Source organism: Canis lupus, chromosome X (assembly GCF_048164855.1).
Source record: "Canis lupus baileyi chromosome X, mCanLup2.hap1, whole genome shotgun sequence".
Lineage (NCBI taxonomy): Eukaryota > Metazoa > Chordata > Mammalia > Carnivora > Canidae > Canis > Canis lupus.
The window spans coordinates 105,937,734-106,048,465 of record NC_132876.1 but is presented as its reverse complement, the minus strand read 5'-3'; the positions used below and the strand labels follow the sequence as shown (position 1 = coordinate 106,048,465).

Genomic DNA, 110,732 nt, shown 5'->3' with positions numbered 1-110,732 from the left:
ATTGATCTCAGACTTCCAGCCTCCAAAACTACAAGACCGTAAATTTCCATTGTTCAAGCAACGCAGTTTTGGGCATTTTGTTAAGGAAGCCCAAGGAAACTAATACACCAGATTAATCACTGACACCTCCAATGTTCAAATTGCCAAGTGCCATCTCCTCCACAGATGATCTTACCACCACTGAAGAATTACCACCACCTCAGTGTTCAGAGTTCTCTTTAGGTTGCCTTATGCCTCTGGCCCCTTCTTATGTATTTACTTCCTTTCTACAGCTAGGAAAATCTGTGTTTACTAATTTCTAAGATGGGATTGATGCAGAGCCATCTGCTTAATGAGAAAAATTCCTGTATATATGAGATAATCAACAAATATGGCTCCAATTAATGATTTTTCAAATTACTATTTAAATATTGACTTGGACTGTGCCCATATGATGTCAAAATAACTGATTTGCATGTGAATATTTCAGTCAAACAATTAGCTGTTTTGTCTACATAGCTCCAAATAACGTGGTTGATTGTTGTTCTATTATCAAATTGGATTGACCAGTGATTTTTGGCATCATAAAGCACAGCCTAGATTCCTTTATGAGTACCAGGAGATCAAGCCAGAGAAATAAAAAGGTATTTCTTTTCTTTAAACTCCCAAGGACTATTAATAATGAAATATTACAGTGGAGGGAATTCTCACTAAGAAAGTATCACCTAATAACATTAGTTAATAGTCCTTCCTGTGGGATTTTGTCACCACCTTATTTCACCTTTATTGTTCTATAGGGGAGTTCATTACCATGGCTTAGGTGATTCTACAGCTTTATAGAGATCAAAGTGTTACTGCTTCAGGTAAGGCAAATTAAACAGAACGCCTACCAGATTGATAATAAATAGGGAGGTGAAGAAGTGGAGGAAGGGTCATGAACACATATGTTCTCATTCTTCTTTTCCCCATTCCCCAATTTGCCTCACCACCCACTGGCCAGAGTGATGGGGAATGGATGGATAAATGTAGGGTGGAACTGGAAGAAGAAAACTGGGGAGAGTGGTCTGAACTGGACAAAGGAGAAGAAGTGAAATAACCAAGCTCCCAAGTGGTCCAAACCAGACCCACTACTGTACCTCAGGCCCTGGCCCTGCGCTAAGGTCAAAGCTTAACAAAAGTCAGGACATTACATCTTCATGGCCTTGCCACAACTCCTTCTCAGTCTTTCACCTCCTTTTGGCCCTCCATCCTTTCTTTCCTCTTCCCTGTGTAAAATGAGGGACCATCATAGTAGTCCCCATATTCCATCTTTGCTGTTCTGTGGGTTAAATTAATCTCCCCTGGGGAGAGGGAGGTCTGGGTGGCTCAGGTGGTTAAGCATCTAACTCTTGATCTCAGCTCAGGTCCTGATCTCAGAGTCATGAGTTCAAGCCTCACATTAGACTCCACATCCAGTGTGGAGCCTACTTAAAAAAAAAGAATCCCCCCAAGTTGGAGACTCCATGGAAGATTTGGTTTTCCACAGCAAGATGTGAACATCGCAATCTGAAATTCAGAATCCCCAAACAATGAGCTAAGTAATACACTGGTCCAATCTAGTATAATTTCTAGATAATCTCATTATCCTAATTCTTATTACATTATTACAGGGATTTTCAAGTAACATTCTAAGATGTTTTTTAAAAAAATGTATTTCACCAAAAAGAATTTAGAAGGAAGACAAATCAAGAAAGAGATTGCAAAGGTTTTGTGAAACTAACATCTAACAATAGAGAAAAAACTACATATAATGATTATAATGAACAAGCAGACAAACATAAAACATTGCTGGTAAGAATGTAAAATGGTTTAGGCCCTTTGTAAAAGAGCTCGGCAGTTCCTCAAAATGTGAAGCTTGGAGTTATCATGTATATTCCAGCAGTAGTTACATGGCCAAGAGAAACAAAAACATACATCCACATAAGAACTTGTACATGAATGTTAATAGCAGTATAATTTATAATAGGACTAAAAATAATTCATTAAAATGGTTTCATATTTACAGTGCCCCCACACAGATGTCAGGGAAAGAATGAGTTGCTAACACTGCAAAACATTGGTGCCAGTATTCTTCAATGTGATTGCTAATTGTGTGAATTAAAGCACACACGTGTGAAATATGTGCCTGTGTGTGCGTGACCTAACAAAGTATAAGCTGCCACCAGAAATGGAGGCCTTATGTAGAGACATTATGCTCTTTGGTCACCTTCAGGGATGGGTTCTAGAGATTCAGTAGAGGGGAAATCACAGGGGTGCATTATAAAGATGAAGTGAATTGAGATGAAACACAGAGGGAGGTTTTTGGGGAATCTCACCCATGAAAGCCACACATTCCATTTTCCCAACCCCTGCTTCTCATTGATCTCCTTTCCTTCTTCTCCAGATGAAACTGTCTTATGTAAGAAACAGCCATAAGATATAACTCAGTTCCCTTTGAAGCAATGACATTTATCAATCCACGTGAATCACCATATTATGGATTTGACCTAATCAGTTTTATCCTCTACCTTGTAAACTCCTCCAGGCCACTAACCTCCCTCGTCCAGCTCTCATGTCCAAACCTTTACATTCAAGCCCCATTTGTTGTAGCTTAGAGCTCAACACAGTCCCCCCACTCCTTCTTCCTCACCCTGACAAGAGGCTCTGTGTTCCAGTGGAATTTGGTAAAAATGCACTAATATCTCTAGGGTTGGGCATGGCTTAGCAAAGCCCTTTGGAACAACACTGTGTTTTCAGAAATCATGATGCAGTATCTTGGCTCTATTCTGCAATCATCTAGGTCCTGGCAGTTCTATCTCTCAAAAAAACTATCAATGCTTCCCTTTCCATCACACTGGCCTCTACCTTGCTTCAGGTCCTAATCTCTTTTCATCCTAATTATTATCATGACCTCCTAACTGGTCTCTTTGCCTCTAGACTTGTCTTTCCTTTATCTATCTTCTATGTTGCCACTGGAGTAACTTTATAGAACATAAGGCTGGCCATAAACTCCCTCATTCAAAGCCCTGGAATGGCTTCTGGTCATCTTCAAAATGAACACCCAGCTCCTTATCTAGGTTTATAAGTCCCCTTTTAACCCAGTTCCTGTCCACTTTTCCAAACTCCTGCCTGTCCATCCTGAACTATTTGTAGTTCCCAAAACAAGCTAAGCTCTCTATCCCATCCTTATAATTATTTCAAATGATATTTCCTCTGCCTTGAATACTCCAAGAATTCTTCCAAGTAGCCCTGAAAACTCTTTCCCTCCATGGGGGGTTAGCTAATTCTCTTCTTTCTCAAACAGCTCTACTGATGCATAATTTACACACCATTAAATTCACTAGGCTAGACTAACTATTAGCCTTTGAGACTCCATTTGGATGTCATCTCTTGTTTTTGATTGGACTCCCTCAGAAACAGATCTTGAAACAAAGGTGTGGGTGCAAGTGGTTTACTTAGGAGGGAATTCCCAGAAAGCTCAGTGAAGGCATAAAGATGGAAGATGGAGAGGACAGAAAAGCCAATTCAGGGTGTGTTCAAGAGTGGGTTACTGCTGTGGGCAACTAGGGTGATCAACTCTGCTGGGAAGTCTTGAGAGCCTGAGTGAAACACATTTCTGAGTTGTCCCACAGAGAGACAAAGAAATCTGGGTACTTATTTTTCCTATTCCTCATTAATTGAGTTACTTCAAGGGGTGTTAGCCCACTGGCATTTCCAGCCTACCCCATGGCCAAAGGATATCTCAAACAGAGAAAGGCAGGAAGCCCTTAGTGTATACAGAAACCACCTAGAGTGAACTTCTAGGCCAAGAGGGTAAGGATGGAGCACCAGACAGCATCTCTACACATGCTCTCCAAAGCTTCTACAAACCTTACCTTTATTTTTCAGATTGGGTTAGGGAAACATTCTCACTGGTCCCATAGTACCAACATCCTTGCTGCACTCCACAATTTTGTTATTTCATTTGGCTTCAGTCCACTTCACTGTGCACTCCTCAAAGGCAAGACCTTTACATGACTTCATGCTCCATATTTAGCATGTGCCTTGGACCTTCTACCTGGCCCAATAATGTGTCAGGTTGTTTCAAAGCACTTTACATTCATTATCATATTTTACACCTGAAAATCTCCTTACCAGGGAGATAGCATCATCATCTTTCTCATTCTGATTTTATAGACAGAAAGCTAAAATATAGTGATAATACAGAGCTAGATGAAGGACCACATTTGCTGATGGATAGGCCAGTAGCCAAACTACTTTAGTTTCTGCTCCTTGGCACACTACAGGAGGTAACGGCATTCACCTGAGGCTAAGTATTTCAACCCATGGTAGAACAGACTTTTCCATATCTAGAATAATCCGCTTTACAAAATTCAGAAGATGCCCGAAGGTGGAAGCAAAGCAGCCTAGAAATGCCAAGTCCTATGCTATATCTGAAAAAGGAACCTTTGATTTTTTTTTCTCCTCTCACTTAGCTTCTCCAAGGAGCTGTCTCCTGATGTAATTTTTCTACAATTCTAATATTTGTGAATATGTAAATCAGATTTTACTATTAATTAATTCACCAACATAATGCCATTCACTGGAAGGAAGTGATCAGCCATGGGGAACAGAATGCCTTGTAGCTCTGTCATTTTTAAAAGTCAAAGCAAGAAGTACACAGTTCTAATAACAGAAGGGATGAAGTGCTTTGTTCTTAGGTTATGCTCTGGAGTACAATTTTTAAAGGGATTAAATATATAAACATCAAAGAAAGACTGCCCTGAAGCTAAGAGTTGTATCAGGAAACCCCCTGCTTTTTTATGTCCCCTATGTTCATACATAAGACAATGGCTCTGGTGATTAGAATGATCTCTATTCACTTTACAGAGTAAAGTAAAGGAAGAGAACTAAAGAATGTTTCCCTCTGCAGTATAATGTGTGTTGGTGAACCACTGAAAAAATGGAAGCATTTCAACAGGCATAAGGTCAATCTATTTGGTTGCTTTTTTCATTATGTATTTTCAAACCAGTTGACAGTTTTCCATTTTAACATTTTGAGTGATTTTCTTGTTAGAAAAATCCAGACAAGCACTGCAAAAGTTTTACCATCTGCAAAAAGAGTGGGTTGGATTAGATCAGCAAACACTTTGGGTTCCATAACAATATTTTTGTTGGTCCACAAAAATCCTCTGAGGAACACCAACATCAGAAATGAATCCAAACACTGAAAAACTGATTAATGGATAGGCCACAAAATTGCCACCTTACAACACTATTACATGAACAGCAAATATAGAAATAGCATTAATTGTTTATAATATTCATGGCATATTATGTTATCTGATTAAGATGTTTTTGACGTATTATGATACCCAGTCAAGGCATTTTAGGAGAGGAACTAAGTCAATTGTGCTTTGAAGAAGAATGATTGAACAGAAAAACATAGATTTTGATATGACATAGGCCTAGATTCTATTTACACTTCCACTGCAGTGTAATCCTGCACAGGATATTTAATGTCCTTAATCCTCAGTTTCCTCTCTTTCTAAAATGGGTTTGACAATTCTTAACAGCCCACAGTGATTTTGCAAATCACAAAGGTAAGGTATGGGAAAGTGCCTACGGTAAACTTAGCACATAAAATGCATTAAAATGTTCTTTTCCTCATGTTCTATTCTGTAAATTTTCCGCTAAATTACTCCTGAAGTTCAAGAGGTTGTATTTTAGAGTCAGCTCTAATGTATCCCTTTAAATGCCCCCCTCCCATACAAACACATCACAAAGCCATAAAAGTATTGGGCACAATTTCAAATATGATTCTATTGGATTTGGTGGTCCACTAATTTAAATACATTTTCATTTTAATTGTCCTGGCATAGAAAAAAAATGATCAACCCCCTGGATTATATTATTCTAAATAATCTCTTTAGCTCTAATTTTTCTCTAATAACAGTTTAGAAGAGATGGGGGCTGGAAGGGGGAGGAGTAACTAAGTTTACGTGGATCTGTCCCTGGTGCTGAAAGTGAAAAATGTATGTAAACTCTCCTCATTTAGGTGCAGTGGAAGGAAAGCTAGTTTAACTTAATGAAAAAACAACATGAGTTGCACTTAATTTGATATCGAGAAAGTGGCATTACTCAGGACTTCCCAAAACTTTAAGACGATCCCAAGGAAAGAGAGAAGGGGTCCTCTGGCAGCTCAGCCACATGATCAAAGGCTATCCAAAAAAACTGACACATAGTATCATTAACATGTAGGTATCTATAATATTAGATAACAAAGACGCTCAAACCAGCAAGATGCTAATTCTAGACTAAAGACACTATAAAACTAGAGACCAACCAGATACCATCTATGCCTTTTTGAGACCCCACACCATTGTCATGACCTCTCCTTGGGCATCTCCCTTGCTCAGGTTCATATTTTAATCCTCGAACTTATTAAACTAAAAATCCCTTGAGAGTAGGGAATCTCTTGCTCTATTTCTCGTAGTTGTTGACTACTGTAGAAACTTACTGCTAATTGCAATAAGATTACTCAATCTAGTTAAATTAATCAACGTTGGTGTGCCAGAGAAAACTTATCAGATATGTGAGCTAGGATTTTATGAGAACCTTGAAGGATGGAAGGATTTTGGAAAGTAAAGAGAAGGTGAGGCTTTCTGTTAGGAGAAAAAAAGCAAATTTGGACGTGGGTGAGCAAGACACCCAGCTAGTGTGTTCCAAAATGTCTCTTCCTGAGAGGGAAATAAGCCATAAGAGAATCTTAACAATAGAGAACAAACTGACTTTTGATGGAGGGACATAGGTGGGGGATGTGCTAGATGCATGATGGGTATTTAGAAGGGCACTTGTTGGGATGAGCACTGGGTGTTGCATCTAAGTCATAAGTGACTGAGTTCTACTCCAGAAACCAATATTGCACTGTATTTTAACTACCTAAAATCTTAATAAATAAACAAATAAATGAATAAGACAGAAAAGTTCTTTAAAAATCCCATTTACAAAAAACAAAAACAATACCCAAAAAGGTCTCTCCCTGAATCAGTGCAGGAAAATGATTCTGCATGACTTTTTTCCTTATGTCATGATAGATCACTTTAAAAAAAAAGATTTTTATTTATGTATTCATGAGAGACACACAGAGAGAGAGAGAGGCAGAGACACAGGCAGAGGGAGAAGCAGGCTCCATGCAGGGAGCCCGACGTGAGACTCGATGCCACACTCGATTCCTGGACCCGGGATCACGCCCTGAGCTGAAGGCAGACGCTCAATCGCTGAGCCAGCCAGGGATCTCGATAGATCACGTTTTAAAAAGACTCATGACAATGCTGAGATCCTACTAAATTGGCAGAGTACTCTGAAAAATCCAATCAGCACCCTTTTGAATGGGTATCATCTACACATAGCAGTGTGGCTCTTTGTCTTAAGCAGCCTATTAGGACTTGCCACACATGCTCTCTCCTCAAGTGCAAGTTTAAACTATCTTCAGAAGTCTCTCTTTGGATAAAATTTCAGGGAGTACAGTGTTGTTGTACATAAAATAGCTTCTTAGTCAAAACAGGACTGAGTCCCAGCAGATACTTCATGGAGACATCCTCATTCAAGATAACACTGATATTGGCCAGGGTTGCTTCCCTACTCTGAAAGAAAAACCCTTGCTATACTTTGCCCTTCCCTGCATGTGTTTCCATTCTCCAAGAAATCCAAGGAGTGATGAGCACACCATCCTAAGAGCCACCCTAAATTGCAGCTGCCCGAATATCATGATCCTGCTATGCATACTGATTTCATGGTTAACATAGAACTGTTTAGATTTAACATATATGCATAAAAATATTTTGTTGTTCCTCTGGCAGAAAATGGTGTTGTGATATTGAAAGCTAATGACTGACACACTTGCTACACAAGAGTAAACCTGTTTCTAACCTTATCAAACAATAGGCTTTTCCTTTGAGCCCACACTCTCTCCACACCATGATTAATCCCTCTGGCATTTCTGAGCAAGACTGAGCCAACAGACTTACTCCTAATGTAACAGATCATTCCTATGATCCTCTCCCAAGTGAGAATACTTCATTTATTTTATCAACAAATTTAATCCCTGTGAAGTAATGCCCTTGTCCCTTCCAATTTAACAATGATTAGAAAGTCAACTGTAAGGAGCAGTCTACTTAAACAGCAGTGGTGGATATTTGACCCTAAGAAAATAGAGATGTAGTCAGAGATTTACATGAAGGATGTTCATCTCAGTGTTATTTATAACAGTAAAAATTTATTTATTTATTTGTTCTTTTGTAAACAGCAGGGGGAGGGGCAGAGGAAGAGGGAGACAGAGAATCTTAAGCAGGCTCTATACTCAGCACACAGCCCAGATGCAGAGATCCATCCCACAACTCTGAGATCATGACCTGAGCTGAAATCTAGAGTCGACGCTTAAGCAACTGAGCCACCCAGGTGCCCCAACAGTAAATTTTTTTAAAAAAACCTAAAGGCCCCCAAATAGAGTATACATTAAATAAGTTGAGTTTTAGCCATTGATGGAATTCTTTGCAGCCATTAAAAGGTTTTATAGCAATATTAAGCAATATGAGAAAAAGCTTACAATCTATATAATGAAAAAAAAATGTTTACCAAACAGAACATTTACATGACTTTCAATTTTAGAAAAAGAGAGTGTATAAACATGCCACATCCATTGCCTAAACCCTCCTGCTTGAAGACTACCAGGAATGTATCAGTAGTTGAATGCCCTGGGTTTATTTTTCACTGCAGTGAAGGAGAATCTGCATCATGGGGAACTGAGGGCCATCTCAATAAGAACCATTTGGGTTTGTGTTAAGTAATTTGGGGAAAGATTTAAGATAATGGGGCTTCCTGTGGATTGGATGCTGTCAAGAAACAGGGGTAGTTTTATGATTGGGTGTTTTAATAAGTCTTTATCTGGGAGAGAAGACTAGACCAAAGCGATAGCTGTAATTTGTTTAAAAATTTTAAATTAAAAAAAAAAAACCACAATATTCACTCCTGCTAGCCAGGATAGGGACTTGTTTGGTCATTTTGGTATTCAGACAATACTCATGCTTCATCTGTGTTCAGACATGATTATGGAGTGGTCCTAATTTTGTCTGGATCCATCGCAGTTACTCAATGATCTTATCTGACACTAGTGTTTTGGAAAATAGTTGTTATTCAAAAGGAGACCATGGAAGCTTAACTATGAGTACCAGGGCAGCTCCTAGCAACACTAAGTCCCAAATTATAATACCAGGCCAATTCCTCGATGGCAGGGACTGATTTTCTTTTTCACACACACATATCCAAGAAAGATTAGAATTCTGACAAAGATCATTAACTAGGTGTCTGTGATATTCCAGGCACCTTTTTAAGTGCCTTCCATCTTTTAACGAATTTACTCCTCAGGACGACTCTATGAGGTAGGTACTATTAATTATTCCCATTTTCCAGAACAGGAAAGTACTGCATAAGGAGGTGGAATTACTCACCCAACCTATCATAGTAAGTAGTGGAGCATGGATTCAACTCATTGGCTATGGAACCAGCAGCCTGAACTTCTGCATTATATTGTCTTTGAAAGGTGGAGAGAGTAACAGGGATATGGTGTCCTTTTGTTTCCTTCTTTCTCTAGTTCTTATTTTCTAAATTCTCTACAATTAAAATGTAATTTTTAATCAGCAAAAGGAATAATTTACAAATGTCCTGATGGAAGCTCTATTCCCAAGGTCATTGTCCCAAATGCGAATCCAGATCTTTCTTTGGTGGCGGCAACGCTTCCCTGAACGTCTGAATCAAGAGAAGAAAAATCAAATCGGGAGGAGGAGACGCTCCCCCCCCCCCCTTGCTCCAACTCAATTTAGGTAATACTAACTGAATTTCCCGCAAGAAAAAGTGGCAGCGAGATCCACCCTCAGGCTATTCAGTGCCTCCGAATTAAAGCAGGCGGGGTGGCCATTGCCCCACACACATATCCATAAAGACGATATAGGAATATAGAGTTGGAAGGACTGGAAGCAAAAGCCCGGGTCTCAAAGTAAAGGCCTTTCCTTGTGGGAGGACAACACTCCCACCCGGGCCAGCTGAGCGACACTGGGTTTCTCCCGCTCTAAGATTCAGCCCAGGCACGGAGAAAGGGAGTGACGGCTCTGCAGCCTGCTTGAGGGCTCACATTAAAAAACCGGAAATTCTAGGGACGCGAGTGAACCTCGGTTAGGAGGAACCATTTGGAGGGACAAAGATTTGAGTATGCAAAGAGCTTCGCCAAAATGTTCAAGGCTCCCAAGGAGACCTGTCGGTTGGCTTCCCTGCTTACTTTTGCCGCTGCGCTGGCATCAGGGCACATGAAACATCTCGGTTCGCTCCCCGCTTAAAGATCGACTTAAGGCCTCCTGAGAGGTGCCCACCCACCAGCTGCCGCCAGCTCAGCGGCACAGAACTGGGCTCGCGGTATTTCCCACTGCCACGGCACTCCCACCCCCCGCCCGCCCTTTCCGCCTTTCCTTCTGCCCCGGCTGAGCGCCACGCAGGGCATCCACCCTGCCATTTAGCACCTCGGCTGCGCAGTGGTGGGTGGTTTCCCAAAGCGTGTGCCCTCGCAGCCACTTGCGCTTGCCTCGCCAGTTGCAGGGGCACAAGTCAAAGAGGCTTTTCCCTCCGCGATCATCGTGAATCAGCAAAGCGCTGCAGAGGAGCGGCGTCTCCTCGAGCAGAAATTACGATGCTGGGGGAAGGGCACAAGTGGAGTGTTGCCGGAGAATTTCCAGCCCCTCCCAACATGTCCCTCTCTGGGACGAAGATATGGGGCGGGGGTGGGGGAGGTGTTGGCTGGATGCTGCCGGTTGAACCTAGGCGCCAGGGGGGAGCCTTTGGAAACAGAGACCCGTGTGGGGAATGGCAGGGGTGAGCCGACAAAGTGGACTAGAGTACGGATGGGTAGAAGGACCTAGGGAGCAGGGGGAGCTGAGCGGGTGCGCCCCCGGGGTGGGCAGCTCAGCAGTTGCAGGTGTTGCTGAGGGAATGTGGGAAGGAGGGTCTGGTGTGGGGGAAGGGAGGAGAAAAACCTAAAAAGGAGGATTTCCCAGCCCAAGACTTCCAGTTTCGAACATGCAAGTTCCCAAGTTCAGTTTGAGAAGTGAAGGGCCGCTTGGCATTGGGGAGTCTTGGAATGGGAACGTTAGGGGAATACCTCCCGGAATCGCGTTCTCCCACCCATTGCTGTCTCCCTCTCCTCTTCCTCCTCCTCCCCGTCCTCTTCCTCCTCTTCCTCTCCCCATTCCGCCTTCCTTCAGCTTCAGTACGCTTGTCCACGCTCTGTAGTGCGGACTCCCCTCCAGGGCCCGCGCCTCCAGTCGCCACCGCCTCTCCTTTGACCCTTGGCACTAGGAGGCCAAGCGGGACAGACGGGAGGCGCGGAACGGGAAAACCGAGCGCTCAGAGCGCAAAACCTCGGGACCCTTCACGGCGCACCGGTCCCCACCCCGTTAGCCGGACTGAGCGCCTCAGTGGCCCAGACTCCGAGATCCGGCTCGGTTTGAGTTGCAATGGATGGACCCCGGGGCTTAGAGCGCACAACGAAACGCGCTAAATTGTACCTGTGCGTGGCCGTTCCCGCCGCCGCCGCAGGTCTATCCCGGGCCCGAAGCCGGCGCCCGCCTTCTCGGGAAATTCTCTGGAGGGGGAGTGCGAGGGGAAACCACAGTGGCTGCCTGCTAGCTCAGGGCTGGCGCGCACACGCACACGCCCAACTTTGCCGAGACGTCGGCGCCCCCCGGGCTCCCCCGCGCCCCCTGCGGCTCGGCATGCTCGGAGACCAGGATCTCTCCAGGTCTGAGATAAGGTGTCCCCCACTCCCACACTTGCGTCTTTGAGAACGAGAGGGCGGGGTGTTGGAGAGAAGGGGAGTAACGCTACGGATTCCCGGTTCACAAACACTCTACGCCCTCCCGCAGGGGCGCCCGCTCCAGCCCCGCCGCACCAGGTCCCCCAGACCCGCCAGTGACGACACAGGGAGGAGGAGGAGGAGGCAGGGCGGAGAGCCGGGAGTCCGGGAGCTCCACCGACTGACCAGCAGTACCCGCACTTTTGTTACTGGGGGACCGGGGGGCGCGGGTTGAGGGGCGCGCAGCAGAACTGCCCAACCCCAATACACTCTGGAGCGACCCTAGATAAGGGCAAGAAGAAAGGTTCTCCACGGACGCCTTCTGGGTGGACGTGCCCCAGACGCACACTCGGACCCCGTGGTCCCGCAGCAGCTGCAGTGTTGGGGATAATTTAAATGGCTCTTACTTGAGAGGAGGCGTGATTTCCACGTTCGAGCGTCTTCGCTCCCCACCCCCTCTCCGCACCAGCCAGTGCGCGCCACCACCTGAGCCTGGCGAGAGCCGGGGCGCACGCAGTCTTCAGCCTCCTCCTTTCCGCCTCTGGGGGTACTTGGCTCTGAGCGGGTCCACCCGACGCCCCCCGGGAGAACTCTTTACTTTTTGTTTGGAAAATCAGGGCCATTTCTTTATTCATCTCTGGGTCTCCCCGGAGGAGGACAGGGGAGGGGAGGGCGTGCGAGGCGGGCCGGGCCGGGGGAGGGGAGCGCGGGGAGGGGAGGGGACTGGGTGTAGCCTGGAATTCTCCGTCCTCGTGTTCCTAGGCTGGCGCGCAGAGTCTCCCCGAGATAGCGCCGCCGCCGCTCCCCGCGCCACCCCGTCGTTGGCCTTGGGGGTCGGGTGAGTGGGGTCATGACGCGCCGCGGGGGCAGCTCCGGGCCCCTCCCGCGCTGAGCCGGGACGCGGCCCCGCCGCGCGGAGCCCCTCGGGCTGGGAGGCGGCGGGGGGTGGGGAGGGCGCACGGGGTAGGGCGGGGTGGGGGCGGCGCGGAGGCCGCCAGGCTGGGGGGCTCTCTGGGCCGGCGCGGCCGCGGGCAGGAGGGCGTGTCTCCGGCCCGAGGGGACCCTCCCGAGGCGCGGCGCGGGACTCCCCGATGGTGGTGCCGCGGCTCCGGGAGAGCTCCGGGTCTCGCCTCCGCCGCCGCCGCCGCCGCCGCCGTCGCCGCCGCGGGCGCCACCACCGCCGCCGCCGCCGCCGCCGCCGCCCGAGCCCGCGCCGAGCGTGCGCCTCGCCCTCCTCCCGCGCCCGCTCTGCTCTAGGATGCTGCGGCAGGTTCTGCACAGGGGCTTGAGGACGTGTTTCTCCCGGCTTGGCCACTTCATTGCCAGTCACCCGGTCTTCTTCGCCTCGGCGCCCGTGCTCATCTCCATCCTGCTCGGCGCCAGCTTCAGCCGCTACCAGGTCGAGGAGAGCGTGGAGCACCTGCTGGCGCCCCAGCACAGCCTCGCCAAGATCGAGCGCAACCTCGTCAACAGCCTCTTCCCGGTCAACCGCTCCAAGCACCGACTCTACTCGGACCTGCAGACCCCCGGGCGCTACGGCCGGGTCATCGTCACCTCCTTCCAGAAAGCCAACATGCTGGACCAGCATCACACCGACCTGATCTTAAAGGTGAGAGGGGGGCGGGCGCGGGCAGCCTCCACGGGCGCCGCTGCCGCGGCTGGGCTGGCTCCGCGCGGGGGTCCGAGCAGGGAGCGCCGCCTCTCCCATCCCAGGCGGCTGCCGCAGGGGCTCCCCTGCACCGCGCGCCCCTCGGAGGCCGCCCGGAGCCTCCTAGACTCCTGGGCGGGGAGCGTCCGGGTCCGGGCCCGGCCCTGCCCTCGCCACTGTCGCCGCCACCCCGGCAGCTGCTGCAACAGTTGGGGCGGCGGCAGCCACGGTGCTGTGGTCGGTGCGCTTGTTTTGGTTGCAGTGGTCTTGCGGGTGGGGAGGCTTGGGGGGTTACTGGGCCAGGAAGGAGCGCAACAAGAGAAGACATTCTAGAAAGTCCTGGTACTTGGAAACAAAATATTACGCTTGGGGGGGGGCGGTATTCAGACACCCTCCTCTCCCTTCTCCCCATTTCTTTACTCCCTTCCTGTGGCCTTTGGAGTGATTTCGGAAAGGCTGCTTTGAGGGGCCGTGAGGGGGCAAAGGAATGTGGGGCGGGATGGTGAGGAAGAGGCCTCATGCCCAGCCAGAAAGAAGTGTGGTCCCCGGCGAGGATGTGGGGCTGCCCCGCCGCCCTCTTCCCCAGAGCGAGGTGGCCATCTCTGTCTTCCCGGGGTAGGAAATGATGTCTGTCATTCGCAGTTATTTCGCCTTGCACAGTAGCTCCCTTCTTCTGAAATGCCCAAACTTCTTTGGGAAGACAGAGATTTGGTTAATCCACTTTTATTTGGGTGCATTTGGGCGTCAGGGTGAGGGGCAGAGCTAGAAGGGTGAGGACAGAAGCCAGGCTATGTGGCCCTACGGGGAGAGCACAAGAAACCAAGCAGCTGGTTAGAGGGTGACACTCTTGGAAACAGGTTGTGCCGTCAGCCCGAGGTGGAAATTTGATGTGAAAAGTGAGGCTAATGGTGATAACTTTCAAGAAGTTCCTTAGAAAAGCAGAGGAATGAGGACTAGAGATGGTAAAGTGGAGACCTTCAGAGAGGAAAGCAAAATTAGGTGAGAATGTTCCATCCAAGTCCCCAGTGGGAATTGTGGGGCTTGTTTACTCACGGTGCCCCTCTGCGGAGGACTGGTGAGAACCAGTCCCAGCTGGAGCCCTGGGGCAGAGGCACAAAAGGTGCTGGTTTTGTCAGGGTCTCAGTCCAGATATGGGATTAGACGACACTTAGACTTCTAGTCCGTTTGTGCCAAGGGGAGGCAGCCAGGGAACCTGGGGAACTGTCTCCTCTTTCCTCTACAGGTAACCCTCTATCCCTGGAGACATGCTCATTTTCCTGTGTTATTTCCTTGCCTCTCTCTGTTGAGGTGATACCAATCAGCAATTAGGAATGAGGGGAACCTGAAGAGGGACTCAGTGGAATTAGGACCTTCCCACGTCCAGGTGGCTTGTGATATTTTCAGTGGCACACACATCATCACAGAACCTTAGTAACAGTAGTCCGGAAATACTTGCTTTTCTCATGATTATGCTTCTAACCTCGAAGTGTTTTTTTTTTTTGGGGGGGGGGGGTCCCAATACTTCAGTGAACATATTCTGACACACAGTAAAATACTGCCCCAAATGCTTCCTCAAGAAAACACGTAGTAGTTTCATCACAGGCTTAAGGAAACTATAATTTAGCCAGTCCTGACAGTTGGAAAGCTGCCCCATGTTTTGATAGATGATCTACTAAATGATGTTTCTCTTTGTATTTTTTTTCCCCGAGGTGATGTTTCCACTGGCTTTTTTTCCCCCCTAACAAACCGTCACGCCACTGTGACGGGCAGTCACCAGTTACATTCACTCTCAAGGTTAATGAGACATCAACAGGCACATCAGACCTCTTTTCAACATGACTGTTTCTCTCCTATTTGATTTGGATCTGTCCAGGACACAAAACCATATTATCAGAGAAAGTTGGGTCTGGAGAGAGGGAGGCTGTCTTTGCCTCCATGGCTAAAGGGCAACTTTAAAGGACAGCGGTCTTGTCAGTAAATTGTTTTCAGATTTGAGATGGTTTTTCATGTGCGAGGTGTCTGGGGAAAATCAAAAGCAAGTCAAATAGTGGTCAGAAGCCATTTCAAGCTGATGGCTCTCTGGTCAAATGAATTCATACAGTTTATAAAAACTCAGACCTAGGAAACTGAGGGAATTGCCTCAATTTCACATATCCATTTTGCCTTTCCACTTCCAACTCCTATATCTGGTGGGTGTGGAGCTGGGGTCCAGGAAAACTCCAGCAGTCATGGTGATTTAATTGGGGGGTGGGGTGGAGAGCACTTATCATTATTTTCCTTTCTTTCCATTAGATGAAGATTTGTCCTTTATAAAAGGTGTTTGTAGTCAAACAGTCCCTGTTTCTGCCCGTACTAGTGTTATACTGATACTCTGCTGCTGGCATCGAGGATGGCCCTGACAGCTAACACTGCACACAGCACCATCCGGCTCCTGCCCATTTGATGGCATCACATTTGAAACAAGGTGGACAGAGCATAAGCAGGGTTTTATAAGGCTTCCTCAGGCCCCGTTACGAAACCAGAGGAAGGACCTTGCAGGGCTGTGTCATTTACTCCTCCCAGTGCTCTGCAGTTGTACCCATTTTATGAAGGAGATCCTTCTTGGGACATTAGTCCAGGTACTTTCTGAGCAAAAATAGACTGGGAAGCGATGACGACAAAACCCAGGTAGATTATTTTTTTAATATAATTGAGTATCACAAAGAAAAAAAAATGTCCACATTTGAAAATCCAGCTGATCTCACTTGGAGAAGCTTTCTCAGATTTGTGCAAGTGACATAGTTGCCATCCTCAGACTCTGCAGCATAGATTTCCACCCCAAACTATGAGGGGGTGACTGTCCTTAGCAGTGGTTTCCTCTGAAGTCTGTGGGACAAAGATGTAATTTGGGGTGAAGGTGGGTGAGACACGATGGTGCTGGTGAAGGATCAACGATTAATTTCTGGACATCCTTAAAAGTCTTCGTTTCACTAGAAGATTAAATTTAGTTCATTATTGTATTTTAGCAGAAAATCCATGATGTTCATCCCAGAGCAAATTTCAGAGCAGCGCCTAATGAGCTTTTATAAATATGTTTCTTCTTGATCACCGAAAATGAAGTGTAAGAAGGTCTTATTGGTAATTGATCAGGGCTGTGACCAAGACAATACTTGATATATCCCAGAATCATCCGTGTAGAATGAAGAACCAGTTTAGCCCAGTCCTTATAATAACGATATCACCTTTATGCCACTCTGTAAGTTAGAAACACATAGTATGTTTAAATACAGCAAGAGCCTCAGGGTAAAAGTGCTGTGATCCCATTTTACAGATGAGAAGTCTGCTCCTTAGAAATTAACTGATTTGTCCATGAAAAGAAGATGAGGACAGAAACAGGACCTGACAGGGTTCTGACACCCAGTCCAGTACTCTTCACTATAATTTACTGCCTCCCATTTGATAAACTACTCGAATAACTTAAAATGTACATTTTCTAAGTCCAAATGAAATATATTTGACTGAAGTCTCATTCTGATCTCATAATGTTGTCTTAACAGTGGTAACTGAGCCATGAGGACATTTTCTTGACTGATTCTGTCCAGTGTCAGTGAAAATCCACATAGAGAAACTCTAAATGCCCAAAGTGAAGTGTAAGATATCTGGAATTAGCAATACACAAGAGAGAAAGATAGATAAAATTTTCCTGGAAAAATCTCTGGGTGAAGCTGTTTCCTCTTTGAGCCCTGCTCACCGTCCAGGTGGATTTGACTCCAGCGCCTGACACAGTCCCTGGCACATTGTAAACCCTCAATAAATACTTGTCAGATGGACCTGCCCTAGTTTATTCAGACATTTTTGTGATGGGTGAAGACAACTCCATAGAAACTACTTTGAAATGTATTTTCAAAATGACATGTCCTTATTTTTGCAGCTTTACAGGCAGTTTCTAGGCTTCTCTTTTGCCATGATACCATTCTTCCTTCCTTGATATCCTCTGTTATCCTATTAAAACATCTTTCAGTTTTGAAATTGTGTGTGGGGGGTGCATTTCCTTTATACAACTTCTTCTTCTTCGAAGGAACCTCATAGGATATTGTATTCCAAACCAGTGGAAGGACACATCCTCACTATGCAGACATTCTTCCACTTACAGGAGAATCTCATTTTGTTCAAATATTGAGTTCCTATTTTTTTTTACTTTTTATGTTTGAATACATTAAATAGAACTAAGTTGTAAAACAAGATTAACAGAATTTAACTTGGAACTAATTAATTCAGGCTTTCCAAGAAGGGCAGCAGAACTGCTAGCTCACGGTCCTAGAGACTTGGTAGCTGGATCCAGATCCCAGGCGTTTCCAGATACTGTCTCAGCACTTGTAGTCACTGCAGGAAGGGCCATCACTCCTCTCTCTATAGGCTGAGGATGGGCCCATTCCAGCCTACTTTTTGAGTTCAGGGGATGTTTTTATATTTTTTTAAATATTGTAACAAAAAGAAACAAAAACAAAGAATATGAGGCAGAGATAGCATGTGGCTCTCAAAGCCTAAAAATGTTACTCTCTGGTCCTTTACATCAAGAAGTTCCCATACTGTCTTCCAACCCCCTTTACTGGAGCAGTTTCTGGACGAGAACACTGTTAAATAACCTGGAGGGCAGCGGTTCTCACCAAGGGGTGGTTTTGGCCCCCAGGGGACACTTGGCAATATTTTTCACCATCACAACCTGGGGTGGGCTGCTGCTGGCATCTGGTGGGTGGAGGTCATGGATGCTGTTAAACATCCCACGGGCATAGGACAGCGCCCTGTGGAAAAGAATAATCTGGCCCCAAACCCTGCTGGAAAGGGGTTCCTTTGTGTTCTCTGGTTTTATTAGGGTTTTTTTTTTCCAGCTGCATTGATTACGTAAAATGAAAAAATGCCAAAGAGAAGTTCACATCTTATAGAACTTTGGCTGGAGACAAATACTATGACCTCTGAGGAGATGCTTTTTTGGGCGGTTGGGCAGAGATCTGATTCTCCGTAATCCTCCCCAAGATGGAGTTCTCTTGCTTTCTCTCACACCTCTGTCCTTTATAGTCTAAACCCTGCTGGAGAGGAACCCAAGAAACCGAATGCAGTCTAGTTGCCTGCACGGCAGAGCTGCTCAATGCACCCTGGGCTTGAGACTTGTCAGAGCATCACCAGCAGGCCTGACCCTCAGTCTGTAGCAGTCACCCACTATGCTAGGCTTCTCCTGACAGCAGGTAAGACCCCACTGTGAGCGGCAACCTGCACAGGAGGCAGGAGGCAGTGCTTTGTTGCCTGGTCCAACTGCTTGCCTTTTCTGAACACGAAATGAAAAAAGAAAGAGCCCACATCCAAGGAACAGTGGACCAAAGACTCCTGGGTTTGGAGGCCATCGTAAAGATCCTCTCTGCAGATGCTGACACTGGAATCTGCTCTTAGTATCTGAGGGTGCTTTTTCTGGTGACAAGTACTATGGTGACTGGAGCGGCCCAGTCCCTTCGGTGAATGATCTGAGTGGCAGATACTCTTAGAAAAGATTAAGCACGAGCCTGAGAGGGCAGCATCTATGCATCTCCTGGGCCAGCCAATTGCCTTTTGCATTTTCATTTTGCACTAGGGGAAAATCACGGAAAGACTGAGATCACTATTCGTTGTCCTTTCATGTCATAGGAGGAGCATCACAATAATCCAAGTACGGTGTCATCCTGGGGTTGTCTGACTTCTAAGCATATTTCTGTGGTGTGAGGAGTATCCTCAAATACCCACCCTGCCTGTCTCATTTAGATTTGGGGAGCAATCTCTCACTTCCCCATGCAGGTGAGCACTGGGGACAAATCTGGATAAACTGCTCATTTAAACTGAAATGTAAAAATAAAGCTATAGTGCTAGAGGAAGCCAACCTTTCTAATGACTCATAGTATCTTAATAGATGCCCCATTTGAGTAAGAGAAACATGATTTTGAAAAATTAACACAAAAACTGAACCTCTCAGGACTCACCAGACTTGCAAGCCTCACAGAACAGCTGAGCATCTGACTGGTGACTCCGTCCACTAGCTAGGAGATGGAGAAGTAAGCCAAAAGGAGTGATTTGTCTCCTGCCTGACAGGGTACAGCAACCTTCGGCACAGGAGCTAGGGAGGTGCAGGGTGCTGGGGAATCTGATCAACTTTGACTTTGTGAGATGTGCCATCTGGTAGCTGACTTTGGGGCTCAGTGTGAGCCCCAAGTGATACTTGAGATAGGCTCAAAGCAGACCTTTGAAGTCACCTGCTTGCTAGCACATCACAGCAAGCAGGGCTGTCTGCACACATGCCCGGAAGGCCACAGAACTTCCGAGGATTCCTGCCAGACTGATTTAATGACCAGCAGGGGAGGTGAGTAATCTCTAACCTTTAAAAGACAAAAAAAAAAGAAAAGAAAGAAAGAAAGAAAGAAAAGAAAGAAAGAAAGAAAGAAAGAAAGAAAGAAAGAAAGAAAGAAGAAAGAAAAGAAAAAAGGAAATCAACACAGTTGTTATTTGATATGGGAAGCCCTGAATAATATGTCATGCCTTCAACTTCAGAATTCATATTTTGAACAAAAGGAGGCAATGAGGGAAGAGGGAAGCTATTTTTATCTTCTTGCTCTCTAAGAAATCCTCTTGAGAATGTTGTCTCTGGTATTTTGAAAGATCCCCATTGTGAGGTCTTCCACTTTAAGTTTAACTTGCAGGTTCCAAGTATAGTCGAGATGAGGATTTTAATGTAGGCACATACGAAATCTTGGGAGGTGATAGCCAAAAATCCCTGTGAAAAAGTGGGGGCACGAAACAGGGAGTAGCAGGCAGCCAATCAGGGGAGCCAAGGGTCCACTGTGGGCACCTGGGGCTCAGTGTCCCTGGGGAACTCTGGGAGACCCTGTAGAATAGACGTCCAGATTAGCGCACCTGTGGGTGAAGAAGCTGGATATTTGTTCCTAACTGGCTAGCCACTGTCAATTGATTAGCTGCGGGGTGGGGGGAGGCACTAAAGAAGTTTCTGACCATTCCAGATGCTGTATGTGTCCCTAGAATCAGAATTGTTGCTCTAGAAAAGCCTCAGGCAAAGAGCTGCAGTGTTTACAGTAAGAGGACTTGGGATGTGGAGGTGAGAATGAGCTGAGAGAGTCTGGCCCAAGGGTCTTATGCCCATCTAGAGTTACAGGCCTCAGGAGCTGAGGGCTCACTTTCTAGGGGATGTTCATCCCTTCACTCAACAAAATGGCCTGTGACCCCATCTTAATGAAGCTTGTGGGCAAGAATGATCCAGCATAGCTGTTTTTTCTTGGATTTGAAAACCCAGTCATTTTCATTTTCAGTTCTGTCACTGGATGGTGATAAAGATGATTCCCAACAGGGCCTGGATGCCACCAGGACTTGGGGTTTTCTATGCCAAACCCCCAGGTCTGAGTGGCCCGGATCCAGCCCTTCTTCCCTTCATGAATACAAGAGAAGTCTGCAGGCCTCCTTCTCATAACCCCGTCTCCATACATCCACTTTTGTTGTTCTGCTCCCTAGAAATGCATTCACTCCTTACTTTGGGTCTAGCTCACATGCTTCCTACTTGAGGAGGACTTCCCACAGTCATTGCTCCTTCCTTCCCTTAAATCTATCTGGCTTACAGTCATGTCCATACTCCTTAATGCTTTATTATACATTATTATATAATCTGCTGTATTGTCACAGGATACTTTCTCTTAAACAAGATCATAAGCTCTTTAAGGGCAGGAACAATGTCTCATGCTCCCAAATTTCTCCTAGAACCTAACACAATGTGGAGTATGCAGCAGGTAGTTAATAAATTATTGCCAGTTGACAGTTTATAGGATGGGAAATGTGCTCTCCCTTCTCTATTGATTTATTTTGGTCACACTAGAACTGCTAATTTCTCAGCATTGAAGGTGAGATTCCTTTGCCCGTTTTCCCACGGGCCCCACGACTTTGCCAAATACCACAGCTGCGCCAAATCTTTCTAATTGTCTCAAGGAAAAAAAAATTCATCTCTGCTACAGAACGATCACTACAAGTGCTCAAAAAATCTTTATGATACCCAGTACTTCAATTTTGTGAGGTTTGCACTGGTGCCTTTTGTTCTCGTTCTTGTTTTGGTTTGGCATCTAAGCGAGTGGTTATGCTGAGTAAAAGATGAATTGTTCTTGGACTCTTTAATGTATCCACACATCACTTGGACACCTTGTGAAAAATAAAGACCCTGATTCAGCCCAGGATGGGAGGGACTCCCAACTCTAGATTTTTAACAGGCTCTCAGGTGATGCTGCTGGTCAGCGGAGCACACGTTGAGTAGCAAAGCTGAGACATAGCTGTTGTGGACGGAACACTGGATTTGGAGTCAGGAAAGCCCAGGTCAAGTCCCAGCTTCCCTATATGACTTTGAGTAACTTACCTCATCTGCCCAGGTTCCTCATCTGCCCCTGAGTGTAACAGCGTCCTCCACACACACTGATGATAGGAACGCACTAAGATCCGGTATCTGACAAACCCATGGTAACCACAGCTTTCTGTAGGGTGTGTTATCATTATTGCTCTTGGCCCTGAAAATGCCTGTTATTCCTCCATAAGTGCCAACTCCTCCAGAGCCACCATCGCCTGGTGAGTAAATAACGTGCAAGCATTTTTTTTTCTTTGACCCAGCAGGCCATAATGGGTGCTCAATCTACATTCTTAATACTCAGATTGGCCATTTGTTGGTTTTTAATGACTCCATTGCAGTCATGACAGACAACTGGACTGGATTCATGCTACTGCTGAACATGCAGCTCCTAAGCTCTTAGGCAGGCAGAGCTGTCAGTGGGCACGGGGGTGGGGGCTGCATTTTACCTCACCAAGGTGGTTTCTTGGGGTTCAGAACCTCATCTTCATGCTTGACGGGGCTTCACACACAAAGGAAGCCTTCCCTTCGGGCCGAGGAAGTGTCTGAGGAATCAAAAGCTCTGGGAGGCTGCAGGCTCCTGTTGCAAGGGTTCCTTCACCTCTCCTCACAGCATGCCAGACAGGGACTCTCCAGCTATGGAGGTGAGAGGGTTGCTAACTCTCCTCTCTCGCTTAATTTACATGACTACAGTGTCTCCCAGAGAAATCTTGCCGACATAAGTAGATCTGCAAGCACTTCAAAGGGAAAGTGTCCTCGGAATTGCTAGAGATCAGGAGAACCAGGCAAAGTGATCATTGTAAAGCCCTTTGAAACTGTGAAATGTAAAATTTTGCTGACTGGGGGTTTTAATCATATAGGTCAGTCCATTTCCCCTACCTTCCCCTTTCTAAAATTTCTTTTTGTGGGGTTATAAAAGAAATCTGTAATTATTTAGGATCAAAATCAAATCCACCAAAGAAAATTCCCCTGCCTACCTGGTTCTCTGTGCCTGAACTCTTCAAATGGAACTAACCTCAATGTAAGTGAGGATTAGCACTTCTCAAATTTGAATATGCTTTGGAATTCCCTGGGAATTTTATTAACATGCATATTCCGATTCAGTGTAGGTCTGGGACCACAATTCTAAGATCCTACACTTCTAACAAGCTCCCAGGGCTGCTGCTGCTGCTGGTTTGAGGACCACACTGACTGGAGCAGTGGCTTGGTAGATCCGAAGAATCTGTGTGCATCCTGACTAATTACTCAGTGCCATTTCGTTGCTTCCACGCTCTTCGGTAGTGGCCCTCCAGCTTGAGCGGGTATACCCTGGAGGGCTTGTCCAAATTCTGGGTCTCCCTCCGAGTTTCTGATCCTATAGGCCTGAGGTAGGACCTGAAAATTTGCATTTCTAACAGGTTCCCAAGGTGATGCTGTTCCTGTTGGTCCAGTGACTCTGAGAGCCACTTCTATTAAAGCAGCTCAGTAAGTAGCTGCCAGGTCTAATTTCAAAAATCCAGTCTCCCTCTCTGTAAGAACCTGGCCCACAGATATAAGTGGGGTGCAAAATATATTTGCTTAGCAGTTAATTCTGAAGGATGCTGCAAAAGCTACTGTGTGAAGGGTACTATGTAAGTCTGAAACTTTTAAGTTTGCAATTTAAGGCGAGTATATTGGACAGAAGGCCTTCTCTGCTGCCTGTCTCAGGGCTGGAGTTTAGGGGAAAGGGGCTGAGAAGAAGAAAAGACAGTCTGAGATGGGGCAGAGGGGAGACAGAAGCCCCCTACCCACACATACATACGCTGTGGATGTTGTTGCTACCGTCACCGTGTGATTACCCAAGTTTCCTTTTTCCAGAGACTTCCCACACAGGGCCACCTGCCATTTACCTTGGCAGAAACTTTCTTTATATCAAACCAGAAGGCATGGTGGGTACAAATAGGAGCTGCCTGTTGCATTTTTGAGGCAAGGACCCAGCTCTGTGGTTGCTAGAGGTGAGATGTCCACAAGGAGGGGCCCTGGAAGCTAATGTTCAGTCTCAACTACTGTATGACATCAGTGATGTTAAAGAGAAGTAAAGTAGAACTGGAGTGCAGTTCAGTAAATAGTGGTTTAGGCATAGTGGAATAAGCACTTCAGAGCCCCCAAAGGTCTGTTTGAAGCTGTGAACCATTAATGTGTCCTTCATCAAGTCACTTAAGCTCTCTAGGGTCTCAATTTCCTCACCTGGAAAGTGGGATCAGCAACATCATCATCACAGGGTTGGAAAATAAAAGGGGATACATGTGTGAACAAAATCATAAAGTGAAATGTGCCTAAAGCCACACTAATCTCAAAATACCTACACCAAATACACACGTTTGTCCAGTGGAAGAGAACAAGCCTCTGGGTATTCCCAGGGGAAAAGACTACCTTGTATTCCCAGGGGAAAAGACTACCTTCTTCGGCTGACATGTTTCACATCACCCATCTCCTTTTGTAAAAAGTACCTGTAGAGTCAGTGACTACCTTTTATGAAGCAGAAGCTTTGCTGACATGGTCTCAAACTCCCAGATAGTATAATATTGCACGCATCTATATTTTTACTTTGAAAGACCCAATGAGAATAAAAAATAGGATATCTCCTCATCTGCTGTTTACACTTCTTCCGTCCATTTCAGAAGCTACTAGCCACATGTGGCTATTGGCCTTAAATTTAAATTAATAAAATTAGAAATTCATTCCCTCAGCTGCAGTAGCCACTTTCCAAATACTCCATAGCCACATGTACCTGTAATGGACAGAACAGGTAAAGAATGTTTTCATCATCAGAGAAAGTTCTATTGAACACTGCTGCTGATAAAATACTGATACATCCTATGGCTTAACTAATAAGCAGTGGAATCAAGATGCAAACACAGGACTGATTTCTAAAGCATCATTTAAAAAGAACTACACCAGATTGTCACCACGAAATACAGAAATAGATGAGTGAGGCATCAGGCCCTGGTGTCTGATGGCCTTGAGGCAGTATTTCAGTTGGTAACAGAGGAAGGGGGAGAACCTTCAGTTTCCACTTCAACATGTAAAGAGTTTGGAAGTTGTCACTCCCATCTGTACACTAAGAAAAACATGGACAAAATCAATGACTCCTCTTGGACACATCAGAGAACTGAGGTCACAGAGAAACTCACCCCAAAACCTGTAGAAGCAGGAACATCCATACAGACATAGACATAATCTGCTTAACTGAAGCATAATGCTCTGATAGAAATGCTTAAATGGTACTTTTGACAAACAGATGGAGCCTGAGTGTGGAATAGCATGAGAGTGAGAGACTCCTGGGAGCTACAGTCACTCTCTTTCAAGGGAGAGGAATCAGGAGGCTCATGTTTTCTTGGCTTTCATCTCCAGGAATCCTAACAGATTCCCAAGGTGAAGCTCTGACAGGGAGAGGTGGAAGAGCAACCACTGTGAAATCCACCCAGTCTTCTCCATACCAGAGGCCTACTTTCTAAAGAAGAGGATTTAGCTAGAGCACAATTCTGAAACTTTTGTCCTAGGTTCCTTGCCACTGAAGCCCCCATCAGCCTTTCTGTCTCACCTAAGTGTTGGGGGAGGGGGAGAGTACACAGGTGTCAAGACTTTAAGGAAATAGACTAAAAGTGCTACATCCAGGGAAGGAAGTAGGGGAGGGGGTAAAAACTACCCCTGGAGAAATATTTGTGAAAGTCGTAGCCTCAAAACACAGGGCCATTTAAAGACTGAAATTTCATCAGATTATTATATAGCATTTCCCCTCTCTAAATCTCACTACCAGGTCAATAAGGTTCCAGTATAATAATAGTGGATTACAGCTGCAAGACAAACTCTCTCTGTGAAAGAGTACTTAGGGAAGCCCAAGGTCAAGAGGACAAACAAAAATAATGACAATGGAGGAATTTGAAGCTTCTGGTATATACAGCCACAACAAACATTAAATACATCCCAACTCCTAGAGTAACATAAATCCTCACTGTAAAGGCCTCAGTTGGTATTAACTGATACAACATGTCCAGTTTTGGAAAAGGAAATTACATGGATGCCAAAAAGAAAAAAAATATAGTCTGAAGGGACAAAGGAAGCTTCGGTACCACACTCAGATATGACACAGATGTTAGAATTATCAGACAGGAAATTTAAAATAACTACGATTAATACATTATGGCCAAGAACTTTCCAAAATTAATGATGCACACAAAATTACAGATCCAGGTAGCTCAGAGAACAGGAAGGAGGGTAAGTACCCATAAAGCCACACTTAGACATATCATATTCAAACTAGAGGAAATCAAAGACAAAAAGGAAATCTAGAAAGAAGCCTGGTGTAGGGCCAGAGGAGGGGACACTGTACACATAGAGAAACAAAGATAAGAATTAGGGATGCCTGGGTAGCTCAGTGGTTTAGTGCCTGCCTTAGGCCCAGGGCGTGATCCTGGAGTCCCAGGACTGAATTCCCGTTTGGGCTCCCTGCAGGGAGCCTGCTTCTCCCTCTGCCTTTGTCTCTGCATCTCTGTCTCTGAGTCTCTCATGAATAAATAAACAAATACAATCTTAAAAAATTTTTAAAAGATAAGAATTATATCAGAATTCTCATCAGAAACCACACAAGCAGGAAGATAGTGGAATGAAATATTTATAAAGAGTTAAAAGGAAAAAAATCTCACCAATCTAAAATTCTAGATTCAGCAAAACTATGCTTAAACTATTTCTCAGACAAAAATTGAGAGAATTCACTGCTTGCAGACCTCTCCTGCAAGAAATGTTCTTCAGCCAGAAGAAAAATTATATGGGTCAAAACCTCAGATCTATCAATGGAGTGTGTTAGAGAAGGAATAAAAAGTGAAATAAAGCCCTTTTAATTTTCTTATTCTTAATTGATCTAAAAGATAACTTTTAAAAGCAATAATAGTAACAACGTATTTAGGTGATTATAACATATAGATTAAGTGGAATGAATGTCAGCTATGTCACCAGGGAGAGGAGAGAGGAACTAGAAATACTCCACTATATCCCAAGTGTATTACACATGAGGAAATTACAGTATTATTTAAAGATAAACTTAGATTAGGTGTAAATATATATTGTAAGTACTAGAGCAGCCACTAAAATTTTTGGAAAGAAGTAAAATTTTTGTAAAGTTTTAAAAAAAGATTTTATTTATTTATTCATGAGATAGAGAGAGAGAGAGAGGCAGGGACACAGGCAGAGGGAGAAGCAGGCTCTCTGCAGGAGCCCGATGTGGGACTTGATCCCGGACCATGGGATCACACCCTGAGTCAAAGGCAGATGCTCAACCACTGAGCCACCCAGGCGTCCTGAGGAAAGAAGTAAAATTGATATACCAAGGGAAGAGATAAAATGTAATAACTTAAAATTCTCAGTTAAAACCAGATAAGGCAGAAAAAGAAGAGGAAAAGAAAGAACAAATGAAATAGCAGTTACAACCACTGTAGATATTGATCCAACTGTATCAGTAGTTACTTTAAATGTGAATGGTGTAAATATACTAATTAAAAGACAGTGACTGTCAGAGGGGACCAAGAACAAACAAGATCCAACTCTATCTTATCTATAAGAAACCCACTTTAAATATAAAGACGGAGGGGATCCCTGGGTGGCTCAGCGGTTTAGCGCCTGCCTTCAGCCCAGGGTGTGATCCTGGAGCCCTGGGATCAAGTCCCTCATCGGGCTCCCTGCATGGAGCCTGCTTCTCCCTCTGTCTGGTCTCCACCTCTGTGTGTGTGTGTGTGTGTGTGTGTGTGTGTGTGTGTGTGTGTCTCGTGAATAAAATAAATAAATAAAATTATAAATAAATAAATAAATAAATAAATAAATAAATAAATAAATAAAAAGACGGATAGAGGAAGCTATACCATGTTAACACTAGACAAAACAAAGATGGATAGCTATATTAATTTCAGATGTGGCTGACTTTGGAACAAGAAAAATTATCAGGAATAAAGAGAGCATTACATAATGATAAAGGGATTCGATTCTCCAAGAAGACCTTAAATCCTAAACATGTATGCACCTAACAACAGAGCATTAAAATACATGAGGCAAAAACTGATAGAACTGAAAGAAAGAGACAGACCCATATTATAGTTGGAGACTTCAACATTCCTCTGTGAGTAATTGACAGGCCAGGCAGGCAGAAAATCAGTAAGGGCAGAAGGAAGGGGAAGGATGTCTAATAATCCGAGGAGAGTCATGATTCAATTTTTATAAGGATAGCTCTTATAGAAGTGTAGGGGTTAAGTTGGAGAAGCAAGATATTGGAGACAGGGAGATTCCCTCCTCCACCCAGAGAACTGCTTTAAGTCTGTAAGCAAGAGGCTTTGAATAGGATAGCTATAGGAGAAAAAAGGAGATAGATTAGACCACCATTTTCCAAAATGTGTTTTAGGGCAGTTTCCTTTGATGTTGAAAAAAAGAAAAAAACTGGGTTCTGTGATGAAATAACACTGGGAAACAATGTTTAGGGTATCTCCATGTCAGATCCCCCATACTGAATGCACATTAGCATATCACATTAGCATATCAAAGGCTTTCAAAGGAAATCTATTTAACTGTCCAGTTCAGCAGTTCTTAAGTTTATTTGGTCGTGTATACTCTTTATTTTTTTGGTGACCCCTAATGACAAACCACCAAGGAACTGATAGGCTTCAAAACACATGGAAAATACTACCCCTAAAATAGGGAAGTGGAATAAATAGGACTTGAGGTTATTGGATGTGCAAGTAAACAAAGGGAAAGGGGTGACAGTGGCCTAGAGTTTTCCCACCTAGGTAAGCAGAAAAAGGACGCTGTTGACCATAATAGGAAACAGGTGGGAGAAAAATCTAGAGGAAAAGATTCTGCTGTTGGATATATACCAGTTGAAACAGTGCCATAATATGGATTTGCAAATCTTTAGGAGACAGCTGGAAATTCAGATCTGCAGTCTGGAAGAGAGGTGAGGTACTGATGTGAACCAGTGATTGGACAGCATAAAGGTAACAAGCCAAACCTTGGCAGTGGAATTCATTGCCTAAGAGGAGTGCATTTGCATTGAAAAGATCAGAAGTACCAGAGACAGAATCTTGAGTACTATCAGGTTTACAAGGTAGGCAAAGGTAGAGGAGTCAGAAAGACACTAGAAAGCCAGGTGAAGAGGTAGGAGGAGAGGAGAAAATCGTGTCAAGGGATTCATCATGGCAGAGAGGGAGGGTTTAGGTCAAACCCCACATATTTATTGAGCACCTCTGCTTGCCAGGCACATAGTAGAGGATGCAGCAGTGAAGAAAGCACACCCACACTTCAATGGAGCCGACTGGATTCCTTTTGAAAAGCTCAACATGCTTAACCACCTTAGATATTTTTAAAGTGCTACTTTGACCCCACATTATTGCCCTAACTGTAAGTATCTGCTGGGAGTTTAGGGAAGTGAGGACTGAAAAGTAGCCATTAGTGCATGCTTAGAAGTCATTGTTGAGTTTTGGTTGAGTGCTGGGGTAAAGTCTAGTCTGGAGTGGTTTGAGAAATGAGTGGGAGGTGAGGAAATGAAGTTAGCAAGCATGAATCACTCTCTGAAGTGTAGCTGGAGACAGAAAATGTAAAGAGCTCCTTACAGAAGGGGAGATATGGCAGAAGCTGGAAGTGAAGTGGGGTCACTGAGGCCTTTATATATTTTTTTTAACTTGAGAGAGGCATGAGCATATTTCAAAGCTCTTGGGAAGGAACTAGTAGAAACAGAGGAGATTAACCGGACTAGAAGAAGGAAAGGAAAGCCAGAACCCAATGGAAGAAATGGATCTTAGAGGGAGGGTCATGGCCTGATTTCCACAGATGAGAGGACAGAAACAGATGGATGTGGATATTTGCATGGATGTGGTGGCAGCAATTTGAAGGTAATTTCTAACTGATGGCTTGGGATTTTCTCTGCAGGACAGAAAACAAGGTTGGTAGCTGAAAGTACATCTTGTCAAATGCTAAAGAAAGTGAGCATGTGTCTAATATCTGTGGGCTTCAAGGGCAACTGACAAGGGAATGAAAAGAGATTAGGTGGTAAATCGGAAGCCATCCCTTTAGTAGAATTTGAGTTTGAAAACAAAGAGTCTCACCTTCCCTTTGCCTACCTTCTCAAGGTGGGCAAAGTATAGCGAAGAAATTGAAGTGGAAGTGAAAGGCAAGTTGAGAGAGTTCACACTGGGTACTTTTGAATTTCAGAAAAACTGAGTGGGTTATGTAGAAAGAAGGATTTCTTAACTCTAAAAGCTGGTTAGCATTTGGATGGCTCATCAGAGGAGATGGACATGACCTAAAATGGTTCTATGTGACCTCCAACGGTGACATAGGCTTTAGATTCCATCATGTACCTAAGCAGTTCTCAACCCTGACTACATGGTTAGAATCATGAGAGGAATCCACACATACTGGGTCTAGGACTCACTCCCATAGATTCTCATTCTGTGTGTCTGGGAACAGGGTGGCCTCCTCCACATGTGGTCCACAGACTGGCAGCAACAGCAGCCACATCCCCTGGCACCGTGTTAGAATCTCCAGCTCCACTGAGACCTACTAGATCAGAGCCTGTACTTGTAAAAGATCCCTAATTGATTTGTGTACACATGAAAATCTGATAAATGCTGGACTTAAAAAGCATAGTCTAGAGTGGGGCCAGACATGGTTACTTTTTTAAAGGTCCCCTAGCAACTAATACTGTGGGAACCCTGGTTAAGAACCACTGCTACATTTTAAAAAGATACTTTTTAAACTGTATTTAGCCCCAGGGATAAAATGTCATAGCATTCTAAGTGCATGCCCACACATACAAACCTAGAGAAATCCAAGTAAGACCTGTAGTTAGTAGTATTGTACCAAAGTCGGTTTCGTGGTTTTGATCATGTGCTATGGTTATGTAAGAAGTTATCATCGGGGAAGCCGGGTGATGGATACACGGGAACTCTGATCTATATTTACCTCTTCTTGTGAGTCTTAAATTATTTTAAAATAAAAAGTTAAAAAGAAGGCACTTGAAGCCAAGAGAGAGCCTGCTGCCTAGGATGAGGAGCAGCTGTTCTCCATCATCATCTAAGAAATAAACAGGCTCCGTCATTCATTCGTAAGGGAGCCATTGGAGGATTTAAAGCAGAAGGATGACAAGTTTGAATTTGTGTTTTAGAAAAATAAATCTGGTGGCAGTTGGGAAGACTGACAGTTTCCGTCGGTCCAGGTAGATTACCAGGGCCAGAAGCAAATCAAGAGCAATGGAAATGGAACACAAGAGGATGGATCTGAGAGATTCTGGAGGTGAAATCAACAGGATTTGTTGAGTGATTCAGGGATTGTCAACGTTGGCTGTGTGTCGAGGTCCCAGAGAAGCTTTTTACCATACAGATGCCTGAGCCCTCGCCAAGAGCCTGGGATTCCAAGGGGTGAGGCCGGGCCCAGGCATCTGAGTTTGCAGCGCTCTACAGGTGGTTCAAATGAGCAGGGTTGAGAGCAGCTGGCTCCGGCTGAGGAGGCGGGAAGTGCAGGGTAAACCTCACAGGTTTTCCATCCAGTCGTGCTGCTAACCAGCAGAGGAGGAGGAGGAGGCAGCAAAGAGACAGCCAGGATAAATTAGGGAGGTAGCCCTTCCTCTTCCACTTGTTTTATGTTGAGTAAAATTGTAAAAACTTGGGAGTGAAAAATGTATAAATCCATAATCATTGCAACCTCGCTGTCTTCCCGTGGCTCATCTAAACAAATAGATTTTTAAATGAAAATAAAACCTTAGTTCAATTGTTCGTGTCATCTAAACATCACCTTGGCTTATTAAAAACAACTGTTAGCCCCCAACTTTGAAATATTTATACAAACAAAGAAATCTTCAGGAGGCTGCGCTGAATGCTTTGGGAACAAGGGGGAGTTGCTTCTTTCTGACTGCTGCTCTCTCCACAGATTCCAGAAAGCCACTCCTGACCTCTCTCCTAAACCCACCCAGATACTCTTTCATGTCAGGCGGGGTGGGTTTTGCTCCTTTGAGGCTGTGTTTTGGAATCCATCCAAACTCTGCAAAGAAGTGTGGAGTGTGGTCACTGGCCCCACTCTCCTGGGGCAGCAGGGCAGCAGGCACATGGAGTCTCTGAAGTCAGCACTCTCTGCTAATAAGCCCCCAGGTTCCACAGAAGGTGTTCTGGGAGCATGTACCAGGCCTTCAGAGCCGCAAGTGGGAAGCAGCCGATGGCTAACGGATTGTCTTTTACAGGGTAACCTGCCAAAGCCACCAGTCTCCACTCATAAAAACAATCTGGGGTTTCCCTACTGAGAGTTGCTTGGTGCCTATTGGGAGCTGTCTTTATAAAGTTGTGTGCAAAGCACCGTGAAAATGCTTCCATTTCAAAATGGTCTGCTCTTTAGTATTTGAGTTTCCCCCCCTTTAAGGGCATTTCTGCCCATTTGTTAACTTAAAAGGAGAAGTTACAAAACCCACTCGTTTCCACTATGATAACACATAAGCACATCGCAGGGTTTAACGATTCTTTTAAATGGTTGATGTAAAAAAAATGTTAAGGTGGCATTTACAGGGATACTTCTGTGTTCCAGGTTCTTCTATTCCATCTCAGCTTTCTACTCACTATGTTATTTGCAAGGTAACAGAGTAACACCTAAGCTCATCCATTTCTTAAATGAATCTAAACTTAGTTGGAGATCTGCAGGCTTGTTTATATTGATTCTGATAAAGCTACTAAAGCTTGGAAAAAGGAGAGAGGAAATGATAGACTGAGAGTTTAAAAATCTCTTTATTCCTAATTCTAATGTCTTATTCTTTCAGGAGCTGCATATATTAATATCTGGCTGTGTATTCCCCTGAGGGCTGGGCTGGAAAAGCACTGCTATGCTACTTAGTTTTGTGTGTCAATTGCCAGAACACCTTTACCTTCAGACATAAAAAGTACATATACTGATTGTAACAGTCATCTTCCAATGTGTTCAGTTCCCCTTGTTGGTTTGCCTTTTTGTTTGTTCTGTGTTTTTCTGGGAGTCTCCACAAACTAGCTAGTACTTCTGCTCAGTCCAATCAGTCATAGTCTTTAACTAGGTCTCAGGACACCGATATGAAAGCTGTTTAATGCATGCTGGTGATGCCAAGGCAACTGAACAAAAATTTGTTGGCTTGTCCAGAATGTTTCAGTCTTGAGTACTGTGTGCCTGCACTGTGCTGGGAGTAGGCATGTAACAAAGAATAATATTCAAAAGTGCTGAAAGACAATGTCCTTATATTATGGCAAGTGATGACAGATACAGGGAACCAGGGAAGACCTCATCTGCTTTCCCAGGGCAGGCTTCCTGGAGGAGGCGACATGAGAGCCAGGCCCATTACTCCTCCCAAGTCCAAACTCCTGGAAGGGAGGGCTGGGGACTGGGGCTTGACTGCTCACTAGGCAGCCCTTTCCAGAGCCGTCTGCCTCTTACAGCTGCTGCCCTGCAGCCGCTTCTCCCTCATAGAGGATGGGGCTCTAAAAAGTGCCCTGTAGATCCTCCCTTCCTCACATCAAATGAGGCATGCAGAATCTCGTGATATCAACCCTTGCCATCGTGCCTCCCACAAAGAGACACATGCCACTTCTCACAAAGAATGAAACTCTCACTTCAAGAGACAGGCAGTAGCTCTATGACAAGAACACCACTAAGTCGGCCAGGAAGAACATGGGATTTCCAGGCATCAAATGAAAACTATCATGTGTTTCATGAATAGCAAGCAACCCATGGGCAAAAGTGCCAGCTATGCTTTCTGACTGAGGTGGGGAGAGGTTCCAACATTTACTAAGAACCTGTGATGTGCTCCTCTGCCAGGCACTCTCACTCCATTGTCCCATTCAGAAGGAAACCACACTTCTAGATAGTGATCCCATTTTGATGACGAGGAAACAGGCTCAAGAAGGGGAATCTGCTCAAGACTATCAGGTGGTCACTAACTTAGTTTCTTAACACACAAGTCTGTATGATCCCAATGTCAGGTTCTTTCTAGCATGCCAGGCAGCCTCTGGAGCAATTGTCTTGATTTAGATATCCTACAAATCCTACAAATCAATAATGAAAAGACAAAACCACCCAATATCCGAAGGGGCAAAATTCTCAAACAGGCTCTTTGGAAATGAGAACAGCCACAGGACTAATGTGCATGGGCAAGGGTGCTCAGCTTCAGGCATCATGAAAATGAAAATTAAAACCAAAAGGAGACACCCGTGACTGCTCACCAGAATGGTAAAAATTTCAGACTGATAAATACTAAGCACTGCTGAGGATATGGGGCAACTAGGACTTTCACCCATTGCTGGTGGGAATGTAAAATGGTACAATCACTTTGGAGAACTTTAAATATATGCTTACTTTCTGATCCCCAAATTCCACCCCTGGGTCTGTCTATCCACCCAGCGGTATCCTGAGGCTGGCTCCCCCTACTGGCCCCTGAAAGCTGCTTTGCCATATCTCTTCCTAACTGACATCCCCTAGGTAGCTTGAAATTGGCCACAGTGGAGATATTTACAAATGCTTAGGAATCAGAGCTGTTTTTGTGAGAGAATTTACTGTTAAACACGTAGCAATGCGCCACTATATATACCTGAAAGAAAAGACTGCGTATGTCCACCAAAGGATTTGCACAAGAATGTTCACGGCAGTTTTATTTATAAAAACCCCAAACTGGAAACAAACCAAAACGTCCTCCAGCAGGAGAGAAAAATAAATTCTGCTATCTTCATGCAGTGAAATACTACACAACAAAAATAAATGACAGCCTACTGATAAACACGACATGGATGAATATCACAAGCTGTGGGTTGAGTAAAAGGCGGCAGACGCAAAACAGTACATGCGGCATGGTTCGATTTATCAGAAGCTCAGGAATAAGCAAAGCTCATCAATGTTGACAGAAATCAGAATGATTTTGCCCTGGGGGTTGTGGGGGTATCGACTGGGAAGGGGAATGATGGAGCCTTCTGGGGGCTGTAGTTAACCTGTCTTGATCTGAGCAATACTTATGTATAGGTATGTACTTGTGAAATTCACTGAGCTCTACACTTGAGATTTGCATCCTTTACTATAGAAATGTTATACCTCAATAATGAAGAGTATACACACACACATTCTCTTCAGTGATCCTGTTAATAAGGTGCAAGAGTGAGACTACCATCCCAGCAGTGCAGAACATCTAGTGATGGTGAGGAACGACAAGAAAGACGGCCTGAATCTTGGCAGACAAGTCGGCTCAGTTTTCCTGACATCCGACACACTGCCATCATGGAGCCTTTCCACACCTGAACCGGCAGCAGGGCCGACGCATGAAGAATCTGCCTCCACCAGCACGTACTCCCCAGGCACATCACTGCCTGGGAAGGAATCCAGTGAACACATCAGCTGTCTCTCCCACACACCGACCGCCATAACAGCAGAAATCCAGAAATGTAAAGATAGGGACTCTCATCCAACTTGGGCAACATTCCAGCATTTGCTGTCAACAGAGAACACCGAAGCCTGAGACCTTACCTGCTGACATACTCCAGAAGGATGCAAAGAGGCTGCTGTGTCTCTGAGTGTTTTTTTTTTTTTTCCAAATAAAGTAAAAGCCAAAGAAATGCTTGCTTTATCATCAGCAAGAAGAAAGAGGAGAGATCATGTCACTTCGCAGTTCCCTGTTCCCGGCAGGATGCAGGCCTAAGCCATTCTTGATGAGTTATGGTGCCTTCTGGTCATCCGTATACCCTGGACCCAACATGTGATTAGCTTTAAACCTTAATGAAAAGATTGGACTATATCCCAAATGAGGGGGAAGTGCAGCTGACAGCATCGGCATCTACATTCATGAACTTAGCAGAGCCACTGGAGAAATTTCTGTTGTGTACCTACTGTATGTAGTTGGGCATCATCCCCAAAAATGTGTCCACCATCAAAAGACTGAGTATGAAGAAGAGCTCGAAAGATATTAACTTTACTCCCTAAGGGTTGTTTTATTTTGACATGACCATATTGGTGTTTGGGGGGGGGTTGTGGTGGGGGGCTCTAAATACTTTTTTTTTAAGTTCTTATTTAAATTCCAGTTACTTGACATACAGGGCAGTATTAGTTTCAGGTATACAACATAGCGATTCAGTACTTCCATACAACACCCGGTGCTCATCAGAACAAGTGCCTTCCTTCATCCTCATCACCTTTTTCACCCGTCCCCCACCCCCTCCCCTCTGCTGACCAGCAGTGTATTCTCCAGTTAGGAGTCTGCTGCATTTGACTAAATAACTGTATTTGAATACACAGGAAATTAGCACTTGGTTTTAGAATGCTTTAGTGTTTTAGTGAGAACAATAGAAAACTCTAATTCCAGAGGCACTGACCATTGTTAGACATTATCTCAGTTTGGGATCCCCCAGGCGCAGACCTTGAAACAAGAAATTAAGTAAAGGTAGTTAGTTTGTTTGGGAGGTGAAGGGCAACCAGAAACAGGGGGCGGGGGAGGAGGGGAGCACAGGGTAGCAAGACAGGAGGGGGAAGGAGCCTCAAAGGCTGTGTGATCAGGTAGGCCAAGGCTGGAAGCAAGTGGAGCACCCCCCCCCCGCCCTCCCCCCAAGCTCTGGGAAGCGATTTCAAACACACTCACCCATGAATAGTCCCACCCATGGGGAGGGAAACCAGGTATTTCTATGCCAACTCCCATCTGTCATTGGTTGAAGTCTGTTCCCAGGGGGTGTTAATGCCCCAGAACTTCTGGTCTGCCGAGCAGATGGCAAAGTGGGCTCTCTGACAAAGAAGCATGGGTGCTGGCATTTGCAGTCAGGCAGGTGTGCTCTCAAGAGGTAAGCACTAGAGGATATGAACAGGATGCCAAGTGCATCTGCTACAGAAGAACTTGAAGCAATTGGCCAAGAACTTCTGTACTTGTGTGGTCTGTGACTGCACTTTAGCAGCGTACATGCAGACAAGTCCAAGGCCACATGACAGCTAGGTCTGCACATTTATAAACCGACAACTGATAGATGGCACATTAAGACCCAGACCTAGGAAATGCAGCTCAAATGTTTAATCGGTACCATGGAGCTAAACGTTGTCATCAGATTTGACTACCTGGCTTACTCCCCAGGCTAAGCTGTCCAGATCTCTGGAAAGGTAGAGACACCCATGTTCTTCCTGTTTCATGCCAGTATGTCCACTGTGGTTCAGATCTTTTCCGTCTCCCTGCCTCTGCTCTCCAACCTTCCCAGTCTCCCACACTGCAGATAGAGTCATCTCCCACAGTTCTGATCATCTCGTCCCCTGCTTGAAACTCTTCATTGGCCCCCAGCAACCTGCAGGACGAAGTCTGTCTCTCACGTTTAGCAAACAAGGCCCTGTGTGATTTGGACTCAGCCTCCAGCTCTCCTGTTTTCTCTCACCAGCCTGAACCACTTCCATTTCCCCTGATACCCATTTTGTGCCTCTCAGACTTTGCCCATAGTGTCTCCACCAGTTCCATACTCCCATGCCAAGCTTCTGCCTGCGGTTAATTTCTCTTCATTCTTCAGGTGCCAATTTATAAGTCACTTCCTCCAACAAGTCTTCCCTGGTGCCTGAGAGGTTGCCACAGGTGCTCTTCCCTTACCATCTAGCACTTCTCCCATATTAGAACTCCATGCAAATCTTGAAATTGCCTTGCTGTTGTCTGTATCTCTTAGAGTTTGAATGTTCTGTGAAGGCAGAGCCCTATCTGTCTTGTTCACGCAGCTTGACGTCAGATTAACTAATAGCTACTAATAAGTATTCACTGAATGGGTGAATAGGAAGATCTTCCCTCAACTGGTCCCACTTCCTCTCCAACTTTGTATTTCATTGTGCCCCTCCCACTGCTACACACATGCTGTGCACTTGTACATGCACACACTCGAACATATACTAGTCTCTCTGTAGCCCCATTACACCCCCTAGCTACGTCTATCATGGAATTGCAACACTCCATTTTGTGGTTTGCATGTGCTAACCAATTCTGAGACTCTGCCTGAAGTCCTTCTGCTAGACTCTAAGTTTCTTGAGGGTAAAACTACGTCTTGATGTTCTTTATCTTCCCAGGGTTTTTTTTTTCCCCCAGGGTTTATATTAATATCCTACATAGTGTAGGCAATACAGGTTGAGTAAATGGTTCATTGCCATAATTGGTAATGAAATAGAGACAGCTTTCTCCCAACAAAGCAGAAATGCTCTGGTCTCCCACCTGCTGCCTATCTGAGGCCCATCACAGACTTTACATGTGCAAGCCTTGAAAAATTTAATCAGCCAAATTTGTGAGCCACTGCCAGCATTAAACCAAGACAGAATCACCCAGAGTGGCATCTTTGGGCACGAAAGCAATCTTTGCTCCTTCCTGGGTGAAGCCACATCACTGAGAAAACCAAGTGGAAGCCATCTGCCTATTCCAGCATGGCTGGTGCTGGTGTCCTTAGGGCAGGTATATGGAATGTTCTGAGGATGCTAAAGATGCACTTCACCTCTGCATTAGAGAGCAGAACTGGGCTACATGAAAGCCAAATTCTGCAAAACATCAGAGCCTTACCATGGAGGGAAGTTGCAGTGGTGGGAGAAGGGGAAGTAGTCAGAAATGGAAGTAGTTTTCCCAGATGCCTTTTCCTGGAGGACTGTGATTACAGGTTAGTGTCACCTACAGTAAAAGTCTAGGTTCCATCAGCAGTGATGGGTCTGCAAACCAAAGGATTTCCATCGCATGCCCACAGTGAGGCATAAATAGATGAAGTCATATCAGTAGTCACATCCTCTGAGACACTCATAGGTAAGGAGAACATCCTGTTTTGCTTGTGATGGTCCCACATTATGCCTGGTGTTTCCATGAAATTAACAGTGCCCTCCTGCACTCTCAATGTTCTCAGTGTTCCAATCTGGATGATAAATTATATGATCACCCTGCCCACTGACAGCATTAACATGGGGTGGGGACACAGAATCTTCAAATAGACATGACATTGGACATAGGTACATGAGAATTTTTATATTCATCTCTAAACTTTTCTGTATTTAAAAAGAATTCCCCTCCAAAAATATAAATCCAACAAATACACAATAAAAATTCAAGCTACTCTATAATTAAGTATAATAATTATTTCAGTACCCAATCTCCTACCTAAATTGTTTCTCTGCTCTTATATTTTTTAGATTATACTCTAACCATATCCATTTATCTAATGAGATCAGCCATTTGTCTGCAGTGTGTAAGCGACAGGACTAAATTCAATGTCATCTGTTTATTTAAGATGGAAATGATATGCATGTAGCACAGTAGCCTTTGGGTACAAATGAAGTATCATTCAATGTCACCAGAGAAAATATAAATCAGCAAGAAGGAACAAACACAGAAGGTGCAGTCAATATATCTTTGTTGGGCTTCCAGTATGTGCCAGGGATACAGGATGGAGAAAACAGAGCCCTTGCCCTCATGAAGAGTATATATCCTGGTGTTAAACAGCCTTTGGGGAGGGGTGATACCCACATCCTGTAGTATCCCCAACTTCAATCCAGAATTTTGCAATAAATTCCCAAATTGCCAGTCCTTTCTACTAGTATGTTCTGTAGAGTATTGTTTTTTCTCTTTTCCTTCTGCATGTGCGTGGGGCAGGAGGCGGACAGTGACACAGGAAACATTCAAGACAGAAAGGATGCTATTCAGACTGATGAAAGTCTCCTCTCTTTACACATCTGTCTTCTTCATCTCCAGTCGTGCATGCCTGTCATTGGTAACGGGGTTGTGGCTTCTCCCTGAGGTTTGTGTTGTCAATGTCCAGCATTTGCTGGGCCTCGGTGTTCAGTACTTGAGTCTTGCAGCTTCCGCAAGGATGCTTTGTCATGTTCTACCCCTTGACTTTGCTACATCACCACCACTTTCAATTCAAGATTGCTGCTAAACATCTGACACTGTGGCTGGACTGTGCTGAAGCCTAATACCCAAACACAAGTTCATCAGTATCCAAATGGCCAAGGCACAGAAATTAGGTGTGAAGTCTTTACCAAAGGAACTCCCACGAGGGAACAATGTTTCAAGCCCAGGATTTACATGTGGGCTGATCCACATACTAAATCTGTGACCAGGGGCAAGTTATTTAAGCTCATTGAAGCTCAGTTTCCCCACACGCAGATATGGATGTACCATCAACCTGCCTGAGTTGCAACGAGGATTAAATGAGGTAACAGATGCTGCATTCTCTGCACAAAACCCAGCACATAGTAGGCACTTCAAACCTTTTAGTTTCCTCCTTTTGCCCCACCACGGTTCCCTGCCTGGTCTGATGTGCACCATAATCTCAGTAGGCAGTTCACCTGGAAAAGGCGAGACGGCGTGCCCAAGCCAGCATTCGAGCCCAGGCAGACCAAGTCCACCAGGCCAAAATAGGCCACCAACATTAGCACTTCCCAGAAGGGTCAGGGCCAGGGCAAGCTGAATCACACAAACCATCACAGCCTTCACCATCTACTCCACAAGGCCTCTTTTCAGATCCAGAAAAGGAGGGCAGTAGCTGGGGTCACTCCTGTGATTCTTAAAGGCAGTAGTTTTGTTAGAGAAGCTTGATAACAAAACAAAAAAATATTTCCAGTGAAAAATGCACTATCACATGATACACTCATTTATGAACTACATCATGTGCTCAGTCTCGTAAAGCTCATGGTCCATCATTCAGGAGTGTCATGACCATGTCATTAGGTGGGAATTTTTTTCTTAGTTCTTTTATCAGCCATAATTTACACAGTTCTCAAGTTCAGTGCTTATTAGAAACTTAGTAAATCATTGGAAGGAAAAAAAAATGCCAAAGGAGTTCATTCGATAGAGACACTTTTTCATAATTTTGTAGATTGAACATCGTTATTAATTATTGGCAGTTTCAAGTATTTCAAGGATGTGGGTTCTATGGCATTTGACTTTTCTTAAACCAAAACTGCTAAAAGTGTGAATTCTGATTGCATGCAGGCTTTGCATGCTCATCATGCAGTCTTATTTGTGGATGTGTGAGATCTTTCCCAGCACAGAACTGTTGTCTTTTTCCTAAAAGCCTGTCCTGGTACCACCAAACTGTACCTTGAAAGCCTAATAAACTTGTCTGGTACTCCAATGAGGGGAGCCCCAGTTCTGTTAGGACTCTTGGAAAGGAAGAGGGGCCAGGAAGGGGCAAGAATAGACCCTCACCGGAGGTCAGTTGTTAACTACATACAATTGCCAATACTAAACCACTCTGTTACCTACAGAAATGGCCATTCCATATGGCTTAATCCAATCATAAATTCCCAGGTAGACACCTTTTAGATCTTACCACACTTGACCCTCATAGTGACCCTATGACCCCACTTTACAGATAACGAAACTGAATTAAATGCCTAGTCATTGTTTTAGTTTGGGTTCCTCTAAAAGTTGACCCAGAGTCAAGGACTCAAAACAAGTAGTATATCTGGAAGACAATCCCAGGAAGCACCGATAAGAGAATGGCAACATATAGCAGGGAAGGCGAGCAGTAAGTTATAGGGCCCTTGTCAAGCTATTTACCCTCTGTCCAATGGTAGCCTAATCCTGCTGAGGAACTCTGAGAATCCATGAGGAACACGTGCCACAGACTCACCCAACCTTGGGGACAGGGAGCCGGGGTATTTATACAAACTGTTTTTAGTCCTAGCTCCAGGCTGCTTGGGACTAAGATAGCATGTTAATGCCCCAGGACTTTCACATCAGGCTGAAAGTAGGGCCAGTGTATGCTGAAGTCGTGAGAAGACAGGGCCCAGTCGTGCCTGCAATGGTCCCTTAGGTAGAACTGACAGAGGAAGAATTTGAACTTGGGGCATTCTGACCTCAGAACCCATGTCTTTCCCACTAAAGCGCAAAATATCCTCAAAACCCAGGAAAGATCAGGGCCTACAGAACTATTCAGGAACCAACTCTAGGTCATATGTGGACAGCTCTTTTTTTTTTGGCAGAAAAAAGAGCACTGCATGCTTCCCTGCTGTACAATAACTGCAGTCACCTTCATTGCCCTCTAGAATTTACCAAATGCACACATTCTATCACTTCCTTTGGCCCGCCTCTTGCCCATGAGACAGACTAAAATCCACTGAGTCACAAGATTATTATATTCATATATTTACTCCATAACTACTGAGTACATGTAGTAGGAACTGTCCTTTGCAGTGAAGATGTAGACCAAATGGACAAATACACCAGCATGGTATAACTCCTGTTCTAGTGGGGGCAGCGGAATAAAGAAACAGAGATGCGTAATGTAACATCCTATCACAGTGCAGTAAAAAACTCTTTTTTTTAAAGATTTTATTTATTTATTCATGATAGACATAGAGGGAGAAAGAGGCAGAGACACAGGCAGAGGGAGAAGCAGGCTCCATGCAGGCAGCCTGATGTGGGACTTGATCCCGGGACTCCAGGATCGCGTCCTGGGCCATAGGCAGGCGCTAAACCATTGAGCCAACCAGGGATCCCGTAAAAAACTCTTAAGAGAAAAAATGATGGTGATGACGAAGGATACTATTCTTTTTAATTGAGGGTGGGAAGCCAATTACATCGGAGCAGGGAAGTGAAAGAAGCAAGGCTGTGTGGAGAAAGGACATTCCCTACAGAGTTAAGAGATGGTGAGACATGAGTCCCAAGATGTCAGCAAGGACAGTGTACCATCTTGTTGGCTACAGTCAGGACTTAGGTGTTGGTTCTCAGTGCCATGAGGAACCATTGGAGGATTTAGAGCAGGGAAGTGCCATGATATATATCCTTAAAGGCTCATTTTTTAAAAATTTATCTGTAAGTCATGTGGTCAGCAAGCCACAAAACCAGGATTTAAATTCAAGTCTTCTGACTCCTGATCCAGTGCTCTTCCCACTCAGGTTTCACGGTCATTTTCCAGACCTGGGTGTCCTTGGTACTGTTTTTCCTGTCCCTTAAAGACTTATTTGTGCTCTCCTGACCAAATCTTAAAACTGCTGTTGCATATTCCCCAGGCATATGGCTCTTTGGGACTTCTCTTTGCCTCTTGGCCAATCAGCTTTAACATTCTCCCATTTCTGAGAGCATCCTGTCATCTTACAGATAGTCAGCAAAACTCATGACCTACAAAATTGCTCCACCAGAGCCCAATCCTGACCATGAAAGTGAAGTGAGGACAATGGGATTAAAAGATAACCACCCTGGGCAGCCCAGGTGGCTCAGCGGTTTAGCACCTGCCTTCAACCCAGGGCATGATCCTGGAGACCGGGGATCGAGTCCCACACTGGGCTCCCTCCAGGGAGCCTGCTTCTCCCTCTGCCTCTCTCTCTCTCTCTCGCTCTCTCTCTCTCTGTGTGTGTGTGTCTCATGAATAAATAAATAAAATCTTTAAAAAAAAAAAACCACCCTAATCAGAAAGTTTAACATAGCACATTTCCAAGGGTCTTTTCATGGTATCAATGGATTTTTTTTAGTTAAGACCACATGAAAATTTGCCCCAGACTATGGAAATAGAGGTTACCCAATCTCTGCTTCAACACATTGTCTTTCTCCTCCAGACCAATGTGGAATTGGGCCAAAGTTGCAAGGAGATTTTATACTTGCCTTTTCCTTCATCATCACTGTTTTTGGTTTCTAAAATCCCAGATTTATTCACTTCAGATCGAAAGCTGGATTGCTTTTTCAGCCAAGGCTGCAAAGACAAACAGCCTGTTTGAGGAATTACAATGTGGGGCTCTCTCTTGGCTGCTTTTTAGTGTCAACATCAGCAACAACAGTGTTTACCCCCCGGTGGTAAAGCAAGGAGAACAGACACATCCCACTCTCCCAGAGCTCCACTGACTCTATGGTATTGACAGAAGTAACCATTTTCTCTTGTCACTCGGAGCAGGTCAGCCTGACACTGGGCACACATGTATAGAAGAAGCGTGTAGACAGATAGTCACTTGTTTGGCTACATCCACAGCTTAAATTTGGTGTCCTCCAAACATGTAATGTTTCAAAGGCAGAATGATATTTCTGTTCACTTATTAAGGGATGACTAACTTGCTTTTGGCTGCGCTACAAATGAATCACGGTAACAATCCCCAACTTGCGACTTCTGGTGTTCTGATGTAATGCTCTTCTATTAAAAGAAGAGGAAAGAGAGTGGGTGAGAGTGAGATCATGCAAAGACAGGACATAACACTGAGGGAGCTAGCGTAATTGCTGAACTGCGGAGACCAGGTCCATCCACTTCAAGCTGTTTTCTCGTGTCCTGGGTGAGGATCCCTTGCCAGTCAGTTCTTACCCATCTACAGTTGCAGAATATAGGCCCAGATCATGACGTGGAATTTGGAACGATTCGACGAAGAAAATATTTCATTTGGGGGTGAAAACCAGATATTCCTTGAAAGCAGTTTTAAAGCCATTTTGATTTAGTGCCACTTTGAAGGTAGTTATTTGGGGACAAATGATAGAAGTTAGAAAAGCTAACTAACCAACCTCCCTTTTTAAAGTGTTTTAATGGGGGTGCCTGGCTGGCTGGCTGGCTGAGCGGGTAGAGCAGGTGACTCTTGATCTTAAGGTTGTAAAGTTCAAGCTCCACCTTGGGTGTAGAGATTACTTAAAAATCAAAACCTTTAAAAAAATTTTTTTTTCATGAATGCAGCTTATGTGTGACAGGCAGAAGGAGGGGGTAGGAAGTCAAGGAAAGGAAGGCAGCTGCTAAAGGTGGATCATCAGACCGATTCCCTCTGGGGAGCTGGGGACCCTCACCTCCTACCAATCTTGCCTCCCAGGCCGGGGGAGAAGTGGGGGGTTGGACAGCTTGTGGCTGCTCCCAGAGCCTGTTAATTGCCCTGCCTGGCAGAGTGGCCCTCTGGTCTTGACTCTCCACCTTTGCAATAAAAAAAAGAATACAAAGACGAGCCGAAAGGTGTGAAAGATCCCGACAGTGCACGGGGATTTTTCCTGTGTTAATCACTACTCACTCGGGAGCAGACACTTCCTTCCTCCCAGACCCCTTCTGTACTCTCTACAAGGTGCCCCTGCTGTCTTCTGAGGAAGATCTGAGTGTGCCAAGGAGAAGCAGAGAGGAAATTAAACTCTGGCCTGTCGTGACCAGCAGCCCACACTGGCTTTGTCCCAGGCTCTGGCAGAAGGGGATTAGAAGAGCCAGTGCTTCCCCAGAACGGGAAATCACTCAGAGGAGGGAGTCTTTTTTTTTTTCTTCAGTAAACCTATTTTCCCTACTCTGTGGTTTTCTTTCTGGGTTTCATCTACCATCAGATCTGTCATTGACCTAGAAAGAACTTCAGTGTGTTGGAAAAGCATACTTCAAGCAGCTATAATAAATCTCAAATTGATATTTATGAAGTTAACTTTCACTCAGCATCTGATCATGTAGTATGTGGATGTCACTCATCTTAGAATTATGTCGTGTGAGAACCAAAAGGGTCTGTCCGTAAAGATTAGCTAAACCAACCTCCTGTTTTTTTACTGATAAATCCGAGACCTGAAGGAATGACATTCTTTAGGGTCTCTGACACTCCCACGTAAGTAGCGGAAGCCAGACTTGAAGACAAAACTCCTTATTACTGGATTCCATTGTGTCCCACAGCATTTCTGCCTAGTAAGCCTGTCTATGAAAAGTTTTATTTGGCAACCACAGAGGCTGCATGGAGAACAAGAAAAGTCAGTAAGCTCAAAACCCATCCCCTTCGCTACCTGTTGATATTGTCACCTATAGATACTGCCATCTATAGATGAGCTTTGGCTGTCTGGATTATGTCTGGTCTCTTCTTAATGGGCCCCAGATCCCCAAGTATGGCCATCCCACAGCTTGGTCACAGCCATGGCCAATCATCTGAACTGGGCGAGCTGACGGAGCACCTCTCCCCAAATCCTCTCTGTCCCCACCCAAAGTTGTGCTGGGCTAGGGCCACATGGCCTGCCGCTTGCCATCCACAAGATCCCACCCCTGCCCTTCATTCACTGGGTCAGCATAGGTGGGCTTCTGACATTCTTTAGATCTCAATTGCTCCAGCTATAAAATGAGGATAATCATTTAATCATTTCCATAGAGTCTTGTATCAAATAAAATATTAGAACTTTGAAGAAAGTACTTAGCAGACTACTTACTGTTACTGTTATCATTCCTAACCTGAAGGGTGATGAGGGCAAAGAAGCTAACAATTTAAACTGTATGTTCAGAGCCTGGGAATGAATCTCCATTTAACATTCAGTCCTGGCCTCTTTGGCAGCAAATACAGAACAGAAAATATTGTGATCGGGATTGACATTGGATTAGACTTTACTAGCACAAAATGCTTGGCATTGTCTACTGTTAGAATATTCTTTTTGTTTTGAATGTTGTATCTCTTCTGTGATTTCCCATGTGTGAGCACAGGCTTACTACATTCAGAGAAATTATCCTATTATTGACAACAATATCCTATTATGGTAAATTTGATGAGTATTTACTGAATGTGTGTTGAGTGAATTATCTAGAACCTATACACAGTTATGGAAACATGGATTATGTGTAGATTCACATGATAGATTCCAACTATACTAAGGTCAGGACTACTACTTTGTGTCACTTGCGCTTGTTTTTTTCTGAGGGCCTCTTCCTGAGCTCACCAATAAGCTTGTGTAGCTAGAGGTTGTCCATTTTGTAGATGGAGGTGTCTCCGTCACCATTTCACTATCATGGTTTGATCTTTCCCCGGCTTGCTTTCCCCCTTCTGGCTCCAAGAAAAGACATTAATTTAAAGACAAAAATGAAGTCACTATAAACTAACAACTAACCTGTTATCATTTTCACTTTCATTTTCCAGTGCAGAAATTTCAAGTAAGTATACAGAAAAACAAAACAAAACAAAACAAAACAAACAAACAAAAAAAACAGCAACACAGCTTCAATCTCTGGCTTCCTTTTTTTCCCCAGGGAATATATCTAAGAACGCCTACTAATGTCTCTGTTGTCTTAAGTGGGGCTCCTTTAGGAGGTTAAATCAGAGCACTCTAAAACCCTACACAGGCTGACACCCAGGTAGCATGTCAATGTACCTGCCAATGGCAAAGTGGATGGCCAAGACTAGATTGTGTGTGTACTTGACATGTAGTCATAAGAACCAAAGATCAGAACTGAGGACTCTCAGAAGCCACAGAAGGGAGTCTCAGTTCTCCATGCCTCTTATTATCCTCTCACCTCTTATCCCACAGTAGAAACCCACAGACACCTCCTGCCAGGTAGGCGGCCTCAGCCAACACCCCCTCTCTGGATGCTTTGTCACTCAGCATCTCCCTGCCACTCAGAAGCAAGAGTGACACATGTTCTACCCACCTCTCCATTGGAAATTCAAAGCAGCTGCATCTCACAGAAGCTCTGGTACTGAGAATTAAGAAACATTCCTTCTCAAACTTCACTAAGAACTCCTTTCTCCCAAGTCTCCATCCTATGATCTGGTGTACAGGAGTTAACATGGTGCATGCTTTCTTTGGCCTATGGTCTCAGGGATCATAGCAGCAGACCTTCAGAGTTGGCACATCATTAAATAGTTTAAAACTCCCCACCCAGCAGTGCATGGTCGCCTTAGAGAATGGATGGAAACTATCCCTTTGCTATAACTGGGTTCAGCCCTGTGGCTTAACACCATCTTATTTGGCAATCTTTTTCTCTTGACATATTTAGTAATCACTCTAAGGGAGATTTATTAGACTGCTCATAGGAACAAACAATGCACTAAATATTACACATATGCATGCTTTCAATACCACTCCTTTTCTAGCCTATTCTGAATCTTTCCCCAAAGTGTTTCTTTGAACACTTATCAAAACTCTCTCTTGTCTTTAAATTCCTCTTGGCTCTTCCCTCCCCTAAAATAACTTTATATTTCAGATTTATTTTTGTAGTTAGAAGTTCTTTTAATCAAAATTTACTGGGCCATGCTTAGAGAAGAATGGATAAAATGGATACACTCAGTTTAAGATCATTGAAGATATCGTGCCCATCATTAATCCCAAAGCACCAAAACAAAAATTTAGCATATGGTAAGGGTTTTGTGAAAATAATCTCTTAGGTATCTCTGGGAGATCAAAAGTGTGTGTGTGTGTGTGTGTGTGTGTGTGTGTAGGAAAGAACTCAAAATTTTCAGCCAAACATAATATAGTGAAGCATTTCCTGAACCTGAGGGCTGATGCCCATGAGGAGATATGGGGGAGGGTGCGCTGAAAATTAGGATTAGCAACTCATGCTCTGTGCTAACTAGAGGACTTTGACAGCTGGTACCCCTCCGACATTTTCAAAAAGCATAATAAATATCCCACTCACCCTGGCACACGCACAGCAAAATGTCTTCACAAATAATCCATCCAGAGCAGATTTAAGAGAAAATATATCAGGGTCACAGAGATGCTCAGAAGGTTATGAGTAATAATGGCACAGTCACGGTGTGGCAACTGGATGTTAAACTTTATTCCCACTACATATGAAATGTTCTTCTTCACTAGAAGAAGATACACAGTGAGTATCTCTGTGCCTTTGAGAACCCACTCAGTGCTAGCCACAGGCATAATCATTTACTTAACACTCAATTACATGTCTACCACTGGCCTCATTTTGCTGACTGGGCACATTTTACAGAGATAAGGCCTTATTTTCTCACCTTAGACTGTAGAGTACATATACTCCTACATATCTGAACTTGAGCAACTGCGATTTTTTAGGCAACCTTAGCACTTGGCCAGTGAAAGCACCAATTTAAGCATTAGTTGCTAGCAAGAACTTTGATTCAACTACCAGCGTTATTAACCTAGAGGTGTGTGGTGAGGGGCCAGGAGCACAGGTTCCAGAGCCAGGCTACCTGGGTTAGCCTATGTGTCCTTACTATGTGTGGGACCCTGGGCAAGCAACTGTGTCTCACTTTCCTCATTTGTAAAATGAGGCTTTTACTTGTACCTACATCATAGTTTCTTGTAAGGACAAAATGAGTTGATCTGCGTAAAAGGCCTAGAACTGTGCCTGGCATAAAGGAGGAGCTGTTAAATGAGTGCTTGTACTCCCACTGTCCACTGTGACCACAGGTGTATAGAGCTTGGACATGGCAAGTCTGACTTGGGGAGGGGTGTGTAGAATACATCCCACTGTGCTTCTTTAGCATGACCACCATGTATCCCAGCCAGTCTCTCGCTCTTCCGTTTCCCTTCCCATATAAGCAGACAAGGAAAGCCAGAGAATATGAGGTCTCTCAAGGTGAGCCTCCTGCCTTTTATGGCACCGAGTGACAGAATTGGATGGGGAAGTCATTTAGGGGCCCTAGAAGTTGGCAGCAGGGGATGGGCCTACCGAAGACCTCTGCACTTGAAACTGTACCCTAGTTCACTTTGTACATTATATCTTCTAGATGGTGGACGTATGTGAGATTTTCAGACATTTATAGACCAGTTTGGTCACAAATAAAGAAGAGAACCTGTGGAAATAATGCTGTGCCTTAACCCAGCACTGCGCAAACAGTACCTTTATCAGAATCTTCCAGAGAGCTTGTGAAAACCCAGATTCCCAGGCCCCACCCCAGAGCTTTCTGATTTAGCAGGTCTGACATGGAGCCTGACAGTTTTCATCTCTGACAAGTTCTCAGCCTCTGCTGATGCTGCTGGTTTTGCATCCTTACTACCTAGTTTCTTTTTATTTATTTATTTTTATTTATTTTTATTTTTTTAATTTTTATTTATTTATGATAGTCACACACACACACACACACAGAGAGAGAGAGAGAGAGAGAGAGAGAGAGAGGCAGAGACACAGGCAGAGAGAGAAGCAGGCTCCATGCACCGGGAGCCCGATGTGGGATTCGATCCCGGGTCTCCAGGATCGCGCCCTGGGCCAAAGGCAGGCGCCAAACCGCTGTGCCACCCAGGGATCCCCACTACCTAGTTTCTAACCTAAGGTTATAACATTTAATTTGAACTCTTTACCTTAGAGAGGACACAAGTGACTCTGTCACTCCCAAAAAGAGAGATCTGAATCCACAGAGCTAATGCCATGTATTAATGTCTTATTTTTTGGAAATAAACACTGACTTTCATTTTTTCTCCCATAGTTGCATGCTGCTGTGACCAGGATCCAGGTTCCAAGGCCTGGTTTTAATTACACGTTTGCCCACATATGTATCCTGAATAACGATAAGACTTGCATCGTGGATGACATAGTGCATGTTCTGGAGGAGCTAAAGAATGCTCGGGCCACCAACCGGACCAATTTTGCTATCACATACCCGATCACTCACTTAAAGGATGGGAGGGCAGTGTACAACGGACACCAGCTTGGAGGCGTCACAGTGCACAGCAAGGACCGGGTAAAATCCGCAGAGGCTGTCCAGCTCACCTACTACCTGCAGTCAATCAACAGTCTCAATGACATGGTGGCTGAGAGGTGGGAGTCCAGCTTCTGCGACACTGTCCGACTGTTCCAGAAATCCAACAGCAAAGTCAAAATGTACCCTTACACGTCCTCCTCACTGAGGGAAGATTTCCAGAAGACCAGCCGTGTATCAGAACGTTACCTGGTCACCAGCCTGATCCTGGTGGTCACCATGGCCATCCTGTGCTGCTCTATGCAGGACTGCGTCCGCAGCAAACCCTGGCTAGGCCTGCTCGGGTTGGTGACCATAACCCTGGCCACTCTCACCGCGGCCGGGATCATCAATCTTACTGGTGGGAAATACAATTCCACCTTCCTGGGAGTCCCTTTCGTCATGCTAGGTAACTACTGCCCTTCCTTTCTTTTATTTCCTCCTTCTGGTGGTGGTGACTGGGTTCCTAAAAGACAGGGAGTAGCCATCTAACAACTTCGTTTTGTTGATAGTGTCTTCCTTTTGCCCAAAAGCCCTGGAACTGATTCTATAATGTGCTGGCCATTGGCAAGGGGCAACCTTATTTAGTATTTACCAAAATAACTTATGCCACAAGTCTAAAGCCCTGAGTCTCAGCCTTGGTTCTCTGTTAAGTAGCTGTGTGGCAATTAGCAGATATTTATCTTCTCTGGCACCCCATTGTCTTAGGTGGGGCTTCCCCAGAAGCAGACCCTGAAACAAGGATTTAGAGAGAAGAAGTTTATTTGGGAGGTGAGCCCAGGAAGCACCAGCGTGGGAGTGAGAATATGAGTCACAGAAGGAAGAAAATTCAGACTATGTTAATGGGCAGGTTACTGCTTTAGGCACCTGTAGCTCAATCCCACTGGGGGCCTTTGGGAGACTTAACAGAACATACCTGAGAGAGGTCTTCCATGAGGGGTGAGGAAGCCACAATCTGGGCCATGTACCCAGAAACCCTGTGTGATTCATGGACGGCTCTCCCCAAGGAAGACTGAGTACATTCCTGCAGCCACAGAAACCCTCAGGTGGATGGCATGTGTAGTGAGAAGCCTTCTGTGAGCTCAGGAACAGTGAATTGGAGGGCACATGGGTTGGGCACTGACAGGATCTGCTCCCCTCAGCGTCCCCACCCTATGGATGGAATGGATGGGAGTATCACAAAAGGGGGTGTGATAAATGTACAAGAACTCTGAAAGCAACAAGTGAGACATAAATGAGAAGGTACCTCTTTCTTTGTCCTTGCTGTATAAACTCAGGAGAATGCTTAAAAATGACGGTATGAGAGTCCCAGTATATTTTCTCTCGGGGCTGCAGGAATTTCCTGATAGAGGTAACGATTAAAACAAAGCCAGAGTGATTACAATACAACATCAGTTGCTCTGTTCATCTGGTCCTGAATGTGGCATATCCAGCAAGCCTGACGGCAGGGTTCTTGTGGACCAAGGGTTCCAGGGGCTCACTTCTCCCTTTTTTTTTTTTAAATTTTTATTTATTTATGATAGTCACAGAGAGAGAGAGAGAGAGAGAGAGAGGCAGAGACTCAGGCAGAGGGAGAAGCAGGCTCCATGCACCGGGAGCCCGATGTGGGATTCGATCCCGGGTCTCCAGGATCACGCCCTGGGCCAAAGGCAGGCGCCAAACCGCTGCGCCACCCAGGGATCCCCCTCCCTTTTTGTGACCATTTCTCATTGGTTCCTTTAGCAAAATTAAAATGTCATTGGGAATCAGATACTGACATGACAAATGAAGTGACACTTTTCATTGAATGAGAAAGAACTATGGTTGAGTTCATTAGAATGCCTAATGCCCTGTTTGGGGGGAGCGGAAGGAAAGAAAATAATTTACTTAGGAATCTCAGCTGCATTATGGTTACATTATAAGCAGGGTGGTGGAGTTGCAAGGTCGCGGAATGCGTGCTGCCCTCCATGCTCTGAGGCCTGTGGGAATGCAGACTTAGGCAGTAAAACATACATGGTAGCTCCTGGCAAAGGGGGCGCTGCGGAGACCAAGCAAGTTGCACATTCATCAGATGGCTTGCTTATCGCCGCCAAATACGAGAGAAGGAGGCTGCCATACTTCCTCCCTAATTCAGTCCGTGAAGAAGGCAGCATAACTTGCCTCTTGAACCCCAAGACGTCATGCACCGATGATGGGATCCACGGTGGTTCCTTGAAGACTCAGTGTACCTGGGTAGTAGCTTCCTTGGAGGTTTGAGTCAAGGCTTCTTTAAATGAAGAGGTTTTGCCCATGACTAATTCCATGCTTGGGTTTTATTTTTTGGCTTTTCATTTTAAAAATGCAGCACTTTTATTCTGATTGTTTTTGGGGCAAGAAGAAAAACAGGAATAAGGAAAGAGTGGGGAACTGATGGGAGACAGTGGGTTTTTAAGATCATGAAGAAAGAATGTCAGGGCTAGAAAAAGGATTATTGGCCCAGGTTTGATGACACTCCAAGATGTGACCAGTGAGCCCAAAGTATGATATGCTATTTACAACTTCCTAAAAACTAATTGCATAAAGTAAAATAAAACTTCAATATTTAAAGCTTCCTAAAAATATTTTTTAAGTAAAATAACATAGCAATAGTCAAAACTTCTTAAAACTAATTTCACCAAGTAAAATGAAATGGAATATTAGAAACTTCTCTTAATTAATTTTATTAAGTAAACTAAGTTATGATATTTAAGATTTCTTAAAACTTATTTTTGTACTTCCTAAAGAAGTTTTAAGCATCATAAATAAAAGCACAAAAAGGAACATACCAGCTAGTTATCGGTGCAAAGATGTAAGAGATTGGATGCTGTTAGCTGAGAAGTGGCTTCAGAAAAGTCCACAAATAGTAATGCCACAACTCCACAGAGACTGGCTATCACTGAACTTGACGTCAGAGTTCAATTCAGAAAAATCTGGCATTTGTGGTGAAAGAGAGCAAGCGCTGCAGGTACCCAATACTTCCTTGTTTGCAATTTGAGAGGAAAGTTACACGCATTGATTTGATGGCAGTTTTCCCTGCTGACAATCAGTATGCAACCTTTCTGTACACTTTCAGCCCAAAGAGATCTCAAATTACTTAGTCACAACATGAAAGGAAGCTATGCATTTTAGTAGCTAAAGGCCCATTTGCAATAAATATTTTGCACCATGTAATGGGTGCTTAATATGCTCATAAAACCAACAGTGCCTGGATTTAGGATGGTCACTTTTCTGTGTTTCGCAGATAAACTTCATTCTCAGAATGTTATTGTGAAATGAAATACAAGCAAAAACATGTTCGTAAATGTTGCAGTTATGGCCAATGTTTAATTCCGGATTTTTGATGACCAGCCCTAAAATGCCACTAAATATTTCAAATGACCAAGGAACAATGCAGTGCTAAGGGTTTTGCAGTATGAGTCCATAAACTGTCCAGTTTTAAATTTTGTCTGTCTATAACATAGAATGTCTATACTTAAACTAAGATTTAAGCAAAACTTCTTGATTTTCTATGTTATATAAATACAGTATCAAATAAAAACTTAAAACTATATGGCCTCATTTAAAAGGAAAAGTATCTTAGAAAAAGTCTTTAATACAGAGATTTCCTTGGCCAACAACAGGTCTATAATGTGATAAACACTATATTTAAAATTCAGCAAACTAAACATTCTCAGTGTGATGCCGGTCACATAAGGCCAGATCCAGCCAAATGCCAAAATGGCAGTAGATTTAGAATGGAAAATTTTAAGACCACGTGTGTCAAGCAGTATTAACCTGACAAAATTCCAGAATAGGAAAGAATTTGGATAAACTCTGAGAGTTCGCCATAATGGGATGTGACTGTGTGTTTCTAGCCAAGATGATACGTGACATCTCTGGCAATAAGAATATATCCTACACAGATGAATCATTTTGGCAATGATGTAAGCATAGATACATCATGATTTAGAATGTTTTTAATCAGTGTCATGCATATTAGACAATCCTACTTCTGCCAAAACCCCTGTCCATATGAGTCAGATCAGTTTATTTAGAGCTGAAGTCCTTAAAGGTCTATAGCATTATAAATGCCCATTGACATTTTTTAGTTACTATAAACTTGAGGAAGAGTTTATCTCATCCATACCTGTTATGCATAAAGTAATATCCTTTCTTTCCAAACTATATTAATATCAGGTACTGAAGTACTTGAACTGCCAATGTAAACATATGACACTCATCATTTTAATCCATTATGGAACTTCCTTTAAAGGATGAGGATTTACACCATTGTCCTCCAGTTGGCTATGATTTAAGAAATTGGCAAAGATTCTATGCATGCAAGCTCTCCTCACAGGCTTACCATTTCCACAGCTTTCCTGGTCAGACACAAATCAGGAAGGGAATGGAATGTTGGAGAATGTAGAAGGGAATGGAAGGAAGGTCTCTTCCTTCATTTGGAAGGTTTGTGGCTTCACGTACATTCTGACCAGCTGAAAGGGCAGAACTGAAGTTGTGGTGAAAAATAGTTTTGATATTAGTTTGTACATTATAAGGGTTGCTTTGCATTTATCAAGATACAAGAGGCACGGAGATAAGATGAGACAAAAAATATCATTCAAGAAAAATATTCTTCAAGCCCTTTCACAACAGACTGCTAACCACTATATGATCACAGTGACCTACTAAGGAGTCACAGCCCTTTCAAATGTTTGGGACTTTGAGAAGGTCAAATGCCACGTCCAGGGTGCTCTTTTCCTTCTGAATTATCAAGCCAGGCAACTCAAATTCAAGAATGGGAAAGGAAGAAAGGATGTAATTAAGTTCTAGGAGGAGAATAATAGCAGGGGCGTTTGGTTCCTTTCAGGTATATTCTAAGATTATCTGTATTTAGCAGAAACCAGAAGATCAGGTTCAGTTCTCCAAGAATTTGTCCTCATTTGATGCCACCTGGAATGTGATGCAGTGTATGGAGCTCAGGCTTATAAAGAGGTGAAAGTTCCTGTGCAGGAAAGTCAGTTCTGGGAAATCAGAACTCTTAATTATTTTTGCTCTAAACTCAAGTAAACCTGAAAGGTTTTGCTTTCCTGGTGAGTATTCTGCTATATCTCTTTTTAAAAAAGTAATCTCTATACCCATTTTGGGGCTCGAAACTCAGGACCCCCAAGATCAAGAGTACCATGCTCTACTGACTGAACCAGCCAGGTGCCCCTTTCTGGTATATTTCTAAAGTCATGAGACATGTGTGTGTGTGTGGGGGGATAATAATAAAGTTCAAACCATAGGAAATTGCCAATATTCTACTATTTTTGACCTACAAAATTGGTATCATTTTTGAACTACAAAGCAGTAATTTCTTATGGTTCAACCTAATACATTATTGTAGAAGTCCATTATTTGCAACAATATGACAGTCTACATGATGGAGTAGAATGCTGTGGAAATACTCTGCTTGGATATAAATCACTAATTGGTTCAGTAATTTCTGGAGAAAAAAAAACCTTAATTTATAAGGGCTTTATTGTTTCCGGTTTTGTTTACATCTCATGGAGTTTTTTTCCCTGGATATCTTTTTCATAATGTCTGATGGTCATTTGGGGCCTACTTACAAGGAGATTGTGCAGTCTACTTTTGTGGGTAGTTCTCACCTTCTTGTTATGCTCCACCCATCATATAACAGCAAGGAGTGGGTGGGGAGAAATAGGTCTGGGAAGATGGAACAAAACATGTTTGATGTTCTATTCGTAACCATAAAGGAGGGCAAGAATAGGACAGAGAGGCAGGTCCAGGAACTCAGAGCTCAGTTAGGCAGAGGAATGCAGTGACACTTCTTCTTTGACCCTGGTCTCCTGGTACAATCTGGGTGGGCTTGCCCCACCTAGTCTAGGGAGTGGGGGATTGGCAGATTTTACACAGGCCAGGCAGCAGGAGGCAACATCACAACACTGAGCTGGTAAAAACAGACCATGAAGAAAAATACCTAGTTTGCTGTTGCATTTGGACCAGCACCTCAGAAAGTCATTGCCGGGGCCAAGTAGTATTGACCAAATGGGTCTACAGGAGCTCACAATGCAAGCAGATGCACAGTCATTGTCAAGGAAGCCCTGCATTTCACCTAGGCTACTTCAGCAGCCAAGACCCAAAACATAGATGGAACATAAGAGAAGGATTCTAGCCTCTTCTCTGCCATCAATAGTATAATAGCACTAGCATTTCTCTTCCTCAGCAGTAAAATACCTTTCAAATCAGCCTACAATTCATCCTTTGTGTGTGTGCACAGTATATATTACATATCACATGAGCTATATTATATGTCATATGTAATTTGATGTGTTATGCAATAAGTTCATGTGCATATATATGTATTTCATGTGTTTATAACATATCATGTGGCATATACTGTTTAAATATTTGAATATAAATACTATGTATTTCCCTATTATATAGTATATATTCACACATTTTATGTGTAAATATATAAGATGTTTGAATAGGATATGATATATATACATATATTTATATATTACATATGTCTTCTATATGTAAAGATATTATACAATGACCAGAGCATATACTCTGGGCCCCATTTACAGACACTGATTTTATGTAGCACGCATACACACACACACACACACACACACACACACACACTCAGTATCTAAATACCTTTCTTTTGACAAGGAAGAGCTATTAGCATATTCATTTCTTGGACTCTTATTTGCAACTCTCTAATGAAGGAAAAGCATTTCTCAGGTTAAAATCCACTGCTGTGATTAGAATGCCAAACTGTGACAAGTCTCTGGTAGAAAGCATAAGATGTGTGTATCCGTCTTAACTTAGGCAGAGTACACTTTCCTTTACTCTCACTCTTAACTGTGACACAAAGCAGGCTGTGATAAACCAAACAATTCAGCATAGAGAGTAAATGTTTATAACTGGCAAAGTGTAAATGTAACCCAATTAATGAACTTCTCCCTGAAAATAGATGTTACTCAACCCAGACATTCATATACTTTAAATTTCTTCTCGAAAAAACAAAAATCATGAATTTATGGGGATGTCACTGAAAGAAAAGCATTTTATGAACATGAGCTACTTAGTGAAGCTCATCTAAGAGTAAAATATGTTTTAAGCAGATTTTGCTCATGCATTCATTATACTCTGGGTCTTCTAGAAGAATGTAGTCATTTTCATTTTATTTCCACATAAGAAATTTGGCATTGTGCAGGCATGCTATAAATGGCTTCATTGTCTCCTAATACTAAATGTTTTTGCACTGAAACTAAAAGACCATCCATCAGCAAGCCATCCCATTTCACCTCCTCATCTTCTCAGCTACTCCTTGTGTTCTAAAAGTTCAGATGAGGAAATCCTGCTAGTAGGGAAAGGATGAAAATGTGAGCAGTGCCCAAAGGCATCAGCCTGTGTCCGTGTGTGCTGGGGAAAGCAGAAAAGTCTGAATCCGGAGAAAAATCTGCCTTACAGAATCCAGATGCACAAAATAGATCAATTAGCTTGTGAATTATCCATTGACAAAAAGGTAAACAAATCACCAGACTGCCTTTGATAGCAAAACCATTCAATACCTTGAAAATATGATTTGTTTTATGAATAGCTTTCCAGAAGCACATCTACTGGGTAAAGCTGGGTTAACACTCAGCTATTCGTTGGTGGATTCTTGCATTAGTGGATTATAAACAACCCTGAAGGCTTTGGTCAGGCCCCAGAAAAGGGTCTGAGTGAGGGTGAGATTTAATCTGTGAGTGTTCCTGAAACTCACCCTAAGTGACTGGAGGATTAGCCAGTTGAGGTTTTTCCACCATTAGTGCTATTTATCACCCATGCTGCTTTTTCTCTTCATGGCCCCAAAGCCTGAAAGTCATGTGCATGCACAGATATAAAATCACTTGGAAAAGAAGAAAAATTATTAGCCTAAATCCCCTAGTATTTACTTTTACTAGATGACAGTCCCAAACTCTACTGCTAATAAAATGTAAATTGTGTGCCTAGCACCAGCTGTATCTGAACGCTGGTGGAGAGCTCCACTGTTCTTATCCCAGGACCTGGCTAAAAGCCCCCACTGCCTCCAAGTGTTCACTCATGAATAATTAAAACTTGGGCCTGTATGTATGTCCTGACACATACTGATATGCACGTAACTTCATAGACAAGCAATGTACCAAAACAGAAACAAACATCTTGCATGTGCTTTTAAAAGACCAGTGAATACTTTAAAAGCATCTTTATCTTAAGAATTTGATAGAATCAATATGTGGTGTTTAGCAGTTCCCTCTGGCAACTCTTCAGCCTTAAAACACTGTGACTGTAAGAGAGGGAATGCCTGGGAATATTGGTTGGTCCCTGGCATGCTCACCAGGATAGTCTTTACTTTCAAGTCCCAGGCTATGGACCTGCCATTGTGATGCTGAGCCCCAGCTCCTATTATCACCACAGGGCTTCTGGTCACCAAAAGCTAAATCTGTTTGGAACTTGAGGTTTAGATAGCTCCCTATGTGGGTGCTGCTGCGAGGAGAGTGCTCGTGAACAGGCTTGCAACACCAGAGACGGATAATGGTCCCTTGCCAAAATGATGCTTTGCACAAATGACATACATCTCTTGGTTAGATTTAATAGAGAGGCTTCTAGAGTTCCAACTTCATAGAGAAAATTTAAAAACTAGAGAGCAGAGAAGACAGCAATATTTCTGCTCTTTTTTTTTAAAGATTTTTAAATTCATTTATTCATGAGAGAGAGAGAAAGCAGGCTCCCTGTGGGGAGCCTGATGCAGGACTCGATTCCAGGACCCCAGGATCATGACTGGAGCCAAAGGCAGACGCTCAACCACTGAACCACCCAGGTGTCCCAATATTTTTGCTTTTAAAGCACCTTTCAAAAATAGGGAAAAAGACAGCCAAACCTCTGCAAAGTATCTTCAATCCACATGCGGTATCTGTTTGCCAACATCTGTGAGACTTGGCCTCAAAGTCCTGCTTGCTGGACCCCAGCCCCAAAGCTAAGAGGATGATGGATGATGGTGACACTGAAGAAGGGAGGCACCTGCTGAGACATGAAAGTGGAGAGGAACGGAAGCTACCAAAACCATTCTTCCCTGCATTTCCTGGGTTTCACTGGCCCGTTTCTCAAGTAGCTACAAAAGATAAGGCCAGGGCTGGCTGGAGGAAAAAATGCAAAGGATTCAGTCTCTGTGAAATCCACCTACCTCTAATTTCCTCTTCACTGCCTTCCCATCTCCAGGCTCCATCCCACCCCCAGACCTAAGGGAAGCTGCTTCAGTAGACCACTGTCCCAGAAGCCTTTGCACCTATAAGAGCACCCTCGAAGGCCAGAACCAAAGGGAATTTGGCTGTAATTGTGGGCATAGTAGGCATTCTGGGGGATTGCAGGACCAGGCAGGATATTCCTAGGGCTCCTGGAATATGACTCCCCTTGAGTCTCGGCCAGGAAACAGAAACTCCATGGCTCAGCTTTCCTTTAGGGGAACAGACTGACCTCTTCGATCTAAGTACTCAGCTGTGAATCAGGTGCAGTGCCAGCTAGGTGCTCCAGGCTGTTAATCCCTGGGAGGCACCTACAGCTATGCTGGCACTCAGCCTTCTCTGGATTGACTAAAAATCAGGAGGGAGGCCCAGGTATGATGTCCACAATTGTCCCTGAAATCCAAAGAGCTCTTTAAAGACACCACACACCTCCGATTTAGCATTTAGGGTGTAGGCATCCACCAGAAAGGTATGGTTTGAGAAACAAGAACCTGGTATATTAGGAAGGATGGTGGGGGTCCTTGGAGGCAAGATCAACAATGACTAGCAACAAATTCTGAGTGATGAGGTAGGACAGATTCTTTCTCAGGGCCATCTCTTCTTGCCTCCATGATTGGTCTACATGTGCACACCACTGTAGCGAGAGAAAGAGGGAAAGGCATAGTTTCCAAAGGCCCCTAAGAATAAAACAAAAATTCTCTCTGGAGCTGTCCCCAAAACCAAGAGCATATGCAAAGAGAGTCGGGACTCCATAAAAATGACCAAACTGTAGAAGGACAAGGCATTTAAAATGCAGCAACAGAACTTGGGAGACAAGCTCACAGCCTATTTCCACCTTTCCTTGAGTTTGATTATTTTCATTCTGGACCCTTGAGCCTCACTCTTTTCACCTAACACCTCTGTTAATTCCAATTCCTTTCCCTCACTTAGCCTATAAGACTACTCAACAGCGTGGTAAGAAATGGATTCTTACAGTATTTTCCAACAAGAGTCAGGGTCAGATAATGTTGGAAAACATCAATCACATTGACTTAAAAAAAGGACTTGCAGAACAGATTTAATTTAAATTCTACTATATGACTAATTCTAATCCTGCTATATGCATTCTTATATTCTTACCATATTTAATGACTCAGTACTAAAGCCCTGTTTTAAAACATTTTCCTTGTCTCTAGCATGTAAATACTATTTTTAAAAAATCTCCACTTGCTATTTCCAGTGAAACTCTAAAGTGTGTTTTAGCCAAGAGAACTTAGTCTACATGGCCCCAGATGAAACGGTCAGTATCATTTCCCCAGGGTGCAGATGCCTTGGACGTACCAATCCTCTTTTTATTCTCATTGTCCGGGGATCGGTTACTAATTTTAATCAAAGGTCAGTCTGTCCTTCCTGAGGACAGCGTGGAAACAGACTTAATAAATAGGCCTCCCTTCTGAGACTAGACGTTAACTTTCTAAAACATAATTAACAGGATGCCAGTCAATGAGTGCACTTTTCCCTTCATGTCTGGGGAGTTTAGGTGACTCCAATTTAACAGGGGCCACAGTGCCAGTTATCAAATTGACAGTCTTGACCTTACTTCTAAAAGTGGCTGCAGAATGATGCCTCGTAAATTAAGATAAACACCAAATCCTTCCGAGGAAACAGGTCTATATCACAACTATGAAATGGGCATTCAGGTTGGAGACCCAGCAAGACTTCACAATAAGGATATAAATACCAGCCTGGGAACAAGGGAAGATGTTCACCCAGTTACTGTACATACAAGATAACAGTGACTCACTTCACTCAGCATTACGCTTGGCCAGAGATTTTAAATTCCTTTTTAAAAACAAGACTATTGTACCACCGGGTAAAGATTTTATTATCCTCGATAATGGGACTGAATATGCCAAGGCATAGAAGCAGAAAATTAGATCTGCTGATCCTAGGGCCAAGAGAGGGGTTACCGAAAGCCACAACGGGGCACTTGCGGTGGGCTTTTCAGTGTTTCAGTGGCCTGAAAACCCAGGGAGAGCCATCGGGCAAGTGTCTGCCTCCAGCCAGGAGAAGTGGGAGAAATCCAAGCTAGATCCAGCCTCAAGCAGTAGAATTGAGTCAAAACATGGGCACCTGCCCTGCTTCTGCTATTCCAGTGTTACTGGAATACTAACCAAGGGTGGCAACGCACAAAGTAGTTAAGGAAAGAGGTTACTGATCTGGCTCTCTTCCTCAGAGGCCATTGCCAAATAGTGCAGAGAAGCCGGCAGAGTCACCCTCTGCTTGATACGTCATCAACAAACAAGCAAAATTGGTCAAACAGGTCCCCGAAGACAAAATGCAAGCTATACACCTGCAAGCAGAATTTTAATTTTTAAGAATTGTAGGGAGAGTTCATGTGAATCGTGTTCCATCTTTCATGTTTCCTATTCACTCAAACTCACTGCTATTTACTGTGCTTCCCTCTATGTCTCAGATTTATTGCTTCCTGGACAGATACTTGGGTGGGGGGTGGGGGAAGAGGCTGTGATTTAGGTTCCTGTCAAAGCTCTAATTAAATACAGTGACTCTTTGTCACTAAAGCCCTCCACTTGGCCAAACTTAGATGAGATGATGAGACTAACTCAGAACCCTCTGCCCACTGCCTTCCTCTGTGCTGACCTCCAGCCAGACCTGTGGGGATGACAAGCCAAGTCATGAGTGGCCAAGAACCTTCTCTGGAGTGTTCTATCAACCACGGGAAACAAAAACTCTGCAAGCTGCACTAACAACCCTGAGCTTTCGCTGTATATAATCCCCAAGAGGCTCAGCTTTCCACAGGCAAAAGTCCATCCGGCATTCTTAAGCCAGAAGGGAGCACGAAGATCTTAGCTCCTCTGTCTTCTCTTTCGCTTGCCATTCACATTCAGGATTCATTAAAGTACAGGTCTGTCTTCCACAAGAGAAACTCTTGGCATTGACCTGTCATCACCAAGGCTGGTTGTATTTCCCTTGGCCTGGTAGTTCCCCATGACCAAGGTGGTTCCTCTCTTTAAAGAGGTTAGTCTTTTCAACTTCTGATCTGGTCTTTTTCTGCCCCCTCAGGTCATGGATTATATGGGACTTTTGAAATGTTATCCTCCTGGAGGAAAACTAGAGAAGACCAACATGTGAAAGAGAGAACTGCAGCTGTCTATGCAGACTCCATGCTCTCCTTTTCTCTCACCACTGCCATGTACCTGGTCACCTTTGGCATAGGGGCCAGCCCTTTCACGAACATTGAGGCAGCCAGGATTTTCTGCTGCAATTCCTGTATTGCAATCTTCTTCAACTACCTCTATGTACTCTCGTTTTACGGTTCCAGCCTGGTATTCACTGGCTACATAGAAAACAATTACCAGCATAGTATCTTCTGTAGAAAAGTCCCAAAGCCCGAGGCATTGCAGGAGAAGCCGGCATGGTACAGGTTTCTCCTGACAGCCAGATTCAGCGAGGACACAACCGACGGCGAGGAAGCGAACACTTACGAGAGTCACCTATTGGTATGTTTCCTCAAACGCTATTACTGTGACTGGATAACCAACACCTATGTCAAGCCTTTTGTAGTTCTCTTTTACCTTATTTATATTTCCTTTGCCTTAATGGGCTATCTGCAGGTCAGTGAAGGGTCAGACCTTAGTAACATCGTAGCAACTGCGACGCAAACCATTGAGTACACTACTGCCCAGCAAAAGTACTTTAGTAACTACAGTCCAGTGATTGGGTTTTACATATACGAGTCCATAGAATACTGGAACACCAGTGTCCAAGAAGACGTGCTAGAATACACCAAGGGGTTTGTGCGGATATCCTGGTTTGAGAGCTATTTAAATTACCTTCGGAAACTCAATGTGTCCACTGGCTTGCCCAAGAAAAACTTCACAGACATGTTGAGGAATTCCTTCCTGAAAGCTCCCCAATTTTCACATTTTCAAGAGGACATCATCTTCTCTAAAAAGTACAATGACGAGGTTGATGTAGTGGCCTCCAGAATGTTTTTGGTGGCCAAGACCATGGAAACTAACAGAGAAGAACTCTATGATCTCCTGGAGACCCTCAGGAGACTTTCTGTCACCTCCAAGGTGAAGTTCATTGTCTTCAACCCGTCCTTCGTGTATATGGATCGATATGCCTCCTCTCTGGGAGCCCCCCTGCACAACTCCTGCATCAGTGCTTTGTTCCTGCTCTTCTTCTCGGCATTCCTGGTGGCAGATTCTCTGATCAATGTCTGGCTCACTCTAACGGTTGTGTCCGTGGAGTTTGGCGTTATAGGTTTCATGACATTATGGAAAGTCGAACTGGACTGCATTTCTGTGCTATGCTTAATTTACGGAATTAACTACACAATTGACAATTGTGCTCCACTGTTATCCACCTTTGTTCTGGGCAAGGATTTCACAAGAACTAAATGGGTAAAAAATGCCCTGGAAGTGCATGGGGTAGCTATTTTACAGAGCTACCTCTGCTATATTGTTGGTCTGATTCCTCTCGCAGCTGTGCCTTCAAATCTGACCTGTACACTGTTCAGGTGCTTGTTTTTAATAGCATTTGTCACCTTCTTTCACTGCTTTGCCATTTTACCTGTGATACTGACTTTCCTGCCACCCTCTAAGAAAAAAAGGAAAGAGAAGAAAAATCCTGAAAACCGCGAGGAAATTGAATGTGTGGAAATGGTGGATATTGATAGTACCCGAGTGGTTGACCAAATTACAACAGTGTGATGGAGTCTGCTTGTTATATTTTCACCCTAGGTCTTATGGAGAGCAAAGAGATTATGTTAATGAAACAAATTCAAAGTTGTTCTTTCTTTTTCAGAAACAGACATTGCCAAAGTAAAGGACAAGGGGGGGACATGGGCATTGCATATTTTCAGTCTTTAAAACAAAAGGATTGCTACCAGAAAGAATTTACACACACACACACACACACACACACACAGTCTCTTAAACTAAGATCTAATAGAAGAAAGCTTATTAGCAAGCAGAATCCTATTTTATTCACACTGCAGATGTTGCTGGTATTGTGACAGAAACCTACTGATTGAAAGGTCAGCTGCCAAGGCAGAAATAGCTTTAAGCATTGTTCAAACAATAAAGCTTCCAGAACTTCTGCAGAGCAGTAGCTCCAGGCAGAGTCTGTGGTTTGAGGTCTTAGCCGTCTCATCTAGCTCCCCAGCACCCCAAGGAGATGCTTTCAAAAGTTCTAGCCAGCAAAAGCAAGCCAGAACCTTGGAAGTGACACATGGTAGAGTGGCCAGCATCCACGGAATGAAATTGAGTGATCCCTAAATTCACCCAGGTGAGGCAGTTTTGTTGTCTAGAATGAATAAATCATATCCCCCCCCCATCAGTATACTTTTAACATTTGTATGATTTGGCTAATACACCTTTAAACCAATGACAGCTCCAGCACTGCAGTGTTGGAGCGATTCTATTTTGGAATATCTTGTTGCTTGTCACCAATGGATCTGCTTTATTAGTTACAGCTCTTGGCAGAAGGCTCTGAGTCCCCAAAACTGCAGAGCCAAACCCAAATACCTGGCATCATGGAGGAAAAGCAAGTGTCTACTTGAACACAGAGGCAGTGTCTCCATTTTAACAAAAAAATATGGCCAGCTGGTACAGCTGTTTGTGGTTTGACCCTACATGCTGTTTTTGCACGGATACCCAGAAGCAACATCTGCCTATGCATAGCTGAGGAAGGAGAAATGAACACTGAAATGGTTACCTGCCATAGCTTTCAACTGGTAGAGCCAGTCTGCCTTCGCTATGAGACATGGCCGCTCAGAGACACAGAGGAGAAAAGGAAGTTGTCTGGTGAGTGTAAGTCCTGACACTGAGAAACCTCATAGAAGTGCAGACAGGGAGATGAAGGACGGAAGGGGAGACAGACGGATGTAATCGCCAAGACAAACTGATCAATGATGATGGTCAAATGTTCCTGCTGAGCTGGCTGGACTTTCATCTTCCTGGTTCCCCCCTACACCAACACACACACACACACACACACACACACACACACACCCGCTGCCGGTGCCCCTCCAAAGCACTGCATGGCCCTTCTGTACATTAACGAGCCTAGATGTTTATACTGTTGACTGCAGTCTCTACAGGCTCTAAACAGAAACACTCTGATTGGAAGAGGCTGTGTATGTCGCCCCAGACTCCAGCGTTTCTTTACGTCTATAAAAATGAAGCTAAATCCTGGTCACATTTGAGGCAAATGTCTACAGTATTTTTCCCTTTTAGAAATGTAGCTTATTTAGACATCTATAGTGGTAAGCATTTCCCAAAAGCACCTTTGCTCTCTGGACCTTAGCGGATGTACTGTGCAACTTCCCCCATCCTCCGCAGAGGAGGAAACTGAGACCTAGGAGAATAAAGCGACTCAGCCAAGGTCACACCACTAGAGGGTTTCCATCTTTTCAGCATGCCTAAGACAGGGCAGGCCACTTTTAGATTTTCCCTTAAGAGGGCTATTACTCCCTTCAAAGTACACTTCCAAGGAAAGAACATAGGACTTTATCGGCCACAAGGCAGACTCCTTTTTTTTGTTTTGTTTTTAAATGTCTGGGTAATGTTTGGGATTTAGGTTTGCCATTGTCTTTCCAAACAGCAAAAATGCCCAAATGATTCAGATGTAACTGCACCAAGTGCAAACCTGTGCTTTCTATTTCATGTACTGTTGTTCACACAGTTCTAACTACGTAGCTAGTGCATTACACACTTGTTCAGTCTCTCCTGCAGACACACTAAGCGATCATACCAACGTGTTATGCACTCAACTAGAAGATAATGAGCTTTAATCTGGGGACAAGTACAGTCCTCGAAAAAGGGCAAGTTCGCATAATAGATCTGCGATCAATTCTCTCTCCAAGGGGCCTGCAATGAGGCTATTATTTATAAAACACAGCTGAAGAGGGGATTGGTTTTATTCTTAAATCATATGTTGCTAAATCATTTTCCGAACAGTGTGTTCTAAATCAGCCATTGATTTAGTGTCGGCCACGTGGAGCACCTCGGGTTAAAGCGACTCCACAAAACTGATGCGACACACATGCCAATTAAATGGATTTTGTTGAGAATTTAATCATTCAATTTGGTCAACCAGAATGACTTGCTGTGGAACTTTGTTTTATGACAGATAGTAGTTTTCCAACTTGATTGAGTCTCTGTATACCTTGGAATATTGTATTTTTAAACGAAGGGCATTTTCAACCTTGTCAACTTCCCTTTTCAGCACTTGAAATCAAGGCTTATGGAATTCTGACCATGGAATGAATTTTTTTTCTACTAGGGGGCTCTGCATGCCAAGATTTATTATTTATTGTTAGATCATGATTATTTATTCGTTAATGATTATTGCTCCGACAGCACTGGTTTAGCCCCACCACGGAGAAGACACTTTAGAAGCAACTCCGAATCACATCCCCATAAAATTTAAGTCTTGACTTCATGAAGTTTTACTTTTTTAATTGCTATAAAGAGGGAAGGAACGATCCTTAGCAAACACTTGCAAAAGTTTTCTTTTTCAATGAACTCCAACCAAGACATTAATGTTCACTTTACCAAAGAAACTTATTTGGTTGGTTTTGAGTTGGTGTTTGTTTACCAAAGAAAACATTCCATTCATCAAAAATATTTCTCCTGGTCAACTAAAAAAAAACTGTGATACTTAGGCATTCTTGGCCAGTTGTAAGGAAAAAAACAAAAGAAAAGTCAGGGTCAGGGTGATATTCTTTATTGAATAGAACTCAGCAGAAAGTGTAAATTCACAAGAAACTTGGGGTTTGCAAGAAAGAAAATGATACTACAACAGGGCATTATTGTTTAGCCCTATGCCAATGGTCCAGCAAGTAGCATGAGGCCTCCTTGGGCTAAAAGGAGTACATTTTCTCCACAGAAAAAATAAGACAAACCCTCGTGAAGCTCCCTCTTCATTGTTCCAGCTCCTAAGTTTTGGTTTGGTTGGGTTATGGGGTTTGGGGTTTTGTTCTGCTTTGGTTTGGTTTGTAGTGTGTGTTGTTGGTGTTTGCTCATTTGGCTTCCGTCTTTCCTACCATATTTGCCCCCTCAATTTTCACTCAGAAGGGAGATAATCAGATGGCATCCTCCATGGCTACAGTTATTTATGCAAAATACTGCTCTAAATGAGGCCCTTCATAACCCTGTTATTCTAACTAACCACCGCTCAATTGTTCTAAGTGGCACTCCAGGACCATGGCACCACGTGCCCCCAGCCTGAGCAGTGGAGCTTGGCTGTGTCTATCTCAAGAACAGGTGGGTTGGGCAGCCACCCTGGGGGTGTGGCAGAGGCAGAGCCTCTTGAACACAAATGGTATCCTCCTCATAATGGCTTTATTCCTTTGGATCCTATTAAAGTAGCCCTGCAGCTTGTAGTAGTGTTTGAACTTTGTGAATCTCTGTTTTCTCATCTGTAAAATGGGGATAACTATCTCTAAATTCATCAAATATACTGAGTGCCTAATATCACCCAGATACCATTCTAGAGACTGGAGACAGAGCAGCGAACAGATCAGATAAAATATACCTGCCCTCGGAGAGTCTACATTGGAGCGATGTTGCAGATTTACCATGAGGACCAAGGGAGAGGATGTTCAGAAAGCACTCACAGCAAGGGCTGGTATAGAGAAGAAACTCAAGACATTATTTGTAATTTCTCTATCCCACACAGTAGCACTAGGTAGGGCCCATGAGGTCAAGCTACAGAGAAGTACATTTTTGCAGATTTGGGCACAGAATTAGGGCTACATGAATATGCGATGGGTTCTCCTGTTCATTTCAGGGTATTCAGAATTCGCCTGGATGACCAATTTGTTGGGGCAACTGTCAAGAGGGCACAAGCTCTGGATGTTGGGGCTGGACTGTAATCCTTGAAAAAATAGGATATAGGCACTTGGGGATGAGAGTCAGGAGGGAAGGGCACTTGCTATTTAATTACTATGCCTGACTTGATTGAAGATATTTGAACACTCCTGCTGGGTAATTTGCTTTTAAGTTTGTGCTACACAAAAAGCACCAGGTATCTGAACACAAAGGTTCTCACTTCTTAAAAGCATGATAAAGCTGCAACACGGAGGAAAGTATTAAATTAGTACTAGTGGATTCTCTGGCAAAGACCTGACGATGGCTGCAGCCAGCACATGGCAGAGTTCCTCCCTGTGGTGGTTACAACTGTTTCTTTCTGTTTCATGCCAGTCCAGGAGAAAGCAAAGAGGAAAGTGAATGAGCTAGAATCGGTTCACCTGAATAGGCAGTGTCAGGATGTCTTCCCCAGCCTTGCCTCTCCCCTGCCCCCCTTCTGCCCAGGTGATCTGTTTCAAGTCCTCTTTGATATCTACAAGCATACCATGCAAGGAAGAAGAAGGGAGGCAACCAGAGAGCTATGGCCTCTGTGCAGATTTTCAAGTTAGATTAAAATTAGCAGGGCAAGCATTCAGAGGAGCCTGCCTGATAGGGAAAGAAGGCTTCTTTTCAAAGTACATTCCTGTGGAATGTGCCAGCCTCTTCTCCCTCCAGAATGTTGACATCAGATGAATCTCTGGATAGAATGAAGCTTACTCCCTCATTTTCCATGTGAGATAACTGAAACCTGGATCAGTGAAATCACATGCACAGAGCTAGTTTGAAGCAGATACAGGACTACAAATTCAAGTCTCCTGGCCTCAGTCCTTCCTCCATTCTGCCACTTTACTGCCAAATTCTATGTATCTAAATTATGGGATCTTAACCTGGGGGCCATGAATGACTTGGTGGGAGGGTGGGACTCTGAACTCCCTAAAACTATATGCAAACGTGTGTGTATGTTTAATATGTGCATTTTCCTAAAAAGAGAGTTCATAGTTGTCATCAGATTCTAAGAGAGGTCTGTGACCCAAAAAGGGTGAAGAACCACTGTCTGAAATTAATAAAGACCTCACTGGGAGTGTGATTCTGGTGTCCTCATTTTGGCTAATGGGCAGTCAAGAGTTTCTCAACCACATTTTTCCCAAGAAGCCAAAACTGCTTCCAAATATTGGTCCCTCATGCCCAGCCAAGTGCCTACTTCCATTCGTTTACTCCACATTCATTCATCTATTCATTTATCTTTATGTTTATGTTCCAGCACCAGCTAAACCTACTCTCCAGGGTAGAACTGGGGAAAGGACACCTCTGCACTGTGCTCTTCTTGGCAGAAAGAGTGCCAGGCTGCTACCACATTCTCACTGTTGCAACAAAGTATATGTAGCCTCAACATTACAGTGAGCACACCCCACACACAGAGGGGGCATCCAGCAAAGCCAGCACATGAAAGTGGGCTCTGTTAAAGAACCAGGGTCAGAAGAGCCTACTTCCAAGTTATACAGGTACATGCTGTGTGGCAGCAATATACCACATGCTCGGAAGGGCTGCTCCCAGGCTATGCTAGATGTCTACACGAGGCATGTGTGCACACACTTGCAGCAGCTGACTCACCAACAAATGGGGAGAGGCTGTGTCTCATTCATCTTGATAATATTTGTAGTAGGCAAATAGGAAATCATGGCCGTGGACATATGGTTACATCTAAGGACAGGTGTGTCTTGGACACAGATATGCAAATAGAAGCCCAGTTTTCTTGACTCCTAGCCATAAGCTAGCTATGGTGTACACTGACGGAGGAAGCTGGAAAAGAATCGACTTATTTGTACCTGTTGCTTGTGCTTTTTCTGGTATAACTTTAGGCACAATGGAATGTATGTGGATTGTCCTAACGGCATTGCTGGCGGAACCACTGCTTGGTCTTCCCTGAAGCACAAAGAAGGCACTGGCAGCCAAATAGTGCCATTTATATGACACTCTGCCCAGCCATGGCAAGGAGGGCCTTCTACTGAGATAGAAGAATATTAATTCCACTTTGTAGCATCTGTTGTGAAGTTAGAAGACTATTCATTGAGATCTATTAAGTGCTTTGTTTACTTTCTACAAAATGGCAAAGATTCAGCCCATTTCCATTACCCATTCCAGGCTGGGAAAACCCATGATTCTCTTTGGCAAAACAATGTACTTAATTTCCAGGGTGAGCCCTCAACATGTTTAACTCAGACTTTCAGACCTTTATTCTTTAAATTAACATCCTGCCAAAATTGACTTTGCTCTCTGTCCAGAATCACCAAGTCAGATCCTATAATGCCTTTCAGGGCCATGGATGACTAGTCAAAATTGGTAATGACCTGTTGACTCTGTTTCTCTCTCTCTATCTATCTATCTCTCTCTCTTAACATACCCATAACACAAGTACAACACATAGACATACATACATGCATGCACACACATAATACATGTACACTGCCTTTTACAACATATCTGACACATCTTAAGGCACATTAAATGCTTTAGCAGCCCCAGCCCTGTGGTTCTGTGGGGTTTGGCAGGCCAAGGACTTCAGCTATCTGCAGGGAACCATAAAAAATATTACCTTCCCATTCTAGTTGTTTCCTGTATGAGATGTTTGAGACCAGCCAGTACACTTTAGAAAAAGAAACCAGAGAAGTGAATGTTTCTTGAAATTTACAAATTGCTAACAGTTCTATAGCAGGAAACAGTTGATGGAGTTTCCTAAGTCATAGGTGACAATAGCAGAGACCCAAAACCACAGACATCACTCTCAAGGTCTGGAATTGTGGAAATTCATCTAAAATTTTTCTTTGTGATTGAGACAACGGAAAAAGGAGTGGGGAGGAAAGAGGAAGGACATGCCAGATGGTCAGTCCATCTTACCAATTCCCAGTCTTAAGAAGGACTGGGCATCATTCATTTATTCCCAGCACTAATTTGGTAGGTAAGCCAGTACCTTTCATCCACCTCAAGGAAAGAAGGTGTCTTCCTGGGAAACCTGGTAATAGGAAACATCAGTTTGGGAGAAAGGTCACCCAGGTAACAGAAAGAACTATTCAAGACCAAAAACTTATAGCACACACATCCATGTGCGCGCGCGTGCGCGCGCGCACACACACACACACACACACACACACACACTTGGGAAGTGGACATTAAGAGGAATTAGGGAGACGAACCCTGGAAGAGTTCCTAAAATTTAGACAGTGTGGAAGGAAAAAAATAATGATTGGGAAGATGAAGCAAATCAAATTTGTGCAGAAGGGCTGAAATTATGAGCTGCAAATAGTGGAGTTGTTCAGGAATCTCTAGAAGATAAAAATAGGGAGCCTGAATCTATACTTTTTGAATAAAGTCAAAGGACTCCACATTTTCTTTTGCATTCTCAGCCCATAACTCCTGCTTAGTAACTTGGTGAGAACACATTCAGGTTCTATTTCTATTGTCTATGATCCCATGTTCAACCGCCCACTCTTGCTTGTATATTCACACTTCAGCTTAGAGCCTGTGAACAGAATTATTGAATGCCAGGCCCAAACAAGGAAAGTTTCAGCTTAGGTTTAATAACTCTTTGGTCAGATCTCTCTCATTCCTCTGAATGTGCAAATGTTTCAAAGCTCTAAAAAGTTGTGTCTAGATATAGCCGGGAGCATTTAACTTTTTTAACATTAAAGATATTCCCTGCCCATAATTGTTAACAATGACATAGTCATAACACTTATATGTTCCTTTAGTCCAATTTTAGTGAGTGACAAAAGGGAAGAAAGTCCATATCAAATATTTAGTGATGTTAGAAATGATCCTCACCTTTGACTTAAAATAGTTTAAATAGTAAAATGTGGTCCCTCTCTTACTGTCATCACTAAAGAAAGAAGTCCCGGGAATTAGGTATTAATTTGTACAGTTTTAAGCTAAATCACAATGAATTTTTAAGTTGTATCCATGGCAATTAGTCATAAAATCACATCTTGTCAATCAGATTAATCACTAATGCAGCATTCAATAGTCTCTTTTTCTCCAAAAGCAACCCCAGCATTATGTTGTGTTTCGCAGGATTCTAATTGTGTTTCTTCCCATAGGCAAGTAGGTGATTCTGGGAGTAATAACCTGTTTTCAAACTAAGAAAGAATTTCCAAATTCTAGAGTACATAATTAATTCAGGTTGGTCAGTTTGGAGACAGATAAGCATTAAAACCTATTGGGAAAAATATCACAGTTACATCCCAACCCTGACAAAGAGTGGGTCACACCACCTTTGATTCATGACAGGCAGGACTTGCTTGGGTGGAATCAACTGAAAACTTGCCTAGAAAAATTTCCCACAAAGAGTTAAAACACTTGTCTAACAAGTAGCAGTAATAAACAATACTTTTTTCTTAAAGTCAAGACATTTTAAAGATGTTTAAGGAAAGTCAATGTAACCAACTCTTTCAGGAAAAAAATGGTGTCCTATATTTTGTACCACTTGAGTTTCTCTGGCACCTAAAATATGTATTTACATCATCCCACAGCTACACAAAAACAAAATCAGCAGGGAAAAACCGCCCCACTGGTGATTGGCAATCCCACAGCTCCTCTCCATCTGACCAGCTTTCACCAGAGGGCAATATTTCAGGCTTGCACATGGGAATTAGAGACTGCAGAAACCCCTAAGCCACTTAGCATATTAAGCCTTGAAAATGGCTCATGACAAATACATTGAGTTTTTAGCTGACCATCCTTTCATATTAAAATTTCATCTTCCAATGAAGCATCCTGTTTCAAATCTTGATATCTAATTCCAAGTATAAAAGAAGATTTCACATTTACCGCTTTCACTTTTTCATACATGTTTCTAATTCTCTGATAGACACACACCAAAGAGTGAAATGGCAATGAGCCAGCAGAATATCTTCACTTTCCCTTTTTTCCTTTTCTTTCTTTTTTACATCCAGATTATTTCAATATTCTTTAATAGCAAGCAGTATGTGTTTTTTGTTGTATTTTTTCTTTTTTGTATTTTTTATTGGAGTTCGATTCAAATGAACGGTCAAAAAGTTATATGACTTAATGTAGTACAGATAAAGATTTGTGGGTTTTTTAAAAAAGGTTTTATTTATTTATTATTTTAAAGAGAGAGCACAAGCAGGGAGGAGGAGCAGAGGGAGAGGGGGAAGCAGACTCCCTGCTGAGCAGGGGACCTGATTCAGGGGTTGGTCCCAGGGCCCTGAGACCAAGACCTGAGAGGAAGGCAGACAGGCAGACACTCAATGCATGGAGTCACCCAGGCACCTCAAGGTTTGGTTTTTTGTTTGTTTAACAAGCAGGCATCTTTTTTTTTTAAGATTTTATTTATTTATTTATGAGAGACACAGAAAGAGGCAGGCAGAGACATAGGCAGAGGGAGAAGCAGGCTCCATGCAGGGAGCCTGATGTGGGATTCGATCCTGGGTCTCCAGGATCACGCCCTGGGCTGAAGGCAGATGCTCAACCGCTGAGCCACCCAGGCATCCCAAGCAGGCATCTTTTTATACAACTTTACATATCTGCTTAATGGTCACAATGTTATGCCTCTGTCTCTAGAGAAAGAAAAGTCCATTTCCTGGCCTTAGTTTAATATATGATCATAACCGAAAAAAATATATATGTATCATAACTGCACAAAACTCATAGCAGGAAGCATCCTATATACCTACATGCCTGAGCTTACAGGATGTCAATAGAGGCCTAAGAAAATATGTTTAGCTTTACTCTTCTGCAGCATTCTGGTCTTCTATAGGCATTCAGAGTTGAAGAGAGAGGATATGCTCTATGTAATAGTTATAGGTCAACACTTATACAGAGAGGGAAGAGAAAAGCCTGAGACAGGGTAACAAAGCAGTATATATGAATGGGGTGTCAAATCAATTGTTGGCAGGAGTAGTGGGTGGGTTTTCATGTTTAGTTTATTTCACAGGGTTAACTAAATAGATGCATGATAATCACTACGACAAAGAAAATTTGAATCCAAAATTACATGTCCCAGGTACCAAACTATGCTATTGATTTCCCAATGTAAAGGAATGGAATGATTTCATATTTTGTCTCAATAGTTCTGAGCTGGGAATAGCAAAGAAGTTGCACTCATACTCCTGTCTGTTAAAATCCTTATTTAGCCCATTTCCATGGAAACTGAAATCAGATATCTCTCTCTCTCTTTCTCTCTCTCTCTCTCTCTCTCTCTCTCTCTCTCACACACACACACACACACACACATACACATATACACAGAAAAAAACTGTATAAAGTTTGGTATGTGTGCACATGTGCATGTGTGTGTGTGTGTAGCGTGTCCATGAATGTAAGCTTCCACAGGATAATTTCAGTGAGAACACCCTCTTATTAGTGGTAACTCTCACAAATGGAAGAAATGCCAGCAATGGAAGAAAGGCCAGACTGACTTCCTTTTTCAGAAGCCAATCTGTAATGTAGATAAAAATCCCAGGTCAGAAAAAGAAGCGTATCACACCAGGCCTTTTCTACAATTCCTTGGAGAATTCCATTTCATAACTGCATGTTCATTTAATTTAGTTAACTAACTTGGAAATATTTTATGGTAGAAAGTCATCCACAGGAACTAAATTTAATCCCTTGGATTTTTGCCCACTTTGCTTTACTCTCAAACATTGACATTTCCCTAAATAGCCTAGAAAAATAAAGGCCAAGGGAAAAGAGAAAATGAATGAGTTCATTTTAATATTTCAACATATACTTGGTTAAGTTTCCATCCTAATGACAAAATAACATGCACATTCCAGATTTATGGAGATATTTAGCCAATTATTCCATCATTGTCCACAATTCCCTTGAAGATACACCAACATTCAAATTACTGCCTATTAAAGGGCACTGCTAAAACCTATAGTAAGGCTTGAAAAAGAATGAATACTGCCCCACTCTGTATTTCTTGAATGATGTCATCAGGCAACCTGCATACCTTCTATACACAGAGGGAAATATTTTACTTTCTATTTCTGTTCCTTTTTTCCATAAGAAAAGATAAAGATAAAATGGGATTTCTTTTAAAAGAATTTCATTTTAAAACGAATTGTAGATGATGATTTTGGATCTTAAATTGGATTTTCTTACCATACCCTTCAGCAATGTTGGTGAATTTTGCAACTCATGTATTTAGCTTTTGCTAAAATCCAAAACAGAATGAAGAGCTATACATTTCAGCTGGCAAAGATCAACAGGGCAACAGGACAAAACTCATGTTTGATCTTAAACATGAGATTTTTGTTTTAAACATCACTGCAGCGTATTCTCATTTGTGCTTCATACTTGGATGGGTAGGCTTACACAGGATTGAGGGTACAGACAGTCTGTATTCAACCCCTGGATAGTGGCAATGATTTTACTTTATAAAATAGGAAAGTCATCTCTGAGCACTAAAAAAAATATTCAAGAATGCAAAGTAAGGGGTGGAAAAACTAAAATTTTTTAAATTTAAATTCAATTAGCCAATATATCATTAGTTTCAGATGTAGAGTCTAATAACCTATCAGTTGTTTACAATACCCAGTGCTCATCACATCACATGCCCTCCTTAATGTCCATCACTCAGTTACCCCATGCCCCCACCCGCCTCCCCTCCAGTGACCCTCAGTTTGTTTCCTATAGTTAAGAGTCTCATAGTTTATCTCTGTCTCTGATTTCTTCCCATTCCATTTTCCCTCCCTTCCCCCATGATCCTCTGCACTGTTTCTTATATTCCACATGTGAGTGAAACTATATGATTGTCTTTCTCTGACTGACTTATTTGCTTAGTATAATACCCTCCTCCAGTTCCATCCATGTCAATGTAAATGGTAAGTATTCATCTTCTCTGATGGCTGAGTAATATTCCAGTGTGTGTGTGTGTGTGTGTGTGTGTGTGTGTCCCACATCTTCTTTATCCATTCATCTGGGCTCTTTCCATAGTTCAGCTATTGTGGGCATTGCTGCTGTGAACATTGGGGTGCATGTGCCTCTTCAGATCACTACATTTGTATCTTTGGGGTAAATATAGCAGTGAAATTTCTAGGTCATATGGTAGCTCTATTTTTAACTTCTTGAGGAACCTTTATACTGCTTTCCAGAGTGGCTGCACCAGCTTGCATTCTTACCAAGAGCACAAGAGGAGTTCCCCTTTTTCCACATCCTCACCAACATTTGTTGTTTCCTGACTTGTCAATTTTAGCCATTCTGATTGGTGTGAGGTGATATGTCATTGTGGTTTTGATTTATTACCCTGATGCCAAGTGATGTGGAGCATTTTTCGTGTGTCCGTTGGCCATTTGTATGTTTTCTTTGGAGAAATGTCTGCTCATGTCTTCTGCCCAACACTTGACTGGATTATTTTTCTTGGGTGTTGAATTTGAGAAGTTCTTTATAGATCTTGGATACTAGCCCTTTATCTGATATGTCACTTGCAAATATCTTCTCCCATTTTGTAGGTTGCCTTTTAGTATTGTTGGCTGTTTCCTTTGCTGTGCAGAAGCTTTTTATCTTTTATCTTGATGAAGTCCCAATAGTTCATTTTTGCTTTTGTTTCCCTTGTCTTTGGAGATGTGTCTAGCAAGAAGTTGCTGCAGCTGAGGTCACAGAGGTTGCTGCCAGTGCTCTCCTCTGAGATTTTAATGGATTCCTGTCTCACATTTAGGTCTTTCATCCATTTGAGTTTGTCTTTGTGCATAGTGTAATAAAATGGCCCAGTTTCATTCTTCTACATGTGGCTTTCCAATTTTTCCAACACCATTTGTTGAAAAGACTGTTCTTTTTCCATTGGATATTCTTTCCTTTGTCAAATATTAGTTGACCATAGAGTTGAGGGTCCATTTCTGGGTTTTCTATCCTGTTCCATTTATGTGTGTCTGTTTTTGTGCCAGTACCAAGCTGTCTTGATGATTACAGCTTTGTAATATAGCTTGAAGTCCAGCATTGTGATGCCACCCACTTTGGTTTTCTTTATCAACATTTCTCTGGCTATTTGGGGTCTGTTCTGATTCCATACAAATTTTAGGATTATTTGTTCCAGTTCTGTGAAAAATGTCGATGGTATTTTAATAGGGATTGCACTGAATGTGTAAATTGCTCTGGGTAGCATAGACATTTTAACATTTATTCTTCCAATCCATGAGTATGGAATATTTTCCATTTCTTTGTGTCTTTCTCAATTTCTTCCATCAGTATTCTGTAGTTTTTAGAGTAGGGTGATATAAGGAGCATAGCCTTCAGATCCTTTATCTCTTTGGTTAGGTTTATTCCTAGGTATCTTATGGTTTTTGGTGCAACTGTAAATGGAATTGATTCCTTAATTTCTCTTTCTTCTGTCTCATTGTTAGCATAGAAATGCAGCTGATTTCTGTGCATTGATTTTGTATCCTGCCACACTGCTGAATGCCTGTATGAGTTCTAGCAATTTTGGGTGGAATCTTTTGGTTTTCCACATAAAGTATCATGTCATCTGCGAAGAGTGAGAGTTTCACTTCATGTTTTCCAATTTGAATGCCTTTTATTTCTTTTTGTTGTCTGGATTGCTGAGGCTAGGATTTCTACTGCTACGTTGAACAACAGTGGTGAGAGTGGGCATCCTTGTCATGTTCCTGACCTTAGGGGAAAAGCTCTGTTTTCCCCTTTGAGAATGATCCTTGCTATGGGCTTTTCAAAATTAAAATTTCTTATCACAAAGGCATGGCTCAAGATGCCAGGCTTTTCCCTCTCAGGTGCAAGTGTTATTTTATCTTCCCAAGGGTATTACATTGAGATGACATTTCATCATCTACATGAAAATCTTCATTTCTGCAGGGAGGATCACTGGTTCACAAGAACATAAAAAGCAGAAATTCCCTTGAGTTAAAGGTTTAAGTCACCAAATTAAAAGCATCATTTAGGAGAAGGAGTCCTAAAATGTGTAATAAATACCCATCACAACAGCTTGAACAGGAATACAGATACTGAATCTGTAAGAATGTTAAGTCTCATGAACTGGAGGCCATCAAACAAAAGATCCCATCCTGTCTGCATTTATATGATTAAAAAATGTAAGGCTGTTAGCAAAAGGGCACACTTTTTCTACTTCAATTGACCTCGTATTGTAGAAAATGATAAAAAAAAAAACCCACTCCAAAACCCTGGAAGTAGTACTGAATGTTGTCAGGCCATGGCAACTGACCTTCCATGGTTAAAAAGTAAGTTTTAGAATCAGTGCTACCGAATAATTTTTACAAATAAACATACTGAGTCCAATGCTTAAACTTGAAATAACTATAGTTATGGTGTTCTGAGATCCCTGCATGCCTTTTACAAATGTGAAAAAGAAAATCCTCTTCATCCCTTTTACTTTTACTGTTTTAGATGTTTCCAAAAATATCCCTAGACTTCAGCCAGTGTGGCTCAGAAGCTCTCCAAACAAACTTTTGCAAGTGTAAGCATGCAAGGGTTCCACAAAAGGGTGGCTGCTACAGCTTCCAAATGAACTGTATCTCAAAAGTTATAGAATTATGTAGCAACAACTGAAGGACACAATTACAAACTGAAATACTGTGACACATTCTGTAATGTCATACAATCATATGCAATGTTTAGTAAACATACACTTTTGTCATTTTGTATTTATTTATACAGAATTAAAAATAAAGCACAGGACTAAAAACAAATATATATGTGTTCTTTTTGCATTACTTTTATGATAGTGAAGGGAAAACACAACAAGCACAATTATAAAATGTTTGGCTATCACACAGCATTAAAAATAAAGTAGATACCAAGCTGAACATTTATTAGTATGTGATCTGCCAACTAAGAATCTTCTTATTCAGGTTTTAGAACTCAAGTGTTTTTCAGAATGTGGCTCATTAAGTGTCTTCCAGTTTGTTATGGCATGAAAATGACAGTGATGAATATCTTAGGTCGGGTCTCCCTCAGAACCAGATCCAGAGACAAGGACTGCATGTGCAAGTAGTTTATTTAGGAGGTGATCCCAGGAGCACCCACAGGGGACAGGAAAAATGAACGTGGACAGGAAGGAAGACAATAGGGGCAGTGTGAATAAAAACATAAAAACGTTATCTCTGAACAACCAGGGCCCAATCCCACTGGAGACTTGTGGGAGATGACTGTGGGCATTAACTTGCTAGCCCCTCCACCCTGTTCCATCTGTGACCTGAGGAACAAATAGCCTTCAGGGAGAGAACTGCAGGTATTATGTAGGTGTTGTTGGCATATGCTAAAATGGTGAGTGCCAAAGGATATGGAGAGAGCACCAGCAGCATCTACTGCAATTAGAAATATTCTTCAAGATATATACAGATAATGAACAGAATCTAATTTAATTCTCTGAGATATCATGGGTGTTGTGGCTCCAGGGCCATGCCAGGACTGAGGGCAATTAAGGTGAAGGTCTGTAGTAGAAGAATGCCACTAAGAGAAAACTAAAAACTGATTAAGGATACAGAAGAACTAAAGCTATGGGTATGCTCAGTATAGATTAAAAAAAATGATGGCCCATCAGGTGCTCTGGAAGCTAGGTCATTCTGAGGTATGAACAGGATTAAGAAACCGAATGATTCCCGAAAACCAGGTCTATTGTTAGAACTAAGAAGAGTTCCAATTCTAGGTTCATCTTAGGGGTTTATTTTGTTGTTTTTTTAAGATTTTATTTATTTATTTTATTTGAGAGAGAGAGAGCAGGGGAGAGATAGAGGGAGACAGAAAGAGAAAATCTCAAGCAGACTCTGCACTGGGCACAGAGCCTGACATGGGCTCCATCTCCCAACCCTGAAATCATGACCTGAGCTGAAACCAAGAGTCAGACACTTAACCGACTGAGCCACCCAGGTGCCCCTAGGTTTGTCTTTGTATATTCAGGAAGCTTTGTGTCCAGCAGTGTGCTTATAAGCTTTAACAACTGGCTTTCTGGGTAAGAGGGGGCATAGCCAATTCCAAACTATTTACAGTTTAATAACTGGCTCATAAAATTGCTAAATAATTTTAACAATTGTCTCTCACAAACCAGCATGACCTGGCTCCAGTACACCACTGCCAGTAGCTCTCCACTCAACATTCAGCTACTTTTTTTGAGGTTTGAAGGGCTTGTGGCTAACTACTCAAATATATCCAGTTCCTAATGTCAGAGGTCATGCCTGTAATGACCTCAGTACTGGATGGGTGGATGATACTGTTGATTTGGGTCTTGGGGATACCCAGTAGAGGCTGTGGCCTCTTGACACCCTCTGAGTCTCCTTCACTATCATCTTCCTGAGAACCTTTGAAGCCCTTTGTGTCTGGACTTGAGAATCTGGCAGAAGTGTCTCTGGGTCAGACTTTGTCAGTCCTTTTCTTCCACTTGCATGATGGCAGACATGTATAATGTGTCTACTGCATTCCATGTCTTCTCCAATAACATATGTACTAATATTTGCATCACGTGCATACAAGTAAAATCAAACTATACTTGTACCCAAAAGCAGAAGAATCTGGAACTGTCACGAGTACTTAAATTAATGAATATTTATTATACCAAAGCCCTGTGGCTCAACCTTCTTCTGGATATTGCATTTAATGCAGGTTTTCTCTGCCCCAACCATGAACAAAGAGTTACACATGCAATTCAATAGAGAGGCATGTTCAGTTCATACAATATCTAGCTTCCTTCCCACTCAGAGTTCAGGGATCCCTTTCTCTTCCCATCATATACTAACAGAGTCACTGTCAACCACAGCTATCAGAAGCCACCTCTTTTCTGCAAGAAATGGTTCAAATATCTGTACACCACTAACTGGCATTCACCATAACCTTCCTATTTTTAAAATAATTATTGCCTTCCAAGTCATTTATATCACCTAAGCCCTATGTGTCTTTAACTATTAAGTTCTACATTTTTATAATTCCCTGATAGCTACATAAGTTCTACTCTGGATTCATGCTGAATTGTGTCCCAATTTCTTGGTTATTTCTTGTGTTCAAAAAGAAATATAGATCTATTTTCAAAGTAAATATTTCCTTCCCTGTCTTTCTCTGGTCTTATGTAAGTTCAAAGTTACTAAGACACCTCTCATGTACTCTTTAGATTTCTTTGCACCCCAGTCAATTCTCCCTACATCTCTTTGCTGCTAAGGCAGCAAACTGGACTTGAATTCTTTCGTTACCATGTTTTATGGCAAAAAAACTCTCTTAATTATGTCCATTGGAATATTAGAGGATAATAAAGTACAAAGTTCCAATTATTTGGCTGGTCTGCATGTCCTAGTGTTCAGAAGGCATCTACAGGAAGGCCGGGAAAGGAAGGAACTAACCAGAAGCTCACAATTCTTTATCTTTCTAGGGCTTCTTTTCATGGTAGCTGCCCCTAGGGTCTGATCAAGGCTATGATTTTAAAGTCCCTTGTATAGGGACACCTGGATGGTTCAGTGGTTGCATGCCTGCCTTAGGCCCAGGGCGTGATCCTGGAGTCCTGGGATCAAGTCCCACATCGGGCTCCCTGCATGGAGCTTGCTTGTCCCTCTGCCTGTGTCTCTACCTCTCTCTCTCTCTCTCTCTCTCTGTGTGTGTATCTTTCATGAATGAATAATTAAAAGCTTTTTTTAAAAAAAGTCCCTTGTATACTTTTCTGCCTAGCTACAGAAAACAGCAATGTGAGTAACAAAAACTTTTTAATATAGTTCCAATATTTCCAATATTTCTATTCAAATAAGCAATTCTTTACTATTCTCTGGCAGATTTTCCTTTGGAGAAATTGTAATCTACAAAATATTTCATTTTCTACCACATCTCCCCTATCCTTCTGTCCACAGGAGCCAGATGGTATTTCTTATTAGTGGAAGAATTAATCAGACAAGAACAACTGGCTATCGAACAATTAGGAATACTGCCTGACACATGTTTTTCCAAGTACTCACTCTTGGATTATGGTAGCAAGAATGTGTGAGCTATAACATTTCCCAGCATCTTAAGTTCCAAGGCAACATTTCTAAACTCTCAGCTTCATCTCAAAACTAAACTGAGCTCCAGGGACAATGACAGGATACAAGATGGCAGGCTGTCACTTAGGAAGCACCACTGGATTAAAGACCTGGATAGGCAAGGTGTTGTGAGATACGGGGTGGGAGTGGGAAGAAGGAGAGTGGAGAGCCTAATCTAGATTTAAATAAAATTCACTTCTTTAACATAATATTTTTTTACAGTATTTCTTCTTATCAGGTGCTTGGCTGTTTGGACGTGTCATTTCTCGCTATCCTAGAACTGGTCAATGCTGGAAGTATACTATTTTTTAAAAATAATATTTTTAAAAAGATATCCAAAAGGATGTTTTCTTTTGAAACCCTACTTATTTATATTATTATTCCAGAAATTTTTTCTTAATTTCAAGTTAATTTTCAATTAAGTTACTCTTGGGTTTAAATTGTTCTATCTAGGAACGCCTGGGTGGCTCAGCGGTTGAGCGTCTGCCTTCAGCTCAGAGCATGATCCTGGGGTCCCGGGATTGGGTCCTGCATTGGGCTCCCTGCATGGAGCCTGCTTCTCCCTCTGCCTGTGTCTCTGCCTCTGTGTGTGTGTGTCTCTCATGAATAAATAAATAAAATCTTTTTAAAAAATAAATTGTTCTGCCTACCAGGCTTTCCAGTAATAATTGCCAAACAAATTCCTTAATGAACTAAGGAAACTGCTATATCACAGAACCCCTTAAAAGAGAAGTTCTATGGAGTAAGGTTATTTCCCCCAACTGACCAGGAGCTTGATTAAGTAAATAAATAAGTAAATAAGACACGTTGCTGATCTGATTGCAAATTTTATATACTCAATTGGTGCATGTGAAAAATGACATCTGTGGCAATGTGATCCTTTATTAGGAATGAAATTATTAGATCTAGCACACAAATCATAATTTTCAACTACTATTAATTTAAAGTTTCTCCTAAACTCCTTGCATCAACTCACCCATCAAATATTCCAATCTCTGACAAAATAGTCACCTAAATTTCCCTCAAATCACCCACCAAAGGAAACATAGAGGATACTCAGAATCTATGACACAGATGGAGAAATGCAGTGGGAAATTGGGTGGGATTTAAATATTTCTCCTGCCCATACTGGTTTCTAATTCACTACTATGATAATGTTACTTCAGATGGTGAAAAGTGAGAAATAATTATCTGAAATCGAAGAAATTTTGATATCTCATTAAAAAGGATATTTTAAAATTTTTGCCACTGCTGGAAAACTCAAGATTTAGTTCATTTAATTGAAATAATGTTAGCTTTCATGTCTGACATCATTTTTAATACATTTGTATATAGCTATGGATATAACATAAGAAATCAAAATAAATGTTAGGATAAATGAATCATTAAGAATTTTATTTATTACATTCTGTAAATCATTTGTCTTACATAGAAATAAATGTAGTAAAAATTCAAACCACAAAGGGATTTTTTTGGATACCTATGTAGAAAAGTCTTAAAATTATTGCTTACTTCTAACCTGGTGATTTCACAAAATAGATTACACTCATTACAACATAAATTGGAGGCCTAATGTAGTATCTATTTCAGAAGCAGATACTAAGTAGAGTATGTTAATAGTCAAGTCTACTCCAACTGTTAGCCTTACCTTGTGATGTGCAAAATTCTCATGGGACCCATGCTGAGAACAAGAGGGTATAAAGGGTAAGCTGACCACGATAAACACATTCAGTCACCTTAACGACAGCAAGTATGTACTATCAGCATCCTATAGGAGTGAACAGTGTGTCATTTGTTCTTGACCGGTTTTACAGAAAGTGAAAGCCCCCTGATACACACTCATTCAGGAATAATGAGTATATAGTACAAGCGACACTGAAAGATCCAAGGGTCAGTAGAGCTTAGAAAAGAATTAAAGAGGGCAAGAGAGTGACAAAACATTTTGGAGGCAACTGCAGCAAGAATGAAGGCTTAATTTGTGCTGCCTGCCCTTCCTTTGCTCTATTGCACTATCTGTTTTCTATGTCCTGCAAGGGGTCATCACCCATAATCCCAAAGATTTACTCTTCACCAAAAAGCCCAAATGACTCAGGATCTGATGGACTGTGGAAATATGACCTCCTTGTAACACTACTAAATTAACTAAGAAGCGAATGGAGGAGGTGTGCTTGCTTTCTCCTCAGCATAGCACTGGTTTCCTTTCATTGTATCTGATAGTCATTGAGCATCTGCTCAATTATAGGCAGCTTTGGAAGAAGCTTAGCCTTCAGGGAAACCTATACCCAGACAGAAAAAAGAAGATATGCACATCAATTCTAACGTCCAAGAGACTTACTCTTTTTCTGCAGTGTCTTTCATACACCTCTGAATTCTCCCACTCTACTCTTCTCTACTAATTTGAACACACAGTGGAAATTTACCTTAACTTAGCCACACCCCCAAATACTATTTCCACTCGCTGTATTATTAAGAGGAATTAGGCTGCAAGTAATTGCAAAGCCAATTTAAAATAGCTCAAACAACAAAAGGCTTATGTAATTTGAAAGTCCAGTGTTAGGGTATGCAGGTTTCAGGGCATGTTTGATTCAGCAGTTCAGCAGTGAGATGGAAGTCCTAGATTCTTTCCTTTATGTATCAACATTATCCTCAGGCTGTGTCCCCTATGTGGTCTCAAAATAGCTCCAGTGACTTCCGGAGTTATATCCTCTTTAAGACAGGGAGAGAATCAATCTATTTCTAAAGAGCCTGAAAGCTTCTTAGCAAGAATATATAGTACCGTGTCACAAATCCACCCCTGAACCAGTATCTATGGCCAAGGAATGGAATTACTCTGAAGAGTCCAGTCCTACATGAGAGATCTCACCTCTAGTGCCAAGGGTAGAATCAGTTTCCCCAAAAGCAACTGAAGGAAAAGAACCAAAATTCTCAAGGTCGAGGAAAAGCTGTGCAGAAATGCATTTACTAAGTTATTAGGCTGGAGAAGGCTGAAGAGAAGCAATCTTTCCCTACAAGGATAAGCCACTATCCATCCCTGTCTTTCCTCATTGCTCTCCTCATACCTGAAGCATCAACGAAGCTCAGACTAGGTGTTCTCTATTTGAAAAGATAAGAACTACGTTAGGACATGGCACATATATGCCCGAGTTCAGAAATACTCTTTTCCTGTTTAACAAAATGAGCTACTTTTGAAAGCTGAATGATTTTAGCCAACGGTGGGCCACAGGCTAGATGGTATCAGCAGGGGCTGTAGCTACAATGGGAGTGTGACTGACACAGCCAACACACCAGACAATTCTACACACCAGTGATTTGGAGAATATGAGCACACAGAAAGAAGCTGCCCAATAGAATGTGCTGTCAAAGGACTCAAACATAGGACAGTTAGTTCTATACCATGACCAAGGACTGAAAAGAACACCCTTGAGAAGTAACTCGCAAAACTCACTGCTTGTCTGGGAGCCCAACACTTTCATCTGTGACCACGGTCTATTCTCCACCTCCCTGCCATCCTCACTTCTTCCTGGTCCTTAGGCTTTACTTCTCAGCAGCAAGGAAGAAAAGAACACCCACATCAACACAGTGGGCCTCTTCCTGCTGCTGCTCTGCTCTCTCATCAGGCATGGCTCTACTTTAGATTTTCACTCCTAGTACTTATTTTTCAAGCAAAAAGTGAAGGACTTCTGGGTGTCTACTTTATCGACAGATGAAGGGACTAAGGATCGAGAAGCTATAAAAGCAATCATTAGGAGTATCTCATTGGCAAGAAGGGTAAATCCAGCCCCTCTTGTGGTTTCTGCCTTGTCAAATCTGCAGGGCTCACAGTGCATACCAGGCCTTGCTTCTGGAACACTTCCCTCTGAAAAGAGTTAAGCCAGTTGGTAGTGAGTGTCTAAGCCATAATTTACACCTTTAACTCTATGCCCTAACACTGCGAAAACTACTCATATAGCCTGTCCTGGGGCACTGAGTGAGTGGATCACTAACAGTATCTCTCTATATCGAGGCCAACATGTTACAAGGCCGTAAAAGATTACTTCCTTTAGGGGATTTTTTCCCCTATGTTTTCTTGTCTGTGTCACTCCAGATCCTAATTCTCCTTTCAAGCTTGATAAATGGAGGGGCTCATGGTCAAAATAGTCATTGCTATCAGCAAAATTTAATAGCATTCAGTTAATTTATAGGGAACAACGGGCTTCATTAAATGCTGATGTCTGCCTGAATCGTTCACCTTTGCAACCGGGGTGTGCTTGGCAGCTGATGTGTTGTTTTTGTTTTGGCTGCATTATGGCAGGTTGCCCTGACATTCCATAGTCCACCAAAGCAGTGAACTCTAATTCAAAAAGGATCTGCACCTTGGAAGTCCAGCATGCTGTGTATTTATTTGGTACCACTTGGACTTCTCATTTCTGGTATATGAGGAAACATTTTTACATGAAGCACTATAATTTCCAGATTACAACTAAGCATGGATTTAAAGAGAAAACAACACCAAAGTCAAGTTTATGAGTACAATTAATGATACAATCATAAAATACATTTGGCCAATACCAAGGACAATGAGTATCAGACTTACAAAGTTATGGCATGCTTTTGTTTTGTTTCCAATGGCTCTGTATTCTTCCCTAGAGTGGTTTTTTAAATTATATTAAAATTTATTTTATTTTGAGGGTTTTATTTTCTTGAGAATCCCATGAAAATTTTCAAGGTCACTGAAAGGGTTCCAGGATTATAATAAAATCTCAAGTAAAGAATCAGTGATTCATGGGACACCTGGGTGGCTCAGCCGTTGAGCATCTGCTTCGTCTCAGGGCATGATCCTGGAGTCCCGGAATTGAGTCCCACATAGGGCTCCCTGCATGGAGCCTGCTTCTCTCTCTGCCTATGTCTCTCCCTCTCTCTGTGTGTCTCTCATGAATAAATAAAATCTTTAAAAAAAATAAGAAGAAAGCTTAAGCCACATGCCCAACATCATTATTCTACTAAAATCTGGGTTGCAACAAAATTATGTCTTTTCCTATACACGTATTAGTCCTGCTGACATAGCTTATCTTACTACCAGTAATGAACATTTACTGAATGTTTTCTGAGTATTTGATATATATTGTGTTCCAATATTCACAAAAATTCTATAAGCTAGGCACTAATATTATTCTCATTTTACAGCTGAAAAACCTGAGACAAGTTAAGTAACTTGCTCAAAGTCATGTAGCTAATGAGTGGTAGACCTGGGATTTGATCCTGGGAGGTCAGAATCCAGGCCCATTGATTATATTGCCACTTTGAACAATAGAAAAGGCATGGCTTGGAAATTGTTAAAACTAACCATTTACCAATAGTACACCATCAACTAAAGATGTAAGACTTAGGATTCTAGGTTTGGCACTGATGGAAGAGAGAAGGAGTTAATCCTGGGAGACTTTCTAAAGAGGTAAGTTTTTGGCCAGGTGAGAGAACCAAAAGACATGGCAGGATGGGGCAAAGCCCAAAGGCAGAGGATGGAGTACATCATATTTGGAGGAATACTGACAAGGTAAGGAACCATGGTTATAGAGGGAAGACAATTCTGAAAGGCATCTTGGCTTCATCAGAAGGGTACAAAGTGACTAAAATACGTTACTGCAGCATCTAGGAAGGAAATATTTTAAGAATACCAGTTCACTTGAGGAAAAAAAATGGAATGGATTTTATATACATTCCATTGAGGTATAGCCACTTTCTACACTGCTAAGTTATTTTTCAATACAAACAATATTGGGAAAGATACCACTCAACTTGTCTTTCTAGAGACTCTTTCTCTCTTTTTTCCTAAGGGGGCTTAGATGATCCTGCATATGTTAAGAATGTGCCACATTCTGTGTCTGGCTTGACAGTAGACTCACACTGAATGTTCAAGGCTGCAAAACATTTTGTCAGAAAGAGCACCACGTGTCACTGTCTGTGTTTGGGACCTGTGTTTAGACTGTTGAGGAGCACTGATTTCCAATGTCCCTAAATCATTTTACTCCAGTATGCCATTGGTATCCAATTTACACCTCAGGAAGGTGGTATCTAATTTTATTTGAGTCCTCCTGGGACAATTATCTTTTCCCTTCACCTGCAATACTTGCATCTTTTTACCTGGTATATCCAGCTTCGAGAAGCTAGGGACATGATTACCATAGTCATAAGTGGTTAAAGCAGAAAACTAACACTCAATTTGTCAGTAAAAAGGATGGAAACATTATGCAATAAATGCCCATTCAGTAAAGCTAAGGTGGGTAAGGCAGGTCAAACATGGAGGGAAGATACCTTTTTTAATGACAAGCCATTAACACCAGAATTCCAGCCTTTGTCCAGTCTCAGGGTCCTTCCCCCATGCTAATGAACTCACCTGGTTTTCTCCTAAAGAATCTCATTTGGCTTGCCCTGAAACTGGCTTTTTCCCTTAAGAAAGCACACACAGACGTCCGGCCAGGGCAAAATTTGCCTTCATTTTACAATCTTTCCACAGTCTGAAGCTGCTGTCTTGACACCTTGGTGTCTTCTCCAGAGGCTGTTCACTCCCCATTCCCTGACTGCTGTTCTAAGTGACTTAATATTTTATTTGTAAGAACTATTATAAAGTTGCATATTTCAATTATTTTGCCTTCTTAGTCACAAGTGTTTGATTCTCTTTGCAAAGACCTCTTATGTGGTTATTGATCTATCCATATTTTCCATATTTCTTTAACCTTTTTCTGCTATTTTTCTAACCCAATTTTGATCAAATTAAATAAATAATTTGGAATTTAACTTTTTTCACTCAGAATTTACAATGTAAGCATTTTACTATAATGGTAGTTTTAAAATATGTCCACGAATTCTTTCATACTATTTCATTCAAAAGGTACAGTCTAATTATTGTCTCTCTAGAGTACAGGCTATACTTACTGACTCGCTTCCAAGGAATAGAGTATGCCCCCCCCCAAAAAGGCACATGACTCCTGAGTCATAAAAGACACTGTGGCTTCCTCTTTGCTCACTCTTTTACAACACTTGCTCTGGAGAGAGTCAGTTGCCATGTCTTAAAGACACTGATGTAGCACAATGGAGAAGTCTACTGACAATAACCAGCACTAACTTACAACCTCCTGAATGGGAGAAGATATTAGCAAACCCTCAATAAGGGGTTAATACCCAAAATATATAAAAGCTTTATATAACCCAACATCAAAACCCTCCAAATAATCCAATTAAAGAATGAGGAGAAGATATGAATAGACATTTTTCCAAAGAAGACATCCAGATGGCCAACCGACATGGGAAAAGATGCTTAAAATCACTAATCGTCAGGGAAATGTAAATCAAAATCACACTGAGATGTCACCTCACACCTGTCAGAAAAGCTAAAATTAAAAACACAAGAAATAACAAGTGTAGGCAAGGATGTGGAAAAAAATGAACCGTCAGTGCACTACTGGTGGAAATGCAAATTGGTGCAGCCATTATAGAAAACAGTATGGACGTTCCTCAAAAAGTTAAAAATATAATTACCCCATGATGCCGAATTCCATTACTGGGTATTTACTCAAAGAAAACAAGAACACTAATTCAAAAAGATATATGCACCATCATATATTTTTGTAGCATTATTTATAATAGCCAAGATATGGAAGCAACCTAAGTGTCCATCAATAGATGAATGGGTAAATAAGAGGTGGTGGGTAGACAGATAGACACACACACACACACACACACACACACACACACACAATGGAATATTACTCAGCTATAATTCAAGAATGAAATCTTGCCATTTGCTACAACATGCATGGGTCTAGAGGGTATAATGCTAAGTAAAATAAGTCAGAGAAAGATAAATACCATATGATTTCACCTATATGTGGAATTTAAGAAACAAAACAAATGAATAAAGAAAAAAAGAGACAAATAACCAGACTCTTAAGGATAGAGAACAAACTGGTGGTTGCCCTTGTTGGGGGGGAATAAGTGAAGGGGTAATATACAGAATTGTTGAACCACTATACTGTACACCTGCAACTAATATAACCCTGTGTGTTGATTATACTTGAATTAAATAAATAAATTTAAAAATAACCAGTACTAATGTGCCAGGCATGCAAGTGAACTATCTTGGAAGTGTATCCTCCAGCACTTTTCAGATCTTCAGATGATTGTAGCCCAGGTCAGTATATTGACTTCAACCTTAAGACAGAAGCACCCAGTTAAACTACTGCCAAATTTCTGGCCCACAGAAACTGGATTCAACAATAAATGTGTACTGGGTTAAGCCACTAAGTTTGGGGCTTTTTGTTATTCAGCAGTAGAAAATGAACACAGCTATGTTATCAATTTTTCTCAAACACTATTTTAATAACACACCTTATATATGTTTTACAGGTAAGTATACATATCAATCTGGACAGGAAGATATCTATTTTGACAAGTATAATGTCAACAACATGGAAAGGCTAAAGAAAGTCTAAATTTTTTCCCTATTACCTTTTGTTTCTTCTTTAAATCAAAATGCTGAAAAGGTATTTTCCTAGCTATTATAAAATGCTAGCTTAGTCTCTTTCCTCTCATTCTACACTTAAAATGCAAAGAAAATTTCAGGCTTCATATCTGCACGGAGGAAAAATTAAAACAAAACAAGAAATAATTTCTTAAAATATTTCTTTTATGTTATGATCAGAGAAATTACCTATTTTATCTATTCTCTTTTAAGAGCTGAGGATATGTGGCTTTCTGAAAATTGCATTGTAATTTTGATTCACTCAATTTATCCTAAAGAATAAAAAGTATGATCCACGTACATTCATTACTTCTGGAATTGCTGCAGAAATGTATCTGCCACACAAACTACTGGAATAAAACATTATTCATTCACACAATTATTAAATATCTTTGAACACTTATTTATGTGATAAGAATGGGTACAGTTGTGAACATTGCAGACACACTGCTGCTTATAACCCAGCATGATATGCAAACAAGTAAACCAATTTTTAAAATACAGAGTGTGGAGTATTATAATGTGGATGGAGTAGGATTCTATGAAAACATACAGAGGATGAACCTTAACCAGGCATGGCATGGTAAGGCATTCTAGGTGAAATGATATTCAAACTAAGGTAAATGCAGTTATGTGTTGGTAAAATACCTTTCCAGTAAACAAACAAAACTCTGATTTGCAGTGTTTGCCAATTTTCAGAGTGTAAGTACCCCCACCATGGCCAGTTTTAAGGAACTAATGTGACATCACTATCATGGAGTTGGAAAGAGAGGTACAGAATCAACTCTCACAAACTCATACAAGCCAGCTCCATCAAACCACTGGAAATGCCTCATGAATTGTTTTATCCTCTCTTCCTTATTCCTCCACCAAAGGTTGTGTTTAGGCCTATATTACCTAGATTATAGCAATAAATCCTAATTGGCCAACCATGACTGATTCCTGGCTCTTCTCCTAACATCCTGCCAGCTACACTCCCATCATGCCTGTTCTGTGCATAAAATTTTGAGTGACTCACTATCTTAGTCTGTTTGGCTGGTCATAACAAAATGCCATAGACAGCGTGGCTTATAAACAACAGAAATTTATTTTTCACAGCCCTGGAGGCTGGAAGTCTGAGATCAGAGTGCCAGCATGGTTGGGTTCTAGGCCCTGTTCCAATTTGCTGACTTCTCATTGTCTCCTCAACTTGTGGAATGAGGCAAGGGATCATTCCCGGGTCTCTCTTATAAAGGATTTAACCCCATTCATGACAATTCTGCCCTCATTACCTAATCACCTCCCACAGATTCCACCTCTTAATACAACCACTTTGGGCATTAGGTTTTAAACATATGCATTTTGGCAGGGACATAAACATTCAGGCCATAGAACGCACCATTATGTATAAAATCAACACTTCTCAGCATAGCATGTAAGACTCTACATGGTCAGGCCTTGCCTGCCCATCGAACCTCAACTCCCACCACTTCCTCCCATGCCTGCTATGTACTAACCATCCAGAATAATCACCACTGACCTGTAAGTCCCAGAACACACCATGTGTTCTCCCCTACTCCCTCAGGGACAAGAGCATAAACAAATATTCACTGAGTGCTAACTAAATGCCAGGGAAGGTGCTTAGGCACTAGGAACACAAATATAAATAAGACACAATTCCTGAACTCAGCAATAGTGGGTTGGGCAGACAGACATGTAAATTCCTTATTATAATGGTTCAAGATGAACACAGTACCTACAGAGATGAATACAACACATAATCAGAAACAGTAAATACTAACCAAACCCTATAATAGAGCCTGGAATGTGGTAGGTGCTAAATAAGTATTTGTTAAATACATGAATTAGTGACATAATGCCTGATTAGGGTTACCATCTGAGTAATGTAGTACATACAAGAACTATAAGTGTTCAGAGAAGGGAGCACACTGCTAATTATAGAAAAGACCAAAAACATATTTTTATAAGATAATTTATAAAAATGAGTCCAGAAAGCCATCTCTATAAAGGTCTACTGAGCCCCCAGGTCTTCAAAGATTTGCAGATTTATGCAGTGAGCTATAGTTTCCAATGACATCCAATGCCAGCTGACCATGAGAATGACTGAAGGAACATATAAAAAGGAAATAGATTTTGGCCACCCAACCAGATCTGTTAGAGGTACTTCCCAGGCATTTTTATGTATAAAAATCTTTCCAAAGTTCTGATATACAGCCCTGATTTAGAACTGCACAGACCTTATATCTGCAAGCAAAAGCAGCACTGTGATTACTCATTGAGAAGAGAAGGGAAGAAAGACAGAGGGACTTGGCAAAGCCAACCTTTTTGGTGACCTCCTTTCTCTACTGGCAGCTATTCACAGATCTTCCCTGCAGCTAACCTGCCAAAGGGCTCTGCCCACTAATATTTTGGGTGAGGCCTGCTATCATTACAGCAGCCTTAAACTACAGTTGGTGTGGGTGGTTAATTTGGGGCCTGTGAATATGCAAAATAAGGTATTGTCCAGAGGTCCTTGAGAAGAAGGTATCAAGTATCTGTTCTTGTTATAATGCTACTGTTTAACAGGGTACAAAAAAAGAAGTGGAAAAGTGGAGAGTAGGGAGGGAGGGAGGAAGGAAGAATTAAATTACATCCTTTCCCCAAAAAAGACCACCATTGAGGTATTATGTATGACACTCCAATCTGATCTGGAGAAAGCTATGAGTGTCTTTCAAAAGGGCTAAAATAAGATAGGTTTTTTTTATCTTCCCCATTTTTATTCTCTGTGAAGACTCTTCAGGCCAAGGATTTCTTGTCTACCTTAGTTATTTGTGGTAATTTAAATAAATGCCAAGAGATCAGAGATGACTATATAAAATCTGGTACTTTATGGAAAACTTACCCTTAATTTTCAATTTTATTCAAAATGCACACCTTCAGTGTCTTTTCATGGTTCAAAGTAACACAAATTCACTGCGGAAAAAAAATTAAACACAAAATATTTTTTAACAAATGAAAACAAAGTCCTACCCACCTCCAAGAGAAACCTCTCTGCTACCTATCTGGTGTTAGTCTTACTAACTTTAATATGCATGTTAACTAAATGTGCTCGATCACTACATACCATTCTATAGCCTTTAAAAAAAGTATTTAGATTGTGGTAGGATGCCCATGTCAACGTCTATAAATATAGCCTGTCCTTTTTTAAGTTTTTTTTTAAAGATTTTATTTATTCATGAGAGACAGAGAGAGAGAGGCAGAGACATAGGCAGAAGGAGAAGCAGGCACTCTGCAGGGAGTCCGATGCAGGAGTCATCCCCAGACCAGGATCACTCCCTGAGCTGAAGGCAGACACTCAACCACTGAGCCACCCAGGCGTCCCTTTTTTCAAAGTTTTTATTTGAATTCAACTTAAAGTTCAGTGTAGTATTAGTTTCAAGTGTACAATATGGTGATTTACCACTTCCATACAACTATTTTTGTAATCTTTTATTTTTTAATAAAAATTAAATATATTTAAGGTGCACAATGTGATAGTTTGATATACATATACATAGTGAAATGATCACTACAGCCAAGCTAATTAACATGTAATCTCCCCACAATGTTTCCCTTTTTGGGTATGTATGAGAGCACCTGAAACCTACCTTAGCCAATCTCTAGCCTCCTTTAACATAGTATCATCAACTATAGTCATCATGCCATACATCAGGTCTCTAAACTAACTCATCCTATATAACTGCAACTTTGTAGCCTTTAACCAACATCTCTCCATTTCTTCCATCTCTCCACCCATGGTGACCACCACTCTACTCTCTGGTATTTGACTTTTTTTAGATTCCATGTATCAGTGAGATAGTGCAATATTTTTCTATCTGTATTTGGTTCATTTCACTTAGCATGATGTCCTGCCAGCTCATCCAACAGGATCTCCGTTTTTAAAAGCTGAATAATAATCCCTTGTATGTATATATCACAATTTCTTTATTCAATCATCCATTGTTACATATTTAGTCTGTCCTTTAAAAATAAATACCTATTTTTTTCTACTGTATGGATGGATTTTTGAGTTCATGCTAGTTTTGCCATTACATACAACACTGAAATAAAACACCCTTTAGATACTTATATTGTTATTTCTTTAGACTAATTACCTAGAAGCAAATTCTTGGATAAAAAAAATAGTAAACACATTTTAATCCAGCTTTGCTTTCCAGAAAGTTTAGTCAATTTAGATGGTGGAGGTCAGTAGATTTAAACAGCGTAGGAGACTATTTCCTCGAATCTTCATCCACTCTGGCTATTAGCCATCTTTTTCATTCTTGACAGTATGGTAGCTGAAAAAATACCACCATACTGTCATTTTAATTTGTACTTCCCTAATTATTGTAAAATTATCCGTCTTCTCTTATTTATTGGACTTCACATGAATTTCCTCCTTTGAAAATTGCATATTGAAAACTTTTGTCCATTTCTCTACTTAAGTATTTATCTGTTTTATTAATTTGTAAAAAAAAAAATCTTTACATAATAAGGATATGTTCCTACCCCATGGCATCTTCATTTATTATGTTTTTAAAATTTGTTTTAGTATTGTCATGCCAATGATAATAATGATGATGATGATGATGATTTCTATGTGGTCAGCCTGATTCAGTTTCTCTTTAATGTATAAAACCTTAAGGCCAAGCTAAGAATATCCTTCACCTTCTCCAAAAATTCAAAATTATTTTTCTATTTTTCCTTTAATAATTGTATGATGTCATTTTTCATATTTAAATATTTAATCCTTCTGGAACTTATTTTTGTTAATGGTATGAGGAAGAAACCAACTCTTTCTTTCCAAATAAATATTCAAACGTACCAACATCATTTTATGAATTGTCCTTTTAGTTTCAGATAAGTTCATATGTTTAGCTACATTCATCCTATAACTATTCACCATTCAACATCAGCAGATTTAGTTTCAGATATTGCTTTTTTTTGGCTAGCTTACATTCTTTGGGTGCTGGGAGGCCAGAAATAAATTTAGTAGATCTAAATGGATTCCAAAAAGTTCCACTAAAGTCCACAAGTAAATAAATGGTCTTATTGAATAATCCATTTGTATCAGGTAATACTCAGGAGAAAGAATACTTACATAGTCTACGCAATTGCTTTTCAAACTACTCTGAAAATATATCAGACACATAATACCAAGAAATGTAAAATAAATAACATTGATACTGGATGCAACTGCAATGTTGAACTAGCTTAAAATCAGACATTCTATCTTTCAAGGGAAAAAACTAATATTTTCCTTTACTGACTTTTCTATAGAAGGCTTTCCATTCTCTAGTATAAGATATTTTAAAGAAAGATTTGATGAGAACAAGTGTCAAAGACCAAATGATACTACAAGAATTTATAAATACCTATCATGTGGTCAAGTAGGGTATTTAGAAAATAATTTCTGAAAATATACAAAAATGAAAATTCAAATAATCACAGTACTAATTTTTGACCATTTGTATATGTGAAATTATGTATGTATGTATGCATTTATTTATTTATTTCATTGCCTAGATACCAATCTTTTTTGTAAGAGAGGGGAAAAGGGAGAGAGGGAGAGGGAGAGAGAGAATCTTATGCAGACTCCATGCTCAGCACAGAGCCTGACACAAGGCTCAATCTCACAACCCTGAGATCATGACCTGAGCCAAAATCAAGAGTTGGACACTTAATCAACTGAGCCACTCAAGTGGCCCTAGATACCAATCTCTTTGCAGTCAATTTATGAACTCAGGGCTACACAGAAAATCTTTCAGTGATAAATCATCAATGGACTTCAGAGATTTGATTCCACTAACTCCGGAATCATATCAAATTTTTTTTACATCTATTAATACAAGTAGATTAGTTTGGTCTCTAAGAACAATGGGCCACAGATCTTTGGGATTCTGTGAAATAAGTATGAGGCTTCCAATCTAAATACTTTCATATGTCTTAAACATATAGATACTACTATTTTTCAGATATATGTAGATGTTGTTTCATTAATAAAATACATATTAATTTTAAAGCAACTGTGAAATTGTAGTAGTCTGGGGGATTATGCATTTTTAATCAATAGATTAAGATGGCTTTTCAATGTTGAAAATGTTAATAAATTTTACTTAAAAAGGAGTTTCACTCACTATGGTTTTGATTTGCATTTCCCTGATGGTAAGTGATGATGAGCATCTTTTCACAAGTCTGTTGGCCATCTGGATGTTTTCTTTGGAGAAAAGTTTATTCCTGTCTTCTGCCCAATTTTTAATTAGATTATTTGGGTTATTTTGTGTTGAGTTGTGTAAGTTCTTTATGTATTTTGGATACTAATCCTTTATCAGATATGTCATTTGCAAATATCTTCTCCCATTCAGTAGGTTGCAGTTTAGTTTTATTGGTTGTTTTCCTTGCTGTGCAGAAGCTTTTTATTTTGATGTAGACCCAATAGTTTATTTTTAATTTTGTTTCCCTTGCCTCAGGACACATATCTTCACTCATATGTGGAATTTAAGAAACAGAACAAATTAACAAAGGGGAAAAAAGAGGCAAATCAAAAAAAAAAGACTATAGAGAACAAACTTACTGTTATCAGAGGGGAGGTACGTGGGGGGAGGATGAGTGAAATAGGTGATGGGGATTAAAAGTACACTTATCTTGGGATGCCTGGGTGGCTCAGTGGTTGAGCATCTGCCTTTAGCTCAGGGTGTGATTCCAGAGTTCCTGGATCGAGTCCCATGTCAGGCTTCCTGCATGGAGCCTGCTTCTCCCTCTGCCTATGTCTCTGCCTCTCTCTTTCTGTATCTCTTATGAATAAATTAATAAAATATTTTTTTAAAAAAAGAGTACACTTATCTTGATGAGCACTGAATGATATATAGAACTTTGAATCACTATATTGTATACCTGAAACTAAAATAGTGCTATATGTTAACCACACTGGAATTAAAATTTTTAATGCGGTTTGGTGAAGTCAAAGTCTAGTACACACTATTTCAGTCCACCGTTTGTGCGTTCTATTGCTATATGACAAATTACCTAAAAATTTAGCTGTCTAAAACAGTAACTTTCTTTCCATGTCTCTGAATTTTGTATGCCAGAAATTCAAACCAGGTTCACCTGGGTGAATCTTTTGTCCTCTTTGGCGTCAACTTAGGTCACATAGTGATATTCAACTGGCAAATGGGCTAGTCTAGAGAGTCCAAGGTACCTTCACTCATATATATGGCACTTTGGCAAGATGCCCTGAAGGCTAGGTTCAGTTGAAACCATTAACCGGAACACCTACATGCAACCTTTCTAGCCTGGTGGTCCCATGGTAGGTGGATTTCATACATGATGGCTCAGAGCTTCCAAGGAGAATGTTCCAAAAGGCAGAAATTGGATATTGCCAGACTCCTAAAGTCTGGGACTGAAACTGGGAGTGTTATTGCCAACATATTCTATTTGTCTATCATCATAGAAACTGCTCAGATTCAGGATTTACAGACCCCAACTCTTGATTGGAAAAGGTTCAAAGAATTTACAGACAACTTTAATTTACTCACATACACTAACTTCTAGATAAGAGCTGTCATATCTCTTCATTAAATAAGATGTTAAACTCATTATATAATACCTTACCTATCCCATTCTTACTTCATCTACTTCCTCCCCAAGTTAGGCCAGCTATACTTAAAGAATAAATTTAGTTTTCAATCAGAAAAGCCATAGTACCTAGTATTGATGGTTATACTCATTTGAAGAGAACCAAACTTCCCAATTAAAAACTATATTATAAAGGTATGGTAGTCAAAACAGTATGGTACAGGCATAAAAACAGACATGGAGACCAGTGGAACAGAAGAGAGAGCCCAGAAATAAACCCATGCATATACTGTCAACTGACTTTTGACAAGTGCACCAAGAATATACAATAGGAAAAGGATCGTGTTTTCAGTAAATGGTACTGGAAAAACTGGATATTTACATGTAAGAAAAATGAAATGGAACACCTGTCTTACACCACTCATGAAAATCCAAAATGGATTGAGAATTTAATATAAGACTGAATAGACATTTTGCCAAAGAAGACATACAGATGGCCAACAAACACATAAAGAGATGCTTTATCCCACTAATCATCAGGGAGATGCAAATCAAAACCACAATAAAGGGACATCTGGGTGGCTCAGTGGTTTAGCGCCTGCCTTTAGCCCAGAGCGTGTTCCTGGAGTCCTGGGATCCAGTCCCACGTCAGGCTCCCTGCATGGAGCCTGCTTCTCCCTCTCCCTCTGCCTGTGTCTCTGCCTCTCTCTGTGTGTCTCTCATGAATAAATAAATAAAATCTTTAAAAAAAAACACAATAGAATATCACCTTATGCTTGTTAGAATGGCTAGTATCAAATAACAAGAACTAAATGTTGGCAAGGATGTGGAGAGAAAGGAACTCTCGTGCACTGTTGGTGAGAATGTAAATTGATGCACTGTGGAATACAGTATGAAGTTTCTTTTAAAAATTAAAAATAGAAATACTGGGAGTATCTGGGTGGCTCAGTGGTTGAGTGTCTGCCTTCAGCTCAGGTCATGATCCCTGTTTCCTGGAATCGAGTCCCACTTTGGGCTCCCTGCAGGGAGCCTGCTTTTCCCTCTGCCTCTCTTTCTGTGTCTCTCATGAATAAATAAATAAAATCTTTAAAAAATAGAAATACCAAACAAACTAGTAATTCCACTACTGGGTATTTCCCCAAAGAAAATAAAAACTCTAATTCAAAAAGATACATGCACCCCTAGGTTTATTACAGCATTATTTCCAATAGCCAAGATATGGAAGCAACTCAAATGTCCATTGATAGACAAATGGCTAAAAAGATGTGATCAATATACACAATGGAATACTATACATCCATAAAAAAGAATGAGATCTTGCCATTTGCAACATGGATGGACTTAGAGAGTATTATGCTAAGTGAAATAAGTCAATCAGAGAAAGGTAAAAACTATATGATTTCATTTATTATGTGCAATTTAAGAAACAAAACAAATGAACTAACAAAGAAAATAGGGACAAAAATACACATTCTTAATACAGAAAGCAAACTGGTGGTTGCCAAGGGGGAGGTGGGTGGTGGGAGGTGGGAAATATTTAAAGGGGATCAAGAGTACACTTGTCTTGATGAGTAATAAGCAATGTATAGAATTGTACATCTGAAACTAATATAACTAATATAACATTGTATATTAATTATACCTCAACTTAAAAAAGAAAAGGAAAAGTGGGCCCTCTATATGCTGCTATGCTAAATGTTGATTTTTCTGAGTCCTATCCTTGACCATTGAGGAGACAGTTGTTATTCTTTATGGCTGAACTTTCTCCCCTATCATTTGAACATAGTTTATTTCCCAGTATGTATTCTGAAAATGCCAGTGGCTTGCTTCCCCAAGCTATCTGGAAACCAAGCATGGTCACATAATCTAGGATCTTCTAATCATGATTTAAATTCAAAGTTGTGCTGGATATTCCCATTTAGCCCTCTGGATCCATTTTCTACCCTTTTCCACACTTCTCTGCAACCAAAAAGCTGACCTCTAGACAGCACATCTCTTGGGCTTCCTTAACCAAATGCCTTCCCATTATGTTTGGCCAGTGAGCGACACTAGCAGCAGATCAGAGAACCAGAAGAGTGTGAGGCTGATGTATTTATTCCCCTCACTTCTTCCTTGCTAGGATGCAATTTGGCAATGGCTGTATCCCTGTAGGAAAGGCCACAGCCTCTCTCCTATGGCACTAGATCTTGCTGGGTTCTTGTAATGGCTCCTTCCCTTGCCCTTTCAGACCTAGGGATGGGTGGTAAAGTCTTCCTTCTGTGGCTAGCTTCTGTGTGCTTCATCATCCTCTCTTGTTCCTTTGAAAACAGCGTCTTACCTAAATTCGCTTTGGTGACCCATTTGAGTGTGCCATCTATTTCCTGTCAGAACCCTGCCTAACACAGAAACTATTAACAGTCAGAAGCAGAAACCTTGCTAAATCCATCCTGGTAAAAAAATAATAATAATAAGGCAGTTCAGGGTTGGTGAAGTCTATAACACTGCCAGCAATGGGATCTGCAGTAGACCAGCATTTGTCATGATTCGGAGTACTTACCCTGGCTGTATAACCTCCATGCTTGATTCTTCTGCCTTCCAGGAGATCTAGTGAAATCAACCAGGTTTCAATCTCAATTTCTATTACTTGGAAATAAAGCCCTAACTGAAACAGCCCTCTTGTTTTCTCTTCTCAAATCATAGTTTTATTTATATCCCTCTTCCTTCCCTCCATTGAATATAACTGAAATCTATGCATTAGTAGCTACCAAATCATTTTCTCATAGTACTGTAAGTTTCCTGTTAGCTCCGTTATCTACTAGATATCACCATATCACCATTTAAGTGTCATACGAGCTCCTTAAATCCAATATTTTAAAACCTGTCTTTTCATCTCCCATCCTAATCTCCCTTCCTCTTCAGCCCCTTAACCTGGTACTCTGATTCATCTGGGTAGATGATACTACTGTCCAGTTATTTATCCAAATGAGAAACCTACTAATTTTCCTAAACTCTTCTACTCCTTTCCTTCCATTCAGCCCTCCACATGCTTGCAGTCAGATCCTACTATTTCTACTTCCTCCTATTACACTGACTTCTGTTAATTGCTAAGGCTGTAGTCTTCATCATTTCTTACCATTAGAAATAACCCCCGTCCACTTATATTCATTCCTTTACTCTTCTACCTGAAATAAACATTCTAAAACTCAAATCTAAAACCCCAGTGCCACCACTAATGTCTTAAACAAGGCCTTCCATGACCTGGCCCCACTTACCTCTCCAGTATCATTTTCTAGAATCATCGCCCTGGGCTCCAGCCAGTTCACAAAAGATTCAAGTAATTTTCCTCACCTCCATGCTACATATTATATGGATATGTCTGGTGTTTTTTTCAGTCTCAAATATGTATTTCCAAGTCACACAACACCCATTTATCCTTTAAGACTCATATGTTATCTTCTCCTGACCACTCTACCTTATAGATGGCCTGTGTCTGTGTACCACAGAATGTCTCTATCATAGCATTTATCACACCAGGCCTTAATTTTTGGTTTACTCGTCTGTCATCCCCTCTAGACTGTGAACTTATTAGACGAAGGCACAATGCCTAAAACCCAGTATACACTTGATAAATTTTTGTCACAGAGATTACATTTCTCAGCCAAAATTAAATTATAAAAATGGAAGATGGCTGCATTGCATAATGGCAAAAAAGAGTCAACCTATAAATGCTGCCTTTAAGTAGGGGCAGAGAGAAAGGAGTAGAAGCAAGGTAGACCTACAGAACACTGAATCAAACAGGGTAGTAGTCCTTATGGGAAAATTTGGGGCCCTGACACACTGTAGGAAAGATCATTTGGGAGTAGGAAAAACTTCTTGGAATTACTTGAAGCAACATCATTTACATAGTCATTTGTATGGGCCTAGCCTTGTCCTATGGATAAATTTGATTTAGTATTCCAAGGTTCATTTGTATGAGACTGCTCCTCTGCATCCAAACTGAAGGGTCAAGCATCATCTGTGTCATCTCTAAAAGAAAGGATAATGATATATTCTCACTGCGGGTGTTTCACTAACTTAGAGCCCTTGTGAGAAATGCAGCATGCCTGTGTTTTTGCTGGTGTCAAATGGATGATTTCCAGTGACTAATGGTGATGCCAACTGGCTCCCAAAGATTTCATATTTTGTGAAAATAATTCAGAGGCATAAGGTCCAAAAGACACCATAAGGATATTTCACCAAAAATACATTTTCCCAAGACACTGAGCAATTTTAAATAGAGTAGGGTGGGTTTGTTTTTTTTGTTTTGTTTTGTTTTTCATTTTTTGTTTTTGCTTTGTTTTTTGCAAGTGTCCCAACTGGATTTAAGCCAAAAGTTATTTATTCATTTATCTATCCAACCAGTCAATAAGCAATTATTAAGCAGTTCTTATGTGCCTTGATGGCACTGTGCAAACTGCAGAAAATAAATAGATGAATAAAATGCATTCCCTGCTGTTAATGAATTAATAGTTCAGATGGACAAGATATATAAACAGTAATACTGTTTATTATAATAAATACAACAGTGACACAGCCAAGGTATCATGGGGAATTGTTGGGTTAATTGTATTAATATACAAAATACCAGCTGCTCCTATGTGGGTATGTATTATACCTCTACATCCCATTGACTAACGACAGGATTTCTTGTGGCCAATGAAACACAAACAGAACTGACATGTTCCTTTTCTGAACTAAGAGCCATTGCTTGTTTCACTATACATTCTTTACCCCATGCCAGGTGACCAGCAGTATTCCAGATAAAGACTGCTCTGCCAACCTGGGCTCCAGAGTGAAGTGGAGGCAGAGACACAGCTGACTTGGGACGGATATGTAAAGTAAATGAGAAATAAACTTAAGTCACTGAGGTTTGGAAGCCATTTGTTACTGCAGCATAACCTGGCCTATCTTGATTGAAACAACTGTTAAAAATAAATTAATTTGGGGGTGGGTATAAGTCGAATGTATAGGGGAAGTGACATACTTAGTTAAACCTTGAAGGTGATAGGAGTAGGTAGAGGAAAGGATTTTCAGGGCAGAGGAATTACTGTGAGAAAGACCTGGTGGTGTGAAAGATATAGGATATCCTAGGTAAGCAAGTTACCCACCACACTGGATTATAAAAGATATCCTAGAGTCACATACTGAAGACCCATTGGCCATGCCAAGGAGTATAAATTTTACCCTGCTGCTTTTTAAGAACCATGAAAATGTTTTAAGGATTCTAAGTATAAAGTCTTGGCTATCTTTTGATGCTGTTATCCGTAATCCTGTAGGCAAGGACTAGCATGGACAGAGATATCTCTGTGGGGTCCTGGGACTAGAGGTGGGACAAGGGGGAGAGCACGAGAGTAGGCCAATTTTGATTATGCTTGAATGATTTCATTTGTGGCCAAAATCAGACTGAAGTCAACTAAATGTTACAAAGGAAACATCTGAAGGGTTTTTTTTTTGTTTCTTCAAAATTAGAACCCCTTAAACTGAAAAGAGGATAAATGACATACCCATGAATAATGGAGGCGGAAATGGAGCCCAAAAAGACTTGTAGGACACTTGACTCAGGTCAAAAGAGAACAATAGTTGAAGATAACAATATTAAGTGGCCAGTGTTATATCATTTCCAGGGAAAAGAGCTCCAGGGTACACAGTGAGCTTTCAAAACACTCCAGATTTAGCTCTGAATACAGAGCAGGGGAAGAAAATAAAAACAGGGCAGGATGGGAAGAGAGCAAAGTGGCTGACAGGCACAGTAAAAAGAAGCTTGTGCAGTATGCCAGGCCTTAGCCTTGGTAACAGTTCTTTCTTTTCTTGTTCTATTTTATTCCTTAATAAAAACTCAATCTGAGTCTTTAAACCTGTCTACTTCTCACCAAGTTTTGTTCAATGAATTGAAACAGCTTGTTGGTTTTCTTGGCATATTAGACAGTATTTATATATGAAAAGTTGAAATTTTCTTAAAATGCCTATCCATACTACTTAGAACCCAATATCTTGGTGAAACAAAGCTTCTACAAGCCATCTTAGAAGGCATATTTCTTAAGTTTCCTTTGTAAGAGCAAGAGAGAACTTCACCATGGCTGCTCAGAGTCAACACAGACTATAATGAAGTCTGGCCACAGGCTAATTACCATTTTTCCTAAAGAATTATTTTTTCTTTGGAACAATGCTCACCATACATCAACTTTGCCATCAGTCTTTTCACATTCTTTTAAATGTGTCACTGGCTGTGTCTTGGCTGAAGCAAAATAATTATATATCTTCCTGTGAGTCCCCAACACTGCCAACTGACATTTAAGAGAGGGTTTTACAAGGATCACAATAAAGTTTTAGAGATTTAACACTGGGATGAGTAGCTATTCAGCATAGGGTTTTCAGAGTCACAGCATTCTCTGAAAAAACACAAGATCCTACAAGACTGAAAAACTCTATTCCATTCTCTCCCTAATTAGTATTCATTTTTCAAGGCCCGGGACAACTCCAACCCACCTCTGAAAAGGCTTTTCTGGCATAAACAACTTACAATTATTGTTCCCTCCCAACAGGCCTTATTTATACACTTTTTTCTGGTGCTTACATCATCTTTCCTATGATTCAACATAGAATCATAACTGTATAATGATAGCTAACCTAGATGTGAAAGTCTTGTCTCACAAATGTATTAACAATTATTTTGTGTTCCTTTATAGTGCTCTCTCTCTCTCTCTTTTTCTCTCTCAGTAGAGACATTCAGAGAAATATATATGTGATAAATATAGAGCTAGATCTTTGTAGGTCTTTCTATAAATATATAGATATGTGTGATATATTTCTATCTCTTTGTCTATCTCTCTATATAGAGAAGGGCAGGAGAGATAAACATGAAAGCTACAGAATATGTTTAAAGCATTCAAGAACCTTAAGTAACCTGATAACTTGACTTTCATGTTCAACCTGAAACTTAGTAACTTTGTTATCCTATTTAGTGACTTTAAAAGGATCAATCCATAGTTAGAAAGTAAATTAGTCCTTGATGTCAATACACTGATGTAGTTTAAATAACATTTTAATTTCTTTAGAAATTTCAAATAACATTAATGGAGAGCATGAGATTTTTATACTTGTTAAAAAGGGAAATGTGTCAGAAAAATGATTGAGAAATACTACTCCATGTTATTTACCTAAATTTGTATTTCTAGTAATAAGACAAGAGGAAAATGCCACTTGTATCCCTTCAGCTTGATTAAAACATGGGCCCCTGAGGTGCGTGCCAATGGACTCAAAAAGCATTTTTCCCAGTAAGATCATGCCACCTGCCACCTGCCTCTTTTCAATCAGCAGCACTTCTGCTAGAACCAACCAAGTGCTCAGATCTCCCCAAGGGATTTTCCATTTTTTTGACTCAGCATGGAAGCAGGAGGACTAGTTCTGGTGTCTCATCCATTTTAGAAGCTTCTTATAACAGCAATAGCAGAGGCTTTGTAGACAGTATAATTACTCACTCTAGTATTATACAGCTGCTCTAAGCACATTTCCCTCTTCTACTCAAAAAACAAATAGAACGATTGTCTGACTTAGTGCCTATTTTGCCTTCTGTCTCTGCTACCTTATTGGGAGGCAGTTGTCCCCCTTCATATGTGCCTTTACATGCTTCCTTTGAATAAATACAGTTGTAACTCTTTTTGGAACAAGCTCGCCTGAGATGTATCTACCATCACGTCATACACAGCCTTTCTACTGGTATTCCAATGTAAGGAAAAGAGGGATTTATGTGGTCCAAAGATATGTTCAAATTTCTGCTGGTCTTTGAATTTGGCCAAATGAAAACAACAGAGGGCAATTGTTTTTTTTTTTTTTTTTAAAGGATGAATGATTCCAGTCCTATCTGGTGTTTTGGACTATTTTTCACATGAGTTGATTTCATTGAAGACATTTGTTCTGATGTTTTCTTTTTTTATTATTAATGTCAGGGGCCTTGTAAGAGAAATATAATCCATGTTAGGGAGGTGATTCATATACACATTTCCTTAAAGTCTTAGTTATGAAGGCCTCTGAGGATGGTTTAAGTTTTCAACTGAGCTCTAAAGGTTGTGAGAAAAAGAAAGTCGTGCAGGGAACCTTGAGAACTGGAGTTTGTTGTAAGGATACATAGGCACTGGGATTGGAAGGATATTGGATGCCAAGGGAAATCTGGGGATTGGCTATTATCTCCTTTCTCACAGGCCACATGACCTCTTGTTTATGTAGCTCTTTGAATATCTGCTTACTTAAAATATGGCCTACCATGAAGCTTCCTGGTTGCTGATTCTAAATTGTGAGGCCTCTCTCTATATATATTTTCAGTCTCAGTTCTTGATGCTTTTTGCCTCATTTTCTCAGTCCAGATTCCCAGAGGGAGGAAATTTGATTCGCCAACAAAAGATTTTAAAGCCAAGCCATGGATTAGGTACACATCCCATGGTCCCAATAACTAAGTCAAGGAGGTAGAGTCACCTGACCTATATATGATTATACCTTCTGTAGGTTAATGAGTGGGAAGCTTCTCTTAAAAGCAGCTTCACATGATACAGTTTAGAGAAAAATGACAGAGTGGGCAGCTCCAAGCTCACTCACAGAAATATTAAAAAACTAGCAAAAATTAAGGAAATTAACTATCTAAGAACTTTGGAAAACAGTAAAAGGTTTATAGCAGTCAAGTAGGCACTGAATAAAGAAAAAAGCAACTTCAAAACAGTAGGAAATCTTTCAGGTTTTAATCATCCTTTTTCCAACCCCTCTCTGTCATGGCAGGAATCTTAGTCCATGTTCACTATGGGATTCTGGTCCCTGATCTCAGAGAGAACAAAGCAGACCTTATTTGCAAAGTATTATATATGTCTGTTCTTACCTGTTCAGGGATTATCGGAAGGATTTATATGAGGTATTTAGGTATTTATCAAGGTATTTATCAAACCCAAGCCAGAAAAGCAGAAGGCATTGCTTAAAATGTTATAAGCCCAACTAACAACCCATTGACATCTGAAACAAAAGATTAATGTTGAAACTTGCAGTAGACTCTCTACGGCCTAGGAGTAAAAGTTGGAGAGAATTTCTTTGGGAAATTAAGACATTCAATAACACCTGTGTATATGGGGGAATTTAGAAAACTGTGCACTTACCCAGAGCAAGATGCATGCTTAGAAAATAACTGAGCTTTCATCTTGGGCTGATCCTTAGGCTCAGTGCAAGCCAGGCCAAGTATGGAAAGAGAACCCCAAAATAAAGCTAATGTACAAAATCTGGGAGAAATGTTTTTTATTTGTGTTGTTTTGATTTGGTTTTATTGTGGTTTTGCTTATTTGCTTGTTTATTTGTTTTTAGTTCCTGGCATTCAAGAAATATCTGTCAATACTCTAGCTGAACTCAAGCTAAGTAACAGAGATTTCAGAGAACATACACACCAAGGAAAACAATCTTCACAAGAGTAATGTGGGGATGTCACTAAACAAATGGACTACTACAGCCTTCAACAATTTTTTTTAAAACATCTTTTTTTAACTTTTATTTATTTATGATAGTCACACAGAGAGAGAGAGAGAGAGAGAGAGGCAGAGACACAGGCAGAGGGAGAAGCAGGCTCCATGCACCAGGAGCCCGATGTGGGACTCGATCCCGGGTCTCCAGGATCGCACCCTGGGCCAAAGGCAGGCACCAAGCCGCTGCACCACCCAGGGATCCCAAGCCTTCAACAATTAAATAAAAACCCAGCAAATGCTGGAGAAAGAAGAGCATCTGATTTCCAGAGTTGCATCATTATAATATTCGAATGCCCAGTTCTGTACACACACGCACAAAATCACAAGGCATAGAAAGGAACAGCAAAGTATAGCCCATTCAATGGAACAAAATAAATCTCTAGAAATCATCCCTGAAGGAACACAGGCATCATATTTACCAGAGGAAGAATTAAAAACAACTGTCTTAGATATACTTTAAGAGCTAAAGGAAATCATGGGAAATAACTAAATAAATCAGGAAAACTATGTATGAACAAAGTGAGAATATCAATAAAGATATTATAAAAAAGAACCAAACTGAAATTCTGAAGCTGAAAAGTACAATAAATAAAATGAAAAATTCACTAAAGGAGTTAAATAGCAAATTTAAAGGTTTAGAAGAAAGGCAGCAAATTTAAAGACAGGGCAATTGAAATTGAGTCAGGAAAATAAAGAAAAAAGAGTGAGGAAAAATGTATGAAGCACAGTGACTTATGAATACCAGCAAGCAGACCAACCAGTGCATTACAGGCATTCTAGAAGGGAAAGAGATAAAAGGGCAGAAAGAGGTGGGTGGGGGGAATAGGTGAAATAGATGATGGAGATTAAGGCATGCACTTGTTATGAGCACTGGGTGATGTATAGAACTGTTAAATCACTGTATTGTACACCTGAAACTAATATAACACTGTATGTTAACTATACTGGAACTAAAATAAAATAGAAATAATGGCCAAATACTTGCTAGATTTGATGAAAACCTGAATCTATACATATAAGAAACTCAGCAAACTTCAAGTAGGATAAACTCAAAGACACCAAACACTGAGACATAATGATTAAACTGTGGAAAACCAAAGACAGAGAATGTTGAAAGCAAGAGAGAAGCAACTAATCACATATAAGGGACCCTCAATAAGATTAACAACTAATTTCTCATCAGAACTATGGAGACCATGGCACGTGGGTGGCTCAGTGGTTGAGCATCTGCCTTTGGCTCAGGTCATGAACCCGGGGTCCTGGGATGAACCCCATATTAGACTCTGTGCAGGAAGCCTGCTTCTCCCTCTGCCTGTGTCTCTGCCTCTCTCTGTGTGTCTCTCATGAATAAATAAATAAAATCTTAAAAAAAAAAAACCATGGAGACCAGAAGGCAGTAAGATGATATATTTAAAATACTGAAAGAAAAAACTGTCAACCACCAATTCTACATCTGGCAAAACTCTCCTTTGAAAATAAGAGAGAAAGCAAGACATTTACAGATAAACAAAAGCTGACAGAGTTAATCAAAATTAGATCTGCCTATAAGAACTGTCAAAGAGGGGATCCCTGGGTGGCTCAGCGGTTTGGCACCTGCCTTTGGCCCAGGGCGCAATCCTGGAGTCCCGGGATCAAGTCCTGCGTCGGGCCCCAGCATGGAGCCTGCTTCTGCCTCTCTCTCTCTCTCTTTCTCTCTCTCTCTCTCTCATCTATCATGAATAAATAAATAAATAAATCTTTTTAAAAAAAAAGAACTGTCAAAGAGAATCCATGGGAAACAAAAGGACACTAGACAGTACCTTAAAGCTATATAAAGAAATAAAGATCTCCAGTAAATATATAGAGAAATGCACAAGCCACTCTTGTATTTTTTGTTTATAACTCCACGTTCTTTCCAAAAAAATTTAAAAGACATACATAAAAGTAATTATTATCTATGTTATTGGACATACAATGTATAAAGACATAGTATGCAATGACAACATAAAGGGGTGACAAAGAAGCTACATAGGAACAGCTTTTGTATACCTTTGAAGTTAAGTTGGTGTCAATTAAACTAGTTTGTTATAAATTTGCAATATTAAATGTAATATTCATGGTAACCACTAAGAAAATACCTAAAAATTATATATAAAAGGAAATAAGAAGGAAAACAAAAAGGAAAAGTTTCACTACAAAAACATCAACTAAACACAAAAGAAGGCAGTAATGGAGAAAATAAGGGATTTAAAAGGGGCATAAGAAATACAAGAAACAACAAAATGCCAAAAATAATTCCTTCTTTATCATTAATTACTTCAACTGTAAATAAATTAAATTCTATGTTTTAAAGGCAGAGACTGGCAGAATGGATTCTTAAAATATGATCAAACTATATGCTGTATCCAAGATATTCACTTCAGATCCAAAGACTCAAACAGATTGTAAGTAAAAGGATGGAAAAACATTCCATGCAAATAGTAACCAAGAGAGCTGAAGTGGTTATATTAATATGAAATAAAAGTGTCCAAGTAAAAAGCTGTTACAAGAGACAAAGGATATTATATATTGATAAGAGGGTCAAATCAGAAAGAAAATATAAAAATTATAAACATATATGTGCCAAATCACAGAGCCCCAAAATATATAAAGAAACACTGACCGATTTGAAGAGAGAAATAGGTAGTTCTACAACAACAGTTGCAGAATTCAATACCCAGATTTCAATAGTGGGTCAAATAACTAGATAGAAGATCCATAAGGAAATAGTGCAACAACACTATAAACCAACTAGAGCTAATAGACATAAAGAACACTCTATTCAACATTAACAAAAAACACATTCTTTTCAA

The 110,732-nt window shown here is 41.6% G+C and overlaps 1 protein-coding gene across 1 annotated transcript; it reads left to right on the top strand.

The window, feature by feature from the left end:
• Positions 1-13,116: 13,116 nt before the first annotated feature.
• On the top strand, positions 13,117-69,419 carry PTCHD1 (patched domain containing 1). The gene is made up of 3 exons (XM_072815432.1): positions 13,117-13,484; positions 49,966-50,626; positions 62,535-69,419. Exons 1-3 carry the CDS (start codon positions 13,134-13,136, stop codon positions 64,187-64,189), a joined length of 2,667 nt encoding a protein of 888 aa, XP_072671533.1. The 5' UTR covers positions 13,117-13,133; the 3' UTR covers positions 64,190-69,419.
• Positions 69,420-110,732: the final 41,313 nt, after the last annotated feature.

Coding starts and splice junctions, on each gene's coding strand:
- PTCHD1 (XM_072815432.1), top strand. CDS start 13,134: ATGCTGCGGCAGGTTCTGCACAGGGGCTTGAGGACGTGTTTCTCCCGG. Junction 13,485..49,965: donor ACACCGACCTGATCTTAAAG/GTGAGAGGGGGG, acceptor TTTCTCCCATAG/TTGCATGCTGCTGTGACCAG. Junction 50,627..62,534: donor AGTCCCTTTCGTCATGCTAG/GTAACTACTGCC, acceptor CTGCCCCCTCAG/GTCATGGATTATATGGGACT.